Source organism: Leptidea sinapis, chromosome 4 (genome assembly GCF_905404315.1).
Source record: "Leptidea sinapis chromosome 4, ilLepSina1.1, whole genome shotgun sequence".
In the NCBI taxonomy this organism is placed as follows: domain Eukaryota; kingdom Metazoa; phylum Arthropoda; class Insecta; order Lepidoptera; family Pieridae; genus Leptidea; species Leptidea sinapis.
Genome location: NC_066268.1, coordinates 4,801,592 through 4,927,373, shown reverse-complemented (window position 1 = coordinate 4,927,373; position 125,782 = coordinate 4,801,592). Strand labels below are relative to the sequence as shown.

The following is a 125,782-nucleotide window of genomic DNA, read 5'->3' as shown; positions in this document are numbered from 1 at the left end:
AGTGGGGTCCACATATTACCCATCTAGCAGATAGACTCAGCTCTGCGGCATATGCAGTTAGAAAGATTAGAGAGTACACGAATGTTGCGACCGCTAGATTAGTGTACTTTAGTTATTTTCACAGCATCATGACGTACGGTATATTACTATGGGGTCATGCTGCTGACATTGATATAGTGTTAGCTCTGCAAAAGAGAGCTGTTCGTGCTATATATCAGCTTGGTTATAGACAGTCTCTCAAAGAAAAATTTAAAGAAATAAATATTATGACTGTTTATTGTCAGTACATTTATGAAAATTTAATATATGTTCACAAAAATCGTCACCTTTTTGCTCTTAATAGTGATTTTCATTATTATAACACTAGAAATAAGGTATTGCTTGTAACTAATTCTAGTAGGCTTCATAAGATACATAATAGCTTTAAGGGTAAATGTATACACTTCTACAATAAAGTCCCAGCCACTGTTCAGGCATTGTCTATAAATAAATTTAAATGTTTTATAAAAAAATGGCTCTGTCGTAAATCCTATTACTCCACTGCTGAATATCTAAATGATCGGACAGCCTGGGACTAGATTGTGATTATTTTATAGCAACTGTACAACATTGTATATTTTTATTGAAAAGAGCGCAAAAAAAAAGAATGCTGGGAGAGTTTCTTGCGCCGCTTCTTCTCTCTCAGAGCGCCATTTGTTTCCGAAGCGGTAGTAGTATCTAGTAGTATAAGAAATGACATCAAAAAGAATTCTAAAGGAATCAATTTTGAGAAAATAAATGCCTTTTTATGCCTTTTATAAACGGAGTTTAAAAAAAAATTAACAATAGTACAAGGAAAACTGGATCTAAGTTTTTTCGATTGGGTTTTATTTTCTCAAGTGTTTCATTTATTACAATTTATCCAAACTTTTTAATTAATTGTTACTCTGAAACTATACATCTTATGTGACTTGCTACAGGCCTATTATATATATATTCCTTACCCAAAATCATGAATTTTTCAGTCATAATATTTATTTATTTTAATTTTTATTGAAAGACTGTCAGACTGTCCCTTATATATCTACAAAACCTGTCTTTTTCCCCCGTAATTTCCTCATAACAATCAATAAAGAAACACAATGAAACGAACAAAAAATGACACTTCTAGGTTCTGCTTCTTTTCAACAAAATTTGAACATCACAAAGATTAATTATTCAAAATAGTATTCAAAAAGTATTCAAAATTATTATGACAAACACTTTAAAAATAATGATCAAAATAATAAGCCGGTTAACGTATCCATTTAAAAATAATACACATTAATTAAATTAAGAATAAAATTAAAAGGTAAAGTTATTTCGCTAATGTTACTATAGATAGGTGCGCCATAATTGAATACATAAATCATCAGATTTTTTAAGACGTATATATTTATAGCCGTCGAATAGGTCATGCAGCACACGAAATGCTTTCACAATAGTAAAAAATCTAAGGTGCAATTTGTTTACATTACGTAATAATTCCCAAGTCTTATGATGACCTAGTATTTTAGTGATCCGCAACTATTTTTTGTGAATTTATTTGTTTTTATACGTACGATCCGTTTGGCTCCGATGACGGATTGTTTTCTGTCGAATATCATCAGTAAGTCTCTTATGATATTTTAAAATGGTAGGTAGATTATAACGTTCAATGAGTGATAAAAAAAATTGAATTTGAAATAATTTGTCTTTTTTACGCACTTTTTAATAGCTTCACTTGTATGTATGTTTGTTTGTAACCGACTCATTTGGGCGTGATTTTGACCCACTTAAAACAGCCAGATTTCGTTCAAACTTCGTTGATTTATCGAGGACCGATGACAATACATTCATGGTATAAAATAATCCAATTTTTCAATTTCCGAAATAAGATTTTTGTTAATTTACATATATCGTCTATATAGCAGGAATTGTTGTTAATTTTAAATTTTAACCATTATCTTTAACGGATTTATCTAATTATTATTAAATTATCGAATACCAAGGAGATTTTTTAATTCAACAATGCAAAGTGCAAATTTAAAAAAAACTAAAAAAAACACACCTTCATAAAAAAAACTTAACTTAAAATTCTATAAAAATCGTGTTTTTTATTTTTTTTTAACTACTATTTATTGGTTTTAGCTTGATATTTTTAATTTTTTCGGGCTTATATAGCATCATTTGAACACCATATTATATATGAAACAGTCCATAAGATATCTTTTTCGTTTTCTGCAATAGGAAAGTAGTTCTGTTGCCTGTATACCTATGTGTCTAAATGGCCTCTGGAATGGAACAAATTATGATGCAAATATTTTTGGAAAAGTGAATTATTTACCAAATTCTAAAGCGGGGCAATAATATTGCATCCACTTAAACCATTACCTCTCACTACAGACATACATGATAATCGAAGATGCCGCGTTTGGTATATCGAAAAAAGTTACGAGGAGTTTTTTGAGAACTCGCGTCTCTGGAGATTGGCATCCAACACTTAAGAATTATTATAATATATACCTGTTATAATATGTTATTCAGATATTGGGGTTCATCAGGCTGTAGACTGTAAAGTAGATCCTCTAGATGGATCCACAACCTGAGAGTTGAACAAGACATATCAAGATTTACGAATAATGCGTCATTCGAACTGTTGGCTCAGTTGGAACAGCACATTTTTGCCCTGCCCATTACAATGCAGTACCGCTCAGGATTCTTGAAAAACCCCAAAAAAAGCGGCACTACAACTGCGCTCGTCACCTTGAGACATAAGATGTTAAGTCTCATTTGCCCAGTTATTTCACTAGCTACGGTGCCCTTCAGATCGAAACAAAGTAATGCTTACACATTACTACTACACGGCAGAAATAGACTCCGTTGTGGTACCCATAATCTAGCCCGGCAGCCTGTGCAAAGGAGCCTCCCACTACCACCGCACATGGACGAAACCCGAGAGGTCGCAGGTTCGATTCCCGCATCGTTTATAAATGTTGGTTAAAAGTTCTTAGGTGGTATATTGTATTATTATTTCAAATTTTATGAAATAAAACTAAAATAATCTATTAAGCTATTAACATTAATTAATTACACATTGTATATATCGAGAGACTGCAGTTGGCAGGTAAAGTGCCCATGAAACTGGCAACGTTACCTCTCTGTATTGTCAAACATATCCTGTGACAGAGGTACGTACCAGACCTTGGGTTAAATTCACTACTTATTGACAATTTAATGCTCAAGGAATATATAATAGTACAAGTACGGAAGTCTCACTCCGCAAGATCAATTAAAGACATGGAACTCAAACAAGTGCAAGTTCAAGTTTTTATTCGTAAATACTATTACACGTCGTACATACTTAACACAATAATTCAATTATTAATTTATAAATTAATTATATGAGTAAAACGAGCGCTCAATGAGCCACCTTTTGAGTTTGTATTTAAAAGTGTTACAATTTGACACGCTTGTGATATAGTCCGGGAGTTTATTATAAACCCGAGGGCTCATAGCATGTATTGTGCGGGAAGCTTTTTCCAGGCTATGTGAGACTGTATTTAGGCGATTCGCGTGTCGCAGCTGGTACTGGCTGGTGTCGCCTCTTTTTTTATACTGGTGTAACTGAGCTCGGGCGTATAAGCCTACCTGTAGTATCAGGAGGCTTGGTATTGTTAATATTTTTAGAGAAACGAAGAAAGGTCTTACGCATTGGTCCGACGGTATACCAGCTAGTATGCGAACGGCTCGCCTTTGCAGGCGACAAACTCGTTCAAAGTCCGCGGCGCGTCCCCAAAATTCAACTCCATATTGTACCTGTGACTGAAAGGTTGCAAAGTAACAGGTACGTAGCGCTTTCTTTGACAATGTCGAGGAAAGTCTACTTAATGCGAAACAGCTACGGGCTAATCTACCAGATAGATTTTCGATGTGGTGATCCCACGACAAAGTTTGATCTAATTGAAAACCGAGGAAGGACGCTGCTTTAACCTGTTGTAAACGAACATCATTGATATTTACAACCAGCTGCCACCGAGTCCGACCAGAGAGATCGAAACATATAAATTGGGTATTTGTTAGATTTAACACCAGACCGTTTCCGCGGAACCATTCAGCCAATTGATTTATTACCGAGTTGAGCTTTTGTTCGAGAGCATCTAGTCCCGGCGCAGTTATCAAAGTAGCCACATCATCAGCGTACATGTATACTTGGGCGTTCTCTACGATTCTCGGTAAGTCGAGATTAGACAATGAGGAACCCTGAGGTACTCCTACAGTCGTATAAAGACTGTCTGACTTTAATTCACACCCGCTACCCGTAACGTATTGAACTCTATTGCTCATGAAATCTAACATAAGTTTTAACGTTCGGTGATCAATACCGTAGTGCTGAAACTTAGTAGCTAGTACGCAATGATCGGCTACGTCAAATGCCTTAGACAGGTCATAGAAAAGCAGTGCGACCTCTAGCCCTTTCTCGCGGGCATTTAAAATGCATTCGACTACTTTACGAGTCAACATGGTGGTTGAATGACCCGCGCGATACGCATATTGCCGATCTGAGATAGCTGCCACGCTGCTAAGATAATTTGTTATTCGAGAGGTGAGACCATTTTCGAATATTTTTGCAACAGCTGATATTATTGAAATAGGTCTATAGCAGTTGGAATCCGTCTTTTTGCCTTTACCCTTATAAAGAGGAACGACTCTTACTTTTTTGAAGTATTCCGGATATATTCCGTCTCTTATGCACCTATTAAACAATATAGCTAACGGAGTGCACAGTGGGTCAGCAATTGATCGCAGCAACGCTACCGATATTTCGTAAATGTCTTTTGTGGGTTTACTAGCGACTTTTTTCATAATAATATTGTACACCTCGTTAGGTGTGAACCAGGGTAATTTTATTGAACGGTCAGCAGGTGGTGTAGTATGCTTAAGATAAAGAGTATACAATTGTGAGTTTGCAATCGGAGCGCCGCATTGATCCGCCGCCGTCACGAATTGTTTGTTTAAGCAATTAACCAATTCTTTTTTTGATGCAAAACAAGTACCATCAGGTTTTTTTATAATGTCGGTAAAATCTATGTTGGACTTGTTGCTTTTACACATTTCTGTGTTCACGATGCCCCACATCGTTTTATTAGTGTTGGGGCTACTCTCAATAATCTGCGTATAGAATGAGGTCCTCTTGTTCCGCAATAATTTATTATAATAATCGGAATATTCGTCAACTTTACTCTTAATATACGAGATGTCATTTGGGAATTTGTCTCGAATGTCAATAAGGTTATGAAGCAATAGTTTAAAGTTAAATATTTTATCATCTATCCAATTTTTATACTTTTTCGTTTGAATTTTTTAAGCTGGAAGCATATGTCAATGTTTTGTATGATTAAATTAATAATAGCTTTCGCAAAGTCATTTGTGTCTAGCTGATTTTCACATAACTTATTCCAATCAATACTATTAATGGCATAAATGAAGTCATAACGAGCGGCCGTTGTGTAACATCTTTTATCAACTGATACCTGACGGCTAGGTGTAGGTGATTCCCACTCAATGTAGCCAGTGACCGCATAATGGTCGCTTATTTTAGATTTTACTGGCAACACGTTTTTAGAGACTATGTTTTTATAAATGTGATGACGACGAAGAGGTAGGTGTAAAGCGGGTAAGAAATGTAACTTCGTTATGAAAGTTATGAGCGATAAGCAAATCCTCTAGTTGTTTACGTCCCGGACTAGTCACCAAGCTGTCGATGTTGGCATCGCCAGTTATAATACAATCAAGTTCCATTTCATTAACTAAATTGAGTAGGTACTCGTTCTAATACATTTAAAAAGTCTGAATCCTTTATCGTGTGATGATTGGATCGATAAAAACAAATAACTGAAATTTGATAATCTACTAATTCTACCGCGGAGATTTCACAGACGCGTTCCACCGATAAATTGCAAATCCTTACGTTTTCTACTGCTTTTATGTGTGATTTCACAAACAAGCAAGAACCTCCGCGTTCCATGTTCGCGCGACAGTAGCTAGATATAAAAGTATAGTTACAAATATGCACATAACGTAGTTCGTCTAGAAGTTGCCTCTCTTTCTATCGCGTTACTTTTACCTCTTCTGACGAGATTAGGGTTAACTTCTTTACGTAAAACTGTACCTACCTAGTATAAGATCATCTTATAAAAATAGCTCAGTTTTTTCTATAAGATAAATAGGTATGTAATCGTAATTTACATGCCGTTTCAATCCATTTTGAAAATATACCCGTAAGACACATGAGGATTAAATGCGGTTGAAGTTTACTACAGAAATCTAACAGAATTTGTATCTAACATTTTTAATTTAAGTTAATATCACAAGGGATTGAAGTCAAAGAAAACATATAAACTTCTACGAAAGAATTGAGTAATGAGTAGAATTGATTTTCCTTTGCACATGATGCCGGCTACATTATGGGTAACACAACGGCGCCTATTGCTACCGTGAGGCAGTAATGTGTAAGCATAACTATGTTTCGGTCTGAAAGGCGCCTTAGATAGTGAAATTACTGGGCAAATGAAACTTAACATTTTATGTCTAAAGGTTACGAGCGCAATTGTAGCGTTGCTAAGAATTGTTGGGTTTCTCATGAATCCGTAGCGGCACTGCATTGTAATAGGCAGGGCGTATCAATTACCATACTGTCCCTTACTGTCATAAAAAAAATTGGACAAGAAAATCATCGTTGCAACTTTTTGAAATTCCATAATTTTTATAGTTCCTCTAAACTTTAGATTCTAAAGGAATAGATTCCCGTGTATATATATACATATATATATATATATATATATTGATATTAAAACTTATATACGGAACGCATTACTATGTTTTCTCAACAATCTCATCGCAAACTGTTACGACTGGCGTGGTAATGATTTAGTAGCTTCAGAGATATTGACGAGTGCTGTTAAATAATTGTGTACGGTTTTATATGTGGAATCGTTCGTTCTTTAGGAATTAAGTAAGTATTTAAAAATGTGTATAAAAATAATCTAATATTTATGTCATCAAATTTTGTAATATTTAACTATAGCTTTTTTTGAAATGGTTATTTTTCGTTTCGTCTCTACTATGGGGGGTCCTAAATAGACTGTATTTGTCAGGACTTAACTTTGAGGGTAGCTTTGAAGTTTTTCATGGTGATTTTAGAATACCTTGTCTTACTGTTAGTCGATGAAAACTCTATTAATCTAAAAGTAATCCTGGATATCGATCAAAAATTTGAATAGGACTTCTTATTGCAAATCTTGATTAAAATTTCGGGAACAGTTTTAAGTGAAACTAAATAAAATATTTAATTATATTATGAAAATAATAATATATATTTATATATATTATTATTTTGATGACTAATATATATATATATATCAAAATTTACATTACTGCCATTATCATTTTATTAAATAACATTATAAATATTTTTATTCAATATTATAAATGTTTTTTAAAATTTTTTTGAGAAGATTGTGTCACAAGGGACCAAACTAATGTATTGAACTTCGATAAAAGATTGGTCACCGCTACTGAAACTAAAATGGCGGGTTGCATAGTAAAACTTTGTAAAAATAATACTACAAGAAATAAGAAAGACACTGGGATCACATATCGTTAGTAAGTATTTTGTTAAATTCAATGTAAAATAACACGAAGCGTATGTTACAATTTTGAAAGATACCATTGAGTGTCAAGATGCCACCGCACACAAGCATAATATAATAGTTGCCGTAATAATAAAGCTATTGTTCTTAGGGAGTGCGGTATCTGGTTGGAGCGCAGCGTAGACCTTAAAAAAAATGTTTCCTAAATTTTAGATAGTTTTCAATTTAAAAGTATTCAATTTATTTATGGTGTATGTGGATGATGCAGCTACTGTACTCAATAACTTTTGTATTAATTTCCATTTACTTTTTTGACTTACTCGTGTAAGGCATTGACTATTTGACGTTTGAGTATGTTTTTTGTATCACTATGCAATTTGCATATTATATTGTAATTGAAATGATTTGTAAAACAATGAAAATATAAATCTTGATTTAAAAGAGTGGCAAAGAGTTTCTTGCTAATTCTTCTCATTAGCTCAAAACCCTTTACGAAGTAGCGGTAGATTCAATAAGAATAAATATTTTTTTTTGACATTCATAAGTGTCATTTCCGTAACCTAAACCTAAATAAAGTGATTTGGATTTGATTTTTTTTTGCTTTACTTTTTTTGTTATTTTGATTCTTTTTAATAGTACAAACTTATAAGAAGGCTATTCTGTTTATAATATTTTATATAATATTGAAGTGATAACTTCTTATGAGAGGGTAAACCGTATCGTAACGTAACGCGTAACGTAACAGCAGCGGTAGGCAGGCTCTTCCTCTCTCACTCTAACCAATTGTTACTTTTACAGGATTAAATAATGACACAAATACTAATATACATATTCAAAAATTGTATCTAAGAATAAAATATATTTTATAAGCAAAAAAAGATATTTAAATATTAAATAGTTGAAGTTATCACTTCTGTCTGAAGTCCCGAGACGCACACGTTTTTTTAGTGTTATTTAGTTATGAATTACATATTAGCGATAGTTTCTTGCTGTGTTTCTAATCAACGAATTTTAGTGACGGGTTGCCAATGACAAGAAAGCTCATGGTAGGTCAGAGAGCAATGCAGAGGGCTATGCTCGAAGTTTCCCTGCGAGATCGAATCAGAAATGATGAGATCTGTAGGAGAACCAAAGATACCGACATAGCCCAAATGATTGCGCAACTGAAGTGGCAGTGGGCAGGGCACGTAGCTCGATACAAATCTCGACCACGTACCGGAAGACGCGGTGTTGGTAGGCCCCCCATAAAATGGACACACGATCTCGTCAAGATCGTCGGAATACGTTGGATGAGGGCAGCGCAGGACCGATCTTCGTGGAGATCTTTGGGCTGTTCATAATCACAACAAATTCTATAAATTATTAATTTGTTTCAGTTTCAAAATGACAACACAAACCGCCACGATACAACAACCACAAGAAACAGTCATAGATAATGAACCTAGAAGTGGCGAAGTCAATTACGTAAGATGTTTAACGAATGATCCGAAATATTTAGCGCCAATACGAAAACTGGAAATGAAGCTGGGCTTTGTGACACCAATACGCTGGCAAAATACAATATTAATATCGCTGTTTCATATTTTAGTATCGTTTTATCTATTACACTTCTTATATAATGGACAACGATGTTTAAAGCAGACATTAATATTAGGTAAGTAGAGTCGGCATGGAAGGCAATGAGCAATATTAATTATAATCTTTTAAATAAAACACTTTTAAAGGATTAAAACGCGTGTAGTTGTAACTGTGATTTTACATTAGATTTTTCCGTAAAAGTTTTATTTTTATTTTAGCTAAGGGGGAAAACGAAATCCCTGAAAACGAGATCTGGAAAGATGTTGAAATGTCGGATTAAATAAATAAAAATAGAAATGTAACTTATGCGCAAAAATCTAATGTAAAAACACAGTTACAAGTTGTTTAGTTTTAATCTTTAAAAAGTATTTTATTTGACCCAACGGGTGACTCCAATTGATTTCTGTGTTAAGTTGTTTCTCCGATTACTGAACCGATTTTAAAAAAAATTTGAAGTCATAGAAAGCTTTCTATTTTCTAGGTCGAGTTTTATTGTTGAGACAGAATTTTGAATTTCGACTTGATTCAATTATCATAAATTAAAACAAATATGATTTACAAATTATTCATAATAACCACGCGCTATTTATATTTATTAAAAAAAAATCTCATGTGACCAAATAAGACGCTAATTCCTCATGTTTAAATATGGCGCCAAATTACAAAAGATACTTTTTATTGTTTTTGTTTGTATTATTATTAGTGAAGAGTAAGGCTTAGATCTGTAGAGAGTAGTAAGACTTTACTCAGACTTTACTTAAGAGCCTAAGACTTAGCTTAGTGTGATAAAACGCGAACTTGATTGTATATATAGGGTCTTAGGTTAAGCTCAGCATCATTTCAGCTGTCAAATTACTTTAAGAACAATGTCAAAGGTTTCAATCTGCTAATTTTTGCGTAAGTAAAGTCTAAGCAAACTCTGAGCACGCTCTATAGATATCAGCTTAAATCAATACCCACAAACTATTTAGAGCAATTATAGAAGTTTTCAGTTCAAAAACCGATATGGTAATTCCAATTAACCTAGAACCATATTTGGGAAGCTTCAACTCACGACACAACCAAAGGAAAATCTCCAAAAATCGTCAGTCTACAAAATGACACACTAACCAATATTTAAAGCAACAGAATATGTTAATATGAAAAGCAAACATGGATTCATGAACAAGACAAAAGTAAACGTTAATTCGCAAATATTTGTTCACGTGTTTTAAATTACGTGGCAGATGACATAACGTGTTTTTAGGTCCAGACCTGAAATAAATACTACACGGCCATATTGTTTCTGGACCTCGCAGCAACGTGAACCCCCTCCCCCCGGACTCATCCTGTTGCATCAGTACGTTTTGCAATTTCATTACCGATTTTATTCTAAGACATGATTTTTTCTATTGAGGAATCATAAACTAATCATGTTTCCAAACTGTATGATTCATAGAGTGAATCCGTAAATATCTTCTATATAAATTATACAACTAAAGCTTTTTAAGTACCTAAAGTTGAGAATAATATTTTACGTTGCTTACTTGGTTTAACTTTTATAGGTTAATAAAAAACATATTCTCATTTTTTATTTTAAATGATAATACAACAGAAATGTTCAGCAATTTTCGTTTGAACATTAAACATGAGAATGGCTAAACAACTTTGAGGCAAGGAAAAAGAAGGAACGCCTATTAAAGTTTTTACAAACATAATAACATAACTCTCGTTAAGACAATGTAAAAGTGCTACAATTACTAAAATAAATTGTGACAATAACATCCAATACGTATTATTTGAAAATAATTACGCTTGTTACAATATATATTCACAAATCTATAAGTTATAATTTAATTATGTCCATCACAATCTACAACCAAATACAAGCACAGGGCAGCGAGCCACCTCGCCTCCCCGGATCTTACGGCGCTAGGAACCGAGCGGGGTCGCGGCGCTGTGCCCCTGGCTCCTATCGTTTGTTATGCTCGTGCTCACGTTAGACTTGAGTTGGGGGAAACAAAAGGTTAGACTTGAGTTGGGGGAATAAGTTATATTCGAAATCAATGGATTTTTGTTACTTCAATTTTTTAAGTAAAATGTACGTGAAAGTTTTAAAATTTAGTCATGTAGAAATGGAAAATTAATTCTGTGGTGTAGTTTAGTCAGGTTTGTTCTGAAAAAATATTTTTATTTAATAATAGCTATACAGTAGGAATACGGAGTTGAAATGCTGCATGTAATCTGCAATCGTGTTTGGGATACAGAAAAATGGCCTAAAGACTGGGTGCACTCTGTGTTCGTATTACTACACAAGAAGGGGTCCACAAAAAAATGTAGCAACTACAGACTCATAGCTCTCACACGCCAGCAAGGTTCTCCTTTATGTCATTAACACCAGAATGCAAACTTTTCTGAATCCCGAAATAGCTCAGGAACATGAAGGTTTCGTCAAGGGTCGAGGAACCAGGGAGCAGAATTTAATACCTCGACAAATCATCGAGAAATCTAGAGAGTTTAACATCCCACTATATATCTGTTTTGTTGTCTTTCGCAAGGCCTTCGACACCGTGAAATGGCATAAGCTCTGGGACGTTCGTCTCATAACTCGACTCTACGAGGACGGAACTGCGACTGTTCGGATTGATGACGTTGACTCGGAAAGTTTCCACACACACGCTGGTGTTCGGCAGGGATGCATTCTCTCTCCACTATTATTCAACATATACACAGAGTGCATCATGAAAATTGTTTTAGAGCAATGGGACAAGGGAGTTTCAAATTACAATGGGGCCCGCATATTGAATGATTGGCGAACAGACTTAGTTCTGCAGCATACGCGGTTAAAAAGATTAGACAATTAACTGACATAGATACGGCGCGACTAGTATACTTTAGTTATTTCCATAGTACTATGTCCTATGGTATATTGCTATGGGGCAACGCTGCCGATATTAATACAATATTTGTGCTGCAGAAGAGGGCTATTCGCGCTATTTATAACCTAGTTCCTAGAGAATCATTAAGAGCAAAATTCAAAGAAATTAACATCTTGACTGTTGCTTCTCAATATATTCTTGATAATGTAATGTATGTTCATAGGCACATAAGTGAATTTGCCAGAAACTGTCATAACCATAATGTTAACATCAGGAACAGACATAAACTGATGATGCCTACTACTCGGCTAGGTCGAGTTAGTAAGTCTTTTGTGGGGCGATGTATATGCTTTTACAACAAGATCCCAGAAAATGTTCAAAACAAAAGTATTGCGTTATTCAAAAGAATTGTTAAAAAACGTTTGTGTGGTAAAGGTTACTATAACATAAATGACTTTCTTAATGATACCACAGATTGGGAATGGAGCGACCGCCCTCAGGATATTAAAAAATAAGTTTAATTGTACAATGTTACTTTGTAAATGTTACTTTAATTGTAAAACATATTTTTGATGAAAAAAAAAGGCCGCTGAGTTTGTTGCACCCATTCTTCTTAGGCCTGAGACATTCACTTTGGAATGGGTGGTAGTTTTTTTGACTTTCAATAAGTGATTTCACATCCTATTTTGAATAAAAATATTTGAATTTGAATTTGAATTCAGTTGGAGGAAGGAAAACATCGTACTTAAGATACGCTGATCATACAACTCTTCTCGCTCATCAAGAGAAGACATGAAACAGCTATTGGCACTCCTAGAGACAACTAGCTTCTCTTTAGGACTCGCAATCAACAGAGACAAGACCAAAATGATCATCGTGGACCGAATGGAACAAAATCAACCTGATATCACCCTGATTGGCAACTGTGAGGTTGTCCAAAGCTACGTATACCTCGGCTCTACGATCACGAACACTGCTGGGTGTGAAGACGAGATCCGTAGATGTGGTATCACACGATCTGCCGCTGACAAGCTGAATAAGGTCTGGTGCAACCGCAATATCACTAAAGCCACGAAAGTCCGCCTGATGAGAAGCTTAGTCTTTCCAATTTTCTTATATGGTGCAGAAACGTGGACGGTGCGCTTGAAAGACCGACGCGAAATAGACGCACTAGAAATGTGATGCTGGCGGCGACTGCTGCGAATTCCTCGGACTGCGTTTCGGACCAATGTTTTGATATTGGAAGAAGTCAAGGTGAAGGAGAGATTATCGTCGCCTATACAAATACGAATCCTCAAGTACTTTGGGCACGTTACACGAAACCAAAACTCCATGGAACGACTCGTCGTCCAAGGAGTAGTGGAAGGCAAGCGACTACGAGGTCGGTCACCTACGTGTTGGACAGATCTGATAAAGGCTGCGATCGCGGCAAGTGGAGGTGCATTGCGAGGGCGGTATCATCCACCACAGATACGTCTTATGTGTACCTACAGTCTCATCATGCAACAACGACCAACGAACGCATTTCTTCCACAATTACTCGTCGCTGCCTAATCGTGGCTTTAACCCGAATACAACATAAAGAAAGAGCAAGCGCGCAAAATCACCCAAAAATAATTAACTCAAGTGCTAGTAAGTAAGTAGTAAGTTAACATTTATGCCTATTTCTGCCGTGAAGCAGTAGTGTAAACATTATTCGCTGAAGGGCGCCGTAGCTAGATAAATTACTGTACAAATGAGACTAAGCATCTTATTGTGATAAGGTGACGAGCGCAATTATTGTACTGCCGCTCAGAATTTTTGGGGTTTTTCATGAATGATGAGCGGCACTGCATCGTAATGGTCAGGGCGTATCAATTACCATCAGCTGAACGTCTTGCTCGTCTCGTCACTTATTTTCATAAAGTAAAACGTTTTCAGTCAATTAAATTTGTAGTATCATAAATCAATAAAGTGTAAGGCTGGGTGGGCAGATATATTAGCTGTTATTGTTAAGGTTTAAGTCAAATTTAACGTTAACAGTAACGCTGACTTGAATATATACTGAGGAATGTGTTACACCATCGTATTGCTTGGCATAGTTGGCGAAGATTGGAAGGTTAACAGTTATGACGTCATCTTAAACTTGTCAAATGGTGCAACTAATTTTATGCTTACCCGGAACTTTGACATGTTTAATATTGTTAATGTTAGTTGATGCAACTCAGCATAAATATTTTCCAGTGAAGTTTTACTAATATACAGTAAAAGTATATCAAACTAAATTTAACCCAAACATTATATTTATTCATAGGTGGTAACGTAACTCAAAACGTCGTACAATGTATACTCGTAGTATACAATTTGTTCATTTTTATCGCGTATCAGCTTATGTGATATGTCAAATAATACAGTCACAAATGGAATATCAAAAACCACACCGTCTATCAGAAACATACTTTAAACAAAAATCGCGTCTGTCGTTGTCCGTAAACGATCCATAGATCAGGGTAATGCAAAAGCTGGAAATGAATCAACATATCAATCTCAGATCGTACAGTATAGAGCATTGATGTCAATAAATTTCATTCATTAAAAACTTGAAGGATGTCGCGTATTTTGCATAGAGACGTCGCTTCATTGTGTGTCTTCTACAACTTTTATCACGACGAGTGTGCCGAAGAACTGTTTTACCTGGTTCCTACCCGGAATTCCACCTTCGCATAATACGCCACAAATTAGGATATCATCTCCACCATCTGGATGCGTGGCGTTCCTCCACTGTGCAGTTTTTAAGGAACTTTCTTCGACGTACGCCTAAGCTATGGAATGGGCTTCTTAATTCATTATTAAAATTTAAAACTGTTGTTATCTGTTTCAGAGATAATATTTGGTCAAATGGCAGCATTTGGTATTACTGCAGGTGCTCATCGCCTTTGGACACACCGTTCATACAAAGTGAAGACGCCATTAAAAATTCTGTTGTTAATTTTCTACGCAACCGCTGGACAGGTAAATATGTTTTATCCTTAATAGCGTTTATTTAAACATTTATTTTTATTTATTTATTTCGATAATTAAGCCAACAAGACAGGATAATACAATTAAAATTTTAGTAAGTATTCGAGGGATAGTATGAAGTGATATCTTTACAGCTGGTGTAAACATAATTTACAATAGTGCGATAAACATAACAATGTTGAACAATAAAACATAATAAATTAAAGAAATGAAGAGTTAAACAAAAATTATGACGAAAAAGTGCTTCAGAAAGATGATATAATAATTAGCTTATAATATTTAGCTTACATAATGAAGATCTTAATATTTTATTGCAGTCGGTTTTAAATTTATTGATATTAACCATATGAACAAAGTGTGTCAGCTCCGACGCATGATTGGAGTTTACTCCTCAAGAACGAATGTCTTTGAACATGTACTAAACAAAATCAATTCCAATGGAGTCGGTTACAAACAGACATACAGCGGAAGCCAAAAAAAGTCAATAAATCCTTAATGCTCAAAATATGTCAGAAAATGCCCAAACAAAACTCCTGTTAAAAGCGGAACTCAAAATTCTAATTTTAAAAGGTGATGGACCTTTATATGAGGAAGTTACATTTTGGCACACCCTTATATGTAGGTATATTATAGGTACTATCACGCAGTATAATGTGTATGCTGGCTACACACAAGTATACACACTATATGAGTAGGTTTTACTCTCCATATTTTTCTCATACCGCGCCCTTTATGAAAACCGATTCTTAAGGAGTAAACTCCAAAAACATAGATATTACCATGTTTGCAGTAATATCATTAAAACAGCTCATTATTCTGTTTAAGGGGGCGTGTTTACCTATATTAGTTCTGCTGATTGCTGGGCTGAAAATATTTTTGATTGATTATCATGTCTATTTCTAGGGACTGTAAGGTCAGTCTGGGGATATGATTCTACCATGTATCATTTTATATAAAGTTGACACATCATTTATTTTTCGTCATATCTCCAATGATTTTATATTAAAACGGTCCGATCTTGTTTTATAGTCTGCACAATAAGGCTTTAATCTCTCAATATATATATTATATTGGGGTCACCTGGTGTTAAGTGATCACCGCCGCTCACATTCTCTTGCAACACCAGAGGAATCACAGGAGCGTTGCCGGCCTTTAAGGAAGGTGTACGCGGTTTTTTTGAAGTAAATATCGTATCGTCCCGGAAACACCGCACAAGGAAGTCCATTCCACAGCTTTGTAGGACGTGGAAGAAAGCTGCTTTAGAACCGCACTGTCGAGGACCGCCACACTTCAAGATGGTGAGGATGATATCCTCACTGGTGACGTGTCATGCGAAGGTGGAATTCGGCGGCAGCAATCAGGTAAAACAGCTCTTCGGAACACTCCCCATGATAAATGCGGTACAGGACACGCAATGAAATGTCTCTACGCCAAGTGATCCAACCGGTCACAAAGCACTGGGCCCCCGACAATTCAGGCTGCTCTGCGTTGCACGGCGTCAAATGGATAGAGGTGATACTGCGGTGCAACAGATCAGAGATGACAGCAATACTCCATATGTGGCCGGACCTGCGCTTTGTACAGCGCTACAATGTGGGCTGGCTTGAAGTATTGCCGTGCTCTATTTATGACGCCCAGTTTCTTCGAAGCCAAAAGCCAGATGGCCGCGGAATTGGCAATCGCTCGAGATATCGAGACCCAGAATTCCGATACTAGGCGAGGCTGTAAATAAAGTGTTTCGAAGAGTTTTTAGTGGTAAACGCGCAAACTTGAGTCTTCTGGGGGTTAAATTGGACACGGTTCAACTTACCCCATTCTGCGAACTTCTCAAGAGAAGACTCAATAGAAGGCACAAGTTTCTCCCGGCACTGGTTGACGATTTCCCTAGAAAGACTTGCATGGCCCGTTTATATGGCATCACCCGTGCTGTCATCTGCATAGCAATGTATGTTGGAGATGTCCAACATATCATTGATATGCAGAAGAAACAGTGTGGGAGATAGCACACAGGCTTGGGGCACTCCAGCTTTCACGGGCTTGGGATTCGAACAATAACCGTCAATAACGACCTGTATGCTGCGCTCAGTGAGCAACCTGGAGGTTCACATGCATAAGCTCTCGGGAAGCCCAAATGATGGAAGTTTTGTGAGAAGTGTCTTGTGCCATACACGATCAAAGGCCTTCGCCATATCCAGGCTAACTGCCAGGTCTTCCCCCTTGCTTTCGATAGCCCCCGCCCATCTATGTGTTAGGTATACCAGAAGATCACCTGCCGATCGACCATGGCGAAATCCGTACTGTCGGTCGTTTATCAACTGGTGACCCTCTGGGTATACCAAGAGCTGGCGGTTAATTATGCTCTCCATGATTTTGGAGAGCAGGGAGGTAATAGCAATAGGCCTAGTTTACTAGTTTGCCGGATCCGAACTGTCTCCTTTTTTGGATCGGATGGACAAGGGCTGACTTCCATATGTCAGGGACTACGCCTTTTGAATAAGAGTGCCGGAATAAACGCGTTAGCACCGGCGTCAACTCAGGGGCACACGTTCTGAGCACGATTGAAGAAATGCCATGCGACCCGCTCGACTTCCTGACGTCCAACGAAAACAGAGCTCGCCGAACAGTTTTCTGTCTGAACTGTACTTCAGGCATTGAGCTTTGACATCGCGGGATAGTCGGCGGTGTTTTTCCGTCGTCGTCAAGAGTCGAGTTGGAGGCAAAAAGAGCGCACATGAGATCGGCTTTCTCTTTTGCCGTATGGGCCAGGTTGTCAATCCTCATGTGCAACAGCGGCAGGGACGGCTGGTTGAAGTTACTTAGAGCAGCTTTCGACGACGACCAGAACTTGCGTGTTCCGATCGGGTAACTGGAAAGCTGCTCGCTGATTTTGACGACGTGCTTCGACTTCGCACAGGCGATTTGCCGCTTAAAAATTCTGGGGCATGGTTATATTTTCTCATTAGAAATTTGCAGTTCGGATCCAGCGCCGCAACCCAAGTTCGATACGCCTGTTCTTTGCAGTCAGATGCTGCTTTAACTGACGCATCGAACCAGGGCTGCGATCTGCCACCGATTGGTACTAGAGAGCTTGGTATAAAAATATCCATGCCCTGCAGTATCACATCGGCTACTGCAACGACGCAAGCACTAGGATCATCCGAAGGGAAACAAACATTGCCCCAAGGGTAGGATGCAAAAAAGGAACGCATTCAATCCCAATCTGCTAACTTGTAGTGCCAAACGCGGCGGGTCGCTGGTGGTCTGCGACGTTGGCGTCGGATACGCACTACACTCCTGACCAGGCAATGGTCGGACGTCCTGAGAGGGAATAACTTTCGGGATGTGTAGTCAGCAGAAGATCTAATAAGGACGGTATGTGGCTATCCACATCCGGGAGCCGCGTTGGTGACTCAACCAATTGGGACAGACCATACGCCAATGCAAAATTATGCATGGGTCGCCCTGCGTAGTCTGTGGTAGGTGATTCAAGCCATTCGGCATTGTGCCCGTTGAAATCACCTAAGACTACGATTTCAGCGGAGGGGATCTGTGCAAGCACGTCGTCAATTGCCGCTTGAACACAGCACATGAGGTGATCCGTTTCTGCGTTACCACTATGGAACCTGTAGACACACGCGAGAGCAGATATCCTCCCTAACTTACACACATATCCCGGCATGAGGCAAAAATTGTGCACAATTTTGTACCCGGGGTACGTTAAATATGACGTATCGCTAGGTCGAGATATTTGCGTCTCCGTAAGGAAACACAAGTACGGCTGTGCCGTCTCAAGGTGGTGTTGGACGGCGTTAAAATTGGAGTGAATACCCCTGATATTGCAAAAGTCCACGTTGAGCGAGTTGCCGTGTTGTTACCAGGGGGGTGCAACTTCCTTACATTGGCACAGGAAAAAAATTTGCATTGATAGTGCTGCCACTACGCTATTATATATCTATTAGGCACGCTGCAACTTCACCACAATGGCAATAATTTAACATGCATGATAGATGGATAGATGGAGCTACTGATATCAAAAAACTTACTTAACTTACTTTTTAAAACAAGACTTGACTATCGTGTTGTAATCATTAAATGCCTCTCCTTATTTAAAGGTAACTGCTGAACTTAATAAACGAATAATTTCCACCCACACAAAACAATTAGCAAACATCAATGTGCATTCAATACGGTCTTCTCCGACTCTGGTAGAGCCGGTACCCTCCTGGGGTAAAATCTTTTTAAGTTCCGCTGTCATATTCGGGTGGAGGGGGGTTGAGGGAATGGCCTCAGGTCCTCGACACTAACCTATGCGAAACATAGTGGCACTAGGTAGCTACTTCGCGCCGGTATTCTGTGCGAGTGTGGTAATTAGCCCGGACTAGTCTGGCCCGATTGTGCTGACGTCATAAGACGGCAGCGTGACTCTCCGACTTCCGAAAAGCTCTTAGTCGCCTCTTGCGACACCCTTGGGCCTGGGACTTTTTTTTATGGAATAGGAGGACAAACGTGCGTACGGGTCACCTGTTGTTAAGTGATCACCACCGGGCAGGGTGTTATTTCCGTGACCTACATGAATAAGATGATTGATTTGATTTGATATGAAAAACAAATATACGCTGGACAGCAAATAAACCGGGCCACCAACTACTTCGGATCTCTGACTCGATTTGCTCAAAAAGTATAAGACTTACAACTATCTTAATTATACTTACAGAAATAACGTTTCATGATGATTAAAATGTCTATAAATTTATTATAAAGCACCAACAACTCACATTGCAATCGAGCAACGAACACGATGGAAACGATGTTCTCTGTTTTGACTAGAGATCGCGATTAGCGTTCGTTTTACTACAATGAGAGGATATTTCTAATTATTTCCATAGTTTTTCTCAACCGTTTGATCTAACGCACGTAATTTTGCTACTTTTTTCGGTCAATAATGAATACCACACCTCAGGCAGCAGCTCAATCTGTAGCACTACTTCAAGCAGGCCTCACACAACGTGAGGTCGCTTGAAGACTTCGAATAAGCAGATCTTCAGTGCAACGAGTTTACAGACGATATCTAGAGACTGGAGCATTCGATTGCCGTCCAGGTACGGGCAGAACTAAGGCTATATCAATAGAAGATGATCGTTACAATATTACTGTTCTGCGAAAATGCCGCCTCAACGCAGTTCAAGTCCAACAAAGTCTGCGTGACGAATGCAAAGTGCTCATAAGTTCAGAAACCGTCACAAGAAGACCCGCTGAACGGAACCTGACTCCAAAGAGAGCTGCAACAGGTCCAACGTCGAGCTGGGCTTGAATTTGCTCGGGAGCATAGGGATTGGACGTTAGATCAGTGGAGTAATGTTCTCTTCACTGATGAAACCAAGGTGAGTCTACATGGAAGTGTCGGACGACAGAGAGTATATCCTGTGGGAATAGGTGTTCCACAGGGTTCTATTCTCGGTCCTTTCTTGTTTCTTATATATATTAACGATCTACCGTTTGTGGTAGATGATAGCCATGAGATTGTATTGTTTGCTGATGATACTTCACTTATTTTTTAAAGTGAAGCGACGTGCAGATATTGATGACGAGGTAAACAATGCACTCTCAAAGATAGTGCGTTGGTTTGAGATGAATAATCTGCACTTAAACAGTTAAAAAAACAAAGTGTTTACGGTTCATTACACCAAACACAGCGGAGGTACAAACCAACGTACTTATAAATTACCAGAGATTGGAACTTGTGGACACTACGGTCTTCTTGGGTATCACGTTAGATAAAAAGCTTCAGTGGGGTCCACATATTACCCATCTAGCAGATAGACTCAGCTCGGCGGCATATGCAGTTAGAAAGATTAGAGAGTACACGAATGTTGCGACCGCTGAAGTACACTAGTGCTTCAGTTATTTTCACAGCATCATGACGTACGGTATTTTACTATGGGGTCATGCTGCTGACATTGATATAGTGTTTGCTCTGTAAAAGAGAGCCCTTCGTGCTATTTATCAGCTTGGTTATAGACAGTCTCTCAAATAAAAATTTAAATAAATTAATATTATGACTGTTCATTGTCAGTACATTCATGAAAATTTAATATATGTTCACAAAAATCGTCACCTTTTTGCTCTTAATAGTGATTTTCCTTATTATAACACTAGAAATAAGGGATTGCTTGTAACTAATTCTAGTAGGCTTCATAAGATACATAATAGCTTTAAGGGTAAATGTATACACTTGTATAATAAAGTCCCAGCCACTGTTTAGGCACTATCTATAAATAAATTTAAATGTTTTATAAAAAAATGGCCCGGTTTATTTGCTGTCCAGTGTATACATATATCATATAATTATGAATGTGAAATGTGTGAAAGAACAACACAAAATAATATTGCGTGTACTATTTTAACATTTATAAATTTATTAATTTTTGAGTTTTGTTGGTTAAAGGATACGATAAATATTTAAATATTATAATTATTTTATTCACACATTATGCCCACGATAGCTTGCACGGAAATAAAAATTTAGGAAGTGCTTATTATCAGTGGTAGGAATATACGTACGTTCTAACGTTTGCTGAGAACTTTCCTTTTGCGAATCAAGCTGCTGCCTTGTTTCTTATCATTGTGTTGTTAAAATAATCCTTCGTATATTTTACAATGAATATCTCTTTTTTTCTTTTTGAAGTTATACTAATATATAAAATATAAAGTGAAATTTAAAATTGCGCGCGCATCACTGTAATACAAAAGTAACAAGTTGAAGTTGGTTCCTAAAAATTTTTGACGTTTGCGACATTCGTTATTTATTTATTTTTGGTTTCTTCGTCCATTATAAGAATAAGCAAAGGGTTCAAGCCCGTACAGCCGTATTCGTTATTTAATAATTAATTGTCAAAGCCATCGCTGCAAGATTTTTACAATATTGTTCTTTCTACAAACGTAGAATAGCACGAGGAATAAATAATTTTAATGATTTTTGCTTCGTTAGGCCAAAGAAGTATAACTTCTTGCGTGCATACATAAGTACACACACACTTTTTTTTTTCTTTTATTCATATAATGTTAATTGTTCATATCTATTGTATTTCTAAAAGAAATGGTGGCAGTTTTCGAAAATAAAGATTATTATTATTATAAAATATGCTGGAGGAAGTTATTAATATAACAATCGCCTTTACCAGTTAATTAATATATTGAACAACATAATAATTTGTTAACTGATCAAATATTTACTGTCATTAATTAAATAACTTAACGAGTTACAACTTATGTTTGACTGCGAAGTCTTGCTTTAAAAGTAAATAAGGAAAATTTAAATCCAAAATTATTTATACTATACCAATATGCAACGTACAATAAATGACATTAGTTTTTATCGAATTTTAGGGTTCCGTAGCCAAATGGCAAAAAACGGAACACGTATCGATTCGTCATGTCTGTCTGTCTATTTGTTCGTGTATAACACAACCATTTTTTTCCGAAACTATAAGAACTGAACTGTTGAAACTTTGTAAGTTGATGTATTCTGTGAACCGCATTGAGATATTTACACAAAAATAGAAAAAAACGATAAATTCTGGGGGTTCCCAATAATAAAAAATAAGACTGTCTAATACTGAGAACTGAAACTCAAAAATTTTTTATCAAACCCATACCTATGGACTACAAAAATGATTTATATGGCAAAACAACGTTTACCAGGTCAGGTAGTATTAAATATAACTACTACATTACACTGCTACTTACAGCAATATTTTTATGGAATAATTTCACGATTTCATGTAAAAAAGTAATATAAACTCTAATGATAATAACAGAATAACCACATTTCGTACCCCAATCACTAAAACAGGCTTTGCTCAGTCACAATATAAATTTAATTCGGCATACGCTTATAACTACTTCAGTAAATATAATAAAAATATAAGTAAAATAAATAAATACACTCTAACAAAATCTTTAAAATCATGGCTAGTAGTATTAAAATACGACGATACAGAAAACGTTCTTAAAACTAAAACTTAAGCATCAATTACTAACATTTATTTAATCTTGTGCACATACTAACATAGACTTAATAAAAATATAAAAACACACACACACACTATCACACACACACGCAATCACACACACACACAGACTTACACACATACACATACACGCACACACACGTATCTCTCTTTGGTGAGTTAGTGAGGGTACTACATATTATTAGTTGAATAAATGATTATTATTATTATTATTATTGCCGCATTTACTCCAGTTGTTTAAATATTCTTGGTCAATAACCAGCAATGTAAAACATTTATTCAGTTCAGCTTACGACGTATTTTTTATTTAGAACCCGATTCGGATAGTGACAGTTAACACACGACTAAGGAGAGAATTGTGCTTAAATTGTCTTTAAGGCACGGACTGACTAGGATTGTAAACTCTACAACCAACCCTACAATATTTGTATTCATCATGTGGGCATTCTGCAAATGGGCATTTATTTTACTGATTTTCTTTTGTTTATTCAATATTTACATATTAAATTGAAAAATTTTTTGGTTTAAGTTTTAGAAATATACTAATTCTAGTAAATTCTTTAACGAAAGAATGTTTTTATTGCTAAAAATTCGGAGATTATTAACTCCAAAATTAAGTTTTGGGAAGCAACTTCCAAATTTTTTATTGGATATTTCAAATTATATAATAATATTCTATTCGGTTCAAAATATTCTTTAAGACCTTATTTGTACTGTGTTTATGTGTCGGAATATTTTCATTGCGTTATATTGTAATCGACTCTCTAAGAAACCAAATTTTGTGGATATTGAGGTATGACCGCACCTTAAGCACACTTTTGCCCTTCCACTATCAGACAGCGAATATCACTCAGCTATGTTTTTCGTAAAACTTAGCTTAGTGTAAGTTTTACGTAATGAGTAGTAAAGTCTATGTACGCTGTATAAATCTCAGCCAAAGAAAGAAGGGATCATGCGGGGAGAGCTTTTCGCAAGTTCATTTTACCCTATAGTCTGACACAACTAGTGACTGAGCAAACGTGAATCCAACACGTAGATCTTCAACATTCCACAGCTTCATTGCCGTATTTTCTGTTGACCTCACATCCGGTCAGCTACCTAGTTTCTGTGGGATTACTAATTCCAACTAACCGCAGGTTATACATACAATGTAAAAACGTCGATTTTAGTTGAACAACTGCAAAGTCGCTTGTGATCTACAAAGAAAAAGAAATGAAAGAAATAGGAAAGAATGTCTGTTTGTTTGGTTTAATTCCATATGTTATACCTTAAAAAATAGATGTTAGGGAGTTTCTCTGTTGCTTTAAAGTTGGTAGATACTCACGCACAAACACACACACAATTTCTTTCTATCTAGGATTAAAAATTTACAAGTGGGAGGATACTTTGCACTGGATGCCGGCTAGATTATGGGTCACCTCAATGGCGCCTCTTTCTGCCGTGAAACAGTAATGTGTAAACATTACTGTCTTTCGGTCTAAAAGGTGCCGTAGCTAGTGAAATTACTGCGCAAATGAGACCTAACATCCAATGTGTCAATGTGACGAGTGCAGTTGTAGTGCCCTTGAGAATTTTTGGGGTTTTTCAAGAATCCTGAGCGGTACTGCATTGTTATGGGCAGGGTGTATTAATTACCATTGGCTTTATTGTGGTAAATGAATAGGTAAAACAGAGTGCCAAGTGTGTGAAAGTTAACTACGATTTGTACGGCATCGACAGAGCGCCATCTAGTGAAAGTAGAGGGAAACATCATAGCGCTCTTTCGACAGATATCTCGACCTAGCGATACATCATATATAACGGTCCCCGGGTACAAAATAAAGGATACATTTACTTCACATCTGAGTAAAACTAAATTTCCAGAACAAACTGTATCACTGGGTCCGTGATCATCGTCTCCACCATAAGAAATCCGAGACATCAGCTGATCCTCATGATGTTTCCCGTGGCTTCTTCTTCTCCCACGTCGGATGGCTCATGATGAAGAAGCATCCAGACGTACTGAGCGAGGGTTCGAAGATTGATATGAGTGACATATCTGGTGATCCTTTGTTAAATATATTCGATAGGTAAGGATTTGGCTTTCTTATTTAATAGTATAACTTACTATTTCGTCTTCTTTTTCAATTTCGAAGTTACATAACCAAGAAATTTTCCCACTTACAACTGGTTCTTAAATACATAGTTTCAAAAATTGTATAAATTCTTATTTTAGTCAATAACTTAAAATAATAATTAAATGAAGTTTCCTTACCAGAGGCAGATGTAATCAAAATGTATAGTGTTTCATTTTGTTGTTTTTTTCTTCTTACTATATACTACAGCTATATTGCTAGTGCCAAGCGTATCTAACTGTTTATTGAACAAACACAAACTTATAATGCCTACTACTCGGCTAAGTCGATTTAGTAAGTCTTTTGTGGGGGGACGTATATGCTTTTACGATAAGATCCCAGAAAATATTCAAAACAAATGTATTACATTTTTAAAAGAATTCTTAAAAAACATAAATGACTTTCTTAATTTTACCACAGATTGGGAATGGAGCGACCACTCTCAGGCTATTAAATAATAAATTTTATCGTACGATATTACATATACATTACGTAGATACATTGTAACAATATTTTTATGAAATAAAGGCACACAGGGTAGAAGTCAAACTTCTGGAAAGTTCTTGATAAAAATACTCACTGGAAATACTAAAGTATGAGTCTCAATCGTTTCGCTTTTTCGTTTCATCGAGTTTCAATCACAACGATTCTAAAGAAGTTTCACTTCAAAAAGGAGCGCGCTAAGTTACTTGCGCCCGTTCTTCTCAGATACTTTTTCGAATAGATGGTAGTTTGTGACTTTAAATTTTTTATATCCTATTTTAAATAAAAATATTTTAATTTGAATTTAAATTTCTTGTTAATCAATATCTGTAACAGTCACAATAGATTCGCTTTCCTTTCTTATTTTGATTTATCCCCATTAGATATGTTTTGTTTGTCAAGGCGCTAGTTTATTGTAAGTCTTTTCTTTCCAGAAACTTCAACCTACTGAAGCTGCTGTTCTGTTTCTTGCTACCAGCAGTCTTGCCAGTGTTGTTGTTTGGTGAAACTTGGACCATCTCGATATTAGCAGTTCTTGTGCGATATCTCTTAACATTAAACTTCACTTGGTCAGTTAACAGTTTTGCTCACCTCTACGGATTTAAACCTTATGATAGGTAAGTCTACTATCTATATTGTACTACAACCAAGACTTGAAATGGCTGATTGAAAATAATTTTTAAAGTATTAAGTAATATTTAAATAAGTATTAAGTTTTTGCTTGCTTTTAATTTAAGATCTGGACTTACCCTATTCTAAATCAAAATAAATAATTTCATTTCATTTCATAACATTACATACTTCACGGCCTCGGCAGCACGCCGCATGTCTTGATCCGCAGCGGCGCGTCGATACAAATCCGCAGCTACGGCGGCGCACCTTCGCGGCGCTCTTAACTAATACGAATATGTAAAATGGCTTATTATTATGGCTTAGTAATAGCCGAAAATTTAAATATATGGCGTGGTTTATTTAATCTTCGATATCATCTGAAGTAATCATGATATACTAGAAATACAATTATTATAATCTACATTATTCCCACAGTTTCTCCACAGCTGAATATCTAAGTGATCGGACAGCTTGGGACTAGATTATGATTTAAACAATTTGTTATGTTTCAAAGTATATAGTAGATAACCCTCACTTCAGGGATTAAATTTATTACACAAATAAAATTTGAAAACAAAATTTTATGAACAATGTTCTATCAAATATGTTATGACCTCTTGGGTTCCATGCGAGCGGTCTACCACTGAGCAAACCGTTCGAGTGACGTATCGTTGATAAATCTTGTCCAGTTCAACTCTCAGGTTGTGGCTTCATTTACAGGATCTACTTTACAGTTGATAACCTGCTCAACCCCAATATTTGAATATTAATAAATTGACGTGAGATATCGTTCTTCCAAATCTAAACATTTGTTATATTTTAAAGTGATAAGTGGGTTATTATGTCACTCGAACGGTTGGCTCAGTGGAAAGAGCACTCGCACGGAACCCGAGAGGTCACGGGTTCGAATCTGAAATTTTGTTGTCAAAATTAATTTGTGTAGAAAAGCCCATGTTAAGATTTAATTACTTCAATACCACGTGGACTTTGTAGAAAATCATAGTTTTACCCTTGCTGTAAAGTGTATGTTGGCAATACGTATGTAAAAAAAAGTATGCAATAATATTTAAAAAAATGATAAAGTATCTTGCTGCAAGACAACCTATGAAAACAGGCCAGGCTTATTACAGTTTTCGTGACAAGCTACGTCTTACACACGCGATTTGTGTCAGTGTGAGTGCATTACTCAAAATAGAGGTTAACTTTGAACCTCAATTTATTCGATGTTTTCACGGCTGTCATAGAATGTCTGGGCGTATAAATGATCTAGGAATTATTAATATTATTATTTTTGTAAATCGCAATTTAGAGCGTACGGGACTTCACATAAACCACAATAGCTTACGGAGTGGAGAGAAGCTAGTTGTCATAAATAGAGTATGGCAATACTTCAAGCCGGCCCACTTTCTATCGCTATACAAATATACTATGTGCAACGCAGAGCAGCTCGAATTGTCGTGGACCCAGTGCTCTGTGAACGGCTGGATCACTTGGTGTTGCATAGAGAAGTAGCTACATTGTGTGCCTTCTACCCACAGACGTAGACAAGTAGATAACGCAAATCCCTCCGTCTGTATGAAAACCAAGCGTGCCCTTTTTTTTGTACCTACTGTAACGTCGTTAAAATTGCCAGTGTATCGAGCCTAACGCTTAGCCACTCACCACATCATTAGTTGACGTTTTCAGTACATCAGTAGTCGGTATAGCTTATTACTAAAATCGGAAATAAAATAAATAAATAAAAGGTATTTATTTCAAGCATAATAAAACCCATAGTTACAAAAAATTTTGGACGCTGTAAGGGGGTGCCAAGTTAAAAGTAAAATTTTACTAACTAAAACTATATAAATATTGCACAAATTTGTGCAGTAATTTTTTGTTCTTGTCCATGTGAACAGAGATCCAGCGCTTAAAAACTGAATTCCTGATGTCATCAGAGACAGCCACGAGTATTTTGCTGTCGGAACGTTGTAGTCTCCGCCAGAAAGAGGCAACGCGAGACCGAATTATGGCGAAAAAGTCGGGGACCTCAGCGTCTGCGAACATGCCCGACGCGCTGCAGCACCGCGGGAGCCGCATAAGAGCCCGGAACGCATCATTGTACTGGACTCTTATTCTGCTCATAGCTTTCTCGTTACCCACAGCTGGCAGGTGTACATGCCTAAACAGTATGCCTTGAATAATGTGGTTTTTACATCCTTGCTGCATTTTGCAAATCGTCGAGCGAGCATGTTGCCTCTGACTGCAAGGGCCCTCCGCTCGCGCTCAATGTCATCATCGTCATACAACCGTTCCGTCAACAAATGTCCTAGGTACCTGAACTGCTTAACTGCACCAACCACCGTGCCGTACAAAAACACACTCGGCACTCTCCTCGGAGGCTGTCTTGCCTTAAACACCATCATTTGAGTTTTAAAAACGTTTTATTTCAGTCCGGGCGCATTTCCATAATGCTCACAGACCGAAAGCAGCTTCCTCAATCCCTTGATCGAGGGGCTGAGGAGCAGCATGTAATCCGCATAGCTTAGGTTATTCACGCAAACGTTCCCTATATGGCAGCCTATCTTGGTGCTCCTCAGCTCCTCAATCAGCCCATTGACAGAGAGATTAAACAGATCCGGAGAGGTCACCCCCCCCCTCACGAACTCCACACTCTAGCCTATAATTGCTAGAAGTTGCGTCGCCCCATTTTACACAGTTCGTTTGGTTTCCGTACCAGAATCTCAGCAGCTCTAAAGGATATTGTAGTTGATCAAGTCAAATGCGCGGCTTAGGTCTAAGAAGCACGCATAGACAGTAGTATTTCTGGACGTGTAGTAACTAAAAGTTCCCTTTAAACTAAATATAGCGGCATCTGTCGAGAGTCTGGGACGGAAACCAAACTGCGCGTCATAAATTTTGATGTTTTTAAGCAGCCCAGGATAAAGAAGACAAGCAATCATAATAAAAATAAAATAAAACCGTCAAAGGAAGAGTATTGCACGGGGAGTGTTCAGAAGAGCTGTTTAACCTGATACCTGCCGCCGAATTTCACCTTCGCACGACACGCCACAAGTTAGGATATGATCCCCACCATCTGGATGTACAGTCCACAGTGTGATTTTAAGGGAACTTTTGACTTATACAAGCTGTGGAATGAGTTTCCTTGTACGGTGTCTCCAGGGCGATACGATATGGGTACCTTCAAGAATAGCGCGTACAGTATTCTAAAAGGCCGGTAAAACTCCTGTTATTCCTATGGTGTTGCAAGAGACGCTCATTTGTCTCCCTCTTCCTACAAACAAGTACCGCTGGCTAGTGCGTACGATAACAGAACTATATTTCTTCCAAAAAGTTCGTGACTTCAGCACTAAAAATGTTTGAGACTTGCACAAATAATTAATAAAACGTAAATATTCCAGAAAAATAATGCCAGCAGAGAATTTCGCTGTTTCCCTAGTTGCAATGGGAGAAGGTTGGCACAATTACCACCACACGTTCCCCTGGGATTACAAGGCTTCTGAACTCCCGTATTTCTTCAATGTGAGCACACTATTTCTGGACGCGGCAGCTTATATTGGTCAAGCATATGACATGAAACAGGCCTCACCGGAATTGATTAAGGCAACTGCAGAAAAGAATGGAGACTCCAGTTGGAAGACTTCTTAGTAATTTTTAACATATAATCTTGTTGAAGTTGATTTAAGAAGAAGAATTGGTAATGCGTTGATTAAATGAAAAAAAAATGTTGTTTCAGTGACCACATTTGTCGAAAGTTGTATACCTAATTAATGATTATCATATTTTATTTTAAATAAATAAACTGATATATTTGTTATGTTATTACTAATTTGATCCTGTTACTAAGGGCCAGTATTCACGAAAGCGAAAAGGAGAGGAGATAAGCTGCGAAGCTGTCAGGTTATTTCCACCAAAGCGTAGAGGAGATGTGAGCTGTGATTATAACAACGCTTTCGTGTGTGCGAGGCGCGGGGAGAAGGCAGCGTGGAAATATGAGACATCTCCTCTCCTTTCCGCTTGATACATTTCCACCGAAGCTAAGCGGAGAGGAGATGTGGAAATAACGAAATCTGATTGCTTATCAAAATATATCTCCTCTCATCTTCGCTTTGGTAGATACCGGGCCTAAGTTTATAACAATGGTTTTAATATTTTTGAAATATTGCAATCTGTATAGAAGTATTCTAAATTAAAAAATTTTTAAAGTCATTTTATTTATCCTTAATAATATTATAAGGCCGAAAGTTTGTATAGATTTTTGTTACTCTTTCTCGCAAATATTTTAATGAAACTTTACAATAATTGAGTGAATCGAAGCGAAGCTGGGCAAGTTGAGCAATTATGCTAAATTAGCACGCACTATTAATATTTATTTTAAAATTGAGCAAATTGATCAAATCTTGTTTGATTTATTTTTGTTTCTGTACACAGACATAGTTAACCTCGCTTCGCTCAAATATACTCCGCAGCGAAGCGGTACGACGAGCGACTGCGGCATCCTAGTATAGCTTATAGATCAAAATAACACATAAGCCATAATTTATAAAGGTATTGTGGGAATTGTCCTAAATATATAGATAGGTGTATATTAAATTTTTACTGCTTTACAACATCCACTCGGTGCCGTCACTAGAATCAGCTAGTATACTGTATATACCAAACCCATAGATATATGGGCTATATGGAAACGTATACTTCACAGGTGACATATAAGTTGTATGCAAATTAAACTTTAACAGCGTCAAAAACAACTAACCTTTATTGTACAAAATGCTGATATTTTTAATTAAAATATACGTAGGTCATTCAACAAACAATTAGAACGCGTATGTTGTCGGTAAGTTTTATTAAACTGAGTCACCTCTCGGCACGTCTTGGAATATCTTTTTATAAACTTAAAATTTCTGTCTTGAAAAACCATTCATCATGCACAACTAAATATTCTATACCTACTGCTTGCCTCTTTCTTTTATAAACGATGAATAAGTTAGTATTATTATTCATAGTATTATTTTTAACCTAAATAATAATATTTTAAGGTCCTCTTTAACATCCAATATAAAAATTAAATTCCACTGTAACTATTTCGTTTTTTTTATGAAGATAAGGGACGTGATGAGATGGACGTTCAGATGAACTTGATGTTGATGGTAAATGATACGCCTTCCCCATTTCAAGGGAGTGCCGCTCATGATTCTTGAAAGTCCCCAAAAATTCTGAGAGGCACTACAATTGCGCTCGCCACCTTGAGACATAAGATGTTAAGTCTCATTTGCCCAGTTATTTCACTAGCTACGGCGTCCTTCAGACCGAAACACAACAATGTTTACAAATTACTGCTTCTTTTTTTTTTTTTTTATATGGAATTGGAGGACAAACGAGCGTACGGGTTACCTGGTGTTAAGTGATCACCGCCGCCCACACTCTCCTGCAACACCAGAGGAATCACAAGAGCGTTGCCGGCCTTTAAGGAAGGTGTACGCGCTTTTCTTGAAGGTACCCATGTCGTATCGTCCCGGAAACACCGCACACGGAAGCTCATTCCACAGCTTCGTGGTACGAGGAAGAAAGCTCCTTGAAAACCGCACTGTGGAGGACCGCCACACATCCAGATGGTGGGGATGAAATCCTAACTTATGGCGTGTCGTGCGTAGGTGGAATTCGGCGGCAGGAATCAGGTTGAACAGCTCTTCGGAACACTCCCCGTGATAGATGCGGTAGAAAACACACAATGAAGCGACGTCTCTACGCAACGCCAAATGATCCAGCCGTTCACAGAGTACTGGGTTCCCGACAATTCGAGCTGCTCTGCGTTGCACGCGGTCAAATGGATCGAGCTGATACTGGGGTGCGCCAGACCAGAGATGACAGCAATACTCCATATGAGGCCGGACCTGCGCTTTCTAGAGCGCTAGAATGTGGGCCGGCTAGAAGTATTGCCGTGCTCTATTTATGACGCCCAGTTTCTTTGAAGCCAGTTTGGCTTTGCCCTCCAGATGGCCACGGAATCGGCAATTGCTCGAGATTTCGAGACCCAGTATTCCGATACTAGGCGAGGCTTTAAGGGAAGTGTTCTCGAAGAGCGGTGATACGGCAAATGGGGTTTTTTTAGTGGTAAACGCGCAAACTTGAGTCTTCTGGGGGTTAAATTGGACAAGGTTCAACTTACCCCATTCCGCGACCTTCTCGAGAGAGGACTCGATAGAAGACACAAGTTTCTCCCGGCACTGGTCGACGTTTTCCCGAGAGAGACCTGCATGGCCCGTGTATACGGCATCACCAGTGCTGTCGTCTGCATAGCAATGCATGTTGGCGGTGTCCAACATATCATTGATATGCAGAAGAAACAGCGTGGGAGATAGCACACAGCCTTGGGGAACTCCAGCGTCCACGGGCTTGGGATTCGAGCAATAACCGTCGATAACGACCTGTATGCTGCGCCCAGTGAGGAAGCTGGAGGTCCACTTGCATAAGCTCTCGGGAAGCCCAAATGATGGAAGTTTTGCGAGGAGCGCCTTGTGCCGTACATGATCAAAGGCCTTCGCAATATCCAGACCAACTGCCAGGCCTTCCCCCTTGCTTTCAATAGCCGCCGCCCATCTATGTGTTAGGTATACCAGAAGATCGCCAGTCGACCGACCATTGCGAAAGCCGTACTGCCGGTCGTTGATCAACTGGTGACCCTCAAGGTATACCAAGAGCTGGTGGTTAATTATGCTCTCCATGATTTTGGAGAGTAGGGAGGTATTCGCAATAGGCCTGTAGTTTGCCGGATCCGAACTGTCTCCTTTTTTTGGAATCGGATGGACAAGGGCTGACTTCCATGAATCAGGGACTACGCCTTTTGAATAAGAGTGCCGGAATAAACGCGTTAGCACCGGCGTCAACTCAGGGGCACACGTTCTAAGCACGATTGGAGAAATGCCATCCGGCCCGCTCGACTTCCTGACGTCCAACGAAAACAGAGCTCGCCTAACAGTTTTCTGTCGGAACTGTACTTCAGGCATGGAGCTCTGACACCGCGGGATGGTCGGCGGTGTTTTTCCGTTGTCGTCAAGAGTCGAGTTGGAGGCAAAAAGAGTGCACAGGAGATCGGCTTTCTCTTTTGCCGTAAGGGCCAGGGTGTCATTCCTCATGTGCAACGGCGGCATGGACGGCTGGTTGAAGTTACCAAGAGCAGCTTTCGACAACGACCAGAACTTGCGTGTTCCGGTCGGGTAACTGGAAAGCTGCTCGCCAATTTTGACGACGTGCTTCGATTTCGCATGGGCGATTTGCCGCTTAAAAAATCTGGAGGCACGGTTATATTTCCTCTTCAGAACTTTGCAGTTCGGATCCTTTGAGCCCAGCGCCGCAACCCAAGTTCGATACGCCTGTTTTTTGCAGTCAGATGCTGCTTTAACTGACGCATCGAACCAGGGCTGTGATCTGCCACCGATCGGTACTACAGAGCTTGGTATAAAAATATCCATGCCCTGCAGTATCACATCGGCTACTGCAACGGCGCAGGCACTAGGATCATCCGAAGGGAAACAAACCCTGCCCCAAGGGTAGGATGCAAAAAAGGAACGCATCCTATCCCAATCTGCTGACTTGTAGTGCCAAACGCGGCGGGTCGCTGGTGGTCTACGACGTTGGCGTCGGATAGGCACTACACTCCTGACCAGGCAATGGTCGGACGTTCCGAGAGGGGCGTCGACAGAGACCTGGTAACCATCGGGATGTGTAATCAGCAGAAGATCTAATAAGGACGGCATGTGGCTATCCACATCCGGGAGCCGCGTCGGCGACTCAACCAATTGGGACAGACCATACGCCAATGCAAAATTATGCACAGATCGCCCTGCGTAGTCTGTGGTACGTGATCCAAGCCATTCGGCATTGTGCCCGTTGAAATCACCCAAGACTACGATTTCAGCGGAGGGGATCTGAGCAAGCACGTCATCAAATGCCGCTTGAACGCAGCCCATGAGGTGATCCGTTTCTGCGTTACCACTATGGGACCTGTAGACACACGCATAGATGCGGACGCGGTCCTCTAAATCTACGCGGAGCCAGAGAGTAGACAGGCCCCTACCCTCAAAATTGCCGAGACGGCGACAGCAGATATCCTCCCTAACGTACACACATACCCCGGCATGAGGCATGAAATTATGCTCAATTTTGTACCCGGGGTACGTTAAATATGACGTATCGCTAGGTCGAGATATCTGCGTCTCCGTAAGGAAACACAAGGCCGGCTGCGACGTCTCAAGGTGGTGGTGGACGGCGTTTAAGTTTGAGTGAATTCCCCGGATGTTACAAAAGTCCACATTAAGCGTGGAGCGGGGTGCCGTGGTGTTGCTGCCCTGTTTGTCCTGTGACATACACGGTACTGTGCCCTCCCCAGAATACGAAGGGCAGCCCGAGCGCGAATGCTCGGGGAGGGATTCTCTGGCTCTACAAGAGCCGGTACCCTCCTGGGGTAATTTCTCTTTAAATACCGCTCTCATATTTTGTTGGGGGGGGAGGGGGAAGGACGGGGGGGAATGGCCTCCGGTCCTCGACACTAACCTATGCGAAACATAGCGGCACTAGGCCGCTACTTCACGCCGGTATTCTGTGCGAGTGTGGTAAGTAACCCGGACGAGTCTGGCCCGATTGTGCTGACGTCATGAGACAGCAGCGTGACTCTCCCACTTTCAAAAAGCCCGTAGTCGCCTCTTACGACACCCTTGGACCTGGGACTACCCTATTCTTTTTACGCCCCGGGGCAGCACAGGGCATTCACGATAGAAATAGGCGCTGTTGTGGTACAAAAGAATATAGCCGGCATCCTGTGCAAGGGAGCCCACTGGTAAATGCCCTTTGTCGCCTCTTACGACACCTTTGGGCCTTCCACTTCTCTATTCTTTTCATACCCCGGGGAAGATTAAAGAAATTATGTCACAAAAAAAAATATTTATAGTAAGTATTTAATGTTACATAAATATTTTACACCTTACACAATATAAATAGAAATTACTAGCTCCACGTTTAATACATTTTTGTAGAAGCAACTACAACTTGTATCCAACTAACTATAACTCATCTTCCTCTCTCCTTTGGATGGAGATGCTGTGTCCATCGGATGGCTTCAGCATCACGTCTATCTTGAACTTGAGCTTCGTGTGGTCTGCTTGTATCTTGTAGCGCCGCATTAGATGCGCTAGCGTCGTTTTCATTGACATGTAAGCGTATGATTTACCTGTGATTTAAAAAAAAAAGTATTATTTTTTTATGAGAATAGGACTCTCCATTACATTGCAGTGCCGCTCAATATTAACCATAAACTTTATATATTAAACGTAAAAGACGAAGTGTGTGTAAGTGAGATAACTATTCTTACTAGATTATGATTATTTTATAGCATTTACAATACAAAATTGTAAATTTGATAAAAAATAGCTCAAAAAAATAATGTAGGGAGAGTTTCATGCGCCACTTCTACTCTCTCAGAGCGCCATTTGTTTCCGAAGCGGTAGTAGTGTCTAGTATATTAAAAAAAAATACCGACGAATTGAGAACCTCCTCCTTTTTTGAAGTCGGTTAATCACATCAAAAAGAATTCTAAAGGAATCAATTTTGAGAAAATAAATGCCTTTTATGCCCTTATACATAAAAACCTAGGTGTGAGAAAGAGATGGAATAGATGGACTGTGGAACCGTTTTTAAACAATTTAGTGTCCATTTAGTCTCCTGTAAAATTGGACCGTGTTTTAATTTTAGTGATTTTATCGTAATTATACTGTGTCTGACGGACTTTGTGAGATTATTCAGACCAAAACACGAACAGTGTGTTTAATTGTACTGTTGTTTTATTGTAACATTGAATACCAAGTCCTATGAAGGAGCCCTTAACTCTAGCTATATTATTAAATGGCACGTACAGTTTATTATTTCTTCATGAATTGAATGAATTAAAATCACACCTTTTCTTGAATTCTGTTAATTTTTTTAACATACATTATCTTATATCTTTAAACGAGTAATTCATGTAATATATATACATATATTTTATCTATATATAATCTGATTCTCGGAAATGGCTCCATCGATTTTAATGAAATTTTGTATACAGGTAGTTTTGGGTGCGAGAAATCGATCTAGCTAGGATTCAATTTAAAAAAAATGTTTTATCCGTGTTTTAATGAGTAACTGAAAACTTATTGTATATTATCATTAGAATACAAAGGTTAATTTCGCCACTATATACAAGACTGTAATAGCTCAGGTGGGACATTGGGTGATCTGGAAAGCAGAAGAACCCGGTTCGAATCCAGATGTTCTATTAGTTTTTTGTTCTAGTTTTGTACCTTGTTAAAAATCCGAACAAGACTCGGTCGTCCAAGTACTATTGATATATATGTATTGTGAGGGCAGTATTGACTTTGCTTTGTCGTTCCTTAACTCAATCTTCCCCAATTCTTCTATCCGCTTTATCTAGTTATCGAATACTAGCTGATGCCCGCAACTTCATCATCATTTGGTTAACCATTGGAATAGTTGTAACTCATTGACGTAATTTTTCTCAAATTATCATGGACTTTTCGGTGATATAACGCCTATGTCTTTTCCTAAGCTCTAGCCTATCGCTGTACCAAATTTCATCAAAATCGGTTCAGCAGCTCCGGCGTAACAGCGTAACAAACAAACTTACATTCACATTTATAATTAATATACTATTAGCAGGGAAGTAGGGGTGTGATAATATGTCAAGAAATATTTTATTTTGGACTCGAAAAAACTTACCGATACAGATTCTCCTGCCCATATTGAATGCAGCAAAAGCATGCGGACTTTCTGGCAGTGTTGTTGGATCCAACCATCGTTCGGGCTTAAACTCTTCGGCATCAGAACCCCACACGGGGTGTCTGTGAACCCCGTACACGAACGTGAAGCAAGTACGACCTCTTGTTAAAGTGCAGTTTTCTGGAACAGAAGAGGATAATAGAAACTATATAAAGAGAGACGTTTTTCTTTTTCTACTTTGCTCCCAAAATCAGTCTAAAAATCTACAATAATTTAGATGAAAACCAAATTTTACGCTAATATAAATCAAAGTTGTTATTATTGTTTTTGAAATACTTGAAATCATTCGAGAAAATATTTGCATTTGAAACTGTTGGTGACAAGGTGATGAAATAACGACATACAGAGAACAAATTGGCCTCTCTCTGTTCTGGTGCGTTCCAGTATAGGTTTGTAATACTAAAAAACCCCATTTGTCGGAATACTGGGTCTCAAAATCTCGATCGATTGCCAATTCTGCGGTCGTCTGGAGGGCAAAGCCAAATTGGCTACGCAGAAGATGGGCTTCAAAAATTGAACACGGCAATACTTCAAGCTCAGATTCTAGCACTCTACAAAGTTCAGATCTGACTACATATGGAGTATCGCTGTCTCTGGTATGGTGCACCCCAGTATCAGCTCAATACATTTGACTGCGCGCAACGCCCAGTGCTCTGTGAACGGCTGGATCACTTGGCGTTGCGTAGAGACGTCGCTTCATTGTGTGTCTTCTCCCACTTCATCCAAAGTGCGATTCTTAATATAATTGCTTTTATTCATTTAGTTTATTTAGGGGTGGGGGGGGGGCAAACGCGCTGATAGCTAACTTGAAAGCTGAAATACTCAGGTCTTGCCAGTGTTTAAGGAGAGAGTTGGTGAAGGTCCTTTATTCGTATGGGATGGAGCACACTGTAGCTGGCACCTGATTCCAAAAAGTGGCTGTGAAAGGCAACTAGTCCCGAACAAACTAATCTAATTATTGAATGATGATTCATCCAGGATGTGCCAGTGGGAGGCTCCTTTGCACAGGAAGCCGGCTAGATTATGGGTACACCAACGGCGCCTATTTCTGCCGTGAAGCAGTAATGTGTAAGCATTACTGTGTTTCGGTCTGAAGGGGCGCCCTTCTAGTAGCTAGTGAAATTACTGGGCAAATGAGGCTTAACATCTTATGTCTCAAGGTGACGAGCGCAATTGTAGTGCCGCTCAGAATTTTTGGGTTTTTTGAGAATCCTGAGCGGCACTGCATTGTAATGGGCATGGCGTATCAATTACCATCAGCTGAACGACCTGCTCGTCTCGTCCCTTATTATCATTAAAAAAAAAATGTTTCTATAACGATATGGCTTGGGAACCTCCAAAAAAACAGCATAAAACTTCTGTATCATCACTTATCACTCAGAAGACCCTTTTTTTATATAGTTATTCAATAAAGATGGCGAACAAAAAATTCTCACTTAGTTTGACATCTTTGTCAAGCATTCTTGCCGTGACTGGTACTATAGGATATATTCTCATACTCTCCTTCAGAACGGCTTCAGTGTACACGAGCTGAGAGAGATCTTGCTTCGTGACGTCACGGTCGTCCTTGCCAAACACTTGACGTAATCTGCACAAACGTAATATTTATAAATATAAGCATTTGAGTTATTTGCCGCTCGCTATTGCAAATTGAGATATTTTGTAACAGACATTTCAATAAAACTACAGAAAACACGTGACATGCTGTAATGGCAATATGAAATTCAAAATATTTCTGATAAAGGACTCGCTGAGCACAAATTCAAATATTTTTATTCAAAATAGGACTTATTGAAAGTCAAAAACTACCACCCATTCCAAAACGAATGCCTCAGACCTGAGAAGAACAGGCCCAAAAACCTCTAACTTTTTTTCATCAAAAATATGTTTACAAAGTAATATTGTACAATTAAACTTATTATTTAATAGCCTGAGGGCGGTTGCTCCATTCGCAATCTGTGGTATCATTAAGAAAGTTATTTATGTAATAGTAACCTTGACCACACAAATGATTGATAACAATTCGTTTGAAACAGACAGATGAAAAAAACATTTTCTGGGATCAAGTGACAAAAGACTTCCTAACTCGACTTAGCCGCGTAGTAGGCATTATAAGTTTATGTCTGTTCTTGGTATTAACATTATGGTTATGACATTATCTAGCAAATTCACTTATGTGAATATATTGAGAAGTAAGTCAAGATGTTAATTTCTTTAAATTTTGCTTCCAATGAAAAAATAATACATTAAAGCTTATAGTATTAAAATAGATATAATATGTTTTCCTAAAAAAATAGACATATGCCATCGCGGACTTTTCGGTAGACCAATATATGATACACAATTCCACAATACATTTTTTGGTTACATCTCAATGGGTTTAGACGGCATTTTCGTTGAACAGGCGGCTTAAATTTTTCCAACACCAACAAATATCGTTAATACATAAAAAAAACCTTAACAAATTATGTACTTAAACCTTCCTGAAGAACTACACTATCCATTGGTAGAAACAGCATGAAAATCGGTGCAGTAGTTTTAGAGTTTATCACGAACAGACAGACGCGGTGGAGGACTGTGTTTTATAATATGTAGTGGTAATACTTCGTATCTTAAACTCGTTGCAGTTTAACTTGTCATATACATAGGGATGACACTCATGTTACTATTATTAATTACAATCTAGCTTTGTGTTTGTACCAATAATTGATGGTCTAAACTCCCTGTAAAGTATGAACATATTCGGGTCTTACTCTTCGAATATTTTCTCCTGTACTTCAGGGAATGAGCCAATTAGCACCAGGGTTATCATAAGAACATTCGCCGAGGTGTCGTGTCCACCGACGATCATCGTATCAACATGTTCTCTTATCTCACGGTCGGTGAACGCCCCTTTGTCTATTGACAGCTCCAGCAATAAATCCATGAAAGGTTTGAACTTTTTTCCTGAAATAAAATGAAGGAGCTTAGATAATTTACATCTAGATAGAGCTTCTTTCTGTTAGACAACCGATGAAAACAGGCCAGGTTTATTACTTTAGTGTGCGTGGCAAGCTACTACATCTTACACCCGCGATTTGTATGTCACTTTGTGTAAGTGTGCCAATATTATAAAAAACTGTCATTTTTGAAAAATTCATTAAAATTTTGTTATTTATTTTCTAATTCATTATATATCTCTTCGGTTCTTCTTTGTTTTTCAAAAAACCCATTCCTTTGTATTATTGTATTCAGTGGTGTGCTGCTCTCGATTTACTGCGCATACTTTACTAAAACTTCAACTCTATTACAACTGTAGCGTTTTTGTAAGAAAACTAGAATACGATCGAAGCGACCTAATGTCAAAAACTTAAATTTCGTGTTCTCGTAACACAAATCGTTCCAGTGCTCTGTGAACGGCTGGATCACTTGGCGTTGCATAGAGACGTCGCTTCATTGTGTGTCTTCTACCGCATTTATCACGGGGAGTGTTCCAAAGAGTTGTTTCACCTGATTCTTGCTGCCGAATTTTATTCACCTTTGCACCATCTGAATATTATTCCACAGTGTGGTTTTCAAGGAGCTTTCTTCCACATACTACAAAGCTATGGAATGAGCTTCCTTGTGCGGTGTTTTCGGAACGATACGACATGGATACCTTCAAAAAAAGCGCGTACACCTTCCTTAAAGGCGGACAATGCTCCATGTGTCACGAGAGAATGTGGGTGGTGGTGATCACTTAACATCAGATGACTCGTACACTTGATCCTCCTTCTCCACTAAAAAAAAAATAAGGTCGCTTCAATCCTATTCTCGTTTTGTTACGAGAATGGGGCTGGTGGTAGGTATAGGGAATTGTATGTCCTCCATTTTAATAAAAATAGCGCTACTTATATATTTATTTGTGATACAATTTCTCTATACCCTTTACCCTTTGTACCTAATGTGTTAATCGAAGTTTATTCACATAAAAAACTACAAGAACAAACTATATGAGTTTGTTCTTTACTCAAAACAAACCAACCCTTTAATAATAAAATAGGATTTATTAAAAATACCTGTTTTGTCGTTTTTACACGTTTCCATATTCTTCAGATAATCAGTTTTTCGTTTTTCAAGGACCTGTAACCAGTGTTTTACAATTACCTTTAATTTTTTGGATTTTTACAATTATATTTGAACAATTCCCTTTTACAATAGCGCTCTGCGATATAAATACTGAGATAACACAAAATGCTGTCTAATCTACAAAATCCTTAGCTTTTGAAATACTTTTGAAATATTTACTGGCGTACCTTATATATAACAAATTTGGTTAGTTAACATTACCGTTATGCTTTTTTGAATATTTTGGAATGGTTAGGGAATAATTAAAGTACTATCATTTATGTGGTTAAATACAATATTCATTTATTGTGCTGTCGTACGAAAAAATGGCAATTTACTACATTAAAAATTTTACTCTTCAGAGAAAAATCAACTTTCATCCATTATTTTAACGTGTCGTACGAATTTTCTATCAGGTCACGTGTCTAAAGTGTCCCTCAAAGAAAATATTACAGAAATAAATATTATGACTGTTCATTGTCAGTACATTTATGAAAATTTAATAAACGTTCACAAAAATCGCCACATTTTTGCTCTTAATAGTGATTTTCATTATTATAATGAAGAATAAATTAAGAATGAAAGTTTTAATGTTATCTATGTATCTGTTAATGTCAAAATTTAATAAGTATACACAAAACGCCTCTCGGACATTTTTGACGAACTTTTAAAAAAGTTGCTAAAGTTACGTCAGTTTATAGTACGTCATGAATATGATCGACTAACGGCCGTTCCCAATATTCAGTCTATCTCTTACTTGAGATAAAAAAAATCGTAACTATCGTTGACTTTTCTGTCCCAATAAACTTATCGACGGTAACTCACCTTATCCGTACACGCTGTCTGTCAATGGGAGGACGTATAACTTACCAGCGATAGAAGTTAAGTTTATATTGGGACAGCTTCAGATTATTGACAGCTAATTACTGACAGTAGGAGGAAGTAATTTATCTCTATCTGTAGATAGTATATCGGGAACGGCCGTTAGTGATTTCCCTATTCGATTAATACTTTACCGTAAATAATGAAACCTGGTGATTTCCATAAATAAAACTCACAGTGATTGACAAGTTATGTAATATCTTCAACAGGGCATCCTGTTTCTTCCTCAAACTGGACCATTTAAACAGCAGTTTGCTGTGAAGCCAGAACTTTTGGAATCTCTCCACAATCACGTTGAATATGACTTCAGCCGCTTTCACGTATTCGCTGTTAAGGACCGCCTTTTCAGTGAAGTCGACTCCTAAAGCTGTCACTGAAAATATTTTATTATGAGAATAAGGGACGAGACGATAAGGAAGTTCAGCTGATCTGCCCATGACTATGCAGTGCTGCTCATGATACTTGAAAAACCCAAAAATTCTAAGCGGCACTACAATTGCGCTCGTCACCTTGAGACATAGATGTTAAAATCGCCAGGTCATGATGGGCTCAGTATAGAGCATTTGAAGAACGCAGGAGTCCATTTACCCAATGTACTTGCCACATTCTTTAATCTCTGTCTTAATCATTCGTACCTACCTGCTGCACTCATAAGGACTATTGTTGTACCAATAGTTAAAAACAAAACGGGTGACTTATCAGATAAGCGCAACTATAGGCCCATTTCTCTGGCGACTGTTGTAGCAAAGGTGTTGGATAGTGTGCTTGACTCAGAACTGCAAAAACATGTGCAAATTCATGCGGCGCAATTCGGTTTTGTACCCGGACTTTCTACTGAAACTGCCATTCTGAGTCTCAAGCACACTGTCCAATACTATACTGATAGGCGGACGCCTGTGTATGCCTGCTTCCTTGATTTATCAAAAGCATTTGATCTTGTTTCGTATGATCTTTTATGGAAAAAACTCGATAAGACTGGCGTGCATACACAGGTACAGCGTCTCTTTCAGTACTGGTACGCTAACCAGACCAATAATGTAAGATGGGCTGGCAGCCTCTCGGATGCGTACAGGCTGGAGTGCGGGGTGAGGCAGGGGGGGTTGAGCTCACCCATGCTCTTCAATCTGTATGGCAACGAGCTCATAATTGGGCTCAGCAGCGAGCGTGTCGGCTGCTCGGTTGATGGTGTTTATATAAACAACATTAGCTACGCGGATGACATGGTGCTGCTGGGTCCAAGTGTAGGCTCTATAAGAAGGCTGTTAGCTATCTGTGAAAGGTATGCGATGCAACATGGGCTCAAATATAATTGCCAAAAAAGCAACTATTTGGTCTTCAGAGTCCCTGGTAAGAATATATGTAATATTTCGCCAATGAAGCTGAATGGTGTTGAGCTTAAGAAAGTTCAACATTTTAACTACCTTGGACACTACGTCACCGAAGACCTCGAAGACCAAATGGATATTGAGAGGGAACGCAGGGCACTGGCGGTGAGGAGTAATATGCTGGCTCGCAGGTTTGCTCGATGTAGCAGTGTGGTAAAGATAACGCTTTTCAAAGCATATTGTCAAACCTTCTATACGAGCAGCCTGTGGGTCAGATATACTCAAAGAACGCTTAGCGCCTTTCGCGTTCAGTACAACAATGGTTTCAGGTTGATGTTGGGGCTGCCCCGCTTTTGCAGTGCTTCGGAAATGTTCGCGGATGCGAGGGTGGACGGTTTCCATGCCATCCAACGCAAAAGAACCGCGTCATTGCTGAGGAGGTTGCGGGGTAGCCCTAACATCATTCTGCAAACCATTGCTAGTCATTATGATGCGCCAATTATAAAGGCATTTATGCGGCTTCATGTGCCTGTTTAGTTATAATTATACTAATATAATTTAGGACATTTTACTAACAATTATTATGGATTTCTTTTTTTTTTCCCGAATTTAAATTATTAATATTATTAAGTATTTTCTTATTAATTGTGATTATGACATATCTTAAATTTTAAACTGTAATTGTATCTGTAATTTAATTAATATCAAATTAAACTCAACAGTGTTATGTAATTTAATTTAAGTTAAGATTGTTTGTATATCTATGGGTAATGCCTGAAAATAAAATGATTTATTATTATTATTATTATAAGTCACGTTTGTCCAGTTATTTCACTACCTACGGCGCACTTACAGCACACCGAAACACAAGAATATTTCCGAATTTCTGCTTCACGGTAGAAAAACCCGCCGTTGTGGTACCCATAATCTAACCGACATCCTGTGCAATGGAGCATCCCACTGGTAAATGCTCTAAGTCGCCTCTTACGACACCTTTGGGCCTGGGACTTCCCTATTCTTTTTATACCCCGGGGAAGCACAGGGCATAATTTTATGACTGCTTTTGATATAGAAATGTTCTCCCAATTTAACCAGTGGACGACCAAACGTGAGATGGACTTTCACCCTTATGTTTTTTGTTAACAATTGTATTTGTACAATTTAAATATATATTTTAAATTGAAAGTTATTGTAAAACTAGCCACAGTTTCCCCTTAACAAAACAAACACTTTTCTTTTAATATACTAAAAGATAGATACAATGATTAGTTTCATTTTTTCTCTTTTATGGAACTACAGTAACCTACTCTTACGAATAATTTAAAAATTATCAATATAATATAAGTAAACAATTTTTGAAGTGATAGCTTCTTGTGGGAGGGTAAACCGCTTCGTATCGTAACGCGTTACAGTGCCAGTCTGTCTAGCTTCTCTTTCAATTACGCATACGGCACCGTTAAACAGGATCCTCCTCTCACACTCTAAACAAATGTTACTTTTATAGGATTAAATAATGACACTTATAATGTACATAGTTTTATAAGACTGAATAACCGGCACAGGAACTTTCCTCCTATTGGCCTATTAGTCTGCTACCAATAGCAGTTAAACTACTAGAAAAAATCATAGTGTCCAGACTGATAAAACATCTTGAGAAGGTGTTGCCTAAGCACCAGTATTGCTTCAGAGCCGGTCATGGCACGATTGAGCAAGTTTTCATTTTCTGGTTGAAATGATCAACAGAACTTTGGAAAACAAACAATACTACTCTAATATTTCTATTAAGTTTAGTTTTGTTATTCTATTCTTAATAGTCAAACATTTGACATAGTCTGGCAAGATGGCCTTCTTTATAAATCAAACGGAATTTTCCTTATTGGTTCTTCCAAATCGTCAAGTCATACTTGGAAAAAAGATGCTTTGAAGTTAAATTAAACGGGGAAGTTTCACCAATGCATGAGATTAAGTCAGGTGTACCTCAAGGCAGCATTCTGGGACCAGTGCTTTATCTTATTTTCACAGCAGACTTACCAATCCTTAAAAGGCATAAAAAGCATTTATTTTTTTCAAAAATTATTCCTTCAGAATTCTTTTTGATGTAATTTCTAATATACTAGATACTACTAGCGCTTCGGAAACAACTGGCGCTCTGAGAGAGAAGAAAGGGCGCAAGAAACTCTTCCAGCATTTTTTATGTTTAATGATTGAATTGATAATGTTACCACAACAGCTACATATGCAGACGACACAGCGCTTGTATCTGTAAATGAAAAACCGCAGACAGCGTCTGAAAACCTTCAAAGACATCTTTCTTTAGTTCAGGAATGTCTTGATAAATGGCGCATTAAAGCCAACAAGGATTAATCCATTCATGTTACTTATAAACTCAGGCGAGAAACATGTCCAACAGTTTTCATCTACAATGAGCAAGTGCCTCAGGTGGATGATGCTTAATATCTAGGAATGCCAAACACAAGTAACATAGAAATATTTTATAGGTTCCTAAGCAAAAACATTAGAAACATGTTATTATTAATTAATATTCCTTGGCATGTTAGCTACAAACTGCTGTACGCAGACACAGAACTCAAAACTATAAAGCAAGAAATATAAAAATTCAGTAGGAGCTACCAGAGTAGACATAACAGTCACAGAAACAACTACTCAACTTCAGGGTCCTGGGAGCCTTAAATTCACTAGGCTGAAGCGAAACAGTATTCAGGGACTAGCAGCAAGATTTGTGGACAAGGATTGAGAGACTTATCACTGGAAAAGTCTCTCTAAATACAACACCAAAATACAATCACATTCAGTCAGCATATTGGATCATTGTTGAAAGACAGATTGCCAAGACGCAGAAAGAAAAAAAAATATGAAAGAAAAAAAAATATGAAATAAAAATGTATGTACATACACAAAATTCTAATTCAAATATTCATTAATTATAACTAAGAATAATATATATTTTATAATCAATTAAAGATTTTATTACTAATTAACCTTTCCTTGCATTATCATATTAATATAATTAAAATTTATGAAATAATCTATGCTTTTCTTAAGTTAAACAATTTCAATATTAGTTATCAGTGGAGTTAAACCAGAAATGCAATTTATAACTTACAACATATAGTTTCCAAGGCGTTGTGTCTGGTATATACCCAGTGATCGAATGGTCCCTTCGCTATTTCCTTGTCAAGCGCTTCAACCAAGCGACGTGATTGGCTATTGAAAACTCCAATGAAACTGTCCAGAACCACTTGGCTGAAAGCTGGATTCAACAAACGACGATGATTTCTCCAAATCGACACTGTAATATGATTTAATTTTAGCTTTAATTGTGAAATGGCACATTTATGAACTCATACAAATATTATTGTGTATTTTTATCACCGCTAGATATCGATATGTACTTAAATGCATGTTATATTGTAAACACACACACACACTATAAATATGTAAGAATTTAACTTACTATATCTAGTAAGATTTTTGAAGTGAAAATTCTTTAGAATCGGTGTGCTTTGGAACTCGATAAAACAAAAAAGCGTTAAGTTAGAGACACAAACAGTCGGCGAGAGAATGAGATAGGATGTACTATACAGTGTTATGCTACCATCGATCATGGTTGACGAAGAGTTTGTCTTATGTATGACGCGAGTACACCTTGCGCTCGACATATTACTACATAGAGATCAGGAGAACATAAATATGGTAGCGGTGATAGTAATGTCTTCTAATCCTAGCAACATGTACCAGGGCCTCATATGCAGTTTAGAGGTTCATGCACAATGCACATCTCAAAATAATTATACAAGTGCTGACCCGTTGTTGTTGTTCGTTGGTGTTCGTGGTTCTCTTTGTGCTCTGCTTCGTATTTACCAAGGCAAACTCCCACAGTTTGTTTGGGCCTCAGTGTTGTAGGTACGTGTGTCAGTACGTATTTGTGCGCGCATGCGCAGTACAAAGCTTATGGCAATGGCATCACAACAACCGTGGTGTTTTATATACGTGTACATATTATGTATAGGTTTATAGAGGTTTCTTTATCATTTTTATAATAAGACCCTCATCATTTTTGAAGGTTTCTACCACGTGTGAATTGTACACATATTTTTTTTCCTACAAATCCCAGCAGTTAGCAGCCGGCTGTGTTGGCAATGAGCATTCACCATCTTTCTCCCATCACCGGGAGGTAATTACTTCTTAGATTAGATTCGATCCCTCGACCTCGTAGTGTTCCGGCTTCGCAATCACAATGATTCAACCACAGGTCCAATGACCGTATGATCAAAGCCAAACTATATTTAGTTAGAAGTATAAATCTTCCATCCATAATTTAAACGAATATTTTACGAGTTTTCGATCAGGCCACGTGTCCTGACGCGAGTGTAACATTTTATACCCATCCCCAAAAATAGTGCTCAACACCGCTAAAGAAGTTTTCACTTTAAAAATAAAGTTTTGTGCACTTGGATCCATAAGGTGAAGGATGACATTAGCACAATTAAGGCTATTTTTGATTTGATTTGGCAAAAATGCCATAATCCAACTGAATCTATTGGAAATATCGGTAAGAATTTTTTGATGAAAAGTACCAAAACAATTCTATGTTGAGTGTGAAAATGTGTGAAAATATCACATCTTCATGTATTAATATGATCGTATTATATACTTACAATCTCCAGTCACAAGTCCTTCTCCCAGCCAAGGCTTAGCGAAATCGTAAAATCGATCTTTTTGTAAACAGTTGTTCACAACTGTTAGAGCATCATCAGGGTCGGTGACAACTGTAATTTTATTTAAATATTGATTTTAGCATCAAACATACGCGGTGCTATTACAAAAACTAACTTAAACGTTGCTTAGACACGTATTTTGTTAACAGCCAACCGTTCGAGTGACGTATCGTTGATAAATCTTGTATGCTTTGTTCAACTCTCAGGTTGTGGCTTCATTCTACAAGATCTACTTTACAGTTGATAACCTGCTCAACCCCAGTATTTGCATTTCAGGAAATTGACTTGAGGCGTCGCTCTTTTAAATCTAAACAATTTGTTATTTTTTAAAGTAATTCACTAATTCAATTAAAAAATTTATAGAAATATCGTTGTGTTTTTTTTATCACCGCTAGATGTCGATAAGTACTTAAATGCATGTTATATTTTAAACAAACACGCTATAAATATGTATGGATTTTGTTAACAGTGTCTGTAACTATTTAAACGACGTCGAACATAGAGTTTATCTTTTTCTATTACAAAACAGTGTTCAGCTTGTGTTTAACTAAAACGTCGTTAAACACAACATAAACTGAAGTGTACAGAAACAATAAAGGAACGCAACGCAATTTATGTCAGCTGTCATCTATTAGTCATCATATAATCTGAATCTTCCGTAAGAATATGATCTATTCGTTAGACACATCTAAGTCATGCTTCGGGTCGTGCAAATTCGTTTAAATATAAGCAATGTCTATAGATTGTTGAACGCTACACAACAGAAAGACACAGATTTGTTATAAAACTTTTTTAAAATAAGTGTTCAACACATGTATGACTTTTTTCTAATATTACACAGACAGAGTCTATGAGAATTATCTGTCTATATGCCACAGTCCTTAATACGTCTCTGGAGTCTATTAGAGGACATCAATTAGTAACGTCAAGTGATTTTGGCGATTTTTGAACCCTTGCTTTCCTCTACGTGAGACGCCATTATCGTCCTCAAATTTTATGAGTTACCATGAATTAAAATAAGCATTTTTATTTCACGAAGCCTATAAGACAGAACCTTTTGAAATTTCATCGAGAACCGATTCATCACATGAGTAATACTTACTATATACTGTTCTAGGGCCAATCGTCGCAGCAACAACACCACCCTTGGCAAGACATTTGTACGACACATCTTTAACTATATCCCACAGTTCTGAAACAAAATAATCACATTTTATTATTCTTTTAAACTACGCCGTAACTCGGTGACATGAAAATTGCTCAAAGATTTGTCGATATCCCTCAATTGTTTAATTTAATTTACCTTAGAGTCGTACACTGCACGTCCAGCAAACCTCTGCTTCATATCAGTTTACCAGTGGGAGGCTCCTTTGCACCGGATGCCGGCTAGATTATGGGTACCACAACGGAGTCTATTTCTGCCGTGTAGTAGTAATGTGTAAGCATTACTTTGTTTCGATCTGAAGGGCACCGTAACTAGTGAAATTACTGGGCAAATGAGACTTAACATCTTATGTTTCAGGGTGATGAGCGACTCAGAATTTTTGGGGTTTTTCAATAATCCTGAGCGGCACTGCATTGTAATCAGCAGGGCGTATCAATTACAATCAGCTAAACGTGCTGCTCGTCTCGTCCTTATTTTCATGAAAAAAACGCCATCGGATATATGTAATCAAAGAATGAGTTAAAAATTAAACAAAAACGTATTTCTGAATGATTATATAATAATAAAGCCTCATTTAATCCAAAACTCTTTTTACACAAGCGAATAATTAGTAGTATTAGTAGGTAAGATATATTTCTAATAGTTTGGTGTTAGTAAGATTAGTTGCTTATACTTCTATTTATTTGAGTTGTGAATCTCGTTAGAGTAAAGGCCTCCTCCATGTTTTTCCATAGTGTTAGATTTTTGCTTTTATGCATCCAGTCTTTTCCTGCTATCTCTATTAAGTCGTCAGTCCACCGTTTATTTGGTCTGCCAACTCTTCGTTTGCCTAATGTTGGTCCATTCCATCTTGTGGTTACGATTGTCCATCGATTATCAGTATATCGTGAAATATGCCCTGCCCATTGCCACTTAAGCTTCATGGCTCGTTTCAGTGCATCTGTAACTTTTGTTTTTTGTCGTATGGACTCGTTTTTAATTTTTTGTTTTTTGTCTATTTTGAGAATGCTTCTTTCCATTGCTCTCTGCGTAGAAAGTAACCTCTGTTTCACTTTATTTGTGTATGTCCGTTGACAGCCATATAGTAAACTCGGCAGGAGGCAGGTATCCATTACAGTTCTCTTTATTTTCATACTAAATTTTCCTTTTAGAATTTCTTTAAATGACCAAAACTTTTTCCATGTAATATTTATTCTTCTTTCTACCTCTTCTTCGTTGTTTGTTTTTAAAAACGATATTTGTTTTCCTAGATAGATATAGTTAGTTACATGACATTACTGAATGATTATATAATATGCAGTAATAAAAAGATTAGGATTTATATGAGTGAGACACCTTCCCCTAGTTTTTAAGTACTTTTTGTTTAAGAAATAAACATTTTTATTATTAATATTATTGATATCGTATTTGTGTAAACAGCATTTACGTAACCGCTTTATATTTGCCAATTTTTAAAGTATAGAAATAGATATAGTATGTTATTCTTAAGAGATAGACATATGTCCTTGCGGACTTTTCCATAGACCTATATAAGATACACAATCCCACCGTACATTATTTTGTTTTATCTCAAAGGGTTTAGACAGCGTTTTCATCAAAAGCCCACAGATGGCTAATTTTTTCTTACATCTCCAACAAATATCGACGTAGACAAAACCTTAACAAATGATATGGTTCTAGCATGAAAATCGCTGCAGTAGTTTTTGAGTTTATCGCGAACAGACAGACAGACAGACAGACGCGGCGGAGGACTTCGTTTTATAATATTATGTAGTGATTTTATGAGTTAATATCAATACGATATGTAGTCACTTCATTAGTCACTTCATCGCATCTTAAAATTACACTCTCATAATTTTTTCATAACGCGCCTAAAGAAGTATAACTTCAATACTTACGGCTACTATCTCCAAGCAGATACAACGCGTGTCCAATAAGCGGAAGACTCCCGGGCATCACCGGAGGCTCATTAGGATTGTTGCTCATTCTAGACCACATCCATAACCCACAGATGATGAATATCAATATCAGCGCCAACATTTTCAATCATCTAGTTGTAGATACACCCTAATAATCAAATCAAATAGTTTATATCGAATTAAATCCTTGTAAATAATCCACTATTTGTTATTTCACTCACAGTTTCACTTCACAATAAACTATTATTAATTACCTTTATTCAATTAAGGATAGTTCACAACGCAGTAATTATTACACAGGATGCGTAGCTTCCTGTATCAAGACTTTATATTAATTTGGTTCTGCATTTCATACGTTAGGGTACGCTCATATGAATTGGAGTTGTTTCATTGGTAGAATCTTCTATAGGCGTTAGGTGTTCGTGTTGTGTTTGCTATGTTACTACATAAGCAACACAAACTTATGGCTACTCCATAATAATTATTTCTTGTTGCTTGATGATAGACTTCGAAGGAAATGACATACTTTCTACAGGAGCATGGAATGACGTTATATAAGTCATGAGTCAAGACTCAAAGAGCTCAGAACCATAATTTTGCGGGAATTAGTTTATGTTTTATTAGAGGACATTGCAGAATAACGGTTTTTATGCATTGGTTCATATAAATGAACTCGCTTTAAGAGCATTGCTTTGTATTAGCTATTTAGTCACAGCGGTGCATGTCGATGCTTATTTCATATCTTATATTTGAGTATATTATTAATTGTTGCATCACTTTACAAAGATTACATATATCTTTGAAGTTATATTTCTTTAGGCACGTTTTGAAAAAATGATGAGATTGAAAATTTAAGATGCGTGCGCATTACTATAACACAAAAGTAAGGTTGAAGTTGGTTCCTAAAATTTTCTGACGTTAGCGTCAATTGTTATTTTTTTTTTTGGTTTCTTCGCCCATTATTAGGATAGGCAAAGGGTTCAAGCCCGTACAGCCGTATTCATTATTTAATAATTAATTGCCAAAGCCATCTTTGCAAAATTGTCTTTTACAAAATTGTTCTTTCTAAAAACGTAGAATAGCACGAGGAATAAATCATTTTAATGATTTTTGCTTTGTTAGGCCAAAGAAATATAGCTTCATGCGTGCATACATAAGTACACACAAAACTTTTTTTAAATGGTGAAACTGTAAATATTCATCATTTTAGTATCGCATATTCATTTTGTTACTTCTTCATATTAAAGCTCAAATTTTCCAAAGTGTAAATGGTAAAAAGTAATATATACAATCGCTATTGTACTTACTTTACGAAAGAATTTTTTTAACTTTTAGGTTAAACGTGGACAGAATAAACTAATAACTAAAAATGCAGCTACTACCTAGATTAGTAAGGACAATGGATGAACATGATCACTTCGTGCCTCAATTATCAGTTATACAATATTTCATGCCTGGCATAGACTCCGTTCAATATGAAACATGCACAATGGAAATCTTTCATCATAATATAGATTTCGTCGAATACAACAGCCAATCGATTATTTTCATTAATATGAGCACATTTCCTTCGATCACGGTCATACATCATGAGGGTTGACCTGGATAGTTGGTTATTATACTAGCTACTATATAATATGTTTTACAGGAAATTAGTATTTTACTATAATATTTATCTATATTAAGTATCTACTAGCTAACGCCCACGACTGCATCTGTGTGGATTCCGTAAAAGTCTGGCAAATAGATCGGATTTTGTTCAGAATTTTATAACTTTTAATTTAAAATCTCTCTCTTCTGAGATAAACCAAAACAAACAAATGTAAAAACTTGTGTTAGCATTATTAAAAGCAATTATTTCGATTAACACACATACACTATAATTTTATTAAAATGTTATATACATAATATAGATATACATTTTATATGTGTAACAATATTAAATCTTTGATCATTTATTCGTCTAGACTCTAGATAGACTGTGACAGCTGTAATCGTTGAAAAAAATAAGGTTGGGAGTTAACTTCTATTTTGAGCAATGAACGTACACTAACAAAGGGTCACAAATCGCGAGTGTAAGACGTAGCTTGTCACTCACACTAAACTAATATTCATGGCCTGTTTTCATCGGTTGTCTGACAGCAAGAGGCTCTATCTAGATACGTATTAATTAATTAAGTATAAAGTAAGCCGGGGAAAAAGTTGATATAAAATCTCTTTATAGAATAAGATACATTTCAAAAAGAGGAACAAATTAGTAAAATATTGTTTCCAAGTACTTTTTTTTACTTTCTGTCAAAGTCAACTAATGATGAAATTCGATATATTTTAAGAATTTATTACAAAAAAGCGCAAAAATAAATGCGCATTTTTGTGACGTTTGTTGGCCTAATACAGTAGGTATAAAGCTGGCTTAAGAGTTTTTAATCCGAGAATGTTGATGTCATAAATGCACCTCGATGCTTTGGCAAAAGTGAAACAAGACCGAATAGTCCGGTCAATTTAGACATTCGAAGTTACATAAAGTCCCAACAAGCTGAAAATCAGTGAAATTGTTCAAAACATGATTATAAACAATGTTTAAAAGTTCCCCATCATTCCCGTGTATGGAATTTTTTTTTATTCAAGGTCAAAGGTCATTCAAATGACTTTTTGAATCGTTATATTTCACAAACGGTGGCTCGTAAGAAAAAAAGTATTGATACATTTTTTATAGATAATTTTATGATCTACAATTTTTGTCCGAGGTACTTTGATGATTAAATTTACCTTTTTGCTGAAAATCGCGAAAAACTAATTCTTTTGACCTTTGGCCTTGAATAATTTTTTTTCCATAGACGGGAATGATGGGGAACTTTTAAACATTATTTATAATTATGTTTTGAACAATTACACTGATTTTCAGCTTTTTGGGACTTTATGTAACTTCACTCTCATTTTTTGGTCTAAATTGACCGGACTACGAACAAGAATTAACAGAAAGAAGCGGTTTTTTATCACATTCACTTATCACACATCTTTAGTTACTCAGCAAAAAGAAAGAGAGTTTGACTGGAGGTATAAATATGGCTCCCACCATATAGCCCTAAGTTTGAACCTTCAGGTTAACCTGGTTTGGTCTTCTCAGAATTGTCCAGTCAGTGTCAAGTGACCATGAAGACTGCCAAAACTACTTACAAAATTTCTTCATCAAAAAAGCAATAGCTATTACAAATATAAACAAAAAAACTTTAATCTTATATCGAAATAACGTTACCTAATCAATAACTTCTTAAAAATCAAACGAGAAGTATCTTAATATTTCATATTAAACACTCCCCATACAAAAAAAAATATTGAAGTCGGTATTGCCAAAATAAAACAGCCAATAATGTACACAAATTTATTTTGTTGACATCAAGAGAACTAATACAAGAAACTAGTAGTTTATTTCAAAACTAAAATTTAAGTACGTACAACAAGTCTGGAAGTACTTGATAAATTATAAATCTCCGCTCCGCTCAAACTAGATACCGCACTAACTAAGAACAATAGCCTTTTTTATTACGGCAACTATTAGATACTTGTCACGCAAACATTTTGACACTCAATGGCAAATTTTGTAACATACGCTTGGTGTTATTTTACATTGAAATTAACAAAATACAAAATATTTACTGATGATGTGTGATCCCATTTCTACTAAGTTTTACTACGCAGCCCGGCATTTTAGTTTTAATTATTAGCAAAGTTTAATAGAACATGTGGCACGTCAACGTCACGCATTGTTCGAGACTGGCTCGAAGACGTCCACTTGGGCGTAATATTAGTTGCTGCACTTTGCGACTATTCCTGCGGTATCTAGTTGGAGCGCAGCGAAGACCAATCCTTAATCTTAGATAACAATAAAATAATTTTTATATGACAATATACACCCGCATATTGATTTTGATGTACCAAAGTATCGTATAAATTTTGCTTGACAAAAGTATCCGCCATTTTGTTATTTAAGCATAGGTATCATTTTGTAGTACCTTACTGAGCTATATTACTGTATTTTTTTATTTCCCCGAGAACAATTTTATAACAAAATCATATATTTCTTATATGTATAATTAATTTTGCCTGTCAAAATGTGTCCGCCATTTTGATTTCACATCATAGTTTCTAAACATTTCATACAAATTTTAAATTAAATTCTAATGGATGAGGACTTAAACGTATTGCAAACCAAGGGCTGCTGCGTGCGCCAAGATAGCCTCAGCAGCTTGTCTCGTCTCCAAGAGTGCCACCGCTGCGTTCAGCCAGGATATGGCGACCAACCTTGAGGCACCTTCTAAAGAGTTTACGTAGCGAATAGCGGCTGCTATATTCCCATGTTCCATCCAATATCTGAATATTATTATTGAGTTAGTATATTTTTCTTATTTATCTTTTTTTTTCAACTGCAGTCCCCCTGTGAAAATGTGTTTTGGAAAGGTCTCGGAAGGTCGTCGAACTAAAATAATAATAAAAATGTAACTTTTACGCAAATTCTAATGCAAAAACACAGATACAATTACACGCGTTTTAATCCTTTAAAAGTGTTTAAATATTATTGAGTTATTAAACCCTAGAAAGTGGTACCTATTGGTAAGTATTAAGGCCGCTATCCGAAGAAATCGCCAAAATTGCGTATAATTGAAACCATTTCTTAACAGCTTTTATTTTACAAAAAATAATTATATGTCTACAGAATATGAGAAGAAAATGTATATTTTCTGTAATTTCTGCATTGCGAAAAAAAAATCACCAAAGTACCCCTGACACTTACAATTCGAACCATGCTAATCATTCAATTTAGATACAAATTGTATGAAAAATTATTACTTTTGTTATTATTGCTAAGAAAATTGTATTATGTTTCTAATAAATTAAAAATGTTTCTAGTTCTGAATTAAGACTATGTCGATCTTGTACGAGAGAGGTAACCTAGCTCCGCTCGATTCCTCAAGGCCGTTGGCTCGGTCCCCAGTCTTAACGCAATAGTTAAGTACTGACCTAAATGAATTTACACAAGTCAAAATCCAACAATCGATTCGCTCAAATTTGAAGTCCGTAATATAATACCCTTTGTTAATCGTAATTTCCGCAAATACTTGCAACATTTTGTGGAAAACTCCATTGAATCTAAAAACAGACTCAATATATGCACGCCACGTGATCTGTTTAGTAAGACCGCCTCGATGCTCGATGGCGCGTGACACTTGAATGAAGTAACAGTTAAAAATGAATAATATACGTGGTTTATGCAAATAAAATCTAGTGTTACATTTGACGCACCTTTTAAATCTACTACCCGATTAAAAATTACCAGAAAATATGGTTATTTAATATTTTTCATCATCACCTTATATTCAAATTCAAATGTTTTTATTCAAAATAGTATATAAAATCACTTATTGAAAATCAAAAACTACCACCTATTCTAAAAGGTATGCCTCAGACCTGAGAAGAACTGGCGCAACAAACTCAGCAGGCTTATTTTTTATATTAAAATATGGTTACAATGTAAAATTGTACAGTAAAATTTATGTTTTAATTGCATGAGGTAGCTCAATTTCCAATCTGTAGTATCATTAAGAAAATCATTTATGTTATACGAGTAGTAACCTTTACCACACGAATGTTTTTTAACAATTCATTTGAATTTCGTAATACATTTGTTTTGAATAATAACTGGGATCTTGTTGTCACAGCAGTAGTAGTAGGCACTAAACTGGTAACCCCGACGTGGTCAACGGCTGGGTCTTCAAATGAAATATCTGATGTGCTGACTGTCACAATTAGTAATTACATCCAACAAATAACTATATTAGGTCGACCAGGCAGAGACCACAAAGCAGCACCCGTTCACGAGTTGACGCATGGACCAGTTATCGTTCCCCTCGCTGTTTGAGGGAAGGAGATGACCCGGCACACGACGCCTTGAATACAGACGTTTCCAAGGCTTAGTGCTATGTCCTACACTGTTTCTTCTGCATATAAATGAAATGTTGGACTATGCAGGTGAAACTACTAGAAGCACAGAATTCATGCAGGTCTCTTGGTTTCCGAAGAGTAGTTTGATCTGGTTTGATCTGATCCTGCAAGTCTCGCCACAAACTTGGATACAACTCTCATCAGCTGGATTTCTTACCGTGCTTCGAAGACGATATGGGTATTTAAAAGAATCGCTATATTAATATTATCTGGCAACAGCGTCGGCCTCTATCGTCTCGCTTTTTCGTTTCATCGAGTCTCAAATCACGATTCTAAAGAAGTTTCACTTCAAAACAACTAAACTATATTTATTCATTCACCTTGCTCTTTGCAGCTTGTCAAACGTATCCAGGCCATCGAAGGGTTCTTTGGGAGGCTTCTCAATTTCTTCCCGTGGGATTCCCGGTAGCTGTGTGATGAAAAAAGTTTTAAATTTATTCAAATTCATATACCGAGGTATGAGGACCTGAGAAAGACGGACGCAAGAGACTCAGTGGTTTTCTTTTTTTAATTAAATTTCGTCATAATATAAAATCGTTCAATAAAACGTATTATTAAATAGCCTGAGGGTGGTCGCTCCAATCCCAATCTGTTGTATCATTAAGAAGGTTATTTAAGTTTTAGTATCCTTTGAACTCAATGCCGACTTCTTGAGCAAATGATATTTGTGCGCAAGAAATACGTATTATAAAAATAAATAATAGTGATAAATTATTTGTTTCAGGCATACGACGGCGTACTACCCATATTAATAAATACTTACCTTTGCTTTTCCCGGAGCATAAAAGAATAGGGAAGTCCCAGGCCCAAGGGTGTCGTAAAAGACGACTTAGGGCATTTACCAGTGGGAGGCTCCTTTGCACAATGGCGGTTTTTTCTGCCGTGAAGCAGTAATGTGCATAATTGTGTTTCGGTCTGAAGAGCGCCGTATTTAGGGAAATTACTGGGTAAATGAGACTTAACTGAGGCTTAAGACGAGCGCAATTGTAGTGCCGTTCAGAATTTTTGATATGGAAATAGTCATAGGATGAATATTAATATACTGTTTATTTCTAATACTTTGCCTAGCGAAGACGGTAGACTATATTTAACTGGCACAAATCACGAGCAGAAAACTCACTACAATCCGAGAAGAAAAATCTTTTTGACAACTTCATTTAAGAAATCAAATGAGATTTATTTGAAACTGACACTTATAAATGTCAAAGTTTACGTTATAGTTCATTTTACCATTTATTAACACTTCGAATAAGCTTGAGCAAATTGTAAAGAAATTACACGATTATTAAATTATTCTATACTTCCCGTTTAATTTAAAAAAAAGTTATTGTCTGTGTATGTCATTTTACTGGTTATGTACATTCGATATCAGCTTATAGATTTATATATATTTGATATCTGTAATATATTTGATATCTGTACGATTGATCTTTGATATAGTTACGGAATAATGGCCTGGTCACACTAAATGATTGCATCCTGTATATTGCAAGTAGACCCAAGTTAGATGTTGAAGATAAAATAATTCAGGAATTTTATGACAATGTCTTTGCCATTAGGTTAACAACTCAACTCATGAAAATGTGACGTAAAACTAAGTGAAATTACTGGACAAATGAGACTTGACAACTTATGGCTCAAGGTGACGAGCGCAGTTGTAGTGGCGCTGAGAATTTTTGGGTTTTTATATAATCCTGAGCGGCACTGCATTGTAATGGGCAGGGCGTATCAATTACCATCAGCTGAACGTCCTGCACGTCCCTTATTTTCATAAAAAAAGTGGCAATTGTTGGCAAAAATATTTTTGCCATTAAAATTAGGTAAGGCGTTATATTTTCATTAATCACTTTAAATAATAGAAGCCTCTAGCACCTTCATGAAGAGGAACACAGCTTGTATCCATGACAGAAGATAGACAGGAAGTATCGCGCCATCTTGTTCAACCAGAGCTACTTTCATTGCGACATCCTCCATCTGTGTTCGTAAATAATAATATTGACACTCTTTCACACAAATTATCTTGCACCCAGCTAGGCATGGGTTGTACTATGAGTGCAAGACAACGATATATTAAATACAATATACATACTTAAACATACATAATATAAACATCCATTTTCATAATATAGGTAAATGTTTGCACCTACCGGGATTCGAACCTGGGACCTCCAGCTCAGTGCTATGTGGGTCATCTACAGCCTTGTAATTATTATGACGGGTACTCACGATATACATTTTATTAATCTGGTGCCAATATTTCGATCCAATTGCATGAATCGTGGTCGCGGCGTGACTGTCATAATAATAACAATGTTAAGTTCCGCGATGATAAAAGTTTAAATGTATCTATTGTCTCTCTCATAACCAATAACCAACCAATATATATATAATGAAAATGGTCTTTTTTTGAGGCTCAATCACGCCTAATCCACTGATCGTATCGACATGAAACTACCATCATTCGATGCGAAATTTATCCTTTTTTTTCAAATTCCAACGCTCCTTCCTCTTAAAATTCGCCCAGCGAAGCGGGCGGGAACAGCTAGTTATGTATAATAACTTAATAAGACTACGTCATAAAAAACAAAGGCATTTTTATTCGTAGCACAGCTTGTGGCTGGAGTAGTTACATTATATTGCTTGGAACCGGGTACTTCGGACCTTTAAATGACCCTAATTTGGTCGACGAATGTTCTACGAGCTCTTGCTTTACCAACTCGCTCACACACACTTGCCCTATATATTTGATAAGTCATTATTTCTTCAGTCATTCGCTCCACATGTCCAAACCAAGTTTTCAAGTCTTTAATACTCATGCAAGCACCAGTGGGAGGCTCCTTTGCACCGGGTGCCGGCTAGATTATGGGTACCGTAACGGCGCCTATTGCCGTGAAGCGGTAATGTGTTTACATTACGGTGTTTCGGTCTGAAGGGCGCCGTAGCTAGTGAAATTACTGGGAAAATGAGACTTAACATCTTATGTCTCAAGGAGACGAGCGCAGTTGTAGTGCTGTTCAGAATATTTGGGTTTTTCAATAATCTTGAGCGACACTGCATTGTAATGGGCAGGGCGTATCAGTTATCATCTGCTAAACGTCGTGCTCTTTTTGTCCCTTATTTTCATATAAAAAACCCTTTGCGGCGACATGTTTGACGCGATATATCCCTTGTACCCCTTTCGTATTCAGATTTTTAATATCGAGACTGATCGCATTTGCCATAACATAGATGATATAAGCTAAAGCAGTAAAAAAACTATGTACAATAGTGTTTAGACAGTCTAAGCACTACATTTTATGTATAGCGCATTCTAAAGGTGCGTACAGACTGGTGAAACGCAACATGAAATGTAACATTCTACCTTTCGTTGCATGTTCACTGAAGCATGAACGCATACCGTGCTCATAACACGCATTCACTAGAACGGAGAACCTCACTACGAAGCCATTCAACCGCAAATGCGCCACTTTGTGTTCGTTCTAAAAACCGACAAATCACGGGTCGCTCCACGCGTACAAGACGTCCCAACCTTTCATGATACATTGCCGTGAAGTATACGGCGATATCTTTCATTGCATGATACATTTTATGTTACATTTCACAAGTCTGTACGCACCATAATGACTCTAAGGTGGTTGCAGAGACAACAACTCTAGCGACTTGAAGTGAAATGCCTTAAATGAAAAAAAATTCATTTACACACTTATTAAAGATTTTATGGCGTTCCCAGAATACTGCTTTAGTTTTCATCACAATCTGGTCAAAGGTTTTGGAACTCAAAGGAACATATTTTTATTTATAAAGATGAATTAGTATATATATATATAATAAAATATAAATATATTAAGTATTAAAGATTGCCGGAATACGTTGGATGAGGGCAGCGCAGGGCCGATTGTTGTGGAGATCTTTGGGGGGAGGATTTTTGTCTTTTTTTTTCTTTGTCCAGTAGTCTACGTCTGATGTCTTCCGACTGATGATGATGATGAAAGAGTATCGAACAAAAGCCATCATACACGTCGGTACTTCTCCTTCAGGACACTCTCGGGAATGAGTCCATCTTCCATCACCGAGGCAGGTATTGCTTTCATCACAGTCTCAACAAGCTTGTCACCATCGCCTACAGAACAAATAAAAAAAAACTGTTTTATTTGTGGTGTGAAAACTTCAGAATAACATGGGATGTGTTTTATCAAAAATAATTGAAGATCTCACTATCAAAACTCATCACCTATTCTTATCATAGTCAATATTGTTTCACAATACATTTCTGTTAAAAACTATAAGTCGACGTTGATACATTACAATTATATCTTTTTAAAATACTATTTACAATACAAATACACAACATTAATTATTATTTAGTAATGTTGTGCATACAGTGTGTTTTTTTATGACAATAAGGGACGAGAGATGTGCAAAGGTCCCACTGGTAAAGTGTGTGCATACCTTTAAGTAACAATGAATAATTGTTTTAAATGTTAAATTGTAATGTTTATAAAAGATTATCTATTTAGGAGATGAAGATCTAATAGTATCTAATGCTTTTCTAAGTAGGAAATTTAACAAATAAATTGAAATTTCTAACAAAATCTACCTTTAGCCTTCTCAATAGCTCGGAGTTCCCTTTGAACATTTACAATTTTCTCGCCCTTTTTCGTAGCAGCCAGTAAGGACGCGCCCGCTATCCATAGTTCCTGCGATCTCTTGGCTTCCCGCTCGGCCTTTAAATGAGCTGCATATAAACATCACCATGTTATTACGTAGTATATTCTTTGGTGAACGCGAGTGTAACACATTTAAATGAAACATTTATTAAAGGATTAAAACGGGTGTAACTGTGTTTTACATTAGATTTTGCGTTAAAGTTACAGTCCCCTTATAATCCTCTAAAAAAGTGTTTAATTTAAACAACGTGTATTACTTCCTTCGACTAAACCTGCAAGAAAAGCCGATTTAAGTAAATATGACACACAACCTATGAGTCAATCAGTGTCAGTCTTTAACTTTTTTTAAAAGGCTATCAAATAAGTCGTTCATTTCATGTTGAAATGTCAAATGTATACTTGAAATTTATTTTATTAAAATAAATTAATTTAACTCTCAATTTCCCAGGCCGGTGTACATACAGCACTAGTAGTACAAGTGTGTTCGACTACTCGGGTGTGGATGCGGGAATTTTCTCAAAGGCTTCCATGTCGGTCGTTGAAAATATTATTCACGACTCAAGAATGAATGTAGCAATACCATTAAGATTATCTTCAACAATCCTCAACTTAACAGACATATCAGCCAGCTCCTCGGCAAATATTCTCTTCTGTGCCGCGACCTTCTCTGCGACCATTTTATTTAGTTTCACAGTTGTCTAAAACAAAATTAATATATAAAGGTAATGTGTATCAAATTAAGATATAGCGCTGTATACCATATACAGCGCGTCCCACGGCTACGCAAATTTTTTCATGAAAATAAGGGACAAGATTAGGAAGGCGTTCAGCTGATGGTAATTGATACGCCCTACCCATGACAACGCAGTGCCTGTTCAGGATTCTTGAAAAACCCAAAAATTCTGAGCGGCAATACAATTACGCTTGTCACCTTGAGACATAAGATGTTAAGACTCATTTTCCAAGTCAATTTCACTTGCTACGGCGTCCATCAGACCGAAACAATAATGTTTACACGTTACTGCTTCACGGCAAAAATAGGAGCCGGTACCCATTATCTAGCCGGCATCCTGTGCAATGGAGCCTCCCACTGTGATCCTGATGTCAAACAATGTTAAACGTAGTAACAAAGAAATACGTCATGATTCCTTTAGGTCGCTATACACATATAAAGTGACTACAGGAATCTCTTGAGGGACTCCAGAGTGGTAGTTTTGATGAAAATCACTTTAAAAACAATTATACTAAATCAAATAAATAATATATACATTGGTTAATAGTCCTCAACTTTTTCAGAAATCAGAAGATAATTTCAGCACGCTACCTTTTATTGAATGATTCTGGCATTTACCTCTTTTTCTACTTTAATCAGATTTCTATTCAAATTTTCTTCATGTTTTTCTTTTTGCAACCTTAAGCCGTCTGCAAGGGCCTCGTCGTTTTGTTTACGTTGATCTTGATACTAGAAATCAAGATAGCGTTAAAGGTAATATTGATATTTTTTATGATAATAATAATAAATAATCCTATAATTCGGACAATTAATAATCTACTACAATACAAAACCTATTTGATTAAATGAAGTAGACATACAAGTAAGACACCATCTATTAAAATTAGTCTCTTTGCCCTTTGGCAAAGGCCTCCTCCAACCTCTTTTATAGTACTCTGTCCTTTGCTGCCCTAGTCCATAACTTTCCACCTGTCTCTCCATCCTATATTTTGCCATCCTGTATTCCTTTTTCTGATTCTTGGGCTTGTAACCTTTTTGCTACACTTATCAATTCCTCTTATAGTATATCCAGCCTATCTGCACTTTATTATTTATTTACTTTATTTATCTTTGACTTTTAATGAAACGTCTGCCACTCCTGTCACCATCCTTATCTCTGTGTTTCTTTTCCCGTTCTTTCTTTTAATGCCTATCATACTTCTCTCTATGGCACGATGACAAATCGAAAGTTTGCAACATTGAGTCTTTGGCAGCATTAACTCATGACTGGTAAAATACAGGCATGAAATAGTTTACTTTTAAGTTTTACGTTGATAATTTTATTTGTTATGTTATCTCTGCGTCACCATTTAATGCCGCTTCCGTGTGTTATGCTAGACGATGTTAGATTTAAGGTTACCCAAAAAAAACCATGCCGTAAGCAAGTACCTAGTTCTGACTATAATTTCTGTTACAAAAAAAAAAAAAAAAAAATTTATGACGTAATGTAATCTTATTAAAACTTATATAATTATTTTTGTCTCAAAAATAAATTGAAAGGTTCTATTCGAAATGACTACCTCAGGCTTTTATGTCTGGCAACGAAATTTATGGAGTAACGGATGTTCTTGAAGTTTCTTAAGTGATTTGATTCTTTAACGATAACGTCGTATGGCTTAGCACTGATCATGTCTTCTAAAATTGATTATAACTTATAGTCCAAGGGGTTCATTCAAATCTGGGCTATACAAAGGACAGTCTTCAGCTCTAATAAGCTCTGAACCGTTGACTTTCAGTCAAGCTTAGGTAGTTCTTGGAATGTGTCCATTTGCACATAATATTTGCTGTGAAAATCGTACGTTTTTTTTTTTATGGAATAGGAGGACAAACAGAATGTTTTAATTCAATAACTAAATTGTATAGTTGCAACTGTCAGTTTTCTCCGGGCCCTTCGGGCAAAAAAAGTGACCTAAAAACAATTTCTCAGTCTGTCCGGGCTCTCACTTCTCCTGGTATTGAAAATCAACATGCACAAATACTTTCTTCCCATAAGAAACATATAAAGATCTACAGCGATGATCTGGGAAGAAATATGGGGTTGATTTTTCATAAAATAAGTAACGGGCAGTCAGTAACAAATATTTGCATGCCAAGGGCAACTTATTATCAAATTATTAAACGAATTATTAGTGATACTCACTGCTCTAATACTTCTGTTATTGTAATGATTGGGAGAAGAGGTAATTTAGATAAAAAAAATTACAAAAACTGTATAGTGACTTAAATACCTTAAAAATAGAAAATCTTATATTATTCAGATTTCCATACATGCCTGATTTGCCGCAGGAAAACATAATTAGATATAATTTGAACAATATGTTAACCCTACTGTCTCATTCTAATTATTTGACATATGACAATGATAATAAATTACCTAGTAAAATACAGATAATAGACATAAATAATATAATTAATTATAAAAAATGTAATATATTGACATCTGATAGGTTACACCTATCTAATTATTATAAAAGACAGATAGCAAAATCGCTATTATATTATTTATTTTATAACACAGCCAACTATTTGGCAATCCCGTCTCCTGCTTCTTTTGAGCAGGTTAGTTGTAAGTTGATAAGCACTGCTTCTATTGAGCAGTGTGATAACTTTTTGGACTCCGCTTCTATTGAGCGGAGTAATAATTTAATAACGACTGCTTTTATTGAGCAGAGTATTAATTTAATAACCACTGCTTCTATTGAGCAGTGTACTAATTTAAGTAAAGATTTGGAATATTTTCCAAAAAAGTAAACAATAAGACAATAGGGGACTCCTCTAGCAGTGTAAAAACAAGTAATTTATCATGTACTAGAATAAGTAATAATTGTAAAATTGCAAACCTGATGCACCAAAACATGCAAGGCTTATTTGGTAAAGAACTTGAAATGGAGTTATTTATGGATCATAAAGATATACTTTTATGTTTAACAGAGCACTGGCTCAGAAAATTTGAGCTCATCTTTAACTTCAGTGGTCATCAGGTGGCAAGTGAGTTTTGCAGAGGAAAGGCTACACGTGGCGGTTCTCTTATACTTGTAAGTAAATTATTTAAATTCATAGAACGTGAAGATATTGTAGGCTTCTCTGTTGAACGTACCATTGAAATAGCCTGTGCAGAGCTTGATCACGCCATTGTTGTCAGTATATACAGACCCCCAGATGAAGTATATGAATTATTTGAAAGTGTATTGGAGGAGGTTTTACTAAAAGTATGTAAGTCGAAGAAGTATATCATGATATGTGGTGATTTTAATATTAATTTATTAGAAAAATCCACCACCAGTATTAGATTCAGATCTTTGTTCAAATCATATGATTTAACCAATATTTTCTTAGAGCCCACTAGAGTAACCGGCACCTCCAAAAGCTGTATTGATAACATATTCTCGAATTATAAACCCATTTCTCAGGCAATAATAAACAAACTGAGTTCAGACCACTTTGGCCAGTTAGCCTCTTTTAATATTGAGGTCAATAAATGTAATAAAATTAAAAAGTTTACGTTTGTTCCTGTGAATAATAGACGAATGGAGAAATATAGAGGTAATGTGCCAGTTAAACTCTCAAATTTGGATTCATTGAAATATAATATAAATCCTAATGAAATGTATGATATGCTATTTAAAATAATTAAAACAGAGTTTACTTCTATATTTACTTCAAAGACAGTCAAATCAGGTGGTCTCTTGTCATTTAATGATTGGGCAACAGCTGGCATTCATAGGAGCAGACAAAGGTTATATGAACTATATAGTGAGAGATCATCATGATACATCTTTTATAGAGTATGTTAAAAAATACTCTAAATTATTTAAAAGTGGAGCACTGGGACCCCGACAATTCGAGCTGCTCTGCGTTGCACGCGGTCAAATGGATCGAGCTGATACTGGGGTGCGCCAGACCAGAGATGACAGCAATACTCCATGTGAGGCCGGACCTGCGCTTTGTAGAGCGCTAGAATGTGGGCCGACTTGAAGTATTGCCGTGCTCTATTTATGACGCCCAGTTTCTTTGAAGCCAGTTTGGCTTTGCCCTCCAGATGGCCACAGAATTGGCAATCGCTCGAGATTTCGAGACCCAGTATTCCGATACTAGGCGAGGCTTTGAGGGAAGTGTTGTCGAAGAGCGGTGATACGACAAATGGGGTTTTTTTAGTGGTAAACGCGCAAACTTGAGTCTTCTGGGGGTTAAATGGGACAAGGTTCAATTTTCCCCATTTCGCGACCTTCTCAAGAGAGGACTCGATGGAAGACACAAGTTTCTACGTATAAATGAAATGGCACGTATAAATGAAACTATAAAATAATACTCACCCGCTGTTTGTACTGATTATCTAGTGCAGCCTTCATGTGATTATACATGTTCTTAACTTTTGCCTCTCTGTCCTTATCTGGAGGTAGCACTTCAAAAGGAGAAAACAATATTTAGTTTGGTCAATCTAGACCAAAATACTTAAATGTTCAGTAATATTGTTAAAACATAATTATTAATAAAAAGTTTAAGGTCCCCATCATTCCCGTGTATGGAACAAATTTTACTCGAGGTCAAAAGTAACAAAAAATAGTTTTATCGCGATTTTCAGCAAAATGGTAAGTTTTTTCATAAAAAAATCCCCAGACAAAAATAGCAGATCATCAGATTATCTATAAAACAAAGTACTGATACTTTTTTCCTACGACCCACCATTTCTGAGATATAACGATTCAAAAAGTTGTAAAATAACCTCTAAAAATAACCAAAGTATTAACGTCAGTACGATTTCGTAACCAATACTTACCGCGCGTGCTCATTAACATTCACAAAACATCCTTTTAACATAAAATATATACGTCATTTCTGACCAACATCTTTCATTTGACTTTCGTATTGTAGCAACAGCTCTTACATAGTCAAATTGGTCCTTCGAGCCGGATAAATGAATACGTATAAGTTTTATGAAGATAACGTTACATTATAAAAATGAATGCATTTTTATTTGTAGTTGAACTTATGTCTAGGCTAGTTACATCTGTTTAATAAGCACTTATAACATTTATACTACATTCTTAGTTAGATTCTACGGCCCGAATTTTCCTAAGCTGGATATCTGGAATCCGGCCAATCAACTGAGTACAATCCGATTCATCTCAAATCATAAGTGCGTAATCGTTGATTCTTAGAAAAATGAAAATCAGTGTACCCTCGTAGCATCACATCCTAGAGAGCCGATGATCTAAGGTAACGCAGTCAGGGTGTTTCTATCTATGAACTGTTTATTATGTACTTGATGACTTGATTGTTCACCATTTAACACTTTTCATGAAGGGTAAATCAAAGGTGATAATACACTTATTTCCCTTGTGTTATTATATACTTACTTTGATAGCCCCTTTCTACTCGGTCTGTCATATTTTCAACGGCTTCCTTCATCTGTTCTTTCAGCCGCTGCGACTAAAACAATTAGTTGTATGTGAGCCATCAACGAATGTATATTTTAACCTCAATTTGCACTTAACCTCTGATATGCCACACATGCTTGCAGAAGCTTTCTGCTCTGCTGTCTTGGCGCCGGTCACTTGAGACGCTCGCGCTGTAGCCACTTGTGCTTACAATAGTAGAGGTATCATTGTGCGGTTTATGTTACGGGTTGCTAGATAAACAAGCTTGGTTATTGTAAATAAAAAACGTGATTTATGATAGATTCGTGCTGAGATATCGCCGCTCATTCAGAGTTGTACGAGAAATTGTGACTATATTACTAAACGCGTCGAAATAAAAATACTACGATTGAATTCTTTGTCTTATTTTTTTTAGAATTGTGGACAAGTTCTAATATGATCTTATGATTTCTTATAAAAAAAAGAAATCTAACAAAAAAATATCACAAATTAAATTGTTAAAATTTATTTATGGCGGCATGATATGGCAGCATTTTTCTAAAAAGTAATAGGTTTTTAAATCATACTTCAGGACTTATAGAGCTAACATGCGGCACTAGTAAAAGTTATTCTTGTAGGTTCCATAAAATGTTGTGCGGATCGCAATGGTCCCCAAGTGAAACTAATTGGTGCCCCTGCAGTAGAGTGTAAGGTCTATTTTTGTTCCATTTTGAAGGATAGCGTAACTAGTGTAATTAATGACACTTAACATCGTATCAAAGTGACAATCGCGATTTTTTTTTATTTTCGTATAAAAAATTATATAGTTGTGAGCATAGATGATCTGACAGAACGATAATAGTATTATCATAAAACGTGACCAATTTTGATATCTCAATGTGTGCTCATAGAGCTAATGTCAAGTGTGGCTGACTGTTTACAAATCGTCAATCAAAATCGGCCACAGTAACTATAAATTCGCTTTCCTTTTCTATCTCATTCTGTCTCCGTTAGAGATGATCTTCTTTCTCGCACCCTTTGTTGGTCTACACGGTGGTATATATATATATACCACTGGGACCTCCAGGCACAGGCTCCTTTGCACCGGATGCCAGCTATATTATGGGTACAACAACGGTGCCTATTTCTGGCGTGTAGCAGTTATGTGTGAGAATTACTGTGTTTCAGTCTGAAGGGCGCCGTAGCTAGTGAAATTGCTGGGCAAATGAGACTTAACATCGTATGTGGTGACGAGCGCAATTGTGGTGCGTCTCAGTTTTTTTGGGAAAACCCACAACAATTTCAATAATCCTGAGCAGCACTGCATTGTAATCGGCAGGGCGTATCAATTACCATCAGCTGAACGTCTTTCTCGTCTTGTCCCTCATTGTCAAAAGTAAAAATTTAACTCTGTGAGTGTGAGTTGTATTAGCAGTGTCTGATCTGTGGCGAGGGCAATCTGTCCCTCTACGAACTTGCGGGGAACATAACTGAATGCAAATACTTACATATCGGTATGAATGATACAACAGTAAATCTGGATCTCCTCTCAGCTGCAGCTGATTCTCCACGTAATTAATCTCTGGATACATGGTCTGATTCTCAAACAAATATTTGTCTACCGCTTGCTCAACCTGTTTGGACGATGTAAGGTGATCAACGGAGAATAAACGTTAACTACACTAATATATCCTTTAACACTCAATAACATACTAATAACAACACACACACAATTATATAATTCAAATTCTAATAATTATATTCAAAACTAGCTGACCCGAGAGTTGTTCTGTACCTAATAAATGCAATACTGTTCTTTATGAATTTCTCAATAATATTTTGATAACATCAAGAAAATATGCTCCCTGTTGTTATAATGAAATTGTTTCACATCAGAACTGTCAAACCGTGCGTCAATAAATTATCTTATAGAAAATATGTCTAAATTGAAATACAAACTATCCTATCTCTCAAGTTGGACTGAACTGTACTTCATGAGGTAATCCCCAGGAAAATCCGTTTATTAGTTTGGGAGTTCACAGGGAACAAACATCTGTACACTGGATTTATATATATTCAAATAGAATATGTAATCATTTAGTGAATACATTTTGGTTCTGTAATGTCCATAATATTGTTATTAGTAATAAGATTTCTGTATTTTTGAACCAAATAAACCTTTTAATTATTATTAATAATATCCAAAACTACGTTAAATCGAAAAATTTATGCCTCAGATCCGAAGAGAACGACAGCAAGAAATTTTCTTTTATTATTATTTTCGTTATAATGTATGTATTTATTTATACTGCGTGAGCCAATTGCAGTGTTAAAGTAATTTATTAAAAAACAAATAATATTACTGTGTACACAAATAATAGTAAATATATACAAAATTTACGTTATATGCATTAGCTATTTGGATATTTTTATTTGGTTATTAACCTGGTTAAATGATTTGTAGAATTTATAATGGACTGTAGGTTGAGGTATTAAGTAAAGACGTGAACAAAAGGATTGATTAAAGGAGAAAGTGCACAAACCTGGAATAACACAGAGGTTGAAGATGGTTTGCTCGTGCGTAGATGAAGCTTCAATCGTCTCTTAACGGGGAACTTCACAACCGAATCACTACTACTATAATCACATACTATCACAAGTAAATGCGGGATGCCGCGAGTTCCATCAACTCGCGGTCGGCGAGTGAGTTGATTTGCCGTGCGATCAGCAAGTCTACCAGTGGAAGGCTCCTTTGCACAGAATGCCGGCTAGATTAAGGGTACCACAACGGCGCCTATTTCTGCCGTGAATCAATAATGTGTAAGCATTTCTGTGTTTCGGTATGAAGGGCGCCGTAGCTTGTGAAATTTCTGGGCAAATAAGACTTAACATCTTATGTCTCGAAGGTGACGAGCGCAGTTGTAAGCAGGGGCGGATCTACTTAAAGGCTTTTTGGGCTGCAGCCCAGGGCCCCATGGATACAGAGGGCCCCCAAGCGAACTGAAAACAATAGACGATATTGTCAATAATAAAAATTATGTAGTATTTAAAAAAATCCGATCATAAGGTTGGCTGCGATCAATCAATCCGTGTGCGCATCTATCAAACGTAAGGGGAATTCCCCGTCGCTTGTTTTCGGTCGGTGTATTCCGTGTATTGTCTATTACTGGGGACTTGTGCCAAAACTATACGTTTTCTTCTCTGCTTCGACCCATATGTGGGAACTGTTAAATCGTGAAACAAAACTAAAATTTACGTTAAAAAGTTTAAGCCAGACCAGATGGTCTTGTCACTATGATGCTGTCAGAGCTTTAAAAAGTACTTATGATGGCAGTCTGAAAATTCTCAATAGTTTCGGCGAAAATGACGATAAAAAAGTTGATTCCGGAAAAGCGGCACGAAATTTATTTAATGAACTGATGAAACTAGAAATTGCAGTTTTGATTATTTTATGGGAAGAAATTTGGGAGAGATTTAATGTATTTAATAAAAAAGTACAGATCCCTGGTTTCGACATTGCTTTGGTGAAGGCAATAATATAATTGTGTCATTAAAAGAGTTCCTGAAAACCATAAGGCAACAATCAGATCAGAAGCCAAAGGAATACGAAGAGATAGCTAAAAAATTAAGAACTAGTGTGGGAACAGACTACAGTGACATAAATAAGAGACGCATTACTTCAAAATTTTCAGATAAGTAACTCAGTAAACGGCGCAGAAAAAATTAAAAGGGACACGCTTAACGTTGCCTTGGATAAGATGATTATCGATTTAAATAACAGAAGCCAAGCCTATGAGACTTAGAGGCAAAAAATTTAAATTTTTAATGAATTTGCCAGACAAAACTAAGAACACATCTGGAAAGTGTACCTACCTAATATTATTGATTATTATCCAAATGACGAAGACGAACATTTAGTGAATGAGTGCATTCAGTTAAAATCTTACTTACTGCAGTCTAAGACAGAATCTTATACCTCTTGTAGTGACAATTTTTGGCTAGTTTATGAAAAGAAACTTGTTGATGTTTTCCCAAACTGCCATATCGACCTAAAGGTTTTTTAATGATGCCGATCACTAGCTGTGAAGCGGAGCGCTCTTTCTCCAGGATGTCGTATATAGAAAACAAATACAGGGCAACAATGTCGAACTATCAACTAAATCATTTATCAGTTCCTTCCAAAAATTGCGATTTAACAATGGACTTAAAGTGCGATGACCAAATAAAAGAATTTGCAGCAGAAAAATGCAGAAAGGTTGCTATATAATTTACTAGCGGCCCACTCCGGCTTCGCACGGGTATAAAATATATAGCCTATCTCATTCACTGAAAAAATGTGATGATTTAAGCACATAGAGATTTAGGGACGAGAAAGCGACTTTGTTTTATACTATGTAGTGATATAACATAACCATTCATAAACTGTCAATTTATTTTGCTATAAATAATTATTTAATAAATAAATAAAATATTTTGTTTTCCTATTTTCTTCCTGTACTTAACATATATAATATATACCTAAATTACTACAGAAAACAGTTTTTTGACAAAATGGCAATTGGCTGAATAATTAGGTAGGGCGCCTAAGCAGCATTAGCCCAGGGCCCCACAAATTCAAGATTCGCCACTGGTTGTAAGGAAATTCTGAGCGGCACTGCATTATAATGGGCAGGGCGTATCAATTATCATCAGCTGAACGTTCTGCTCGTCTAGTCCCTTATTTTCATTTAAAAAAAAGCAAGCGGTGCAATCCAATTCACGAATGACTTTCGTCTATTGCGGCGGCCGGAAGGTAACGGGCTGTATTAGCGTTCATGCCATCTTCGATCGGCACCAATGGAATATGAATGAATAGTAATATTAGTTAATCGGCGAGAACAATATTAATACGAGTACATATACATCCAAATCGCTAATGCTTATAACAGTCAGTTCTCGTCTGCCATCCATTTGCAAATATATCACAATCGCGGTTGGCTTCGAGAAAAGCGTTTAGAGCAGCGAGAGCCCGCGGTATAAAGTGAGGTGGTGCGAGGCCCTACTATGAGACTCGCGAACTACTATGCCTGCGTTTCGAACATTAATAATATAAAATTTAAATAGCCCGAGGGCGGTCGCTTCATTCCCAAGCTATGGTATCATTAAAAGTAATTTATGTTATAGTTGCCTTTATCATATAAAAATCTTTTGACAATTCTTTTAACATTCTATACTTAACATATTTGTTTTGAAAAATCTCTAGGATCATGTTGTAAAAGCATATACATCGCCCCACAAAAGACTTACTAACTCGACTTAACCGAGAAGTAGGGATACGAAGCTTATATTTGCTCCTGGTGTCAACATTATGACTATCACAGCTTTACAAATATGATATGATAAAATTTGGAAAATTCATAGAGGGCAACGAACCCAATTGTGATTTTGTATATCAATAGACTTACTATCTGCCAATGTGCATCTACTGCTAAGGCAGAATCATTTTCCCATTTGTATTTGATTAATGCTTCCTTTATTCTTGATTGTACATGATTCACTAAGTTTTCCGTTTTATCAACTATTTCCTTTGGAGCCTTAAATTCGCACTGTAAGTATTTGATTAAACTATCTGCAAATTAAAAGAATTGGTTATTTTTTTAAACATTGAGCTGTTGCGAGAAATATAAAATAAGGTAGAAAATGCATTGTGATTCATTTTATATTTATGAATTTTCATACATTAAATATTCCTAACGCGGAAGCGAAAAGTTCCGAAGCGAAAACAAGCGAAAAACACGAGTCGAAATAGGTACCTAGGAAATATTCGAAGAAACTCTTGGATTACTTAACGATGCTCTTAAGTCTAGGGAGTTTTTAACCGACTTCCAAAAGGAGGAGGTTATCAATTCGATCGGTATTTTTTGTATGTATGTACACCGATTACTCTGAGATTTATGTAATTATTATTTTGTTTGATGCGAAATAGATGCCATTTGGTCCCATAAAAATTTTACATAGTTTGGCCCAGTAGTTTTCATTTTATGAATATTTATATAAAAATTTTGTCTACATAATTGTTATGACATAATTGTTTTCTGTGTACGGCTTTTTTTTGGAGTTTTCATTCAAGTTGATTATATATTATTATTAAATGACACTAAAATGAAAAAAAAATAAACTACGTTTAAAAAAACCGATTTCAAAAACTGAAAAGTATCAAATAACTAAAAATTTAATTTAATACACCTCTTATGCAATCCTTTATCTTTAATATTAATAAAATACTATTATTTGTATGTGCTATATATTGAAAACTTTGAAGTCGGTGCCAAGCCAAAAGTAATAAAGGTGACTTTGAGCGGGATAGCTTCGTCTAGAAAAAAAGAACCCAAGCGGACAGACACGCGAGGCCAGACAACCTAAATAAATACAGTAAGTAAACTGTTTATAATAGTAAGTTTTATTTAGTTTAGGGCTTGGCACTGACTTAAAACCTATCAATAGGTGGCACATATAAATAATAGTATTTTATTTATATTAAAGGTAAAGGATTGCATAAGAGGTGTAGTAAATGAAATTTTTAGTTATTTGATACTTTTCAGTTTTTGAAGTCGGTTTTTTTAAACGTAGGTATTTTTATGTTGTATACGATCACTTCAAACAACAAGAATATGAACACTAATAAAATAATAGTTAAAAAAAAACTAAAAAGCACGCTTTATATAAAATTCAACCAAAAAAAATAGAAAATAAATTTTAATAAATTTAAATTGAAAATAGTGTCAAAAAAATATATTTCATTATTATAAAAGCGTGGGCTGTAAAATAATTAGTATATGATAAATAATTTCCATGATTGCCTTAAGAGTTTATTAAAATGCTGCTAGATGGCGTGAAATACAATTCACCGCCATCTATTCGCTTCTAAACGATTTAGATACTATAATTTTGTGGAAATGTTTTTTTTTTTCGAGAGGAGTAAAATACATTTACGTATTGAAGACCCCGAAACGGGCCCATATGTCGGGCTCGGGTGTAAACACCCCCTACCGACTAAAAACCTCCTCTGTGCTAATAGCCCTGAAGGCTTTTACAGCGAAGCCGGGCGGGGCTCTTGGAGGCCGAAAATGTAGCTCACAGGCGCGGGGCGTCTCGGAAGGAGACTCGAACCTCGGACCGCCTGCTCACTAGGCTGGATGGAGAGAAGATCACTAACGATCTAATATATCTGTTAGACCAGTGGACTCTAGGTTTGAAGAGAATTCGCACTCGCCGGCGAGTGCGGTGATATATGTATGTAAATATGTGTGAGTGTATGTAAGTGTGTGACTATTTGTGTGTAGTGTTATTGTGAATCGTATTATATTAGGTTGCGGCCGCTTGAAATCGTCAAAGTGACGAGTGGTAGCGGTTTGATGTACATGGCCGCGCCTACGTCTTCGAGGGCGGTGTGGTTGGTTTGGTGTCGGTGTCGGTGATGGTGTTGGTCTCGCGTTCACGATCGTAATCTAAGCATAATAGAATCTGCGATGTCAGACCATAAGCAGATGCACTGAAAAAACTAAATATACTGCAACTGACTACACGAAGCTATATAAAATCATACAGGAAAATAAAAATCTAAATATTGTCCATGACTATGCAGTTTTAGAACAGACGTTTCTAACCAGCCTTAAGAAATGTCAAGTTACTAAATATAAAATTTTAAATCCTCCCAGGCAAGACTGGATAAACAAAGAAATATTAAACCTGATTAACGAGAGAAATATACTTTGGGTGGACTTTAGAAAGAAACCTAATGATAAAATTATAGAAAAAACGTTTAAAGATCATCATCAAGTTCAAAGAAATCAGTCAAGCCAAGAGCTCGTACTACAAGAAACAGTTTATAAACTGCATAAAAAAGCCATCTAAAATGTGGAACCTAATCAACTCTCTCTCTCTTAATAAATCCAAAGAAAACTCTAAACCACTGAAGCTAGAGACCGAAATTGGAGAAATAGCAAACGAAAAGGATATCTGCGAACATTTTAACATATTCTTCTCTACTATAGGATCTCAATTGGCTAGTTCTGTTCCCACTATCTACTATCACGCTCAACCGTACGAAGAAACACGTAACCAAGTTAACCCAAAGACCCTACTTCACTTAGAACTAACATCAATTGATGAAATAAATATGATAATTGATAAACTAAGCACTAATAATAGCCCTGGACTGGATGGTGTCAGTACGAAATCACTGATTTGTGTTAAAACCCAAATTATAAACGAACTTACACTTTGCATAAACAAATGCCTAAATCAAGGAACTTTTCCAAATAGTTTAAAGGTTGCAAAAGTGACACCAGTCTTAAAAAGTGGAAGTAGGCTAACAACTTTTTTTTTAGATGCTAATTTGACCTAGTTTTATATCGGTATATGTAATATGATAAATAAATAATAATAAAAAAAAAAAAAAACTATCGGCCAATTTCTGTGTTACCGGTCATCTCCAAAATTTTTGAAAAGGTAATTTATAATCGCCTTCAAAATTACCTCGAGTCAATAAACTTCTTTTATGAAAAACAGTACGGGTTTAGACCTAAGTCAAATACATTGTCAGCAACAATCGACCTAGTTACAAACATTAGAATCAACATTGACCAAAAACAAATTGCACTTGGAGTCTTTATAGATCTAAAAAAGGCTTTTGACACTGTCAGCCATGAAAAGCTAATTAATAAATTATATGAAATCGGGGTTGGTGGCAGTGCACTCAACTTAGTAAAGTCATACCTCTCTGATAGGTACCAAGTAGTTAGAATAGGCCAGAATGAAAGCAAACCTCAACCTATTACGTATGGAGTCCCTCAGGGTTCTATATTAGGACCTCTTTTCTTTTTAGTTTACATAAATAGCGTTAGTGCTTTAGGTCTAAAAGGAGATCTAAGTCTCTATGCCGACGACACATCTTTATTCTACTTTGGTGATTCTATACAGGAAGTTATCCAAAAAGCACAAACAGATCTCGACCGTCTTAACATGTGGTTTCAAAGTAACCTTCTGACAATTAATGTTGATAAGACAAATTACGTTATATTTGCGGCCAAAAATAAAAAGGTACCGGATTATGAACCATTATGCATAAATAATCAAGTGATATCCAAGAAATCAGGTGAAAAATATCTCGGTCTCATATTAGATAATCAACTAAACTGGAAGCCACATATTGAGAAGGTCTGTTCTACGTTACGATCTCTAACAGGTGCGTTAAATGGCTGTGTTAAATGTCTTCCAACAAATGTAAGATACATAATTTACAATTCTCTAGTCAAACCACATCTAGAGTATCTGGTTAAGATCTGGGGGTCAGCCGCAAAAACAAATTTAAAAACCTTGCAAATAAGGCAAAACAAGCTCTTAAAAACATTATTTGGCTAAGACTTCTCAACGGCGACTGACAAAATATATAAAAATACAAAAATATTAAGCGTAAAACAAATATTTATATTCCAGACTTGCTTACTTATAAGAAAAATACTTAATAAAGACATACGTACTCAAATATCTTTCACCAAGAAGATACAAATCCAAAAGAGATGGCTCAGGAGTGCTAATAACCTGGTTCTTAGAGCACCAAGAACAGATTATGGTAAAAATAGCTTAATGTATGAAGGTGCTCATCTCTATAATAATATTCCAAATGACATAAAAGATACCATCAATAATTTGCGTTTCAAAAGGCTATTAAAATCATATATAACTAAAAATATTTCGGTCATTTAAATTAGATTAAGTAGATACAAATAAATAATAAGAAAATCACTTATGTAATTCTTAAGTTAAAGGAATTAATTAAGCACAAATTAAAAACATAAAATTAATATTTTTGGGTAAGTACTAAGTATCATTGAAACAGATAATATTATAAATAATTAAAAACATAAAATATCCATAGTAAGTACTTCAATATACTACACAATACTTTTAAAGTTAAAATTTTTCCAAACTTGTCATTCCTAATGTGAAGCCATATTCATTTCTCTTATTCTGTGACGCGCGGTTCTTTTCTGTTCACTTTGTTCGTGCTGCCATATTTCATTTATTGTTCTAGTGGTTTGTGACTAATTGTAATTGTGACTACTCACCGATTCTCATATTATTAGTGTGTTATTATACTTTGTTGTACTATTAGATATTAGTAAATCTTTCTATTGTTACTTTTCATACTCGTTTGCTTTGTACGTAAATTACTTACTTTTTACTTTTAAGATAATTTAAGTTTTCTCAGTAAGTGAATTGTTAATTCTTTTGAGAAATAAAGATTCTTAAACCATAATATAGCGGCGACTTCGACACGTACTAGTCGTCCGGGTCGACTAGTACGTGTCGAAGTCGCCGCTGTTTGTTCAGACTGTGGTCTAGAGGTGTGTAAGCACATGCCTCCCTCACCAAGATATTAGGGTGCTTGACCACCTTATCAAAGTAGCGTCGCGATATCTCCTTGAAATGTTGAGCGATGGTCGGCAGCTCAAGATCGTGATGCGATACGTAACGAATGAACCACGGCGCTCCGGTGTCCGTGCGCGTGAATCTATTCTAAACCACTTGCAAACGCCGCAAGTGGCTCGGCGGCGCGTGGGCAAACACGATGCTTGCGTACAACATAATGGGACGTACGATGGTCTTGTACAATGTCACCTTGTGTCTGAGCGGTAGTTTGCTTCGCTTGCACACAAGTGGATACAGGCGGCTAAGGACAAACCGGGCTCCATTGCAAACCGTGCTGATATGTTTTGCGAAGTTCATGTTACTGTTGAACGTAACACCTAAATATTTATAATGTTTGGCCCACGGAATAGGGGTCCCATATAATTTAACAATAGGTATAGGGGCCAAAGATTTTATTGCACTCTTTGAGGGATTGACTTCAATCCGGCATTTTCTGAACCAGTCTCCTAGTTCATGTCTGGCATAGCCAGTACATACAGCTTAAAGATTAAGCCGTTATGCCATACCTTGTCGAAAGCTTTCGTACAAGCACTCGGTAAGACCGGTACATAAAACTGACTGCACGACGCCAGCCCATGTTAACCGCTCGAGAGATAAGTTTGAGGCTACAAAATTCAAGTGGTGTTGATGTAAGTCCCCAAACTGTGCGAAATCGACTGCCTACGAGCTCGACGCCCAATTAGGTGCTCACCGATACGTCACGGGAGTCGCGCTCGTCGAAATGAATGGTGAAGAGAACGCAGAACATGGACCCAGGAACAAAGGGATAAAATTATGTTTTCCGATGAGTCGCGATTTGGGTTTAGGCCTGATACAAGAAGGGTGCGAGTGTACCGTCGGCCCGGAAATACTGAAAGGCTCAGATGCATTCAGGAAGTTCATCTATACAGCGGCTCAACAGTTATGGTATGGGCGGGTATTATGACGAACAGGCGAACTGAACTCGTTTATGTAAATGGAAACTTGAACGCTGAAAATTACTTTGAGGATATTCTCAGACCTTATGTCCATCCATTTGCACAAACCTTTGGCTCCAATTTTACGTTAATGCATAACACTGCGCGTTGACATACAGCTCGGCGAACCAGTTAATACTTGGCAACGGAGAACGTCCGGGTATTGCCCTGGCCTGCACAATCGCCAGACCTCAAACCCATCGAGCACGCATGAGACATGCTCCAGATACGTGTTTTGAAGGACTTGGACGGAGTGACAACAACCCAACAGCTGAAGGATTTGCTGCAATTCCATGGGGAGCGAATACCGCAAGATGACATAAACAGTCTCATTAATTCAATGAATAATCGTTTTGTGTATGTTAGCAACTTAGACAAAACAATATCTATCTAAAACATATGTAGGTAATAACGCAAATGTATTTGGGTATTTGCTTTAAGAATATTATTGCCACGTACATAAAATATTTTGTGTATACCTAATCTTTGTTAAAAGCGCTTAACAGCTTAGTCGGCATTCTGATCAAGACAGAGATCTAAGAACGCATGCATACAATAAAGTTAATATCCTCGCGTAACCGCTAGGCCCAACCAATGCTTTTTACGGTCAAATTGCAAAATCTTCATGTGCTCTCAGAAAAAAAAATTATTTGTTTGCCTGTTCACAGATGATTGTTGAGGATAACTAACTAAGTCATAGCTGATGTGTGTACTTCGAAAATATAAAGTGTCGGTTGAAAGTCAAAATCGCAGATCAGGGCATCTGCAAAATGACACCTTCTTAGAGATAAATTTCTGGCTTTTGATGTGAGAGAATTTCGAGAATGCTGAGTCTGTACAGGAATAGAAACCAAAAAATTCACCAGTAAAGAGATTGTATTAATAGAAGCCATACACATTGAATAATAAGTAAAAACAAGACAAATCGTCAATCAGCTATAGGACAGGACAAACACATATAGTACATTCCTCCTCCTCGCGTCGTATTCCTCATTGCTGAGGGTCGTGATTTCTCTGAGGATTCAACTTTATGACAATAGTTCATCATCTATGTCTGTCTTTGGCAACGTGCAGTGCGTCATGAAGTTGGGTATCCAGAGATGTGCGGGTTTGGTCAGACCATCTTATAGGGTTACCTCTGGGGCGTCGTCCGTCTCCTTTCCTAGTAACCATCAGTTGTTCGAGGTTGTGGCCATCTTTTCTGGCGATATGTCCAAAAAACTCTAAGATGAGAGTCTAGTTTTTACGCTTTGAGTGTGAAGGATGGATTGGTTGGGGGTTTGGTCAAGTGATTTGAAGCATCCTCCTCCAGCACCACATCTCAAAAGCATAATTCCGATCCCTGCTTTAGTGTCCATGTCTCAGTAGTATAGTAAATTAAGCAATATAATACATTAAATATGATAAAAAAAAAAATAACAAAAAAACAACCGACTTCAAAAACACTTTTTGAAGTCGGTTGTTATTTGTTTAAAAAAAATATTTTATGATTTTTAGTGAATTTGAAGTACACTAACTAACAATTTGTCTAAATATGTGTAGATATACTAAATTTTTCAATGCAGCAATGAACGTAAGTGGTTTACAATTTGATTACAGACAGTTAGAAATTCTGTCACAGATCGCACCCTTACTGTAATCGTTAAGGAGCCCCATAGATCATCATATTCGACTTCGACAATAACCAGACCATACTATGTGTTGGTAGATGACTTAAGTATCCGGATAGCATAAAAAAGATTCGGCCGAGTATCGTTAATTTGCTCCTAAGAATTGAAGAGTTCCGTTACTTTGTCATGGATTCTGTAATCAGAACCTAACCAAACTCTCACCAAACTATCTTTGAAGTATATCATTTCCAATAAAAAAGAATCATCGAAATCGGTTGGCGCGATATTGAGTTATTCGTAAATTTATCATCCACTTTGCTATACGTATGTATAGCAAATTTAAATGCTCATAGATGCCACTGTCAGATAAAACGATAAGACCAAATTACAATGGGAAGCACCACACGGGAAGCACCAGCTTTCAATTAAAAAAAGAGTTATCAAAATCGGTTCACCCAGTGGAAAGTTTTGAGGTAACAAACATAAAAAAAGAACGCACCGACGAATTGAGAACCTCTTCCTTTTTTTGAAGTCGGTAAAAAAAATACAATTTAACATGAATTGCCTCAAAGGGATAATTTTAATTATTATAGTAACAAAGACGACAGAACTTAATTCGGACATTTTCCTTTTTAATTTGCCTTAATTTTGGCAACCAGGTAAAGCTGTTCCAGATAAGAAGTTTCTTGTGAATCAAGCGATTGCGGCACGTCAGCATTGCAATTTGACAACAATTGCAATTTTACAACACTCCCTTATAACATAGGAGTGTATGTGTGTGGCATTACATACCTAACTTAGCCTGTGCTTCCTTAATATCTCTGAGACATTCTTCTTCTGTTTCTTTTCTCTTAGCCATCATATCGTGAAGCTTTTTAACACCAGGCACTGAGAAATTTTCCATTGTGTCTTTGACCACCTGAAAAATTACATTAAGATTATGATAAGATCCATACGAGATTAAGTTTTACAGCAATAAATATAGAAGTTTAGGTTTTTTCAACAACACGTGAAGCATTTGCATAGGTATATAAAGTATGTAGATAATATAATTTAGTATTTAGTGAAGATTGAGCAAAAACGAAAACTGGAGTATTTTTATCAGATACTTTATGATATACTATAATATTACGGGTACCATAACACCTAATTTTACTTATACTAACTTTATTATAACATGCACAGGCATTTGTAGCTTTGCAGTAGTTCTTTGTAATTGTATTGGCAAACTCTTGAATACACTCCCGAAGTTCACATACATCCTTTGGTTTACCCTCTTCTTTAGACTCGATAACATTTTCATAACACGAATTTTCTGTGAATTCAAAGTTGGCAGTTTGAAAACTGTTTAATGTTTAATGGTAAATTGTTTAAAAGTTTACCATAGGCTACTATATATATATATCCTCAATGTCTCTGGACCTCGCTGGAACGTGGTCAGTGTTTACAGTTTAATTACTGTTACATGTGATAATTTCGTGCTATCGCTGCATTTTAATGAAAATTTCATTTTAACCGTTTGGACTTTTTCTCTTACTAGTTCTGTACAATGATATATATGTATACTACTAGACAAGCTCTGTGGTCTTAAATAATTGCTCACTAGCAGTGACGTTGCTGCAACTCGTTTAGTTCACTGCAAGCAAGCGAGAAGGTTGAGCTACCCGAGAGGTCGCGGGTTCGAGTCCCACATCGTTAATAAATTTTAGTTACAAAATTTATTTAATTAATCCCAGAAGTTAGGGATATCATTTTAAAAATAACAAATTGTTTCGATTTTGCAAGTGCGACATCTCAAGTCAATTTCCTAATATGCAAATAATGGGATTGAGCTATGATTATAACTTTAAAGTAGATCCTGTAGGCGGAGCCACAACCTGAGAGTTGAAAATGACATACCAAGATTTACGAAGCATACGTCACTCGAACAGTTGGCTCCGTGGAAGAGCACCTGGACGAAACCCGAGAGGTTTAAGTCCCGCATCGTTCATAAATTTTGGTTACAAATTTAATTTGAGGTAGTAAATGCTGGGTGTCGTAGAAGAGGAATAAAACAAAGTTAATGCAATTATAGAAAGCAGAGCTTTTATTAGTATCCATGAAGTAATTTGAGAAACAAATTAAGAAACAGTAAAATTAGAGAGCGATGAAAAAGTGAAGAAAGTATTGGCAGTAATTGAAACAAAAATATTGAGGTTATTGGATGTTATAGAGTGAAAGGAGAATGGCTGCACAAATTTAAAGGGCACATGTTGCCACATTACGGATGAAGTGGGAAGGGTATGCCTGGGCATATATGTCCGTCTGGGATGAAGGTGTGTATCTTTTCATATACGAGTATGAATCCAAGTCTAAGGCTACAAGAAGTATAGGCTTCGCATAATCTTTAATATTATTTTATAGTCATATGATAACTGAGCTTAAGCTAAGACAGGCCAATGCAAAAGTCGAGTTCAGGATTTAACATATTCAACTAAGTTTTACTTAAGTAAATTCTGAGCTAAGTCTAAGTACGATCTATAAACATTAGCGTAAGCGCCTGAATATGAAAAGTCCTCTTTTTAATTATTTTGTCCTGATAGTCGTGGAGATATTTAGGAGATTCCTTTGTCCAGCAGTGGACGTCTTCCGGCCGATGATGAAGTGCTAATAAAGTAGTAAAAAGGTGCATACAATCCGTACCACAACCATCGGGGAAAAAAACGGTTAGTTTTTACCTTACATGAAATAAATGGCAATAAGATGGACATGTGGTAAGGGTCCCCGACCAAAGATGGACTTTTAAAAGCCACAAGATTGAATGGTCTCTCAGTCGCTCGGGTAACCGATACCAAGGTAAACAGTAAATGAGGTGGAGAGATGACCTTCTTCCAGAGCCAGGAAAAAACTGGCCGGAGAAAGCAAAAATAGGGAGTTTTGGAAGAAGATGGAGGAGGCATAAACCCGAATGGGATCAAGATTATAATACAAGGAATACATTAGTTTAAGATAATTTTTAAGTTACTAACATATAAAAAATTTGTGATATATAGTCTTGAATAAATATGCATTTTATTATTTATTATAAAGTAATTATGTTTGTTTTTCTTTCTTAGTCAACACGCGTTCTTCTATACTAATATACTATTAAGACTACGTAATAAAGAGATTGGTACAAAGTAGTAGCACAACATAAAGTAGTGTATGAATCGTGTCCCTGCATCTAAAACAGTTCGTGAGTAATATGGCCATACATACCAGGTAAGATTTCTTCTTTGTTAGGAACAGCTGAAATAAAGAAAAAATAAACAAATTTCTGAATATAATTCACTTGCACGTTGGAACGTGCTACTAAATTATTCTCATACATCTTTGATTAATTTGCAAAGTACCACTTCAATCCGATCTACCATTCAAAGATTCCCATAACATAGATACATACCAAGCCGATCAAAATGAGATTATATACAAATATTGAGATTAAAGATATCAATTATTATTTTTTTATTAAATATTAATTTATGACAATAATGGACGAGACTAGCAGGATGTTAAGCTGGTGGTAATTGATACGCCCTGCACATAACAGTTCAGTGCCGCTCAGGATTCTTAAAAAATCCAAAAATTCGTAAGACTCTGTAAAGTCTCATTTACCCAATAATTTCACTAACTACGGCGCCCCTCAGACCGAGACACAATAATGTTTACACATTACTGTTTCACGCCAGAAAAAGGCGCCGTTGTGGCAACTCAATCTAGTCTATCTAATGCCCTAAGTCGCCTCTTACACCCCGGGGAATTACAGGGCAATATTATAACATCAGTATAAAATGCGGTAAATCATTTCTGCATGGCTTAGTAATTTTTTTCTAGTATCCGTGATCACTGATTTCTGAGGCGTGACGTCATAATCGGACACCTTGACAGTTTCGAGCATTTTCGCGCGTAAATCAAAGTAGATTATTAAAAATACACTTATAATAGCGAAGAAGTTTATTTTAGTATAATTTAAGTTATAGATGTGATCCCGCTTCCCCACCTTTCCCCGCGTCCTTCGACATGCCTACAGTGATCGCGGTGACCCACCGTGACCCACAAATGATTGCGCACACGCATTATGCCTATCCACTTATTTTCTACTTAATACTTTATTATTAAAACAATTGAACGACCAGTGAGTATCAGTGATTGGTGTAAGAATAACGCTCATGTTTAGCACTGGGTTCACGTCGGTAAAGGTGAGGTATGTCTTTCTAATCCCTCAATCACTGATCGCATCTATCTATTCTGCAGGCACATTACCAGCCTCCTTCTATATGCAGTCCACTTAAATTCAAATAGAATATTGTCGACGGTGACAGGATGAAGATGTCTCAAAAAAGCGATGTCTTCCTGGCGACGACACATTTCCACCAAAGAGAATGTAAATATTGCGTAGTAAGAAGCGAGACTTCCTATGTAAAAATTGAGATTTAGTTTAGTATGAAACTTGCAGTCATTTGACATAAGTTTGAAATAGTAGTTATTAGAGTATGGAGATTGGCCACGAAGTCTAATCCGGCTAAGTTTGAAAGCGATCAGTTGCTTATAACGTACATAGTGGATTTCGGCTGTCTCCTTTTTTACAAGATTATAGCCGTCATTTGTCAATTTATCATATCCATAGACTGCACGTTTCATACAATCGAGTGAGTCGCTTTTTTCTTAGAGAGTTTCGCTAGGTTGCCTGGCGTCGACAAATTTCCGCTGCAACCGTTGACATTTATTCTTAGAAGCTTATTCATAATGACTTAGCGGAAATTTAAAACTTCGCTATCATACGCTTGTTAAAAAATGGTATTCATAATCGCATATTAGAGCTAATCATCAAATCTTCGAAAAAACTGACGTGACTTATAGTAGCTAGGATTAGGCCCTTCTATAAACCTATTTTAAGCACTCGAACGAAAACAAACATGGCCGACATCGATCAGCTGTTCGTTAAATATAGTGATAAATAGCTTCCCGCTTAAAGTTGTTGGATATACGACATAGATTGACAACCGACAACCTACAAAACTTTGATTTTTGAAGTTTGAAATTATTTTGACATCGACTTTTGACAACTGAAAAACCATTGACATTGAAAAGATGTCTGTTTCCATTGACAGTTCCTCATAAAATAAGTTAAAATCATGTTTTTTTGTACGAAAAGGCAACATTGTGTACTATGGAGACGTATTAGTCATGGGAGATTTATCTAACGAATATGAATGAGGAATTTTATCGAAAATTCGATAGGCTTAAAAAAATTTTAACTAATATAGCTTTATACCTTCGAAAAGCGTTTTTTTATAAATAAGGCAGTTAGTATTTAGCTATTTAATTTTACAGTTAATTATTTAGAATGGTGGCATTAAAATTTAATATTGATATAAAACCATTTCGCAGATTCACCTAAATAAATGGTCGTTAATTCTCCATCCATTGTATATCATCAACTTTAAGACGGATTACATCGTAAATCTGGTACTAACGAATTATAAAATATACAATTAAAAAGTATTGATATGCATACAAGAATTCAAATAGACTGCATACAATATTTATGTTAATAAGCTACATCGTTCCGAATACTAAGTAGTTCCAAATCTGAGGGTACTTAGTAATTTAATGTGTAAGTGCCGCGAAAAAGGACAACAATTCAGTTAAAAACATTACTCTCACTTGTAACACGTTTTCCATCTAAAGAGCATTCTTTTGATCTATTGCCCTTTCCACCATCAAAAAACGACTTCATATTGTCAATACATTCTGTAGCAAATTCAGAGTATGTCATATTTTCTTCGTAAAATATCGCTATAGCATCGTCAAACCATGGCGCATATATGCTGAGCCAATCCCGAAGTTCTGGATTACGTCTGTAAGAATTGTAATAATATCACAAATAAAATGCATTTCTTTTCTCAAAATTGAATCCTTTAGAATTATTTTTTAATGTAATTTCTAATACCATTCCAGATTCGGAAACAAATGGTGCTCTGAGAGAGAAGAGCGGCCCAAGAAACTCTCCCAACATTCTTTTTTGCGTTCTTTTTAATAAACCATACAATATTGTACTGTCATTGCTATTGCTATAAAATAATCGTTATCTAGTCCCAGGCTGTCGGATCACTTTATTTTTAGATAATGGACAGTGGCTGAGCCTTTATTATAAAAGAGTATACATTTGCTCTTAAAGCTATATTTATATATTATTAAGCCGACTATATTTATTATTATTATTACCAATATATATAGATTTAAGAATTTAATTACAATATTTGAAGTGGGGATTCAAAAATTAAATTTATGTATGTCAAAACTTGGCATCTACCACTGGAAATATATAGTTCAAATGGGAAGAGAACCTTCGTACACCTTCCGTAAAGGCCAGCAACGCTCCCATGATTCCTCTGGTGTTGCAATAGAAGGTGATCACTTAACACCAGGTGACCCGTACGCTCGTTTGTCCTCCTTTTCCATTAAAAAAAGAGAAATAGTTCAATTTCTGGCATCATAACTGGATAGTTGGACAAACATGATTTATGGATAATGCGTCATTCGGATGGTTAGCTAAATGGGCAAGGCTCTGGGGCGTATCAAGTTTTGGTACATCTAATCTAAGTGATAGAAATCAGTGAAAAAGTACAAATTGACAAGAATCTCGAGCCTTTATTAAACAAATCATAAATAGTTTTTAAAAAAAGCAAGCAAAAGCAGTAAAAAAGAATTAATTTATAATTTAATATATCTTTTGCTTTTAAGAAATAGAAATATTTTGCTTTTAAAATTGAATTGCGTGCGGTTATTATCTGTGCTTGGAAAATATTTGGAGAAGTTAGGTATTGAATGAGGTCGAGCCATCAGACTCGGCTGTGCATATCGTCGGTGTGCGGCATAGCTGTTTTATCGTATTATTCATCTCACTGTATGTATTATTATACCCAACGTTTTTATGACAATAAGGGACGAGACGAGCATGACGTTCAGTTTATGGTAATTGATACGCTCTGTAGATTACAATGCAGTAATGAGCAGGCAAACCTGAAAAATTCTGAGCAGTTGCACTCCTTGAGACATAAGAGTCTCATTCACCCAGTAATTTCACTAGGTACGGCGCCATTCAGACCGAAACACAATAACGCTTACACATTACAGCTTCACGGCAGAAATAGCCGTTGTGGTCCCCATAATCTAGCCTCAGACTTACTTAATACTTTTATCTACACCCATGCTTTAAATGCTCTATTAAAGATTCTTAAACAGCTAGCTTATTGCCAACATTGAAACACCCAATGTCCTAATAACCATTACATCATCCAAACGAGTGTTGTTATAACATTCAGTACATTATATCATCCGTTTTTATAATAACACACCTTTGAATGATATTATTGGCTACTAGGACTGGCTTTTTTAATGTTAGCAGTAAGCTAACTGTTTCAGAATCTATTATAGAGGATTCATATTATGGGTTTAGATAATTTCTTGTATGCAACTGTTGATAATAGATAGGTATTAAAAACTTATGTGACACTATTATCACATTCGAGTTTTAATACCCCTTATTACAGAACAGTTGCATAAATAACTTATACTTCTCTACATATATCATAGCAGTTACACACTTGGCAATGACGGCAAAGCCTCCGGCAAGAAAGAGCACAGTGAGTGCGCCCCATATAGCGGTGTCATCTTTGGGCTTCGGTGGCGGGAGAGCCGGAGGCGGAGGACAGGTCTCCCTCTCTTGTGGAGTATACTTCAGACGAGATAAACTTGCTAGTTGGATCTGGACGGTCTGTCGGCGCTGTCGAATAACTATTTATATCTACATGTTCTCTCTGCATCTTCTACTGCGATAGCAGCAGGATTATCTTGCAACACCAGTGGAAATACACCGTTGCTGGCCATTAAGGAAGGTGTACACGCTTTTTTTGAAGGTATCCATGTCGTATCGTCCCGTAAACACCGCACTTTTGAGGAACGCAACGCATCCAGATGGTGGGAATGATATCACATTTGTGGCGTGTCGTGCGAAGGTGGAATTCTGCGGCAGGGGGAGGGGATGTCCCCTCACCCCTGATACTACTCAAATTACAAGAAAAATTTCAAAGTGTTAGGTAGGATCCCCCCCCTCCTTGATGGGGAAAGAAAGGGACACGCCTACAATTCGGTTCTGGCACTCGCTTTGTGTGTTTTTGTTGCCAATAAAGTTATTTGTATTCTGTTCTATAAACATAAATATGAAATTCATTCTGATTACTTTTGAACACTGGACTATTTTATTATGCTTTATGTATTTCGTCAAATACATATTACTTGACGCTAAGATTAAGAATGGGTCTCCACTGCGTTCCAACTAGATATCGCAGGCGTAGTCGCACAGTGTGACAACTAATACTACGTCCAATTAGGCATACTCGAGCTAGTCTCAAACAATGTGTGATGTTGCCGTGCCACATTTTCTCTTATACTTTGCTAACGATTGAAACTAAAATGCCGGGTTGCTAATAATAAAAAAGCTATTCTTAGGTATTGCTGTATCTAGTTGGAGCGCAGCGGAGACCAATCCTTAATCTAAGACTTGACGTTATTTTGGCTTCGAGGACATGGGTATTTATAAACGTTCATTTTGCAGGCTACAGCTCTAGTTTTAATATATTTTCTAAACGTCGTATCCAAACAATAAATACAGACGAGTTGAATACATACCACATTTAATAAACTTCTGAATAATATTTTTCCTGGAATCCTAAACATTTTTGAGTATTTCTATAATTAGATTGCATTACATTGGTGTATGTTTTGATTGTGAATTGAGAAATATGTCAACTGGTTATTCGATGAATGATTAACTTCCATGAGGTTTTTATAGAAACCATAGATAAAACCTCCATCTTCTCATTGTATAATAATATTGACAAACTATTTACACAAATTATCTGGCCCCAAGTTAAGCATATATATCCTGCGTTATGGGTTACAAGACAGTGATATATTTAATACAATATACTTACTTAAACATACATAAATTCATATAAACATACATAAATATATTTAAACATCCATTTTCATCATATAAATGCTTGCACCAACCGGGATTCGAGCCCGGGACCTCTAGCTTAGTAGGTAGGATCGCTAACCACTCGGCTATACAGGTCGTCGTATATCCATCCTTACTAATATGAATTAAAAAAATTAAAAAATAATCGCGTATTCTTCTACAACTTCATTATTTATATAATGTAGTTACTATTTTTGTCATTATTGGAATCGGTGTCCCCCGTCGCGGTTCCGTTCGCCTCTCACGCGTGCGACTCAAGCACATCTCACCTATAACTATGTGTGTAGTAACGAACCAAATTTGGCTGACACCGACTCCGAAAATAACAATAATCGTAACAAGAATTATATTAGTTAATTAGATTGTATAAAAATACATAATTATTTTCATACTTTTTAGTGCATATTATATCTATTGATTTCGAATAGTGTTTTTGTAATTTTTATTTTTATTTTTAGTGAAGCTGAAGTACACTAACTAATAATTTGTGTAAATATGTGCAGATGTACTAAATTTTGCGTTGCAACAATGAACGTAAGCGCAATGCAAATTCATTACAGACAGAATTTCTGCCACAGATCGCTTACTGTAAGACGTTAAGGAGTAGTATTGATCATCATATTCGACTACGACAATTACTTGAACATAACGACGTTACGGTAGGTGACTGAAATATCCGGATAGCATAAAAAAGATTCGGCCGAGTATTGATCCCATAATCAGAACCTAACCAAACTATCGTTGAAGTATTTCCTTTCTAATAAAAAACATAGAAATCGGTTGGCGCGATATTGAGTTATTCGTAAATTTGTCGCGCACATACTTAACTATATCAAATTTAAGACTTTTATGGTTTTCTCATCCCTCGTTTACACCAAGAAACAAGTCAAAAACTTGTTTTATACAAAACTTGTAGAATACTTGTCAATACATAATTTTTTTTTAACATGTATTGCAATTGTCTTAACCATTCTTGCGTTCACACTGTGTTGCCAACAAGATTTTATACAAGTATAAAACACATATGAGTTCACATATAGAACTGAGACATGTTTGATACAGTCTGATACATACAACATAAAACATACATGTTTTTACAAGTATTGTTAATTTTATTGACGTTTACGTATAATACTTATTTAAGACAAGTTTCATACTCTATTCATGCTTGGTGGATAAAGTTTTAAACATTTACCGGACAGACCGCTTTTTTTTAGTGGAAAAGACGAAGATAAGTGGAGTGGACTTATATTAAGATATTCTTTCGATACTTTTATAATCGTCTCGCAACCATGAGTAATGCAATAACTACATTTTGCCTTTGATATCCGATGCAAATACAAAGAAGAATATGAGTAGCTAGAAACCTAAAATAAACAGCTAACAAAAAAAAAGCGCGTACGCCTTCCTTCAAGGCCGGCAACGCTCCTGTGATTCCTCTGGTGTTTCAAGAGAATGTGTGCGGCGGTGATCACGTATCACCAGGTGACCCGTACGTACGCTTGTTTGTCCTCCTTTTCCATAAAAAAAATAATTGCTCTGCTGGAGTGATGGCATTTCGATACCGTGAATTCTGATAAGAAAAGTATGGTGCAACTTTTTGAAGCAAATTCTCCAAATTTACTGGTTTCATTCTAACAAAATTTCTGAATCCACTTCTGTCTTATATTCATAAATTATTCAATTAGGCACGATAGGCCCCTTCTTGCTTTCGTCTCCTCAAAAATGATCACGACCAGTAATTGCGTGGTTTTCTTGAATTTACATCATATGTACAAGTATAATGCACTGATGAAGCAAAGTTCCGCAGTACCTTCACTTTCTATTGTTTGTGCCAGTAGTCAATTGTGTTGTCAAATTCATTAACTTCTGCACTGACATGCCTTAAACAAGTTTAGCTACAAGCCTACAACAAGTATAAAACGTGAGAGCATATACATGTAGACAACTAATAGGTGACAAACAATTTCATCAGACAAGTTTCATACAAATATTGTCTACCACAAGTTTTATGTTTTTGTATTTTGAAAACATTGCATACAACTTGTATTTGAAATTTGCATGAAACTTGTCAAATACTTGTATAATACCTGGGTGTAAACGAGGGGTCATGGATACATTGTAACAAACATAAAAACATACCAGTGAATTGAGATTCCTCCTTTTTTGAAGTCGGTTAAAAATAGATCAAATTGACTCGACTGAATTATGACTTATAATAGTTCACTGTTTTTTTAATAATCTACGTAGTACCTACGTAAGTTATACAGCTCACGCGACCAGGCGCAGATCAGATAACATGTCCGTAAAAGCTACATTTTTATTATTATTTATTTAACTACAATTACACTGTCGGGACCCAGTACTCTGTGAACGGCTGGATCACTTGGCGTTGCGTAGAGACGTCGCTTCATTGTGTATCTTCTCCGCATTTGTCACGGTTCCATTCGATTCCACCTTCGTACGACACGTCAAAAATTAGGATATCATCCACAACATCTGGATGTGTGGATGATATCCTAATTTTCACTCCACAGTGCGGTTTTCAAGGAACTTACTTCCTTCTTACTTGTGAGATGTTTCCGTGACGATACGACCTTCACACGTACACCTTCCTTAAAGGCCGATAACGTTCCTGTGATTCCTGTGGTGTTGCAAGAGAATGTAGGTGGCGTTGATCACTTAACACCGAGTGGCCCGTACGCTCATTTGTTCTAATATTCCATAAAAAACTATTTTTATTTAACTACCTGGAACACGTTTTACAATGTATGTAGTTTTATAGTTAAAGAAGGATATATTGTGATAGGCTAATGTTTTACGAAAATTTTAAAGATACTAGTTTCAAAACATAGCTCATTTACATTGACTTTAATTACGCAATTCTATACAAAAGTTTTCTATACAAGGGTATGTTCCGATATGCACTGCGAGCACTGCACAGTGCTATCACTGTAGAAAAATTCGTTCCGTTATGGACTGCCAGTATACTGCCGCAGTACCCTTGGGAAATATATGACGTCATAAATCGCCGCCATATTCTACTGTGAGCACTGGGGTTTTCAAAGTAAGGTACTCGCAGTACTTTGATCACTTGATCAGTCAAAACCACTCGAGTGCCTAACGTTTTAACAATACCTACAGTTTAATCCCAAATAATTTTAATTTGACAGTACTCCAACAACGTTTTTTTAATGAACCATAAAACTTTAATACACTCATTTGAATGTTTCGTCAAAAAATGCGGCTGACAGTATACGGGATTGCGTTCCATTTTAACTAGTAACCAGTATAACTGGCTATAAAGGAACGGCTGCACAGTAAACTACATAAATTGACGTCACACTGTACAGTGGTCGCAGTGCATATCGGAACATACCCTTAGTCTGGTCATAAATACAGGTACAATTGAAAAAAAAAATTTTCATTTGAATCTGTCATTTTTATATGATGGTTCATGTATTTTTTTCATTTTGGCGCCAATTTATTGTACAATATTTTGTGATATTGAAATGGAGTTGGGTGATAAAGAGAACCGACTCGCTGTGATTGCATTACACAAAGTAGGTATGGAGCCAAATGCAATTTTTAAAACTCTCCATACGCTTGGTATTAGTAAAATGTTAGTGGAGGTACAATGAGACCTTCTCTGTTTGTGACAGAAAAAGATTTAGCCGTCCACTTAGTGTTCGTACGAAAAAGGTGGTCAAAGCAGTAAAGGAAAGAATTCGAAGAAATCCTGTCCGAAAGCAAAATAATTTATCTCGGGAGATGAAGATAGAATCTAGAACCATGTCGCATATTTTGAAAGATGACTTAGGACTTGTAGCCTATATGAGACGAACTGGTCATTTCTTAACTAATAACTTAAAAAATTTTATACTCATAATTTAAATATCAGAACTCTATTGCAGCCAATAATGACCACTTCGAATAAGCTTTTTATATTTTAAATAGTTTTATATTAATGTATTAAACTAACACCCTGTACAGTAATGATATTTGCAATAGAAAATATTTTTTCTCTTTTTTCACCTTAGAAGTGTAATTTATAAGGAAGCTTTGGTATATTTTTAACCTTATGCGAAAAGGAGGTTCTCAACTCGATTGGTATTTTTTTATGTATGTACAACGATTACGCTGATATTTATGATCCGATTTACGTAATTATTCATTGCGGAATAAATGCCATTTGGTCCCATAAAAATTAGACATAGCTTAGCCCAGTAGTTTTCATTTTATGATAATATTTATGAATATTTTTGTTTACGTGGATGATGCTAATATAGTCTGTGTACTGTCTTTTTGGAATTTTCATTTAGATTGATGATATAATATTACTATACCGTTTGCTGTTAAGTCGGTCTTAGGCCACCTGTTATTCATAGATCACATACATTCTTTACGATATTTCAGTGTCTCACAAGAACGTGAAATAGGGGAACTATATTGTTTAAGGCACGGGGAACCTTTCGTAGGCCTACCCATAGCTAATTAAAAATTACTATTTAATATATGAAAATAAAAAGCAACGTAATCTTTTTATCTGATTGATGACAATAAAAGAATCATCTTTTCAAAAAAAACCGACTTAATAAAGATTTAATACCGAAACCGATTTTAAATACTTTAGTATGAAACGTGCAGTTAGATTTGACATAGTAATTACAATAATATTATGGCGACAAAGTCTAATCCGGCTAAGTTTGAAAGCGAACAGTTGCTTAAAACGTAGTAGATTTCGACTATCTTTGTTTTTTATAAGATTACAGCCGTCGTCTGTCAATCTAACAATGACTGCACGTTTCATACAATCGAGTGAATCGCGTTTTTCGTAGAGTTTCGCTAGGCTGAGTAGCATCAATCTTGAAAATCCATGTTTGTCACATGGCCTAGTTATATGTCGTCTGTTCCCGTTTCATCGGAATACCAACAAAGCCATTTATATACTCGTAAGAAAAAATACTAAGAATGTTGTGCATCATAAGGCATTAGAATAATAAACGCATTTTTTAAATATTTTTTTATTAACTATACCAATTCGAATTCAATATTCATAACTAAGATAGGAGGACTTCTGTCGGGTCAGCTAATCTATTGATAATTTTAATATTCGTAAGTATCCATCCCTACTCTATGGCTATACATATAAACTAGTTGTATAAATGTAAGGATTTTAATACTCTAGGTGAAGAAAACTATACAAGTTAAATGTTTAAACAATTACTATATATAATTATCATTAATTTATCAAAATAGCACATAGTAGCAATAATCTAACGGCCGTTCCCAATATTCAGTCTATCTCTTACTTGAGATAAAAATCATAACTATCGTTGACTTTTCTGTCCCAATAAACTTATCGACAGTAACTCACCTTAAACGTACACGCTGTATGTCAATGGGAGGGCGTATTGCTTACCAGCGATAGAAGTTTGTATGGAAAATGTAATTCACGCGTCCCAATATAAGGCGATAAGAATGACTTATCGGGTATATTGGGCCAGCTTCAGATTATTGACAGCTAATTACTGATACAGTACATACAGTAGATACAGTAGTAATTTATCTCTATCTGTAGATAGTATATTGGGAACGGCCGTAAATCGATCAACAATAAATGACAAAAATATTTGTTATGTACAATGTTCCATAGATAATTTATACGTCTTGATAGAGCCTCTTGCTGCTAGACAACCGATGAAAACAGGCCAGGTTTAATACTTAGTGTGCTTGACAAACTTCGTCTAACGAACGCAATTTGTATGTCACTTTATGTTAGTATGCGAGCATTGCTCAAAATAGAGGTTAACTCACAAATAAAATTTTATGAACGATGCGAGACTCGAACCCACGACCCCTCGCGTTCCGTGCGAGTGCTCTTACCAACTGAACTAACCGTTCGAGTGACGTATCGTTATAAAATCTTATATGCTTTGTTCAACTCTCATGTTGTGGCTACATCTACATCCTGTAGTTTTCAATTTTTATTTGTTTATATATCACAGAAGTGAGGATTATCACCTTAAAAACATAACAAATTGTTTAGAGGTTAACATTCAACTTAAATTTTTGCAGTCTATCTAGATTCTAGACGTATAAATTATCCAAGCAAAACCCTAAACACCAATGTTAACCATTCTCTTAGGCCGTGACATAACTATGAAATCTTCCAACTTGAGTCTCCTTTTTTCTGTGCAATGGCTTTTACTATAGCTGGTGTGGCTACCTTCCTGTCGAATACTTGACCAACTAATGCTGCAGCATCCAATATCAGCGTGGTCAAGTTAATGAAGTAAGGTAACTCCGCAGACTTGTAATCCCAGGGGAAGGTGTGGTGATAATTATGCCAACCTTCTCCAATCAATAGAACTGACAGGATCACATTTTGTGAAGGCATTATGTTCCTGTAAAATAAATGATTTATTATTTGGTGAAAGATTGTTTCATGATGATATGGACAACAGCGTATAATGAGATGCAATTCATCATATCGTCCGAAAGATATCCAATGGACAAAGGCCTCCCCCAAAGATCTCTACAATTGCTCTGGTCTCCTTAAGACGTAAGATGTTAAGTCTCATTTTCCCAGTAATTTCACGTTACGGAACCCTTCCGACTGAAACACAGCAATGTTTACACATTACTGCTTCACGGCAGGAATAGGCGCCGTTGTGGTACTCATAATCTAGCCGGCTTCCTGTGCAAAGAAGCCTCCCACTAGTATTCCGGCGATCTTGACCGGAGCGTAGGTCCATCTTGTGGGGAGCCTGCCAACACTGCTTCTTCCGGTACGTGGTCGACATTCGAGGACTTTTCCTCCCCACCAGCCATCTGTACGTCAAACTATGTGCCCTGCCCATTACCACTTCAGTCTATGGCTATATCTCCTCATTTCTGATTCAATCGAGACGGAATTAAGCATTGCTCAAAATACAGGTTGACACACAAATAAAATTTGAAAATAAATTTTTATGAACGATGCGGGACTCGAACCCTCTCGACCTCTCGCGTTCCGTCGAGTCTTCTGCCGAATGAGCTAACCATTCGAATGACGTACCGTCACAAAATCTTGTTCAACTCTCAGGTTGTGGCTTAATCTACAGGATCTACTTTACAGTTGATAACCTGCTCATCCCCAATATTTGCATATTAGGAAATTGACTAGAGATGACGCGTTCATAAATTTTGTTTTCAAATTTTATTTGTGTAATTAACAGAAGTGAGGTGATTGTTTAGCTAAGTATGATAAAACGCGAACTTGGCTTTTGTATTGGGTTGTCTTAGCTTAAGCTCAGCATAGTTTCAGCTGTCAAATGACTTTAAAAACAATATTATATAATAGTTTAAAAAACTAAAAAACACGCTAAAAAGCACAAAATTGTCTTTGGTATTCGAAAATTTCCTAATATTAGACAAATCAGTTAAAGATAATGGTTGAAATTTATAATTAACATCATTTCCTGTCTTATCGACGAGAGGTGTAAATCATATATATTTACAAATTCTTATTTTGCAAATTGAAAATGGAATTATTCAATCGAATGTATTGTCATCGGTCCTCGATAAATCTACGAAGTTTGAACGAAATCTGTGTGTTTAAAGTGGGTCAAAATCGCGCCCAAATGAGTCGGTTACAAACAAGTATAAATACAGGTGAAGCTAATAAAAAGCGTGTAAAAACGTAATCAAAGATTGTCCAAGTGTAAGTGTGGTCTGACGTGTGAGTACGTTCTAAAGATCTTATACTACTCCCAAACTGATGTGTTTTGGATTACTTAACGATATCTATCTTCTATACATATACATATAATGAAATTGGTCTTTGTTTGAGGATCAATCACGCCTGAACCACTGGTCCTATCGAAATTAAACTACCACCATTCGATGCGAAATTTATCCTAGATGGTTTATGGTTACTTATTTTACGTTCAACGTTAATTTCAACGTCCCTTACTTTTAAAGTTGGCCCAACGAAGCGGGCGGAAGCAGCTAATTTAAAAAAAAAGTGTGTGTGTATGTATGTATGTATGCACGCAAGAAGTTACACGTCTTTGGTTAGGCCAAAGCAGCAAAAATCATTAAAATGGTTTATTCCTTGTGCTATTTTACGTTGTTAGAAAGAATAATTTTGTAAAAATCTTAGATAGATGGCTTTAACAGTTAATTATTAAATAATGAATACGGCTGTATGGGCTTAAACCCTTTGCATGTTCTAATAATGGACGAAGAAACCAAAATCAAATAACGAATGTCGCAAACATCAGAAAATTTTAATAACCAACTTCAACCTGTTACTTTTGTAATGCGTGCGCATCTTAAAATTTAATTCTCATAATTTTTCCATAATGCGCCTTAAGAAGTATAACTTCAAATAAAATTGTTTTATTACATACTTGTCATAAGGCTTTGATCCATACATATGAGCAAAACTGTTGACGCACCACGTTAAATGTAACGTGAGAAAGTAACGTAAGTTAACTGTTAACAATGAATTGGCCCACGTCTCACCAAAAACCCATACTGGTATTAGAGCTGGTATCACGAAGCAAATTAACAGTTTAAATACTCCATAATGTCTGAAAAATAGGAAAAATTCAAAATTATAGCTTCATTTTTCAGATGGTAATTAATTTATTATAATTATTAATTTAATAAATAAGATAAAGAGACAATTGATCACGGAGTACATATTAAGAAGCCCTCAAAAAAAAAATAACGATTTGCACTCCGAGAGTGTCGGCAGAAGTGAAAACTTCAACATTAACGTTGTGCATTTTTTAAAATTTTGGAAAGGTTAGTGAATAATTTCACACGAAATGCTTTATTTATCAGTATTAAAATATTAGCATTTATGTGGTTTAATACAATATTCATTTACTGCGCTATTGTACTGTACTTCTACTACTATTACTATTATTTCACATTAAATAGTTTATCTCTCCGAAAAATGAACTTTCATTCATAATTTCAACGACTGTCTTACGAATTTTCGATCAGGTCACGTGTCCTGACGCGAGTTCAACATTTTATACCCATCCCAAGAAGTGTTCAACGCCGCTAACGAAGTTTTCACTTCAATAAATTATTTATTGTCATTCAGGATATTACAAAAAAACGCATAACATTACATATGATGTATGTAATGCTATGCATTTTTTTGTAAATTCAAAATTTCAAAAAATTAAAATTTAGTACAATCTTTTAAATTTACTTCCAATATCCGTAATTCTATCTATCTTATTCTTCTGTCTTCATATATGTATATATATATATATATATATATATATATATATATAATGTAAATGGTCTTTGTTTGAGACATGAGATAATCTTCAATTCCAAACTTGCTTATTATTTTAAAAAAAACCCTTTATCTACGCGGTTGAAGTCTCGGGCATCAGCTTCTATAAGTCTTGAATATTTTCGTTTCATACAATAGTATCAATATGAGTAGTTTTCTTTTGGAAACCTTTTCTGAATTATTGTTACTCTTTTGATCTGAGGTATCGATATATTATATGAGAGAAGACTTTTTCCCTTAATTTTAAGATATTATAAAACAACAAAAGGTACAAATAAAATTATGCATAATCATCCCAAACACAAATAATTCGAGAGCAATAAAATAAAATATAGAATGAGTACTTTGATGGAAGATCACAAACCAAAGACATTTGGTTTAAAACAATACAACCAAGTATAGCTACTCATATTTGCTTCAAAAATGTTAAAGGTATGACATTGTTACAGCTTTGGGACTTCGATCTGGACATATTCCACTCAATAACTTTGCGTATCTTTATGGGTAGAATGTGGTAGAACTGAGGATGCATATCATATTATGGTGGAATGTGTCCGAATTGAGGCTGCAAGAATAAAAATTTCTCTGAAATTCCAAATTAACTTATATGAAATAGGAGCATGTTATTGTATATTGGCTTGCCCTCTTTCGGAGGAAGTGAAAAGTATTTTTAAGTTGGTTAAGTTAGGTTTAGATAGGAGATAATATAAAATGTATTATATTTGTTATTTGTATCATTATAAGGGTGGCATTTTCACTCTGTGATCAAAACCTCTATAAATAAATAAAGATTTAAAAAATGGGTTAGGTTTATGACGAATAAATAACGTAATTATTAATATAATAATCTCCTTAGTCGTTCACTCTTGACAGAGTGGTCGTGGTTGCATGATGAGACTGTAGGTACACACAAGACGCATCATCCACCACAGAGGATGATGCTATGCAGCCCTCGCAATGCGCCTCCACTTGCCACGATCTTCAGCGTTACGGGAACATTGGACTATGGTGGTTTGTGTCGCAGCCTTTATCAGGTCTGTCCAACGCGTAGGTGACCGACCTCGTGACCGCTTGCCTTCCACTCGTCCTTGGACGACGAGTCGTTCCATGGAGTTTTGGTTTCGTGTAACGTGCCCAAAGTACTTGAGTATTCGTATTTGTACAGTCGACCATAATCTCTCCTTCACCTTGAGTTCTTCCAATATCGAATCGGTCCGAAACGCAGTCCAAGAAATTCGCACTAGTCGCCGCCAGCACTACATTTCTAGTGCGTCGATTTTGCGTGGGTCTTTCAGGCGCATCGTCCGCGTTTCTGCACTATATAAGAAGATTGGGAAGACTAAGCCTCTCATCAGGCGGACTTTCGTGGCTTCAGTGATGTTGAGGTTGCACCAGACCTTATTCAGCTTATCAACAGCAGATCGTGAGATTGCACATATCCTACGGATCTCGTCCTCACACCCACCAGTGTTCGTGATCGTGGAGCCGAGGTATACGTAGCCCTGGACAACCTCACAGTTGCCAATCAGGGAGATATCAGGTTGATTTTATTCCATTCGGTCCATGATCATCATTTTGGTCTTGACTCTGTTGATTGCGAGTCCAAAAGAGAGGCTAGTAGTCTCTAGGCGTGTCAACAGCTGTTCCATGTCTTCTCTTGTTTGAGCGAGGAGAGTTGTATGATTAGCGTATCTTAAGTTCGATGTTTTCCTTCCTCCCACTGAAACCCTCTTGTCCCATTGCTCTAAAACAATTCTCATGATGCACTCTGCGTATATATTGAATAATAGTGGAGAGAGAATGCATCCCTGCCGAACACCAGCGCGTGTGTGGAAACTTTCCGAGTCAACGTCATCAATCCGAACAGTCGTAGTTCCGTCCTCGTAGAGTCGATGTATGAGACGAACTAAATGATTAGGAACTCCCATCTCGCGTAGAACGTCCCACAGCTTATGCCATTTCACGGTGTCGAAGGCCTTGCGAAAGTCAACAAAGCAGATATATAGTGGGATGTTAAACTCTCTAGATTTCTCGATGATTTGTAGAAGTATTAAAATGTGCTCCCTGGTTCCTCGACCCTTGACGAAACCTGCTTGTTCCTGAGCTATTTCCGGATTCAGAAAAGTTTACAGTCTGGTGTTGATGACATGAAGAAGGATCTTGCTGGCGTGTGAGATCAGAGCTATGAGTCTGTAGTAGCTACATTTTTTTGTGGACCCCTTCTTGTGCAGTGGTACGAACACGGAGTGCACCTAGTCTTTAGGCCATTTTTCTGTGTCCCAAACACGATTGCAGCATTTCAACTCCTTGTTCCCCCATAGCTTTGAAGATCTCTATCGGGATGTCGTCACTTCCTAAATCTTTGTTTTTTATCAGTTGATTAATTGCGGTTGTAATTTCACACATCAGCACACTAGGTTCTTAATCATTATAGGTACCCTCCAAAGAAGCACTACTGTTAACCGATGATGTACTGCTGTCGGTAAAAAGATCCTCGCAGTATGTTCTTCACACAAATATAATAATCATACCTATCAAAAAACACCAATATAGGATCACCAGTAATATCACTCATGTCAATCTTAGCTCCCTCAGTAATAACATGAGGATGTTTCTTCATCATGAACCAGCCGATATGGGAGAAGAAGAAGCCACGGGAAGCATCATGGGGATCGCCTGAGGTATCACATCTCTTATGGTGAACACGATGATCTCGAACCCATCGGTACACAGTTTTCTGAAATATATAAAGTAATGATAAAATTAAAAAAAAAACGACCTCAAAAACTACAAAGTATAAAATCTTAATATAGTGCCCTATGTTTGTTTCCAGTGAACTCCTAAACTAATGAACGGATTTTAATGGAGATTACTTCATGGAGTGCAGTTTAGTCAAACTTGAGAAATAGGATAATTTGTTTTTTCGATTTGGGTTCGATTTCCAATATTTGTTTTATATGTAGATCTGTAACAATCAATATATTATTATGTATAACTGTCGGGCCATAAATATTGCTAGGTGCAATAAAAACTTTATTATTTTGTCTTCATATTTGTAACAAACGTCGATCATTTCCCGCCAATTCCTTTATTTCAAATTCAAAAAATCTTTATTCACTGTAAAACTTTATAAGTTATTTAGTGCAAGTCGGGATGAAGTACAAAAGTTACAATAGCATTGAAATGAGTACATATAACAATATTCATTAAGAAACATTAATTCCAACTATCTTTATCATTCAAATAATCTTTATTATACACATTAGATGTTAATTTAGTTTTTACGATGCATTTAAATTTTTAAATTGGTCATATTTTAATATCATTTGGGAGTTTATTATAAAATATAACACTATCCACTATAAAAGATTTCAATTTTACGGAGCCTAGGAGATGGAATTGCGAGTTTAAAAATAAACTCTTTTTCGAGTATTGACATCACTATTCTTTTTAAATTGGCTACTATTAGGTTTATGAGCGTACAGGAGGTTCTCGTATATATACTGGAAGGGTACTGTCATAATATTAATTTCACTAAACATTTCTTATCGACAATTCACAAAGGTTATATTTTCTGAAAAAGCAGTGGAGACTTCAGCCAAAGGGTATTAAAAGACTGTTTTAAATTGTCAAACCTGTATGCTATTGAAAAAGTTATCCGTCACGTAAATTCACGAGAATTAAATAAATTTCAATACATAATTTCAATTTATATACAAGGGATAAAATATCTATGTTTATGTACAAACGTAATTATAGTAATTATAATATTGAGATAGTCAAAAATTACCTAAAAAGCTTGTCGTTCAATGGAGTCTATGAAGAAAAAAATTTCAATAACGCATTTAGCAAATTTCATTCCTTAGTAACTCTATTATATAGACTTTGTTTTCCGAGAATAAAAATTAAAAATATGCAATCCAATGGAAAGCCCAAATGGATAAATAAAGGTATTCGAATAAGCTGTAAAACAAAAAGAGTATTAAGATATAGAACATGTAGAAAAAAAGACGATAGCAATAAGAATAATTATTTGAAATATGCAAGAACACTTAAATATTGTATTGCCACATCAAAAAAATTGAGTAATACCCATTATGTAGCAAACAGTAAAAACATATGCTATGCGACGTGGAGAATTATTAAAAATGAAACAAAAAGTAACAATAGTGACACTTGTATAGAATCAGTTATAGTAAATAATAATGAGATTAATAACACTAAAGATATAGCAAACAGTTTTAATGATTATTGGATAAATTTGACTAACAGCAATGATAAATGTTTGACAAAGCGAAAGTTTAAACCTTGTATAAATCAAAATAAAACTGGAAGTAGTATTTTTCTCAATCTAGTAACGGAAAACGAAACATTAAAAATAATACAATTGTTGCGGAATACTAAAGCAGTAGGCTATGATGAAATTCTCACAAAAATTATTAAAATATGCAAAGATGAACTAGTACCAGTTATAACATACCTAGTCAATTTGTCGTTTGAAACTGGTGAATTCCCAGACGCACTAAAATTATCGGTGGTCAAGCCATTACATAAAAAAGACGATAAAAAACAACTTAATAACTACCGCCCAATTGCACTCGTATCTATTTTTTCAAAAGTCTTTGAGAAAGCAATGTATGGCCATTTAACAATTTTTTTTACAAAAAATAATATAATAAACAAGCATCAATTTGGCTTTCAAAAAAACAAGTCGACATTAGCTGCATTTAAACTGGTTAACAAAATAGCAGAAAATATAGATTCAAAAAAACCAACGTGTGTAATATTTTTTAATATGAGCAATCTTGTTGGATAAGTTGGAGCAAAATGGCATTAGAGGACCAGCTCTTAACTGGATGGAGTCTTACTTAAAAGACTGTAAGCAATGTGTGGCGATCAATTCTATCGACGAAAAGGCTACCATAATTGCCCAACAATCAAGCTATAAATTAAACAGATTTGGTGTTCCACAAGGAAGCGTCCTTGGACCATTATTATTTTTAATTTATGTTAATGAACTGCCTAGTGTGACAAAAAATGACTGTTATTTATTCGCCGATGACATATCAATAATTATGACATGTAATAATAAAAATGAGATTGATATTTACGAAAGTGAAATTAACGATGAAATTAATGCAGTGGTAAACTGGCTAGAAGATAATAATCTTCAAGTTAATATTTAAAAAATCTCATTTATGCAATTTAGTTTAAGTAACCGCTCTAATAACTATAACCTTAAGATAAACTATACAAGTACCCAAATAGAAGAAGCTCTGCATGTTAAATTTTTAGTAGTACTTCTAGATAAAAATCTAAAATGGAAAGAGCATGTAGACATGGTTTGCCAAAAAATTTATAGATATGTTTATGTGTTATATATATTGCGTAAAACGGCTTTACCAAGTACAGTCCTGGCAGCTTATCATGGTTATGCCGCATCAGTACTTCGATATGGACTTATCTTGTCGGGAAACTCTAGCGAGGCTAATAGGGCTTTCATAGCCCAAAAGAGATGCTTAAGAGCTATGACAGGAGCTTTTTACTTAGATTCGTGTGAACCACTGTTTAAAGAATTATGTATTCTTCCATTTCCCTGTATGTATATATACGAAATATGTATCTTTGTCAAACAACATGACTATTTATTTACAAAAGCAAGAGATATTTATCCGAGAAATACAAGAAACGGTGACAGACTGGTGATTGCACGAAAATTTCATAATGCATCCTACGGAAAATGTAGCTATGTCATGTGTATAAAAATATTTAATAAACTCCCTCCAAGCTTACGCGTTATACCCGTCCAACGATAAAGGATCTTTTTACATGGCTTATATATAAATGTTTTTATTCCATAAATGAAATATTGACATATTAGGTTAGATTAAATTTACTTTAAAATATATATTAATTCTAGTCTTTAAATAATGACATTTAAAAATAATAATTATAATTTAAATTGACCTAAGTGCTTAAAATATAGAGTTTGTTAATGTTAAATCAATTATAATAATATCTAAAATTTTGTTAATAATAATTTTGCATGCCAGAAATGTCCGATAACATTAATACATTAAAACTATTTACACCCATTGTTACATGTTTTCTAGCAAAATAAAGGATTTATTTATTTATATCTATGACTTCAAAAATGATATGAGGTATGAGCTTTCTAATATCATTTTTTTTAAACTGAATAGTTTACGCGAGAGACGCTTCCAAATTGTTAGAATGTGTGTCCCCCTGTAACTTCTAAAATAAGAGAATGATAAAAATAAAAAATAAATATATGATGTACATTAAACATGTAAACTTCCATGTAAATTGGTTTTAACGAGATCTAGTTCTAGATCTAGTAAGTAGTTTTTTTTAATACGTCATAAATCGTTACAATGAACTACAAGAACTTTTATATAACGTTACTTGCTGCTACGGAAGCCTTCATGGACGAGTCCAACTCTCATTGGGCCGCTTTTTTTATTGGTTATATTTAATATCGTCTTTATAACAACACTGTTTTTTCTACAAACATAAAATAGCACGAGAAATAATATTTTTGATTTATTACGCCTAATAATAAGTTCTTGCGTGCGTACATAAGTTAATACACACATTTTTTTTAATGTTTCTTGGATATTTCCAGCAAATATGCACCTACTCATAAGGAAATAAAGATGTAATAAATGATTTCGATAATTATGATGTTATTTTCGCTATGATTTACAAAGCCGCTTCAAAGTCCAAGTTCTTTATTTGCTAGAAACAGTGACGTTCTATACATATGGACATATTATTCGCAGCCTGACAACGGTACGGCAAAAGTGTGCTTAAAGACAATGTAACGACACTTTTCTCCTTAGTCATTTGTCAACTGTGTGTCAATCACCAAGTCCAAGGGTATATAAAAAAGGGCGCAAATAAAACGTTCACGACGCAAAAAAAAGATGGTGTGACTTATCACTGGTAAGTTTATTTTATTCGTATAAGATGGGTTAGCAATAAGCGTAAATAATTTAGTACAACGAATATTTTTTCATTAAATATGGTACATTTATTGACAAGTATTGACATCACTTTCTCTCCCTCTTGTCCGAATGAGACAGATAAAAAAGACGCGACAAGCACACAGTCAGAAATGAAAACTATAGAGTAGCTCTTTTTTTAAAGGCCCAGTGAACAATGATTAGCAATATTATATTTTGTGCACAGAAAGTCATTGCCAGTGAATATGAACGGCTTAGAAGAAGTGCTATTTACAAAGTATCACAGACGTAAGGTAACCTAGTGATAATTGATTCTTATTTACAACGCAAATCTGTAGAGCTAATCTTTTTCCGCTTTTCCGTACACAGGATAGCGAAAGAGAATTGGCGCCAGTTAGTAACAAGACAGAGATTTGAAGAATTTTACAAACCAAAGTAAGTCGTAAGTCGAGTGGTATTTTCTCGAATCATTTCCTCGAGGTTCATATATCACCACTAAAAGATTTAAGCGTTTAAAAATTCATGTTCATAAAGTATTATAACAGTTTTTTTAACTTTAAAAGTAATGAAATTTCTTTCGAATGTCAATATATTTTGTCAATTTAGTGAAATTGACGCTTATAAAAAAGTCCAATTAGCCATGTTTATAATTGACGAAAGTTGTGTCATACCAACATATGTTGGTGTCCGCTTACCTACAAATGCCAAAAAGATACCCTGGAAAAGATGACTATGTCTCAAAGACAAAATTTAACAAATTATTTATTTCAGGGAAGTTAACATATTAATAACCAGTTCTCCGAAATATTTTACGTCAGTAAAAAGTCCATTATACTAATACATAATAGATCCAATTACAATTAGTTACCAATAAATGAACATAGAAACTTTCGCCGATAAAATATGAGTGTGATTTTTGATTAAGAACGCAAAACCTCCCACTGAACAGATCTTGATCAGAAAATGGAGGCAGACTGACAAATGTAAAACTTATAGTAACCTTTTTTTCATTTGAGCTAAAAAAAAATACCTAGCTGCTACTCCACTGATTTCACAGTCCAAATTGCGTTCTAAATTCAAAATACGCAGTATTAACACAGTAGACACATGTACAAGTACAGAAACTACCAACAAACGTTCGAAATGACACACTCACACAAACATGCGCATCGACGAGGCCCCTAAGCAGTTTTCGCGGTCCATACGAGTCGAGTGTCACGTTGTTAATTGTTTCCGCGATCTTTTTAAAATACCAGCGTATTACGTGGTATACGGCTGTTTGATCTCGGCTTCATCAAAACCGAAGCTATTGTTTTTTAAACTTCCTGGTGATTTTGAAAGGTAAGAATGATTTATTGTTACAATATTATTATTATAATTTGTAGGTACTCGAATTATAAGTCCGTGTGATCGATTGTAATAAATTCGTGAACATAATTCAAAATGTTCAACTAATATGGCGGTTGCTATAGATTTCTTTTATAAGTGTGGTTTAATGGTATTCCAGGTTGTTTTTTTATTTATTCATTTTGGATAAAAAATACTTAAAACCAATACAGCTAGTGGTGTCAAAATGAAAATTCAAGATGATGAAATTGACAAATTTTTCGTCATGGGTGTCGATTTCATGATTTTCGTGTAGCTCAAAGGAAAGAAAAATCATCTCAAGACTGTGGTAGATGCGAAACTTCAACGGACAAAGTTTAAAAAGAAATATTTCAAAGAAAATTAAAAAACATATTTAAAGAAACATTCAATAAAATGTTGTTTAAAAATAATTACAAAAATAAAATACAAAGTAACTATTTCCAAAAATGTGTTTTAAAAAAGTATTAGCTTTAAACATATTTCAAAAATCTTACGCTTTTTTTAATGTTACGGACATTTTTTGCCGGCTCGGGTATACCTTCGCAACGCCCCACAAGAAACTTTTATCCAAAAATTTTTAACAAAAAAACAACCGCCTTCAAAAACACTATTACAAAACAATAGATATAATGTACACTAAAAAGTCTAAAAATAATTGCGTATTTTTATACAATCTAATTAATTAATCGAATTCTAGTTACGATTATTGTTATTTATTTTAGCATATTATGGTGTCATTTGTGGCATGTGCCATTCTTCGATTTGTATGAGGTGCATTGTCTATATGTATAGAACGTCATCGGCTATAAAAATTAAACAAGTAAAGCTGTTATAAATTTAAGAATAGGTAGTAGTAGAACATGTTGACAGACATGCAAATATTCAAGTGGTTTCGTTTTATAATTATTATTATAAACTAACATAAATCATATCTAGTAAAAATAATTACAAAATATTATAATATTAAGAATCATATTGGTGTTACCGCATCGTTTGATAATACTCGTTAATAATTTAAATATATTTAACACTGTTTCCTCTCTTATTTATTTTGGTAATTTATTAAATATTTCTACACACATAGCAACACAGTTTTTTTGGTACTAAGTCGTTCTAATGTGGGTTCTAAAGTCTAGCATCACGCCATGCAAACAAAAAACAGTCGCCTGACCGAGTGAATAAATTTCATTCACTCGGTCTAGGTTTAGTTTATTTGTTAAGAATAAATTTAAATATAAATTTAGAATAAATTTAATTTAAAATAATACTATCTTCGCGCCTCAATAAGGCTACTGGAAACCCAAGTGCTGGCAGCTATTTCGGTCAACGGATCAGACTTGCTATCCAACGCGGTAATGCTGCCAGTATTCTTGGTACGCTTCCACGTAATGATAGTTTTAATTTTATGTAATCGTAGAATTGTAAATCTAGTTATAATATTTGTTCTATTAAAATATGTAGAAAATCTAGCTTCATGTACATAATATTTCGATAACAGTGAGTATGATTAAATTAAAAAAACTACTTTTTTAAAAAACCGACTTCAAAAACTGAAAAATATAAAATAACTTAATGCACTTACACAAATCTTATATCTTTCATCTTAATAAAATACAGTCATTTGTATTGCTACCTATTGATAGGGTTTAAGTTTTAGACCAAACTATGTCAAATTTTTATGGGACCAAAAGGCAAACATTCTTCATCAAACTATGAAGAATTACGTAAATCAGATCATAAATCTCAGCGTAATCGTACAAACATAAAAAGAATACCAATCGAGTTGAGAACCTCTTTCTTTTCGAAGTCGGTTAAAAATAGTGGTCTACGACACTCGTGTCTGTGTATGAGGCTTCTTCGAAATCTGACTCATCAAACGTTGAAACAAGAATGTTCGGTTCACGTGACAATTTATAATGTAACTATGAACACTTCATTCTTCTTACTCTTATAAAATAACTAGCTGACTCAGCAAACTTTGTATTCCCGATATTAAAATCGCGATACAAAAGTAACTGTTGATCGTAAATGGGTGAAATCATCAGATCGTAAATAATCAAAAAATTAAAAAAAAATCTAAAAAAAAATAAAAAAAAATTAGATGTTGTCCGATTCTAAGACCTACCCAATATGCACTCAAAATTTCATGAGAATCGGTCAAGCCGTTTCGAAGGAGTTTAACTACAAACACCGCGACATGAGAATTTTATATATTAGATAATACCTGGACGACCGAGCCTTGCTCAGATTTTTAAGAATGTACAAAACTTGAACCAAAAAAAAATCTAATGGGACATCTGGATTCGAACCGGTCGCGGTGTCTTCTGCTTTCCGGATCACCTAATGTCCCATCTGAGCTATTATAGTATTGTATATAATGGCGAAATTTACCTTTGTATTCTAATGTTACTGTAGTTGTTTCTCATTAACACACGGATAAAATTGAAACCTGGAAAGGAAGCTAGATAGATTTCTCGCCCCCGAAACTACCTGTATACTACATTTCATTAAAATCGTTGGAGCCGTTTCCGAGATTCAGATATATACAAGAATTGCTCGTTTAAAGATATATGATTCTTCAAAAGTTCCTTGAATTGTTTTGTAATACTCACCTGTCCCGTCAAAGCGAAGCACAATAGTAAAAATATCTTAAACGGTGTCTTCACTTTGTAAGAACGATGACTCCAGAGACGGTGAATTCCGGCGGTGATACCAAACCCTGCCATATACCCATATAAGAGTACTGAAAGGCAGAGAAATATCACTCAATTTTGCATAACACTCATTCACCAAAAACTCGAGAATTGTAGAATCTTATGTCAATGATGTGAAATGAGGAAATCCGTAGGAGAACCAAAATAACTGACATAGCCCAAATGATTGTGAAACAGAAGTGGCAGTGGGCATAACACATAGCTCGACGGACAGTTGGGACAGAAAAGTCTTCTAATGGCGTTAGTAGGCCCCCACAAGATGGACTGACGATCTGGTCAAGATCGCCGGAATACGTTGGTTGAGGGCAGCGCAGGTCCGATCGTCTTGAAGATTCTTGGGAGAGGCCTTTGTCCAGCAGTGAAGGATGATAATGATGATGATTTCAGTGATGAAAACGCTACCAACGTGGTTGGCTTCTATGCAACGTAACTTTTTATGAAAGCGGAAGCCAAAGTAATGGCAGGAGCGTTGCAAGGCTATTAAAAACGTGCACAGTCTGTTTTTGAAGGTACCCATGTCATATCGTCCTAGAAAAGACCCACAAGGAAGCTCATTCCACAGCTTATAGGTACTTCGAAGAAAGTTCCTTGAAAAACCGCACTGTTTAGGAACGCCACACATCCAGATGGTGAGGATGATATCCTAATTTGTGGCGTGTTGTGCGAAGGAATCAGGACCTTATATTATTATTATTAATACACCTATTAAATTGTTAGATTTTGTATGTTTATATAGAGAAGTACTTCGTGTTGCTTTAGTGATATAAATAAATATTTATTCATCGCACAAGTTCAAGGCATCTACATTAGACACACCTACGTAATCACTAATATGATTCGTGATTGAACATATAATTATAATTAGCATGTGAAGTTTACTTTGTCAATGATTCTACATTTGCATTTGTAATAATAACATCATTTAATATGTTTTAGTGACGCTGTTGCATACTCGTATCTATAGAAACCGTACAACAAATAAAAGAGATCTCTTAAAGCTTTTTCGGTATACCTAATGACATAATCTATAAAATTATAACAACCATAAACAGATAAAGCTATTAAATATATTTTTTTATGACATTATAGGACGAGAAGAGAAGGACGTTCAGCTGATGGTAATTGATACGCCCTGCCCATTACAATGCAGAGCCACTAGGATTCTTGAAGGACCCAAAAATTTGCGGCACTACAACTGTAATTTCACTAGCTTTTTTTTATGGAATAGGAGGAGAAACGAGCGTACGGGTCACCTGTTGTAAAGTGATCACCGCCGCCCACAATCTCTTGCAACACCAGAGGAATCACAGGAGCGTTGCCAGCCTTTAAGGAAGGTGTACGCGCTTTTTTTGAAGGTACCCATGTCGTATCGTCCGGGAAACACCGCACAATGAAGTTCATTCCACAGCTTTGTAGTACGTGGAAGAAAGCTCCTTGAAAATCGCACTGTGGAGGACCGCCACACATGCAGATGGTGGGGATGATATTCTAACTTCTGGCGTGTCGTGCGAAGGTGGAATTCGGCGGCAGGAATCAGGTTAGACAGCTCTTCGGAACACTCCCCGTGATAAATGCGGTAGAAGAAGCAAAAGAGCGACGTCTCTACGCAACGCCAAGTGATCCAGCCGTTCACAGAGCACTGGGTCCCCGACAATTCGAGCTGCTCTGCGTTGCACGCGGTCAAATGGATCGAGCTGATACTGGGGTGCGCCTGACCAGAGATGACAGCAATACTCCATGTGTGGCCGGACCTGCGCATTGTACAGCGCTAGAATGTGGGCCGGCTTGAAGTAGCTACGGCGCCCTTTTTAAATTATAAATAAACACAGAAACTACTTACTCTGAACAATTGATGAAAACAACAATCTATCCTTGCTGTACATGAAATACATCACAATTTGATACGCCAATACAATATGAGCCAGGGCCATCAATATCACATTCTTCCAAATGAGTGGCGTCACAAAACCGAACTTTCTTTCCAAGTTTCTGATAGGAGCTAAATATTTTGGATCATTAGTAAGACACATATCGTAATACTTTCCTTGGTCATCATAGTCTTCTTTATTTTCCTTTGTTTCGCCATTTTGATCTGTTTTAAATGAAGTCGTTGTTGTAGGTTCTGAAATATTCGAATATATTTTTAAAAATTGTCGTAGAAGTATTTTACGGACTAGTATTTAATCTTAATGTAATATAGGGTAATATAGGTATCCTACTAATTCATTATACTTATTTCAAAAGTTCATATTTCAATAGATGCAGACATTTTTACAAAATATGGAAAAAGAGGGGATTCGCTATGAACACCAAGATCCCGTTAGAACGTGCCTTCATATTTTCTATTTTTCTGTATGGCGTGGAGTCGTGGACGATACGGGCTCGAGAGAGGCAGAAGATTGATGTCTTGGAGATGTGGTGCTAAAAACAAATATGTCACTCCAAGTGAGGACTACTTGTTGATGACCACGATCCTCAGTCATGAGGGAACTAATAGAGAAAGAGAGGTTTTGTCCAGATAAAGCGAACGACACCAAAAGAAATCTAATATGTATATCGTAAGCGAATCGGCGCTCTATGATCCGGTATGGTGTAGATCGGCGCGATTTTGGCACTCGCGCAGCATTCTCTAAATCCGTATTACTTTACGTGTAGCAATAGATGATTATAATTAGGATGATTTGAGTGAATGTATCTGAAAGCTATTAAAGCAAGCTATACGAACATGCAAAATAAACCATCTTATAAATAAAATAAGGGTCCGAGAACTTGGTGAGGTAGTAGGGTGCCGTATGGCACTTTTGGTTTTGATCTATTATAAAAAATTATCTATTATAAGCTAATCTAATCTGCCCTGGGGCACTGTCGATTTGGGAAGAATATGAAAACGGAGGAGTGTTTTGTCGGTTATCAAACGTGAGTAAAACACAGCCTGTGTTCGCTTTCGCCTAAACTCCAAACAAGAGAATTCACTGATAACCCCGAACAGCGACGATCAAACGAAAGATTTTCACCAATGGAGACATGAAGCCAAGATTTTATCAACGATACGTCACTCGAACGGTTGTTTCAGTTGGAAAACGGCTCGCACGGAACGCGAGAGGTTTGACACCCGCATCGTTCATAAAATTTTGTTTTCAAATTTTATTTGTGTAATTTATCCCAGAAGTAAGGGTTATCCCTTTAACACAAAACAAATTGTTAAAAACATAATTTATTAGACGTAAGTGTATTTAAAAGTAAAATATTTAATTTCTAACGCAGTAAACTTCAAAGATACTTTCACTTAATTATGTATCTAAATCTTTTGAGTTATCTTGAGTGTAAATTCCGATATCATTTGTCTTTAATCCATTCGACACGTGTTTCGCCTCTACACGAGGCATCCTCAGGAGATGTTGACTCGCCAAATTCTGGCATAAGACTAAAGTCGAGTCAAAAAAAAATTGCTTTAGATTATTTGAAAAATGGATAACAAAATTATAGTTGCTAGTCAATACAAATGGTCCGAACTTGATGTGACAAGACGTTTTCGTCAAACAAAATTTTAAATTTGATTTTATTAAGTCTTAACTTTATAGTTCTGTGTGTTGTGGTAACTTCTATTTCTACGCCTACCGCTGCCTACTACAGCACAAAGTCACGCGAAAAATAACCGGTTCCTTATCACTACATTCACGAGCACGTGGATTTCACAACCTTCAAAATGAATAATTTATGCAATAAAAAATAGAAACTGGTCCGAAATCCTAAATATGCCCCAGATAATTACAGAATTATACATTCGTTCATAGAATCTCATATACCTGTTTTGAAAATCTTCTCAGGTCATCAATACCCGATAATTCGATAGAAGAGAAGTTCAAAGTTAACACTAGGTGGAAAAAGTTTAAAGATCCTGGAGACTATACCATGTTCTCCTTGCTGAGAGCCCGAGTAAAGAGGGTGCAAATCGAATCCTATACAAAATATATGAATCATTGTCAGAGTAATATCAAAACATCGTCTAAAGAATTCTGGAAAATTATTAAAAATAAACGCACTGATTCTGGTATTCCTCACAACATGTACTATGGTAGTGGTTTACTTACGAATGAACATGATATCTGCAATGCATTTAATGAATATTTTCAAAGTGTATTGCAGCCCAGTGATCTTAATGATCAGATCCTGAACGAGGAGTCAAATATTTCCGAAAATCTTCCCACAATTGTGATCGATGAAAGAGTAATTGGGAGGTGGTTTAGTAAATTTGATATCCGAAAGGGTGGTACTGACGGTATACCAGCTATTTTCCTAAAGAAATGCGAATCTGGACTATTACCTCCGCTACTAGCACAATTCTTGGAAGGAATCATACCTATACATAAAAAAGCATCAAAACAAATATTGTAAGCTATAGAGGTATCTCCATTTTGAATTTAATTGAGGTGTCCGGGGGCCTATTCTATTTTTGTTTTATATCAATGACATTATACACGTTACAAATAATAAAATATTTCTATACGCGGACGATATTTTGATAATTTTTGAATCTGACATTAAAAACTTTGATATTATAAATTTTAACAATGAAATTATAAAAAATATGGACAAAATGATTAAATGGCTTGGTGTGAATAATCTTAAAATAAATCGAACTATATGACATTTTCAAATGTTCTACGTAATAGTTTAAAAATAGAATATAATGACATCATTATGGATGAAAAAAAGGAAACTTCATTTTTAGGTATTATTTTAGACAATGAACTTAAATGGACATCGCACATAAATAAGGTCTGTGGTAGAGTAAATAAATTTGTTTATGCCCTGAGGCGCCTACGAAAGATTACAGATTTAGGTAACACACTGTCAGCATACCATGCTTATATTGCATCTATCTTGAGATACGATCTTATAATTTGGGGTAATGGCGTAAACATCCAAAAAGCATTTATTGCACAAAAAAAATGTATCCGAGCGATTTGTAGGGTAAGTCCGTACGAATCGTGTAGACCGCTGTTTATTAAATTAAAATTGTTAACCTTGCCGTGCCTATACATTAGCATTTTTGTAAAGAGACATAAATATATTTTCACCACTGCCAAGGAAATGTATGACCGCGACCAACGACATCCAAATAGACTTGTTTACAAAAAAGCACCCAGGACTACTTTGTGTACTAAAAATTGTCATGCCATGTGTGTTCAAATATTTAATAAACTTTCCGATACTATTAAAATGTTCATTTACTCAATATGAATACGATTTCTTCTTTTCTTTCTAATAAATATTTTCTTGAAAATTTTTCTTAATTTTTATCTAGTATTTTTCGTTTTTGTCTTAACCGCTTAAAAATTTTCAAAAATCGGGAAGTTATTGGTTTTACCCCGTTTTTCGGAAATCGAGTTTTCATCAGATCTCGACGGTTAATGTCCTATAAAAGTTTGCCTAACTATTACCCGCGATACCGTACATCTGTATGTATGTATGTGTACAGATGTATGTAAACCTCTTATAGCTTTTGAACGACTCGACCGACTTCATCGCGGTTGGCGCCATTCGAAAGGGCTTGACCAAACTTAGATTTTGAATACAATTCGGACTTATTCGGACTGATAGATTTTGAGAAATCTCAAAATAATTATGAAAAATAAATTTCTAAATATGTTTTTTTATATTTCGTTTAGGTATGTAATTAGCGGGAAGTTGCAGGGATGGCCTTTAGGTTCAACCGTTTTACCAATTTTTTTATATACTTTTTACAATTTGTTAGCTGCGAAGTATCATAAATAAATAAATTAATTGAAAATGTCCTTGTTGAATGGTGTCATTGATCATTGATCAAGTAATCTTTGATCACTCATAATATGAAACAAAGTCGCTTCCCGCGCCTATTTCTGCCGTACAGCAGTAATGTGTAAGCATTACTGTGTTCCGGTCTGAAGGGCGCCGTAGCTAGTGAAATTACTGGGCTTATTTTCAAAAAAAAATTGATAAATTTATTCAAGAGGAAGGTTTATATGTATAATAAATGCATAATATAGTAGAGAAACACAGATAATTTTAGATATTTTAACCCATGCCTACTTCGTTGACAGTTCCATTCGTCGGAACGTCCACACTAGTCCGGTCAATCTAGACCAAGAAATGAGAGTGAAGGTGCATAAATTCCCAACAAGCTGAAAATCAAATATTGTTCAAAACATATTTAAATATATTTTAAATAAAAATTTTAAATTCCCCATCATTCCCATGCATAAAAAAAAATTTACTCGAGGTCAAAAAAAAAAGTTTTTGGCGATTTTCAGCAAAACAGTAAGTTTTATTACATTATGACGATAACAACTTTTTAAATACAGTTACTCAATTTCCCCATTGTCAAAATAATGTCTATTAAAAAGAAAAAACCAACCACAAAGTTTTTACAAAAAAAAATTCATGTTTTTATGATTCATGCAAATATTTTTAAAAAGAAGCTACTAATTTGTTTCAATATCAGATTTAATGATTTGATTCAATAAGTCAGGTTAGGTTTCATTTTCATTTCATATCAATAAAAAATATCTACTGAAGACTTGGCTGTATGGGCATAGTTCCCTTTGCCTACCCAGAATGGGTGAAAAAAAAAACTCTGCTTATATTCTTTTACGGTAGTTTATTGTGTTTTTATTATTCTATTAAATTGCTTAATTTTTTCGCAACTGTTCTAAGAATATTTGTTCAGTACACGTGCGGAACCGTCATTGCAACTTGTTCTGACTGTCAACCCTCACCTTCGGCTGCGCCTCGGCTCGGGTAGACATTTGTCGGAACTCTTTCCAATGACAGTCTTTCCGCACTCGTAATGAAATATATTATTACATGCACACGTTTCCAAGCTACCTATAAGGTAGTATATTTTGCGCGTTTTTACAACTTTTTGAATCGTTATATCTCAGAAAGGGTGGCTCGTAGGAAAAAAGTATTAATGCTGAAAATCGGGAAAAACTAATTTTTTTATCTTTGCCCTTGAGTATTTTTTTACATATACGGGAATGATGTGGAACATAAGAAAAATATTTATAATTATATTTAGAACAATTTTACAAATTTTCAGCTTGTTGGAAATTTATGCACTTTCGAATGTCTAAATTGTCCGGACTACATCAGTCGTTCGCTCGCTATAGTTGATCTTCCATGTTCTGGCCTGTCGCGTTTGTTTCTTTCTTTTATGAAATACCTTATATATTATACACTGTTGTTTAATATACACTGTGCTAAAACGAAGCTTATGCCAACAAACAATAACATATATAATAACAAGCCACATTTTTATACGCTTTATATTAACTTCACTTGTATGTTTGTTTGTAACTGACTCCTTTAGACGCGCTTTTGACCCACTTTAAATGGCCAGATTTCATTCAAACTTTGTAGATTTATCGAGGACCGACAATGACAATACACTAATTTGATAAGATTATTCCATTATTCTGTTTGCAAACTAAGATTTTTGTCGATTTATATAATTTTTATCTATCGTCGATAAGGCAGGAATTGATGTTAAAGTACTTAATAGTTTTAAAAATACGCTTTTATAGAAAATTTAACTAAAAAACTTTTTTTTTTATAATTCAGCATAATGAATATTTTCTAATTACTTTTAACATCTTGTCTTTATCAGGCTTGTATAGTACCTAATAACGTAATTAACTATCTGTCTACTGCACCTATCTTCATGCTGCTTTCATCAATGAATAGCCTGGTTCTCGAGGAAGGTTTTTGTATAAATATTTGTACATATTAAAAAAATATGTTGAAGATGTCGGAAAAAATAAGCCATCTGGGAGGTTTGAACGAAAACACTGTCTAAACCCTTTGAGATATAACAAAATAATATATGGTGGAATTGAATATCTTATATAGCTCTACCGAAAAGTCCGAGATGGCATATGTCTATCGCTTTAAGATAACATACTAGGTATATTTTATTGTATCCCTTTTACTATTTTCAAATTTGGCAAATATATAGCGGTAAAGTAAAAGCCGTTTGCACAAATGCGATATTGATCCTTATCAATTTCTATTGACAGGACAGCGTCTGTCGGGTCAGCTAGTAATAAAAAACTTTATTCAATTAATCTATGGCTCGGTAACGCTCATAGTCCTATTGGTCTTCCAAGAAAGTATAGGCGATTAAATTAAATGATTGATCGAAAGATTAACATAACCATCACAATCGTAATTTTCCCAAAATAATATCACACCTTGTCCTTCATTTTTCGAATTAAATGTTTTATTTCGTAACCCGTTTTTACTATCTGAGATTCCTAAAAATTAAATATTCTTTTTATATTTATACATACTTCGTGCGTTCATTCTATTTTCAGTTTTTTGAAAATATTTAATATTCTCAAATTCATTTGTTTTTTTTTTTCAAAATAGGATATGATATCACTTATTGATAGTCAAAAACTATCACCCAGTCCAAAAAGTATGCCTCAGACCTGAGAAGAACGGGCGCAACAAACTCAGCGGGCTTCTTTTTTCATAAAAACATGTGGTGTCGTGGGACACCGGATAGGAATGAAGTTCCTTAATATAAAATATTAATTTTACTGATTTTCTAAAAAAAATGGGTAGTTTCCACTAAATTCCACTGTCTAAAATAAGAAGTGTGTGTATACTTATGTATGCAGGCAAGAAGTTATACTTCTTTGGCGTAATAAAACAAATCCTTAAAATCATTTATTCGTCGTGCTATTCTACGTTTGTAGAAAGAACTATATTTTAAAAATTGTGTAATAAATTATTGAATATTAAGGATACGGCTGTAGTGGCTTGAACCCTTTGCCTGTCCAAATAATGGATGAAGAAACCAAAAAAAATAATTAATGTCGCAAACGTCAGAAAATTTCTGAAAACTTTTATATTTAGATGTCGTTGTGCGCACGCAACGTGTAATAGTCAAAGAAGTTTATCTTCAATAACATCAAAAAGGTAAGGGTAAACTGTAAACGTCATTATGTTTTGCTTTTATGTCAATGTAATTTTCCAGTTATAAACCTACTAGCTGACCCGGCAAACGTTGTTTTGCCATATAAAGTATAATTCACGCGATAGTTTTATAAGTAATAAAATATTGCCTATATTATAGCCTGTACATCATTTTGTTCTATTGTCAATAGTTTTTGCAGCGCACGCAAAAATAGGTTTTCGATTTTACACCTTGTGTTACAAAATAGCAATTTTATTACGGATCCCTAATTTTGAAAAAAAAACATAGCCTATAGCCTTCCTCGATAAATGGACTACCCAACACTGAAAGAATCATTCAAATCGGACCAGTAGTACCAGAGATTAGCGCATTCAAACAAACAAACAAACACTGCAGCTTTATAATATTAGTATAGATTTAAATATGATTTAAATGTTCGTTTATTGTATTTTGTTTTAATTTGGCCTTGTTACCAATGCTCTAAATAAATAAAATAAATAATCAATGTAATTTGTCAGAAATATGTCAAATGTCAATAATTGTTACTTGTCAATTATTTATACATAAAAAAGTGTCGTTACAACTTTTAGTCATAATTTTTCCGTCTAGCCCTTTCCCAACGCGCGATAAGGAACTTCGTTCCAAAAAAATGGTTACAATGTGAAATCGTACAAAAAAACTTATTATTTAATAGTCCGAGGGCGGTCGCTCCATTTGCATTTGAAAATCGTTTGTTTTTCACAACTCATTTGAATTTCGTAATAATACATTTGTTTTGAACATTATCTGGGATAACTTGGACATCAGAAGGAGCCAGAGTGTAAACGCGTCCCACACCAGCGCCCTTTCCCGTGCCCAAGCCACCAGAGTCATTCCATCAGGAATTATAAAAAAAATACTTTCATTATTCTCAATTTCATTTATGTGTCTGGTTTTATTGTAAATAATTAATGAATGAAGCACAATTAATAAATGATATAGTTTTTCTAATAAGTGTCTGTCTGTTTAATATATTTTAATCTAAATAATTTAAATGTGACCTTTTAAAAACCTACCTAAAATTTAAAATTCAAATTAAATCGCATAATGACCTGGGAAGATTCTCATCAAGCAATTTAAATGTAACAATAATTATAATCAATTATTTATTTTTTATAATTTCTTACAGCCAACAAATTATAAAGAGTATAATATAAAAAATAAAACAATAGATTCGCCAATTAAAAGGAATACTAATTCAATAGTTTGTGATACAAACAAGGCCGGCAACGCTCCTGTGATTCCTCTGGTGTTGCAAGAGAGTATGGGCGGCGGTGATCACTTAACAACAGGTGACCCGAACGCTCGTTTGTCCTCCAATTCCATAAAAAAAAAAATTAGAACCAACGAAATATTGAAACGATAAACAACAAATCCTTTAATAAATTTTTGACAGAAGACCATACAGACTTACCCGGGTAGTATAACATGTTCAAAAAAATTCGTCACTGTGTTCACTTATATTGAAACACGACGTCAGATTCGCAGTGAGAACTAAAAGATAAAGCTAAAGAATCTATGTAATATTACTTATATTATGTTAATTATTAAAAAATAATATGGCTGTACGGGCTTGAACCCTTTACCTGTCTTAATAATGGACGAAGAAACCAAAAAAATAACGAATGACGCAAACGTCAGAAAATTTTAGAAACCAAATTCAACCTGTTATTTTGTCTTACAGTGATGCGCGGGCATCTTAAAATTTCACTGTCATAATTTTTTATAACGCCCTTAAAGAAGTATAACTTCAATAATCGCTAATGGTATTTGAATGAAGAACGTACTGACTCACCTAAATAATGTAACATGTTCAAATAAAATCGACTCTGTGTGGACTTGTATGTTTATATTAGACGCGACGATTCAAATTCGCAGTGTAAACTAAATTAAAACGCTCGAGGGATCTATGTTATATACTTATGAGACAAAAATGATAGATCAAATAAGGCTGCTTTCAGACAATTTTACACACATTTGCAACTATTTACCTACAACTTATTCGTACAGCAGATGTGAAGTGGATAACAAGTTATGCTGTATCTTCTTGTATCTTAAAAAAGAAATTGTAGTATTTGACGGGGAATCCTACTAACATAAAGATTGCAATTTTTATCAAGAAATTAAGATGAAAAAAGATATTAAGTTATTTAGTTTTTCTTTAATAAATTACAAACTATTTTTTCAACTATTAATTTTTCCTGTGAAGTTTACTATAGTGTTGTTTTAAACATACTTAAATCAAGAGTATTTTGAATTTAATTTTAGTCTCACATCACTCTCTAGTTCAGTTTCTCCAACTCACTCCATCAAACAGCTGACTGTATCAAACACTGGATTCTAAACACACATTGGCTCAGTTATGTACGATTCATGTCTGCTGACTTGTCATTAGTTTTTCTGTCGGTTCCACTTTCAGATTCCTGTACCACGCGTCGATAGATACCGTCCATGTTCAAATTATTCGTTCGTTGCTCTCGGTTGACTTCTCGATAATATGCAATAAACTATTAATAATTATTTCTTCTGTTGCGTGCAATATATATGTCGCAAGGATACGATAAAAAGTGTGATTTGATCAAATCTCAGAGGATGTTAAAATAACAACACGGTTTTATCATTATTCGAAATAAATTTAGTGATTAGACCAAATGCCAGAGTTGGTTCGGTGAAATGACAAAAAGTATTTTCTTTGGTATTTATAAGTTGTATTTGGTATGACTTAGACATAAGACTTTGGTAAGAATTTAGTATCGTGTCGCAGGTGGAGGGGGGTGAAAGTGGAAGGGGGAGGGAGGGAGATGTCCTCTGTTCCCTGGCTCACTCCCCCACTCCCATGAAAAGGTAACTCACCAGTCTCTTGCAAATCAAATAAATGTAACCTAACCTCAAAACTCATTGTCATTGCACGGAAACAAGCCTGGCATTTGATCAAATCACTATATTTGTTTAGAGAAATGATAAAATCGTGTTGTTCTTTCAACATATTCCGTGATTTGATCAAACCACTTAGGGAATTGACCAAATCTCTGTAAATATCATGTCCCTGCGACATGTATACAGTTTAGATTTTAAGAATGGATTCCATCGATCACCAGGATGCTAACTGGGTACTGTCGCCCAAGCAAGCACGTGAGTGTGGTCAAAATCAATGTTAAGGTGGTTTGATAATGTAAGAAAGTTGGATAAAAGAAAAATGGCTGCTTCTATTTTATGATGTGATAATGAGTTAATTTAAATTCAAAGGAAAATAATAAAAAGGGTTTAAACCTGGCTTAGATTGCTGAAATTGATTGGAGATCGTTTAAAGAATGGATGGAAAAAAATTATGCATTTAGAAAAATTATGAAACTATATGACAAATGCCATTTTCGCCGGTATGATTAAAAAAAGGAATACAAAAAGTTGTGTAAAAATAAAAGATGTTAATGTTTTATAATAAACTTGATAAATTATATTGACAATTTGTTATGTTTTTAGAGTGAGTGACTTTCACTTCTAGCATTAATACACATTATTTTGATTTTATTATTATCGGTAAAATAAAGAAATCGAATCGCCAGCTTAGTAGTACCACAGAGTAGAGACTTACATATTAAGTAGTACGTAGTACTGACTAGATCATTAATAACAAAAAAGAACTTTTTCTTTTGGGGGGGGCTTTGTTCAGCAGTGGACGTCTTCCGGCTGATGATAATGATTATGATACATCGTCCAACCATATTAGCTACCTACATTTGACATAAGCACGCCTTTTTTTATGATAATAAGGGACGACAACATACAATGCAGTGCCGCTTTGGATTCTTGAAAAACTCAAAAATTCTGAGCGGCACTATAATTGCGCTCGTCACCTTGAGACATAAGATGTTCAGTCTCATTTGCCCAGTAATTTCACTAGCTACGGCGCCCTTCAGACCGAAACACAGTACTGCTTCACGGCAGAAATAGGCGCCGTTGTTGGTACCCATAATCTAGCCGGCATCCTGTACAAAGGAACCTCCCACTGGTATGCCGCCTATGAAGAGAGAGTTCCTTGGAAAGTGCAATTTAATCGAACTACAAACCAGCGACCAATACAATGCGCGAATGACACACATAAATAAATCACACAAATTTCAAGCCTAGCGTACTGAATGAGCGAGAAGCCGCGCGACGAAGCCGCGCAAGGCAATTCCTCGGTCGATCAAGACGTGCCTCGCCCGAGGTAAACACTCGCGCTGCCTCGCCCGAGGGCGCCACGGCCCGAGCCGAACATTGTCCATGCTCAAAAGCGCCTCGGTAAGTTTGCCGCGCGTACTCAAAACGGTTTTGTTTTGCCTCCCTTGTTCGACGAATCTTTTTCTGGTTCTATTGTAAGGGTTTCTTCAATATTCTGAACACAGAACTGAAAATGCCAAAGGCGTTCTTCACAACTCTTCTTGCTCTGGTCAGTCTGTAATTTGTTTTCGATTTCTTTTTTGTACAAGTCGAAGAATTAATATGAAGCCAGTGGTAATGGCCATGTAAGACTGGCCATAATAAATATATAAGCCGCGTAAGGCACTTCGACGTCACCTTAAGTTGAGATTTCGATGCTGGCTCAGCCTGTCCGTGGTTGGGCCGTGCCGCGAGCGGCAGCCTCATGCAAAAAATCTACAGACCGAGGCGGCCTCCCGCGGCAAACGTCCTTCGGCTTCCTCTCGAGGCTGCTCGCTCTGTCAGTAACTGCCTATTATTGATTGTCACACTATCGCAATCACTACGCTTAGCGAATACTGACACACACACGGTAATATTAATATCTTACGGTGAGCATGAATTGACAGAAGGTTGATTATCGATATCGATAAAACTGTTGTAATTTATTTACTTTCGGTTAACAATTATTCGATGCAGGAATTTCCGCAGAAGGCCCGTCCCCGAACGTACAAAATAATGTGGACTGTAAATATTTACATAATACTCGTATAAATAATAATGTCAAATTGAGGGGAACCTCCGATATAGACACAAGATTCAAATCTTATTTCGGTTTTCGCCAATTACATTTACGTTATGATATGATATTTTTTTGTGCAACAGAAGTACAAACGAGCCTACGGGTAACCTAATATTAAGTGATCATCACCGTCCACATTTTCATCATCATCATCATCAGCCGAGTGATGTCCACTGCTGGTCAATGGCCTCCCCTAAAGATTTCCACGATGATCGGTCCTCCGCTGCCCTCATCCAACGTATTCCGTCGATATTGACCAGATAGTCGGGCCATCTTGTGGGGGCCTACCAACACTGTATCTTCCGGTACGTGGTCGCCATTCGAAGACTTTACTGCCTACATTCTCAGCACTAGAAAAATCAGAAGAGTACTATTGGTCTATATGGAAAGTGTACGCGCTTTTTTTAAAGTATCCATGTCGTACCGTCTAGAAAACACCGTTACACAGTTCGGTTGTAAATGGCAAGTTTCTTGAAAATCACACCTTTTTTTCTGAAAATAAGAGACGAGAGGAGCAGGACGTTCAGCTCAGGATTCTTGAAAACCCCAAAAATTCTGAGCGGCACTATAATGGCGCTCGTCATAAGAGACATAACATGTCAAGTCTCATTTGCCCAGTCATTTCACTGTCTACGGCACCCTTCAGATCGAAACACAATAATGCTTATACATTACTGCTTCACGGCAGAAAAAGGCATCGTGGGTAAAAGCCTCCAACTGGTAAATGCCCTAACTCGCCTCTTTCCACAGGCTTGGGCCTGGGACTTCCCTATTCTTTTTATGCCCTGGGAGGGCTAGGTACACGGTGAAGGGTCGCCACACATACTGATGGCAATGATGTTATCTAAGTTGGTGACCTATCAAGTGCTCTAGCCATTCACACAACACTAGATCCCCGACAATCCGAGCAGATTTGCGTTGCACGTGGTCAAATGGCTGGAGCTGATTAATACTGGGGTGCTCCAGGCTAAATATAATTTAGCATATAAAAATTAAATTTGTATCCAAAATTTATGAACGAAGCCAGACTCGAACCCGCGACCTCTCGGGTTCCGTCATCCAACCGTTTGAATGGCGCATGGTTCGTATGTCTTGTTCAACTCTCACTTGGAGCCACAACCTGAGAGTTGAACAAGGCATACCAAGATATACGCACCACCATTACCAACGGCGTTGTGATTTTAAAAATGCCCGGCTCAATAACGAAAGTTGAAAATAAATCGTCCGTACGTATGTGTACTCGCGATGACTGATCAATA

General features: G+C 36.1%; 4 protein-coding genes across 8 annotated transcripts; 1 reads left to right on the top strand and 3 right to left on the bottom strand.

Moving 5' to 3' along the window:
- The first annotated feature begins 6,897 nt into the window (after positions 1-6,897).
- LOC126979775 (acyl-CoA Delta-9 desaturase-like) lies at positions 6,898-30,136 on the top strand. 2 transcript variants are annotated; one of them, XM_050829304.1, is made up of 6 exons: positions 6,898-7,012; positions 9,026-9,303; positions 14,946-15,076; positions 24,979-25,184; positions 26,147-26,329; positions 29,726-30,136. In XM_050829304.1, exons 2-6 carry the CDS (start codon positions 9,033-9,035, stop codon positions 29,970-29,972), a joined length of 1,038 nt encoding a protein of 345 aa, XP_050685261.1. In that variant the 5' UTR covers positions 6,898-7,012; positions 9,026-9,032; the 3' UTR covers positions 29,973-30,136. The 2 variants fall into 2 exon arrangements, with proteins under 2 accessions (XP_050685261.1, XP_050685262.1); XM_050829305.1 differs by lacking the exons at positions 6,898-7,012; positions 9,026-9,303 and adding an exon at positions 13,601-13,721.
- A 5,897-nt stretch (positions 30,137-36,033) lies between these two features.
- LOC126980050 (cytochrome P450 4C1-like) lies at positions 36,034-51,337 on the bottom strand. The gene is made up of 7 exons (XM_050829672.1): positions 51,250-51,337; positions 49,289-49,378; positions 48,127-48,237; positions 46,572-46,757; positions 42,299-42,495; positions 41,192-41,255; positions 36,034-36,041 (listed from the first exon to the last, which is right to left on the bottom strand). The coding sequence occupies exons 1-7, from the start codon at positions 51,335-51,337 to the stop codon at positions 36,034-36,036; spliced, it is 744 nt and encodes a 247-aa protein (XP_050685629.1).
- A 3,301-nt stretch (positions 51,338-54,638) lies between these two features.
- Positions 54,639-89,924, bottom strand: LOC126979713 (MICOS complex subunit Mic60-like). Of its 2 annotated transcripts, XM_050829186.1 has the most exons (17): positions 89,818-89,924; positions 88,734-88,912; positions 86,791-86,984; positions 84,343-84,372; positions 82,272-82,420; positions 81,898-82,024; positions 73,511-73,674; positions 69,575-69,700; positions 68,067-68,139; positions 67,023-67,111; positions 63,289-63,399; positions 62,518-62,635; positions 61,868-62,005; positions 61,287-61,390; positions 59,143-59,244; positions 57,591-57,679; positions 54,639-55,641 (listed from the first exon to the last, which is right to left on the bottom strand). In XM_050829186.1, the coding sequence occupies exons 1-17, from the start codon at positions 89,863-89,865 to the stop codon at positions 55,464-55,466; spliced, it is 2,019 nt and encodes a 672-aa protein (XP_050685143.1). In that variant the 5' UTR covers positions 89,866-89,924; the 3' UTR covers positions 54,639-55,463. The 2 variants fall into 2 exon arrangements, with proteins under 2 accessions (XP_050685143.1, XP_050685144.1); XM_050829187.1 differs by lacking the exon at positions 59,143-59,244.
- Positions 89,925-95,376: 5,452 nt separating this feature from the next.
- On the bottom strand, positions 95,377-121,445 carry LOC126979772 (acyl-CoA Delta-9 desaturase-like). Of its 3 annotated transcripts, none has more exons than XM_050829297.1 (6): positions 121,338-121,445; positions 112,382-112,663; positions 110,440-110,570; positions 102,005-102,210; positions 98,566-98,748; positions 95,377-96,576 (listed from the first exon to the last, which is right to left on the bottom strand). In XM_050829297.1, exons 1-6 carry the CDS (start codon positions 121,351-121,353, stop codon positions 96,330-96,332), a joined length of 1,065 nt encoding a protein of 354 aa, XP_050685254.1. In that variant the 5' UTR covers positions 121,354-121,445; the 3' UTR covers positions 95,377-96,329. The 3 variants fall into 3 exon arrangements, with proteins under 3 accessions (XP_050685254.1, XP_050685256.1, XP_050685255.1); XM_050829299.1 differs by lacking the exon at positions 121,338-121,445 and adding an exon at positions 121,129-121,150; XM_050829298.1 differs by lacking the exon at positions 121,338-121,445 and adding an exon at positions 120,957-121,055.
- Positions 121,446-125,782: the final 4,337 nt, after the last annotated feature.

What these genes read in the sequence shown, in the direction of transcription:
- LOC126979772 (XM_050829297.1), bottom strand. An exon ending in GCTTCGCTTTGACGGGACAG is followed by an intron (nt 102,211 to 110,439) that starts GTGAGTATTACA and finishes TATATATTTCAG; the next exon opens with AAAACTGTGTACCGATGGGT. An exon ending in ATATTGGTGTTTTTTGATAG is followed by an intron (nt 98,749 to 102,004) that starts GTATGATTATTA and finishes CCTATTTTTCAG; the next exon opens with ACATTATGGAGTATTTAAAC.
- LOC126980050 (XM_050829672.1), bottom strand. Translation starts at nt 51,337, where the DNA reads ATGAGCAACAATCCTAATGAGCCTCCGGTGATGCCCGGGAGTCTTCCG. An exon ending in TCTGCTTGGAGATAGTAGCC is followed by an intron (nt 49,379 to 51,249) that starts GTAAGTATTGAA and finishes ATTTTGTTTCAG; the next exon opens with AACTGTGGGATATAGTTAAA. An exon ending in AGGACTTGTGACTGGAGATT is followed by an intron (nt 46,758 to 48,126) that starts GTAAGTATATAA and finishes ATCATATTACAG; the next exon opens with TGTCGATTTGGAGAAATCAT.
- LOC126979775 (XM_050829304.1), top strand. Translation starts at nt 9,033, where the DNA reads ATGACAACACAAACCGCCACGATACAACAACCACAAGAAACAGTCATA. An exon ending in TCTACGCAACCGCTGGACAG is followed by an intron (nt 15,077 to 24,978) that starts GTAAATATGTTT and finishes CTAAATTTCCAG; the next exon opens with AACAAACTGTATCACTGGGT. An exon ending in GGATTTAAACCTTATGATAG is followed by an intron (nt 26,330 to 29,725) that starts GTAAGTCTACTA and finishes TAAATATTCCAG; the next exon opens with AAAAATAATGCCAGCAGAGA.
- LOC126979713 (XM_050829186.1), bottom strand. Translation starts at nt 89,865, where the DNA reads ATGTTTAGGATTCCAGGAAAAATATTATTCAGAAGTTTATTAAATGTG. An exon ending in AGATGGAAAACGTGTTACAA is followed by an intron (nt 84,373 to 86,790) that starts GTGAGAGTAATG and finishes TCTTTATTTCAG; the next exon opens with CTGTTCCTAACAAAGAAGAA. An exon ending in TGTTGAAGATAATCTTAATG is followed by an intron (nt 62,006 to 62,517) that starts GTATTGCTACAT and finishes GTTTATATGCAG; the next exon opens with CTCATTTAAAGGCCGAGCGG.